Here is a 144179-nt window from a genome sequence, read left to right as displayed (position 1 = left end):
ATTCAGAAAGGAGAATACGTTTATTAGTTATTTTAAAGATGACGGAATGTATTTCTCCCTACATCTTTAAAGTTTGCACAGGACAACTAACAAGATTTTTCTTGCAACTTTGCAAGAAAAATCTTGCAAAGTTGCATCCCAACATGGAGAAAGGAGTTTCTTAATACTGGTTTGTCAGACTAAGAATTAAATTAAAAGTATCAATAAAAATCATAGAATCATAGAATGGCATAGTCTGGAAGGGACCTTAGAGATCATCTAATCCAACCTCCCTGTCATGGGCAGGGACGCCTCTCAACTAGATCAGGCTACTCAAGGCTCCGTCCAACCTGGCCTTGAACACCTCCAGGGAGGGGGCATCCACAACCTCTCTGGGCAATTTATTCCAAAGTCTTACCACCCTCGTACTGAAGAATTTCTTCCTAAAATCTAATCTAAATCTGTTCTGCTTCAACTTAAACCCATTTCCCCTTGTCCTATCAGTGGACACTCTTATAAAAAGTCCCTCCCCAGCCTTCCTGTAAGTTCTCTTCAGGTATTGGAAGGCAGCTATTAAGTCCCCCCGAAGTCTTCTCTTTTCAAGGCTGAACAATCCCAGCTCCTGCAACCTGTCCTCATAGCAGAGGTGCTCCAGCCCCTGGATCATCATTACGGCCCTCCTCTGAACACGCTCCAACAAATCTATAAATGCACATGAAAAAGTATTTTCCATCAATTCTCTACATGTCTTCCCTCAGCATACCTCCTTCTCAACTAGAAAAAAACAGGAAGATCAGGTTTTACAACAATGAGTTATCCATTGTCTCTTGAATCTCTATGCCCTCACTGCTTCTGTACTGTCATTTAATTATCATAGAATCATAGAACCATAGAATCATAGAATCATAGAATGGTTTGGGTTGGAAGGGACCTTAAAGATCATCTAGTTCCAATTCCACTGCCACGGGCAGGGATACCTTCCCACAGATCAGGTTCCTCAAAGCCTCGTCCAACCTGGCCTTGAACACTTCCAGGGATGAGGAATCTACAATTCCTCAGGGCATCCTCTTCCAGTGCCTCACCACACTCATTGTAAAAAATGTCTTCCTTATATCTAATCTAAATCTACCTCTTTCAGTTTAAAGCCATTGCCCCTTGTTCTATCAGTACAAGCCCTTGTAAAAAGTCCCTCTCCAGCTTTCCTATAGGCTCCCTTTAGGTACTGGAAGGCTGCTATAAGATCTCCCCGGAGCCATCGACTGGTCTTCTAATCAAAACGCACCAACCAACAGCTTACCCAAGTTTTCAAGTTTTTTCTAGAATCTAAAGCATTCGGCTAACTTTATGTCAGATGTCTCCATACCACCATGCTATCAGAGAAAAAGTTAGGAAAATAAATGAAAAACAGAGTGAGCTCTAAGATAACATCTCTCAGCAACTCCTATTACTTTACATGAAGAGATTAATTAAAGTTGCACAATCAAAACAGAAACCTTAGAAAATAGACCTGATGCAGAGACCAATGACAGACCAGAGTTTTTCATAAAAATCTCTATTGTCTGGGTATCAAGGAAAATTCATCTGTCAGATTAGCCAAACACACATGATCTGCCTAAGTATTAGATAACTCTTAAGTGAACATCAGCAGCCCACAGTACTTTCTGAGGACTGACAGAGTGTGACAGCAATTCCAGCTGGTGTGGACTCCATTAAGCTGACAGCAATACTTCAAGAGTTTAGCTGGCTGATCTAAGAGAAGGTTTAGTCATGTTCTTTTTTATGTATTTTTATTTTGGTCTCGCTTTTTTGGTAAGGCTAGTACAGATCTGGGGACTGAGCTAGAATCTGTGCTTGAATATATGACATGAACAAAACTGGTACCTAAAATCTCTTTGCAAAGCCTTCTTCCTTTGTGGATTCTGGTACCATTAAAAATAGCTTTATATTCACAAAGCACTCAAGCTTGCAAGCAGTTGGAAAACACAATTTATAATTTTAAAGAAAATATTATTTCATAAGAACCATTGAGAAAAAAAAATATGGAATCCACAAAGTGTATTTTATGAAAACCACTTTGGAAAGCAGAAATACATTTTAATGTCAACTGAGCGCATGCTTTATGTTGCAGAAAAAACAGCTTAGTGTACCATCTGTTACTTTTAATAGCAAACGAACAACATGAGTTGTAGTTAATACTGTTGATGTAAAATATAAGACGGATGTTATAAAACTGCTCACTAACTGATATAAACATGTTTTGAAATATGAATGAGCTCAAGCAATTCAATATGCAACTTTTACCATCCAGCTGTTCTCAAAAGATAAGGCAACACCAGACTTTTAACAAACCCTGTGCCAGGCAAAAGTAAACTCACTTCACTGGCCCACGAGATGATGGGAGAGGCATTTCCTATCTAAAGCACACATAAGGTGACAGTTTCATTCCATTAAAACCCTCCAATCTTAGAGTAATAATTGCATCTTGTACAGAATTGTCACACGTCTCAGAACCTGACAGGTGATATGAAAATGTCAATGTGAGTATATATATATATCTTTAGGAGAGACTCTTGTGACAAATTAAAGATTTTTCCACAGAAGTGTCCAGAAAAATCCAAATAACATTTCTTGTTTTTCTGCTTGATATATGATACTGCAATGAGATTAGTTATAACATAGGCCTTAGCCCTGTAAATGCTCATGTACTGGGACATGACACATGGATAACAGTCCAGCCATTCTATATTACAGCTCCTTTTGACAAGCTCAGTATTGAATTATGAAAGAATGGGTCTGTATTACTTCTCCCTCATTTTAAAATTTAACATTATATACTCTCTTATAATATGCATTTTCAAATCTTTGGATGATCAAGGCTATGATTTAAGAAGTTTGTTTAGCCTATTGTCATTAATAATTGTCTTATTTTCCTTCTGCTAGGCGGTATTTCATTGCTTTTATTTTCTGTTAAATGTTCTTTTTCATCCTGAATGGTTTAAGAAAACAGACAAAAGTGTTTCTTGACAGAGAAAAAGTTACTGAATTCTCTATTAATGTTTGGCATTTTGGGTGAGGGACATTTGCTAGTTTTGTTGATCCATCTAGAACACACACTAGATGCTTTTTCCATTAACTAATTTGAAATTTAATACCATAAAAAGTAGAACGTTTATTAAAGCCAGCTATTTTTCAAAGGCTCTTCAGATTTCATTAAAAACATGCAAGTTCTGAACCATCACAGGCTTTAATTCAGTGTCCTATTGTATTTCTCATTTATGATGAATGTTTAGAGCTATAGTAACTTCTGGCCTAGTTACTTCTCAGCACCTACAATGAACATTTGTAAATAATAGATGTTTTGTTGAAATATCTGTTCAAGTCAATTTAGATCAAAGTACTATCAAAATTGTCAGAAACTAATGATGAGATTGTCTCACAGAATTTTAGTCATCCAGAATGTGTGTAGTCTAACCTGCTGCCTTTGCCTTTATAATATTTACCTTGATATGTCTGTTCTTGGTTTTTTAAACATGTTTGAAAGTGTGCGTGTAAATTAGTAAACTAGGTCAGTGGTGGTGGTAGTAGATTTATGTGGGACACTTGAATTTGCTTATCTGAGAATAGGATGTTAGGAGGTTTATGAGAGACTAAGTCTACATAAATTTATCTAATTTAATCTACCTTACACATGCCTTCTATTTAGCATGATGAATCTGAACTGTAAATTTGCACATATGAAGTTCTATATCTCAAGAGAACTGTTCCTGAAACTTCAGTTTTGTCTATTTAGTGGGATAAGTGTGCCTTGTCCTTCTTTGACTTATTTTCAGAGAGCTCTGAACTCCCTAAATATTGATCAAATTGACATTTGTTTGAAAGAATTCCAGAGAGTCCTGTAATGTCCTTGGCAGTTCCGTCACTAATACAATTGTTTCTATTTAGGTGACAAGGGCTAACTCAAAATCCTTAGTGGGAGACATAACAAGACAAATAATAAAATTCTTTTCAATAACATAGCTCAGTATTGCGTGTTACAGTTCCATACTCATGAACAAGCAGTCATTGAGACAATAGCTTCAAACGATTAACAACAGGGAGGTATATTGATGTACAAATGTCTCATCATAAATCCTGCCCTCAGTAATGACAGCAACAGTGCCTGTACTCTATTAACTCCTTGCAGTTTTTGATTGCTGTAGCATGACCACATCTTATCAAAAGGAAAACTAATAACTAACCTTATAGGAAACCAGCCTGTCCAGAAATCTATTAATACTATGTGGATTCTGTGTTCAAATTCAGGTATGTGGATTCCTTTCACATGATTTTCTCATCATGTTTCAGATCTAAGGTCATTTCTTTAGCTGGTAACTGCGGATGATTTTTAAATTCCAGTTTGTAGGGTTTGGTTGCTGGAGCGGCCTGACCCGCAACACGGTTTTACACAGATACAATTTATTGAATGCAAGTGAATTAAGAATACTAATTTTGATGTGTTTATTGGGTTCAACAAGCTTTTAAAATTGATACTGAAAAGACTTTCCATAAATTCAGTTACCAGATATGCACAAGCTTTTCGTGGTCTTCTTTCCAGTCCATACCCTGACATGTATCTCACTAAAGCGGTAACTATGACAAAGGTAACAGAGAAATTCTGTAACTAGGCTAGCTTAAATATGTATGCACACACATACATATTAAATTCTGCTGGGAAGTGACTCCTTAAAGCAAGTGAAATCATCCTTCGGCTTTGAAAGAGGCTTTGGATTTAGTGACCAATGCTATAAAGCAAAAAGATTTATTATTTTAATTATGTAAGACAGTAGCAATTGCTTTTGATGCAAAACAAGTCCAGGAGTAAATGGTACTTGAATGAATAAAAGGTTTAGCCTGTGGTCTGCTTGTTGGTTAATTTGCGTACTGCCCATATGCTTTTATACTTCATATAGAGAAAGAGTTCTTCCTAATTATAGAAAAAATGTGGTATTGTTCCACCGGTTAGCAAAAATTGCCTAAATTTAGAAAGAGTTGACTGATGAATAGGAAAAATTATAGTGAAAAAAATGGGTTTGGGTAGGCTGACATAATAAAAGTTAAATTAATATATTCAGCTGATAACACTGCTCTACCAGCTTGATTTAAAATAACAAAATACTTCTAATAGATACATTTTTCTTTTTTTTTTAATTTTAATACACCAGACTGCTTGAGATTAAAGGATTAATGAATGACAGCCATTTTATTAGCAAAGAAATGCAGTAGAATGACATACCAGCCAAATATTTTTTAAAAATATCTAATCTCTAGAGAGTAGGCATGGCAGAAAACTTGCCATTTAGTAAATTTTTCATAGAATCGTACAACCATAGAATGGTTTGAGTTGGAAGGGACCTCAAAGATCATCTAGTTCCAACCCCCTTGCCATGGACAGAGACACCCTCCCACTACATCAGGTTGCTCAATGCCTCATCTAGCCTGGCCTTGAACGTTTCCAGGGATGGCACATCCAAACTGTTTTGGGCAACCTGTTCCAGTGCCTCACTACCCTCAGAGTAAAGGATTTCTTAGATCTAATCTAAATCTATCCTCTTTTAGTTTAAAGCCATTTCCCCTTGTCCTATCACTACATGCCCTTGCAAAAAGTCCCTCTCCAGCTTTCCTGTAGGCCCCCTTTAAGTACTGGAAGACTGCTATAAGATCACCCTGGAGCTTTCTCTTCTCCAGGATGAACAACCTGAACTCTGTCAGCCTCTCTTCATAGAGAGGGTGCTCAGCCCTAGGATCATGTTCACGGCCCTCCTCTGGACTATCTCCAACAGCTCCACACCCTTTTTACGTTGAGGTCCCCGGAGCTGAACGCAGTACTCCAGGTCTCACGAGAGCAGAGTAGAGGGGCAGAATTACTTCTCTTGGTCTGCTGGCCACGCTTCTTTTGATGCAGCCCAGGATACGGTTGGCTTTGTGGGCTGCAAGCGCACATTGCCAGGTCATGTTGAGCTCCTCATCAAATCAACACCCCCTGGGCTGCTCTCAATCCATTCTCCACGCAGCCTGTATTTGTGCTTGGGATTGCCCCGACCTGTGTGCATGTTTTTGCAAATGATTTATGAATCTAGATAACCCAAAGTTCCTTGGTTGCTCTCACAATTTACCCTTGCCTCTTTCTAGGATAGACAATGAAGATTATAAAAACAGAACCGAATTTTCCTGCCCTAAGAGTGAGAAGCTGAGTGAGTAAGGGGCTGAAGAAAAGAGTAGAAAGGGCTCTGTAGATCCAAGCTTGCTGCTCAAAAGACTGTAAGACAAGAGCCAAGAGATACTGCTGTTGCTCTCAAACCCAGTTAACTGCCCAACTCCTGATGTTTCTCTCTTCTTCAACAAAACAGTTGCTTTGCTGTACAGTGCTGCGACCCAGGGTCATAGCTCCAGTAGTCATTTACTTCACTCCTGGATGCAGTATTGTACCAGGGGCATATTTTTTGCCTCCTTGATTGCAATTCATGTCATCTGTAGGTCTTCTATGTCTGGGAAATAGCTTTCTCTATCTATTCCATTTTGCCCAGAGAATCACAAAATTTTTTACATTTAATTCTTCAAGTATAGCTCTCTTGCCCTGCTAGAAGACAAACTCTTGATTCTTTGTTTTCAGGGTATTTACTGGTATATTCTGTGTACACTGACTAAAACATGAGCCTAGCCAAAACCATTTTCAAATACCTTGAATTTAGTCCAGTTTGAGAATTTAGTGATCTAGAATTTAGAACATAGTGACTGTGCCACTTCCTTCCATAGTCATATTCAGGAGTACTGAGTGTACTGCATTTCCTGGATTTAATTTCATATCAATGCCAAGTAGATGCCTTTTTACTGGTGTGATGGGTTTATGTGGTGGTGTTTTGGTAGCAGAGGAGGGGCTGCAGACATAGCCCCTGTAAGGAGCTGTGAGATGTTTCCCCAGCTCCAAAACCAGTCGGACCAGTCTCTGACCAGGTAGGACCTCTTTCCTCTCTGGCCAGGGCCGAGCCCATCAGTGCCTCTGTGAATGCCATATTTAAGAAGGGGACCAAGGAGCCTGCACCATGTGGGACCTGCAGTGAAGAAAGGGGGGAGGCAGAGGGGGGGCTGCTGCTCCTCCCCGAACTCTTATGCAGGTGGCTGCCTGAGCTGAGCCTCTGCCACTCGACTGGAGATGGCTGCTGTGGTGTGACTCAGAGAGCTCCAGAGCACCCTGCTCCCGGGGTGCCTCTGGGCAGAGTTCATCCTGCCGGGATAGCCGAGGTTGGTCGGTCTGGTCGGGCCCAGTGCGGCTGCAGCAGAGAGAGGACTGAGACCTGAGAGAAAAAAGTATGCAGACACCAGGTCAGTGAAGATGGAGTAGGAAGAGGTGTGCTGGAGCTGAGATTCCCCTTCCGTCCGTGATAAGACGGCAGGCTGTCCCTCTGCAGCTCATAAGAGAAATGGTGGAGCAGAGATCCACTCGCATCGATGGGAGAGGATCTCAGGCCACAGCAGGGATGCCCGCACCCTAAGGAGTTTATCTCCACAGGAAAGGACCTCAGTCTGTGGGAAGCAACTCCGTGCTAGAGCAGGAGGCTGCACCCTAAGAAGCCATAACTCTGGGGAAAGCCTGCACTGGAGCAATCTAATGGGTAAGGATTGTATCCTGTGGGAAGGACTCATGTCAGAGAAGTTTGTGGAGAACTCTGTCTTGTGGGAAGGGGCCCACGCTGGAGCAGAGGAAGCATGTAAGGAGTCCTCCCCCTTAAGGAGTGGCAGAAACAGTGCGATGAACCAACCTGAAACCCTCAAGGAGTTAGAGCTGAGAAGGGAGGGGAGTAGGGAAGGTGTTTTGAGATCTGGCTTTGTTTATTGTTATCACCTCTGAAGTAACTGTTAACGAATTAAATTGCTTTGTCCCCAGGCGAATCTGTTTTCCCCGGAGTCATGGTTGGTGGGTGATCCTTCCCTGTTCTTGTCTCCCTGCTCAGGCCTTTGGTTACATTTTTCCTCTCTCTATCCAGCCGGGCAGGGGGCCAGGAGGAGGGAGCAAGCAGCTGCCTGGTAGCTTAGCTTCCGACTGGGCTAAACCACAACAACTGTTCCGATGTGGGACCTGGATCTGGGGCCCACAATTCCCTTCCTTTTCTCTATTTGCTCACCATAACATATTTAATACCTACCAGAATGTCTTCTTTCCCTGGGCAGATAACTTTGCAACAGCAGTAGCACCAGAAACTTTACAGATTCTGACGTTATTTATTCAAGTCAGGATCAATTTCAAATATTTTCTACCACAGCATTGCTACAAAAATATATCTCCCTGAAGGCAGTCATCACAATACTGATTTGAAAATTAGTTTTTTATTAGAACCAAGCGACTCATACCAACGTGTTTGGTAAACAATGTTTTTATGTAGATTCTTAGGGCTGTTCGCTTCCCAGACAGCAGGAAGGGATCATGCCTGCCTTTATATTCCTTCCAGCAATATAGAGCATATGCCTGCCCAGTTTGGCTGGCAGACATCAATGGAGTTTTGCCCTTGATGGCTCCTGTCTGTACAGATGGCTTAAAAAATGGTACTGGAAGAGAAAATAGCCTGCACTGTAGGAAGCGCCTTATATAGGAGTCAAGACTTAACAAGGAAAACTGTTTCCATCTTCCTCTCCTGCTCAGCTTGAAAACTTGAGCACAATTTGTCTGTGGGTCTTGAAACTAAATTTAAACTTAATTTTATCTGTTAACATTTAGTTATGTTGAGATTTCCAACCTGATATTTTGAAGATCTCATTTAGAAGATTCATTAGAGATCTGGATATTTGACTTGCCTATATTAGTCATGTTTTTCATTCTCTTCCAAGTGGACGGAAGGAGATAATTGAAGTGAATCACCCTCTACATATCTCTACACACTTGCCTTTGGATGGAATGAATCACTCTCTAGAGAAAGCTATGCCTTTCTGCTGACTGCAAGGGAAAACTAGCAAAAGAAGATGTAGATAAATTATAGATAAGGCCCATATTTCATTCCAGAATCATACTGAAGTCAGAGAAAAAATTCCCATCGCTGTCAGCTGTTACCAGGCCTCCATCTTTTGTCATGTGAACTGCCAGATGTAGGACTTCTGCCACCAGTTATAGAATAAGCATGTATTTCTTTTAAAGCTGTGAGTGGTGGAAATTCTAGTAGCTGGTTTTCCTGATCCAGAATATCATTCTGATCCAGAATATGATTCATGCTCATTCACTCATTAAAACAATCCTGTCCTGACCGTCTGCATTCATATCTGGCTGATTCCATCCCCCCCAAAACAAACAAAACTATACAGAAAAGCGATCACTTTTACCTTGGTGTACAGTGAATGTAAACACCAGAGGTGAAATCTGGCCTGTTAACCTTAGTGAGCCTTTTGATACTGAATTCAGCAGGACGGAGGTTTTGTCTCAGAAAAGCCCCTCTTTTTGTGGGCTAAAACCCCAAAGTACAAAAAGTTCATAGAGTAATAATACATTACGTACAAACTGTTAACTACCCATTTCGCAACTCCTTTAATGTCAGTACATGCTCACCTCATCAGAGAGTTCACAAAAACTGACTGTAATACATGTCTTTCTGTCAGGTTCAGAACGATGATGGTTTTTGACACTGCAGTTAGCTGTCACTGCCATTGTTCAACAGTAACAATATATAAACCTGCTATGGTAATATAGATAGATACATTGGGCCGTCCCCGAAAGTGAAATTGAAAAGAAAAAGCTTGCAGAAATTAATAGATGTCATTAGCTGGGATAACGGAACTATCAGGAGTTAGTGTTTTTCTCGTCTTTATAAATTCTAATGGTAAAATGAAATACTTTTTAAAATCTTATGGTAAATTTATAAACAAATGAAACTATTGTGTATGGAAAAAATTATAAGTATCTTTGAATTAATATAATGGAGATAGAGCCACATAATCACTTCCTAGACACCCTATCACCTTCATTATATTACAGAAATCAGAAGACAATTATCTCTGACCGTTTGACCTTAGAACAGTCAAATTGAGAAGCATGATCTTTGAAATAATATCCAGTGAAAAGTTTCTGTATGTCAGTGATCACCAGTGTACAAGTGTGGAGATAACACAACTGTTGCTTAAACTTTTAGATATCCATCTTTTTTGTTAGATACATTCTCCAAAGAAAATTTTGCCCACACAGGATTCAGAAGCACACAGCAAAAAGTTGTTGATTTTGAAGCAAAGTGCAGTTTTGTACAATCTATTCTATAAAGTTAATCTGCATTGAATAGGCTTTATTTTTGAACTGCAGTTCAGTCAATTTTAGATTAAATGCAATAATGACTCTGCATTGGCAGTGCTATGATGAAAGCTTTTCATAAACAAATGGATTTTTTGTCATCATTCTAAGTAGAAGGAAGATTTCTGTGCACAGTACCTGTAGTACTTGAAAATAAATCATTTCATTAGGGAAGATCATTTTAGCCCTGGGAAAATTATATGAAAGAGGTGTAACAGGTTGTCAGAATGATGTTTCATGTTAAAGACAGTGGTTTGTTTATTGAGGTTTATCGAGTGTTCTGAAGAATGACGTAAAAGATAACTAGTCATCACTCTAGAGCACAGATATTTACTCTGATCAGAAATCTTCGTTTTCTAGACAGGCAGTAAGCAGGTAACTGCTTCAGTGTAGCTACTGTATAGAACTGCAGTGTACAACTGTGTCCCTACTGACAGCACATTGTGAAGCTATTAGGTACATCTTAGAGCCATTTAAATGCAAATAGGATGTGAGTTTGTCAGTGACTAAAAACAGTCTTCCAGGCAATGGCCTTAGTAATTAGAAACCATCTGGTATTGTGAAAGAACACAGTACTTTCAATATATCCACAGGCCAAAAGGATGCATTTTATCTCCTACAACAAAACACCTATGCTTATATGTTAGAACTCTAACAATTAATATGCAAAATCAGATCCATCTTGCTATTTTTCCTCTGGGTCAGCCCTGGAAAAGAAATAAATGAGAAGCCTAGAAGAGAGAGTGCCATAAACTACAAAAAGGAAATTTAAGAAGAACACGCACAAACAGATGAGTACCTGACAAAATGAAGGAGCCTTGTTGAAAGCTTTACCTCCTCTTTACCTGGTAAGATTACAAAAGGCATAAAGCAAACGATAAGTTTGATAGCTCACCTGTCAGACCCACTTACAAACTTATGTTCTGCACTTTCAGTGTGTGGTATGTAGAAGTGGATTCAAAACAAAATAGTTTATCTAAAACCTCTCTCTTCTCTGGCCTTTAGGATTTTAATGCTGCAGAGACTGAAATGAAAATATTCTAGTTTGTCAGTCAAACCTAAGCTACCCTTCATCTTTGTTTCCAATGTAATGTATCCAGAGAATATATGGGCAAGTTATTCTCTATTTAAAAATTCCCCAGAACATTACACCTTCAGTGCTTGTCTGGGAGATTAAGTGATAGTTGAATACTGACAACAGATAATTTGAAATTTAAATTAGTAGTTGCAGTACTTGTCTTCTTCAACATCATATTCACATGGCAGTTTGTAAGAGTTGACAACAACACAGAATTTCAGCTTCAGAATTTATTAGTGATAACCATTTATTAAGAATATGGAAGAAAATAATATTAAGATATTTCATTTTGAGAGTTACAATAGTTAGAGGAGTAATAGGAGAGGAGCATTGTAGTCGCGCAAAGGATGCAGTTTTTATGCACAATGCAACTGATGAAACGTCTAAGTCTACGTGTCTATCAAAATAAAAATGTGGTGTTCCATTGTAGTTCCAATCAGCTTGCATGGGAAAGATTTAACAGAGTAAACAATGAAGATTTTCAGGCTGAATAAACATCTTCTACAGATCATACTAGCACCTGTACCATCACACTGCTGTGTTTCTGGCACCTTATACAGAAACTGAAGCTATTCCTACACGTTACTTTTACATGTACCAAAATCATATCTATTTGCTGATTCATGTTATTGATGCAAGATCTTCTTTCAAAAACTTCTCTTAAAAATAAAATACACCAAAAATACTGAAGCTGAGTCATCAAAACAGTGAATAGCAAACGTATCAACAGTGTGTGAAGAGAGTGTTTGCGTGTCTGTGTCTGTGTGTAGCACATTTCTACATTTCAGTTAAGGAACAATGTTTTTTCCTTGCTTAGATGAGTATGGCAACTGAGACTTCCTTTTGAGTTCTCAAGACTCAGGATTCCCTATGAACAAGTACTTTGGGATATACAAGCTCTGAACAATGAAACTAATTTCCAATGACATAAATCTATTTATTTCATTGTCTAAAGACATGGTTTTGATGGATGGACCACTCGGTGGATAAGGAATCGTCTGGATGGTTGCACTCAAAGAGTTGTGATCAACGGTTCAATGTCCAAGTGGAGGCCTGTGACAAGTGGTGTTCCTCAGGGGTCAGTACTGGGGCCAGTGCTATTTAACATCTTTGCTGGAGACATGAACAGTGGGATCAAGTGCACCCTCAGCAAGTTTGCAGATGACACCAAGTTGTGTGGTGTTGTGGACACGCTGGAGGGAAGCGATGCCATCCAGAGGGACTTTAACAGGCTGGAGAGGTGGGCCTGTGAGAACCTCATGAAGTTCAACAAGGCCAAGTGCAAGTTCCTGCACGTGGGTTGGGGCAATCCCAAGCACAAGTACAGGCTGGGCAGAGCATGGATTGAGAGCAGCCCTGAAGAAAAGGACTTGGGAGTGCTGGTGGATGAGAAGCTCAACATGAGCCGGCAATGTGCACTGGCAGCCCAGAAAGCAAATCGCATCCTGGGCTGTATCAAAAGAAGTGTGGGCAGCAGGTTGAGGGAAGTGATTCTGCCCCTCTACTCAGCTCTCGTGAGACTCCACCTAGAATACTGTGTTCAGCTCTTGAGTCCCCAACACAAGAAGGACATGGAACTACTGGAGCGAGACCAGAGGAGGGCCACGAAGATGATCCGAGGGCTGGAGCACCTCTACCATGAAAACAGGCTGAGAGAGTTGGGGCTGTTCAGCCTGGAGAAGAGAAGGCTCTGGGGACATATTATAACAGTCTTCCAGTACCTAAAGGGGGCCTACAGGAAAGCTGGAGAGGGACTTTTTACAAGGGTGTGTAGTGATAGGACAAGGGGCAATGGCTTTAAACTGAAAGAGGGTAGATTTTGATTAGATATAAGGAAGAAATTTTTTACATTGAGAGTGGTGAGGCACTGGAACAGGTTGCCCAGAGAAGTTGTGGATGCGCCATCCCTGGAAGAGTTCAAGGCCAGGTTGGATGAGGCTTTGGGCAACCTGGTGTAGTGGAGGATTTCCCTGTCCATGGCAGGGGGGTTGGAACTACATGATCTTTGAGGTCCCTTCCAACCCTAACTGTGATTCTATGATTCTATCATTCTATTTGAGACTATCAACTGTGAGTCAAAACATTTATTCTGCTTTCTGGGTGTAAACTCTCATGTTAAGAGCCCTTGATATTGTTTCTCCTTTGACATACATCGCTTCTGTACAAAATCAACATTATCACTCTCTAATACTCATAAAAGATGTCTCTCCACATGAATGGGTTGCTTCATAGCCTTATTTCGATCATTGCATGCAGATAAAGAAATCAATACTGTCTGCCAATGTTTCATTCAATATCCCTGTGTGTAATAGCTATTTAAGTAATTAACTTTCGTATCAATGTCCTTTTGTATATTAGAGGATGAATTATTTTTCTGTATACTTTTGAATTATTGTCCTAAATAAACTTTAATCAATGAGAAAACAAATGTATACAGACATTCAATTCCCCATAAATTTTGGTTAATTTTCTTTGCCAGCTTGCCCTTCAGAATGGTTTTCTAATGTTCAGCCATTTCACCTCTATTCTTAGCTAATGCACGCGCATTAGAGACAAGAAACTAGCAAGAAGATATTCCTAATATATTTGAACCAGTGATAGTTTCATAGATAGATACATAGCTAACCTCATTTAAAAGATTCTTAAAAATAAGACTGCAGCAACTCTTCAGTGGTCTGTAGATAATATAAAGTTCTAGAAATAACATGTAAAGTTTCTGCAGAACACTGGCTGAGCTGGAACAATATGCAATTGCAACACACCACAGTGGCATACTTGAACGAATTCTTGCATTTCATATTTCTATGTTCTCTTAAAGGAGATGAAAAGGAAAAAAATTATTGACATCCCTGTAATTTGGTTACTTTGAATTATCACACTCTTTAAAACATATGCAGATTCTTTTTCAAGCTGAAGATGTAAATCATCATCCATAATACTAAATACAGTCCTTCTTTTATAGCATCACTCACTCACACAGCTGATCCTCTAAATCCCCATTCATACTTGCACACGTATTTTTCTTGCATGACTTTTCTTGCCAAAGCTGTTGAAAGGTTTATAGTGTATGCTCTTCATAGTTTGTTAGCTCAGCTTTACTGAATTAAAATTTAGTAACTTACATGACAAAAATAACTTACACAGTATAAAAAAAAACAATTCCAAAACTTCTCAGCAGGGTTATCATAGTATTTTTTCAAGAATATAAAGAGGCATGCTACTAACATCCTCTTGCAAGTTATGAAAAGAGATTCCTTACAGCAGGCAATATATTAACACTTTTAATTAGTGTTCTTGCACGAAATCTAAGAACTAGCAACAAGAAAATGACAGTAAAGAAAATATATCAAATAAAAGAACAAGTGAGTGTAACATTTATTAGGATACTATACAGTATAAAAGCAACCTTCAAAAAACAGTAGCCCAAAGTCAACCTCAAGACTGTATTTACAATTTTAGATGTACAGATTTACAGTTTGGTTACATTATAAACTGCAGTCATGTCAATCTGCCCCACAGAATATAATTTTGCAAAACCCAATAGTGCACCTTTGCAGTGTTCAAAGAGATTTTTTGACCTGTACAACATTATAAACTGCACAAAGGAGGTCACATCAATCAAGGGAGATATGAACTACCACAAGAGTCAACTAGTAAGAAATGTAAGTTTTTGTAAGAAAGCAAATTATCAGGTGAAATAATGATCCCAATTACGATACATACTTTGACTATAAAGTTTGATGTAAAATTTGTGTTAACTAACAAGATTAATGCATTCAACTTGTAATGGGAAAAGAAATTTGGGTTAGATATAAAAGCAAGAATTCTTGAGGAGTTTCACTATATCATTCTGTTTTCAAAACAGATTTTTCAAGCAGCTCCATTTCCATTTAAGTCCCATTGCAGTCAGCCAGGGGACCTTGTCTTTATGGAATGATTGTGGAGAATGGAACCACCTCAGAAACACCAAGAACCTGTTCCATATTATTTGTTCAGTAGAAATGATTAGTCTTGTCAAAGATTATGCCAATTAAACACTACAGATAATTCTCTTCAGAGATGCCAGATTGAACAAAAATTTCAAAGGCATTTTATTTCTCTCTATGTATCTCATTATGCCTAGGGAAAAAAGAACTCTGTTAAAAAATGACAGTTTTTGACTGGATTTTCTGTACCATAAAGTAATTGCTTCAGGCTGTTGGCCAGAAATGGAAGATATGAGCACCCTCATATGGAAGGAGGAAAAGGAGAAGAAGGTATCAGAAGTATCTGGACTTGAGATGTCTCTGAGCATCTGGCAGAAATCTTTCAGGCTCCTTCTTCCTCCTTTGGCAAACATTTGTTTTAGAGCTGTGGAAATTGCAATTGGCAGTGTCCAAGTCCTGTCACTGTTACAATAAGGATTGGTGGAAGTCCAAAGGCTTTCTCAGCCATTTCACTCTTGACCCTCTAGTCTTGATTACAAGCTTTTTGTTGGTCCTGGTCACAAGGTTTTAAGGTTCTCAGTTTGTAGCAACTGAGGAGGGAGGCAGAAAAAAATCATGTGCTCAAAAGTATACATCTATTTTTGAGTTGTCATATTTATTCCTTTCCTAATCAATGGAGAGATAGAGGTAGTTCTGGGGCATAGTTCATCAGATCAACTTTAAACAATTGCAAAAGCATTATAAGATTTCTGCTACAGAAGTGCTATCTGTAAGGGAAATCTTAACAAACTAGCTTGAACATAGAGACAGTCCTGCAGATGTCTAAGTCAGACATCAAGTGACTAATTAAGACTATGAAGCCAAAAGCCTTGAAGCCATTGCTCAGTCTATGCTTTCAGATATTATGAATTTCAGACATTTACAGACTTGAAATAGAACATTTTCTTTGGAAAGTACATGAGTCGAAGAGGTAGGGGAGGATTTAAATTTTTTCTACTTGCTCTTCAATTTAGGAAAATTCTTCAAACTTATTCAGGAAAAACAAGAACAAAACAGGAACTTTGTAACCCCCTACTATTTGTTCTTTTTAAGGATATTCTTTAGCTTCCTTCAATTTTGTAGCATATTTAGATCCCTTTTATAGGCACAGAAATTTTGAAAATAATCACTCCTCATAGTAAAATTGATGATTTTATCTTGGTGCTATTAATTTTCATTACAGTCGTTGTGACAGAAAATGAAGTTTCTAGTGATATCATTGCTTTTTATTTCTAAATTTCAAAGATTCACATACTGAAGTTCTGGGAGTTTTAAATTTAAATTCCCCCCTTTCCCTTGGGAACTAAGAAATACTCAGAAATATATCTACATTTTTTCTCATAATTTACAAATTTATTACATGAACATAAATCCCTGCTTTCTAGAGCAAATATTCTTAACGTGATCAGCAATGCTTAGATGTTAAGGATTTTCTCTGTTTTCAAGATAACCTGGATGCTCCCCATCAGCAGTGAGCCATACATACAGCCACACTCATGAGTGAAGTATGTGTATACTATTGTCTTCAGCATCTTCTAAGATCTCAGGAGAGGATGCCACTTGCTTACAGTAGACTTTCTCTGGGAGTCTATTCATTTTAGGAAGTAAAGGCCTGATCCAAACCCCGCTGAAGTCAATGGAAAAAGACTCCCATTGACTACAATGGGCTCTGGATCATGCCCTAAATCCAATCTCTTCATAAGTGCAGGATTAATAATGAGATGCCATTCCAGTAGCCTGGAGTACCTAAGTCCCCAGCAATTTCAGCTGAACAATTTCACTTTAGGTTGCCATCCACTGGAATTTGAAAGGTGAAGCCGAGGTCTTTTTCAGTGACAAGGAAACCTTAACTGGGGGCATTTTCAGTTCTTAGCTATATTCAGTCCCACCAGTCAGTCAAAATCCTTAGACATCCTAATGAGAAAACAGCAAGAACAAGTGAAGTCAAGGAAATATATGTTGTTCAGTGAATGCTTCAGAAACACAGTGTAGGCTCTGCTTTGATCAATGAACAGATGCATTTGATGCTTTTGGAGAGATCAGCAAAGAGCCTGACTACACAGGATAAATTAAAAGATTATAGCACAATTAACTACATAAGGATTTGGTCATATTTCTTTTTAAACAGACAAGGCAAGATATAAGGTTTCTCAAAGTGTTTTCCCAGTTTAAAAAACAAAGCACAATCAGTTTAGAAATAATGAAAAGCGGCAGAAAGATATTAACGTTACGAATACTAATAACATCCTTAAGTTCTTGGAACTTGCGGATGTGAATTCTGAGTTCTATATTAATACAAACTTTGACAGACAGATAGACAGACAGTAAATGGATAGAATTACTATAGTGTTATTAAATCAGATATAAAAATATATCTGTATTATGATCAGCTTTATATAAAATAAAAATCTGAAACTAACACAGTTTGTGCTTTTACTGTTTAAAATTTGTATTTCTGATAAACCACTGGACAGATCAGTTACTCCAAAAGTTCTCTAGTGTTATTCATTGCTCACATTTCATTAAATTGCCATTAGCAGTACTTATTATTTTACCTTGGTTATTCATACTGACAAGAATGGCTCAAAAGTTGAAGCATTATCTTTTTGTAGTCGATTACTAATTGTTCCACTTAAAAGGATCATTCAGGCTGCCATGCATTTTATAATAAAGATCTTTCTAAAGTTATATTCCAGTGCTTTAAAAAAATAAATAAAATAACAACGTAAATTTACCATAATTTCTATAGGATTTACTATGAACAGATCAGGACATTCACTGGTCTGTAAATGCTTGCAGACCTGTACCATCCTTCCACAAAGCCAGAGAAATAGATCAATTTAAGCTAAGTTTTGAGCTGAGGAACCAGTTTTGCCTTCACTTTTACTTCAAATATTTTACCATAGCCAATTCCACTATACTGTTTGACCGCTCAGATTTAGTTTTAAGCAACTCAGAAACTGTTGATAACATTTATACTAATTGATTTTAGAGATAAAAGAAGCAGATCTTAAATCTCTACATCAAAATATGCCAGTTTTCTGGAGTCATAGATTTACTTTGCATGTGTATAAGTGCAAACTTGCTCATCCAAGGACTCTCCCATAATGCAGAAGAACCTCAGGTTTGGATCCATGGTATGAATCACCTCAGACTCATGTATTTCTCTTCAAAACACCTGAATTTTATGAGAAAATGGTGCGTTTTGGATCTCTTCCTTGTTGAATTAAAAAAAAACATTGTCATGTGATTATTGTGCTGTAAAATAAACATATGTAATTTCACAAATCTTACCAGTTTCTGACAAAGGAATATCTGTCTTGCTCTCCTATGCTAAAATTTCATAGCATAGGAGGTCAGCAGGTCAAGAGAGGTGATTCTCCCCATTTACTCTGTTCTTGTGAGACCCCACCTTGAATACTGCGTCCAGTTCTGGTGTCCCCACCATAAGAGAGACATAGATCTGTTGGAGCGTGTTCAGAGGAGGGCCATAAAGATGATCCAGGGGCTGAATCACCTCTGCTATGAGGACAGGTTGCGGGAGCTGGGATTGTTTAGCCTTGAAGAGAAAACTTCGGGGGGACCTAATAGCTGCCTTCCAATACCTGAAGGGAACCTACAGGAAGGTTGGGGAGGGACTTTTTACAAGAGTGTCCACTGATAGGCAAGGGGAAATGGGTTGAAGGTGAAGCAGAACAGATTTAGATTAGATTTAGGAAGAAATTCTTCAGTACGAGGGTGGTAAGACTTTGGAATAAATTGCCCAGAGAAGTTGTGGATGCCCCCTCCCTGGAGGTGTTCAAGGCCAAGTTGTACAGAGCCTTGAGTAGCCTGATCTAGTTGAGAGGCATCCCTGACCATGACAGGGAGGTTGGATTAGATGATCTCTAAGGTCTCTTCCAGCCTATGCCATTCTATGATTCTATGATTCTGCTACATAACTTTATTCACATGTGAAACTCACATAGTCATGAGCAACATCAAGGACTACCTCATTTGAGGTAAACATCTGTGACATTTATTTCTTTTTCTTCTTTATTGATCAAGTTCTGGCCAGATACACTACTGCTAGAGCTTAGAATCTAGTATTTAGTAACACAAAAGCTAATCGAGTTGTAAGCCTGTTGAATATTTCAAATGAAGTACAAGGCCTATTTTCAGTTTGACTCAATATCTTTTTCCATCCCTTCATTTGTGTTTAAATTGATATCTAGTCAGTACTGTTTCATTCAAACTGTAGCCTCTTAAACTTGACGGAGAAAATGAAAGCCTCCCACCACCTGGACCAGGTGAAAAAAAGAATAAAATTTATGCAGTTCATATGTTGTTGGCTGAAGCCGATACAGAAAAATTTTCACATTTGTTTAAATAAAAAGCATTAATATTCTTTGATGTGGTTTTCAATTTATCCAAGGATCTCCATTAATCACTTTCCAGATGAAAGTTATGCTTATAATCAGCAAGATCAGTAGACATCAAAACTCTTTAAGCAAGGTTTAGCAACTCGAGGCATATATAGCTTGGCTACTAAAATTAGCCTGGGTCATTGGATTATAAATAACATCTTGATCTATGGCTTCTATTTCATTTAACTAAATAAACATTAAATTCCTACCCCTAGAGTCTCACAATGACACTGGCCAAAATTCAAACCCTGGAGGCTGTCCAGGATGTACAGGGCATAGAAAATGTTCCCCATTGATTTTCAGACAGAAGGAAAATGTATTAGTCAAGATAAAACAGTTTGCTAGAGAGGATTTCACAGCATGATCCTGTATTGAGAAAAATCCTTTCTTACCCTTGCTACAGCTACAGCAAAGAACTAAAGTGTGCAGGATGACACTCAAACACCCTCATCAGAGGAGATAGTTAATGCCATGATGACATCCAACACATTATTTAAACTAGTTTTAACGTCAACAATTAGGCAAAGGTATTTGTATACTAAATAGACTCTTTTTGGCAGTTCTAAGTCTTTCAATACACACCTAAGACAGAAATTTGAGATCAGTCTGTAATGTTCCCTAGAGACCTAGAGAAATCAATAAACAAGGCCATCATGAATTCACAAGACAGTTTTGTCATTATAAAACCTTGTAAGCAGCCAACAGCTTAAGTCTTACAAAGGACGAGAATTGCTATTGTGCATCTAACATCCTAGACTGTGTAATTTAGGTTTTTAGAATTAAAAAAGTTAATAGACTTAATTACATTGCACGCCATTAGAAATAACTTCTTACTGACTTGACAAGTCAGTAGATTCGATAGGATTTTACTTTCTCTTCTTCTATCCCCCTACAGTTATTAAATCCAAGTAAAATTTTAATTTTTCATTGATTTCAGATGCCCTACAAAGGTCTTCAACTATCATGTACCAATATGCTGTGTGTACCTCCACAGAAGAGAGATAACTAATATCTTCTTGGCCTTGCACGTAAAGCCTAAGTCGGTGACCGTAGTGCAAAATCTTTGCTTAGACCAAACTAATAATTTTCAAATATGCATCCAAAAGGAGGGCAATATACATTCATTCATTAGCCAGGCAGTACTGCAGGTACATGCACTGCAACCCAACGAATACAGTCACTAGAAAAAAACTGAATAAAAATCAAGCCAAAACATTCCCTTTCTCTTTCCTTTCTTCTTTCCACCACTCAGGTAAATAAATTCCTTCTTCATGGAAGAACATACCAGCATTAAAGTATGTTTTTAGAGGTGTTGCTTTGCCCACATCTCATCCTTCATGCTCTTATCTGAATCTGTAGTCCCTAGTATCACATTCTTTTTACCTATGTTGTCAGTCATAGGAACCAATGTCACGAATTCAATAAAAGGACATTATTTTTAGTTATCACTGATGTAAAATAATAAGCACTGATCTGACAGGTTTAAAAATAAGAATGAGTGGATAAGAATGTAATGAGGCTTCAGAAATAAAACCAACTATCAGTAATATTAATCTTATGTTTGCAATGGTAAATAAAAAGGAGGTTTATTTTCACTGAAGAGCCTTGATGAGAACCAGGATTCTTATTAATCCAATGCATTGTTTTTTTCTTTTTTAATTAAAAGAGGAGAGAGAGAGTGCATGCTTGCTCTCATATCCCTTATTTGTCATCTCCTTTCCCAATTCAATCTCAGGCAAGTATATTTGGTAGATTAAACCTCCACTAGAAAAAAAAAAATGTTCATATTCTTTCTTGTTTTAGAAACCATCAAAACTGAAGCATGTCCTGAAAAGTTTTAAAATAAAACAACTCCCCTTTACCTACACACAAAAAAACCTCTTAATTAAAACTTAATGAACGATGGAAGAAAAAGCAGTAACACACTATCAGGGGACAGGCAGATGAGAAGGAAGCATTCACCCTGATATATTTAATATTTTAATTGGTTATTTGGAAGAAATAAGAAACTGAGTGTTATAAGTTTGATCCTAACCTTATTAAAGTCAGTGGCAAAAAGCCCAGTTAAGTTCAGTGGGGCCAAGATGAAGCTCTAATTGAATTAGGAACTGACTTCAGATAAAATATGCTACTTTCTTACCTTCAGCTTCCCATTCTAGCAGAAAGAAATAAAGATTTATTTAAATTTGTCACAGCGGCAGGTAATTGAGTTTGTTTTGACCTGGACTGAAAGAAAAAAGTACTTATGAGGAAAGTAACTTTGGCTATAAATTCATTGAAATAACAATGCTGGACACTAAGCTTTCCAATAGAAACTGATCGCCCTACTGAAGTGTCTAAAACCTGTCCTGCATTAAGGCCTGAGGTGTCTAAACATCTCGCTGATCAGGTAGCTCTGTTTAAACACCATAAATATTGAACCTTTCTCTGAAAAAAAATATACAGAATCAGTTGAGAGAAAAAGTCACATCCACTTCTGCTTACAGTTCCCGCTGCCAGACAGCACTTGCTGTAAGTTCACATAAGGTGTAAGTTCATGTAAGGAGGAGCTGTCTAAAGAAACCTTCACTCTTACTGGATGCAAGATGACTTATCTGTTGTTACTAATGAAAGAGCAGTAATAATAGACTAGGAAGGGACCTCCATCTCCCTTTGCCAACAGCGACCTCATTCCTCTAGCTGCTACTGGTCGCTGTCACCTCTTTGACCTTGGTCATCTGTGAGAGTGACTGAGCTGGGAGGAAAGGAGGCTTGGCTATCATCTAAGGCATATGTTGGGGAGCAGCCTCTCTTCTATAGAAATTTTCTTCCAACCCTCAGAAGAAGGAGCTTCCAAATTGTACTGGAATAGCGGAGAAGAAAGATGGAAAGACATGCAATGTCAAAGCCTCTTTTCAACTGGAAGGTTTCAGATAGTGTTACTTAAAGTTGTGAATTCAAGTAACTTAATGGAAATAATGAATTATTCTAAAACTAATTGCCTGCAAGTGCAACTCTCTAGCTGTTCTTGCATAGTACTCTATTAAATTACTTTCATGAGAGCTATTCCTTTTCTGTTTAAAGACAACTCATTAGACAATTAAATTAGACATTAAAGACAATTCATTAGAATAAGAGGGAAAGTGAAGGCAGAGGAGTGAGGAAGAGTCCCACTCCTTGGCCCAGTGGTCAGAGATCATTTTCTTTCATGCAGTAGACTAAGCTTGAAAGCTCCCAGATCGGTTTCAGAAGGACAGACCAATTTTATTTCATGAAAATTAATACAGATGAGCAATCACTTAGTAATAATTTAAAAGAACATCAGGCAGCTTGAATCTACCTCTCACACTCTTTTTGATGGCAGCAAAAGAAGTACTTTTACAGAGGAGGAACTTGACTTACAGTGCTGTGGTTTCTTGTATACCATAGGGCTAAGGAGTCCAATAAACCTCTAGAAGTTTTTCAGACAAGGCTGTTTCCTTTCCTGCTCTCCCTGTAGTGCCACAGGCTTGCAGAAATGCCAAGTACCCATTCTTCCCTTTGACTCCTGCTGTATTTATCCCAGTGAGGGTACAACCCAGCAAGATTCGATTTTGAGACATCACATGCCTTTCATTAATTATCCATCATACCATTCATTAAGAGTGATTGAAAGATATAAAAAAACAATATCAAAACACAAATAAAGTGTAGTGTTTCTTTAGTCATGATCTGGTAGAACAGATGTTTTCTAAGTATCATGACATTCTAGCTACATCTTTTTTTCCCCCAGAATAAAACACTACCAGCATCTTCACAAAGAGAACTGATAGATATTTTTAATTTGTGTTCATCATCATAGCAATTGAAATGCATTTTGTAATGACAAGCGCGAAATGTTCTGGAGATGGATGAAAGCTTTCCTTCGTATTTCTCTCTCCAATTTCTTTGTGCAGTATCAGTCCAAATACTTGCAGCATTACCTTAGGCACATTTGCAGTTTTCAGCAATCTGATTGTTTATTTACTGTCTGGGAACATGCAAGCTCTTGCGTTCGTAATGGAGTATCCATGTACCTGGGAGATATGCATATTAAGTAATGGAAAGCATGCCGTATTAGAAAATTGATTGCATATGTCAGCATATGTACTACATTTTTACAAATTAGTCTACATTAAACTCCACTATATATATGACTTGGGGAGGAGAGTGATTCATGACTTTTGTTCAAACTTGAGTTTCCTGCGAATTTTTCATTTAGAATGTATTTCCTATTGAAAACAGCAAAGGCAAAATGCTGCAATATTCTCATATCATGTTTATTGGGTTTATGAGTTTTATGAAACTTCAATAACAAACTTGGAGGAGGCTTGCATAAACATCAGCGTTACGTGTTATAATCAAAAACCTGTATCAGCACAGAATTCTCCCCAAACAATATATCACCCAAACAGCAGATGTAGAGGTAAGCATTACTATTATCATGAAAGAAAAAAAATATCTAATTATATTTTTGTTCTCCCTTTCTCCTTCACAATGCTTGCTATCATTTCAGACATCAGCATATGAAAAAGGACAAATTCAAGCTCCTCAGATATAACTCTGCACTGCCTTTTCACTAAAAGGTCCTTTTCCAGGCTTCTATGGACTGAGTCCTTGAATGTGACCTTATATTACATCATTGCATTTTTCCACTTCAAACAATGCACTATGATTAGAGTACTGGCTAGAAGCCATAGCTATGCAATGTTTTGCTAGGCTCAACAGGAATTCCATAGCGTAGTTCCTGTTCCTAAATGATCTATAAAACACATAAAGCAGAGGAAGGTGTTGGAACTGTCTATCTAACAGTTTTCAAAAGTATTTAGGAATGTAGAAAGTTCATCATTCTTAGAACTAGATTAAAAAAAAACCACAAACAAACTAAAATGATAGCAGTGACTGATCCATGTCTAAAAACAAACCTCATAAACTCACTACAGGATTTGCAAACTGTCCAAAAGGAACAGAAGCGGTTCCACTCCATGTTATGCTGTACATTAATTTTATGCACAAGTGTACAATGATTTATTTACTTACCAGTGCTGGGGTTTTGGATGTTTTCTTAGCAGCCTCCTTTGCTTTCCAGATTCTCTTGTGTGTACTTTGAAACTGAGGACAATAAGGACTGTTTTCACATGTCAAAAACACAACTATGACATAAACTTAGCTAGTTGGAACTTCAGGTATTTTCCTCCCCTAACAGTAGAAGGATCCATGTGGCTATGGTACTAAGGTTGTTCTTCACATTGTGAAAATATGCTAGCAATCTTCAGATGCAAAGATTTTCTTCTGACCCAGCTGGTACTCATCACTGACAAAAGACAGCTCTAAACTGAGTAACAGTTCCTGAGAGGCTTGAAGAGCTTTAAAATGTTAATAAATGTCAGGGGGAATTTCTGAAAATCTAGATGTTCAGAACTTCATGCTCAAGCTAAATGTCATTTAAGCCATGGCATTCAACAAGAAATACTTCAGATAGGTGTTTATCAATGAACACGTTTCAAGAATGCTAAAGAAAATCCAAACAGTGACAGAATGTATTTTAAATTAAATTAACTACCCTTTTATTTCTACTTTGATTGCTAATATACAGAGACAGATACCGATGATAAAGATATGCAGTGAAGGCTTAAGTAGACCGAGTTCTCCATCACCCACTAAATTTTGTTATTGCCATCATAGCTGGAGGTGGGATTTGTGGTGCTGACAAAAGTGGTAACAGGTCTGTCATGAAGAGCATCACTTCTGGAATAATCAGCCCATTTAGTGTCATCAGCAACAGAAGGAGGTGAGCCCACCTTCATAGGCTGGATGACAAGATCCTGATTCAGGAACTAGAGAAGAGCCTCAGTAAGAAAAGAAGTTTCCTAGTAACCTTATTGGCTATTACCTACTTGGTATGTTGCAGCTTGAAATCATATGCCTTATTGTAAGGAAACCAAAGGGAGATGTTAAGTTTTGCAGTATTTCAGGGTAGTATTTACTAGGTTCAGAATCACATATCATACTGCTAAACCCTTTTGCTATCATCATCTGCTTCTGTTGCTTCTTAAAGATTGCATTTTCTACCTCTTATTTAAATGTTTTGTTCATCATGATTCACAGATTCTACAGAAAGGAGCTTGTTTGAAGTCTGACTAATTCTAAGATAGAAGAACCACTCATTTACTCAAACCATTTAAAAAGTCCCCTTCCTTTTCTCCATATACTCCAAACAGATGTATGTTTAAAACTTTATGCTATATAAAGTTTATGTCTCTGTTGAGATTTCCATAAAAGTTTATGCCTGTTGGGATTTCTGTCTTTTGATCAAAGCCAGTTGAATAATAAAATCTTAGAGAACTAGAATCATGCAGAGCTTCCAGAATACTTTCCTATTTTTATGCATCTTGGATCTAACAATTTTCCAGCAGCGTGTTAAGTGATTCAGCTAAACTCTAATGATATCTGAGAGCCTTTTTAAAAAATGCTGTACATTTTATGTTATCACAGAAAATATTTTTTCCTTTTGACTCCCCAGCAAGATAAGCTACTGCATTGCAAAAGAGATGTTAATTCAATAAACATATACAGAGTACAAAATTCGCATTCCAAAAGGTGAAGGAGGAGTAAACCGAAGAATTTCAGCTGAATTTAAGGAGGAGAATCACAGACCTGAAAATCTCAGCATATATAATAATAATGTCACATTATCTTTGCTTGCTTCTGCCATGAACTGAAAGTTTTCTGTGTTAATATCACTCTCTTTTTCATTCACCCACGTGATAGCAATAATAACAAATGGAGATGCCATGTTCATGTTATTTCTAATAATTTAAGTTATCAGGAGCTAACTAATGCTCAATATTTGCCTAGATTGATGTAGACTTTCCACCAACACCTTAAAAGTTAATGAGATCCTTTATGTCACTAAAATGAGTCTCAAATGACAGCACAAGTCTTTGGGCCTGGATCTTTGTCATGCAACTTGGTTAACAGTTGAAGAAATTCCTCCTGCAGGCAAAGCTGTAATGTACGGTTTCGTTACTAAAATGGTGCCGGATACGCTCAGAATATCAAACAAACCCACCCCATGGGTATTTTCTACACCAAAACAGTCAGTACAATGTGGGAGTGAAAAAGTTGGAACAGAATTAAAAATTTTTTCCATTTGGCAAGGAAAACTCAGAATGCAGGGACTTGGGTCTGAAAAAAAAAGGACAATATTTCTTTCTGGCCAGTAAAATAAGCTGTATTTAAAATGCCTGTCTCAAAATAAAATATACCAGCTCCTTGTTACAGATTTTTAAATACTAGATTTATAATTTTAAACTGGTATACAAATATAAAATCATTCATATTCCTCAGCTAAAATCCATTTTATGATAATATTAAATTTGTTACAATAATGGGGGTCAGTATTGGGTTTGTATAGTAACCAAGTGTTTAGACGTTAGTCTTGTAGCTGTTAAAAATATTATTGCTGCATTGATCATTACTTTAGACTTATGGCGTTCTCTTTCGTTGTTTCACTTCCTTTTCTAACTTACATGTATCAGTTAAAGCATAGAACATTACATTCACTTTGAATCACTGATTTGTCAAACAAAGAGAAAGAGCAGCTCACCTGTCTTTTCACTAATGTTGACAACTCCTCTAGCACTAAGCAGGAAATGAGGAATCAAGCTCTCCTTCCCCAAGGTAAATTGTATTCTGTGCTTCACTAAAAATGGTGAAAGCCATTCGCTTTTAACAAACTGATTTTTCCTAATTTAAATTTTAACTGAACTCAGAAAAAAAGCAGGATCTAGAGGGAGTTTTATTAGCAAAATCTGAGACGGAAAGTGTCTTCGTTTACTGATGAAGTTGATGCAACTGAATGGTTCATGTAACCAAATACATGTATCTAAGACCTGTGCAAACTCCCCCTCTTTTTTTTTTTTTTTTTTTTACAATAGCTGCAGCAAGTGCAATGGATGTCTTTCACATCCAACTAAACTAAATGCCAAGTAATCACTTCCAAATTAAGCCACCATTTTAGAAATAGTTGAGTGCGTTTACTGTGTCTCTCACTGGAGCTGATGAGGACAGACTGAAGAATGACAAACTTAAAAGGTCTGAGCAAGTAGATATTGCAGAACTGTGCACTGCATGTGGCAGTGCAAAACTGCCTGTATGGCCCCAGTAAGTCCTTGCCTGCCTGCATTTGTACAAGCAGCTGTTAAGTCCTTCCAGAGCCCTGAGCAGAATCGGTACTCACAGTTGTGGTATCCTGCTTCTTGGAACAAAGAAGGATTGCACTTCAGTCTTCCCTTATCTGAGAATGAAGAGATGCAGTGCTGCTGCACGGTGTTGCTCAGGCCTGTTACTTTGGTAATGAAATCTGAGCAATCTTGTTCCTTCTGGTTTTTATCATGGGCTGCTCAGATTGTTTCTCCTAGTTACAGTTTGTTGCTTGAAGGAGCCAGCAGCTTCCCTTTTTTCCTATAGTGACTTTGTTGGGAGATTGCAGATCAGCGTGACTGCTTTTCCTGGGAAAGAAAAGGGAGGGAAGCAGCAACTCCTGCTTCTCCTGGTAGCTGATGTTCTTACCTTGCCAATGATAACTCTGCCACACCACTGGCAAGTGTTTGCCAGGCTATGCAGCTCAAATGTGTTTTAATAGGAATGTGAAGCAGGTTAGGATGGGGATTCATGTTGTGTGGAGGGACATACTAATATAAATACAGCATAGGAGGCAACATAGAAGCGCTCGAAACAAAACTTGGTTTGACAATGGTGCAGGTATCAATGGGAGAAGAAAAGGGGTGGAGATGTGTTTCTCTGTGAGGCACATTGAGGTGTGACTGTAGCAGGAGCAGATACGACAGCCCAGAGACTGATGGCCCAGACAACACTGATGCACAGTCATTAAAATACAAATCCAATATTCCTAATAAGCCTGTACTTCAATTCATCCCAATACATCTTCATAGCTTTTGTTGTGTTGCATAAATTAAAGGCAATTAAGATATGCTGCGATCATGTGTTTTCATTTTGCTGTTCACAGGTAAGGTGAGGTTAAGATGGCTCTGAAGCAATAGATGTGAAAGATCCAGGTGGATGCAAGGGTAACACAAGGTCAGTGAGCTGATAGGATTTCAGCATTTTCCATGAATTTGGAGAGATGGGAACAGAACTAAACTCACTGTGGATAGAAATGAAAGACAGAAAGATGTAAAATGTTCATCAAAGAGTAAAGAGAGATGATGCCAAGGTAATGATGAGGAAAAGCAGTGGAGCCATGAGTCCAGGACTTCACATCAAATGTTGAGGCAGGAGGGAGGAGATGAGAGACTTCCAGATCAGATATAGACTTCTGTGTTAAGAGTTTTGAATGGTGCAGTTTTTGTCCTTTGGTATCACTTAGCTCTCTTCAGCTGTGCTCCCTCAGCTGAAATACCTTTGTGATAGTAGGGAGATAGCACATACAGTAGAAGATGAGAAAACACAAAAGACCAACTTGTTTGCAGGACGGTGTTCTATAAAGCAGAAGTATCATAGCTATCTTTTGGAGTTGGACATAGACAGTACATTTTTATTTGATGGCTAAGGAATTTATCTGTCCTAAATGTGTCTATAAATTTGTGAGTGAGTATGAGCAACAATCTTTCATACTCTTCTAATTAGCATATCTTTCTCTGTGTCTTTTCTTCCTCTGCCTTTTTTTTTTTTTTTCCATGCTAGCAATTTCTTTTGAGAAGGAAATCTTTCTACTTTCTCTTATTCGCTCCCATTGGTTACATCACTTCTAGGTTCAAGAGGATAACTCCAGCATAAAAATGAAGAAAAATAGAAGGATAAGGTACTAACTTTTCTCTTGTTTATAAATTTGGTCACAAAATGGAATTTCTGAGATTTTAAAATGATGCTGTAGAGAAGACTTCACAAACTGAAAAGGCCATATTTCCTGGAGCAGATAAAAATGTTTGGGAGTGGTTGTTCACACTATCATCTAAAAAGAAAAGTGTATACATAACACTACCTCCATGGAAGAAAGAAAGAAAAAAAAAGGCAAAACTATGAACAATATGCAATGCTCTGTGATAACAAAAATCAATCTTTAAAAAATATATAAGAAATAAGCATACTGTCAACATGTCTATACATCACACACATTGCACCAGTCAAACCAAAATGGTCTAGCAACTACCATTCTTAGTTTTAGCCTAAGGCAAAGATGAAGTAAAATGCATGAATCTAAGACTACCAGCTCAGCTAATCCACCGTAATTTACTAAACTATTGTACAGAATACATCGTAGCTGTGTTAGTTTAACAAGCCAAACCTTTTCTTAAAATGGAAAAGGTGTAAAAAAATAGGTCAAATGTCACTTATAGTATGTGGTCAAATACCAGTTTTGAGTATTCTTTTTGTATCTAATTAAACTTGTGTGAAGTTGCGTCAATTAGCTTGTCTGTTTGAACTAGCTTGGTTGAAACACTTTTTTTTTTTAATTTTTTAAAAAAGGTAGCTTCATAATAATAAAAAAACTCATGGGAAAGGCAAACTGTTTACTTTCAGCAACAACCCCTTTTATTTTAATGTTTTGAGTTTTATAGATCACTTTAAGATATCCTACTATTGTGTGATACCAAACAAAAGTTATCTTTATTGTTTGCAGTATAGTGGACTAGGCTATTATTGACACTGACTATACACATAATATAATTACTTAAAATTAAATATTTCAATTATAATATTTTAATTGGTTTCAAATTTATTGTTGTTTATTTTTTTAATAGATAATTTTATAATTCCACCTTATTCTCCCAGTATACATGTTTTGTCACTTACAATGGTGTTTTTGTTTAAGGGTATACTTAGGTAATAGACAAAATGTTTCTAAAGGAGTTTCTGAGATCAAGTAAGCATTACTGTTCTTACTTTGCTTGACCTGTCCTATTTACACGGGGTTTTATGTTTGTCACTCATTTTCTCTGATGTAACTATTTATTTTATTTTTTAAGAAAGCAAGGATGTGCATGTAACGTAATTATTAATACCCATGTCTTCTCCAGTTAAGGTCTCTCAGTCAATGCTTCACTGGAAAAATCATAAAAAGGATTTCATTGTGTGCTTATCTAGGTATGACTAGACCAACTCTATGTTTTAGTGGGATTTAGGCACTTAAATATATAGCAACTTTGAAATCAAAGGCTTCAACATTTTTCTAGGTGGACAATATAATTGATTCAAAGCTAAATTCACATATTTAGATTTCTCCTTATATATTTATTTATACACTACCTCCATCAGCAAATATTTATAAATATACATAAATGTGTGTGCATGTATATGCATTTCTTTCAGCAAGTCTTTCACTCTTCCTTGATTTTATACTGGATGCATGGATGCATCCATTTTTAGCATGGACGTGGTAAATATCATAACATAACATGCTTAAGAAAGGATCATGAGATAGGATTTGGAAAGACCAAGAGAAAAAAAACAGTGATAAAGTATATAAACTTGGAAAGAGATACTGATTTGGAAATTAACTATTAGTGCATGCTAAAAAATTATGTAACTGAGAGATGACTCAATGACCCTTAATGACTGTGGAGGATGGAAAATTGTTTTTTGCAGCTGATATGTGATAACAAACAAATTAATCAAGCTACAATCACAATATGTAAAATACATTGCAAATATAGTTTACAAAAAAGGAGGCAAAATACATGAAACTCTTCTTCTTCTCATGTCATTCCTAAATCACATTTGTAGAAATAATTTTATAGAAATAATTTTATAGAAATCAGATTTCCTATATTTTTAATTATGTAAATTATAGATCACCCTGATTTTTATGTCAGTCTTTCAGATTTTCTCTTCTCCCATATATTTCTACTCTGGGAAGATCCATGGAATTCTTTTCATTTTTTCATAAAGACTAGTAAAATTTTCATACAGAAAAATCTAAAACCCATGAATGACACAATATGTTTAAGAAGGAACTGGGATTTGTTTTGAAACAGAATTTGGAGGACAACACTTCAACTAGATAATGAAACTATGATTTTATGCATGGTTATTGAGTTCTTAAATGAAGGGGTTTTCAACTTTATGTAGTTGTGACTTTTCAACTTAAAATAATTCCTTAATAACTTAACTTCTCAGTTTTGATTTCAGCGTTGGTTACTACTGTTTATAGCTTATTTATAAATATAATTTTATCTTGCATAAGTGGTTTATATCTGTACCTCTTAAATTGGAGCCCAGCCGTAACATTTGTATAACTGATAAAAATCTACTACTCTGCTACACTGAAGCAAACTTCCTAATAATTGCCATGGAAATAAATTAATTAAGAGTAGAGAATTGAACACAAAGGTTATCACAAACTTTTTAACTGAAATTAGGGGATCAACTTTATGTATTATGAATTAATTTAAATCTTAAGAAATTAATGTATTTTGCGTTTCAATAACTGAGGGATGAGAGACAGCCGATACTCTGATGTAGCTGGGTTTCAAGTTCCTAGAAGCTACATTTTGAGCTTAACCTCCTGAATTACATAAGATTTATAAATTTGGTGAAAGAAAACATTGCCATTAAACTCAAGGTAAGAAATTATTATACATTGTTTTATGTATCTTTATATAAAAGTTACAAGTAGCAAGCATATGACACAGAAATGGAACAGTAACAGCAATAATTGTGAATGCATGCTTTTTACAATGTATCTAATAAAGGGATATTTGCCAACTCAAATATTCAGTAACATACATGCAGATTATTTTCTCAATGTCAAATTCAGTCATAGTGCTAGATGCTTATCCAACAAACATTTCTATTGAAGTGATTAGGAATGGCTAAATACCTGATTTCGATAAATTGTTCCTGAAATTGGGAATTTAACTTGCAACGAAAGAAGAGAGAAAAAGAAAAAGAGAAATGACTGATAAGCATAATAACCAAAGTCTTATTGCCTTCTAGTAATTTTACTCAACACTGCTGAATTTTGTCATGATATGAGAATAGCTGGTCAGAGAGTCCATAAAACCTCTAGCTGGTGTATCCAAGGACGATAGTTTCACATTTCATTGTAGCATGTTCAAAATCACCCAGGAGCGCACTATTCTCAAGCAGTCTATATAATAAAAACAATGTACATATAACAAAAGTTCAATGTAAATCTTCTTCCACATATCACACAACAAACAAGTAAATAACAGACATAAAACGTATCAACTGAAATAAAACTAAGATTAGAAAAACAAAAAAGGAGGGGGGGGACACAGTTACAGTTATGAGCTAATTCCTTCTTCAAGTTTGCAGCAAATCTCCAAATGTATTTAAAAACTAAGGTGCACTTGGTGGTCAGCAACCAAATGACAAAAGAAACATATTATTATGCAATGGGAATATCTTGCTAAGGAAGTAAGATATGTCTGTATGTCTTGGGTTTGGGTAACAGCAATGAAATGAAATTAGAAACATGTCCATCCTCTCTTTCAGACAGCTGAAATAATTCACTATAGATTTTTCCATTCAGAGTTTGCATAACTGCAAACTTTTTGTCTGAAAGCAAAACAAAGTTAAACTATGTTCTTTCTCTGAGGAAAAAATACAGACAAATATTTACCTAAACTATCTAGAAGCAAAGAAATTGTTAATGGATTCTTTCCCAGTAAAATTGCTGTATACACATATAAACATGCATATACACATATCTATGTTTATATATATATACACATATACATATACAAATTGACAGACTAGCAGCTATCTGTAACCTCATTATAAACATCTGAGATTCTGTTTATTGAGATTAAATACTGACAGCAAATTATACAAAACGAAAAGCCTAGGAAAAGACTCAAAATAAGGAAGTTTAATTTGCAAACATTAACATTAGTGCTACAGAATCTTTCAGTTTTTAGTACTACCACATACCCTTCCTCCGACACATCACAAGGTTAGATGAATAAAATGAACTGAAAACAGTTCCATATCTTCCTGTCTTGGGTTAGATTGCCAAGTTTTACATCCTGTTTCACATGCTGGGACTCTAAATTTTGTTTTCTTAAAAAAAAAAAAAAAAAAAAAAAAAAAGAAATACCAGAGCCATGCAAAGCATCTGTCTTTATAATGTGTTTGGAATGAAGATTATATTCTAGGAGATGATTATAGTGCTGTCAAGAATAAGAAATTAATAGATTTGGCTTATTTTACTTGCTAAAATGGTCATTCTTTCAGCTTTCTCGGTATTAAAACCAGCTCTCTCCATACAAGGTGACATGTAATTTAAGAACTAACATGCATTTTAGCAACATAACAAATAAAATGGAAAGCAACAGATGGTTCAATTGTTGTATAGGTATGTTTACTTACCTCAAGTTTGTCTCTTAGACCCTAGTTGTGTTGTACTCAGACTCATGTTTGCTTAGAGACCCAATGAGGCAGAACCTGGAATGTTATGGCTATTTCATTCAAAATAATAATGTTTGCATAGAAAAAAAGAAATATATGCATATAGATACTTAATAAACAGTACACCTTGGTAATCTGATCAATATTCAGGAAGTAATTTACATTGGCATGCAATTAGATTAAAATAATCCAATAACTTTTTTTTTAGGAGACAGAAATGCCTTAATGTGCAAAGAAAATATGAAGGGCATGTAAACAGTCACAAGAAGTGCTTAAATAATGCATGCAAGAGAAAACACAAATATATGTAAAAAATGTCTGTGTTCTTTTTCAAATAAATGGTTCATAAATGTTTCTACTTTTCTTTTTCTTTTACTTATAAACATTTAATTATTCATATTTACAGTCATTCAAAGTGCAATATACAGTAAAAATGTCTTTTATTAAAAATAGCATGCTTGACTTTTTCATTGATTAGAAAGATTCCTTTTAACCACATTATATGTAAATATATGAGTATTCTCTATTCACTGTGCCATCTCATGTTTTGATTGAGAGAGATATATATATATGTTAATATGACAAGCCAAGATACTGTGATTAATAATGGAATAGATACAGTAAAGTTTTGCAAATACTGTCATTAATTATATAAAAAATAATGTTTCATCAGAAAAGGAGTTTTCTTACCCCAGGATTGTGTTTCTCATTATTGTGGCATGCATCATAATGCATACATGTGTTTTTTATTTATTGATATATTGATTTAGAGATTTTAGACCAACAGTGGATGATACTCAAGGCCACCTCAGTTACAAGGAAACCACATGTATGTGGCTTTTTCAAAAACTATATTCACACAAAATCTTCTTTGGTTTTGAAAAATTGTACCTGTTTGCTGTTGAACTGTGTGTGTATGCATGTGGATATGTGTAAAATAGTAAAAGAAAAAGAAAGATATAAAGTAGAAAGGTAAAACTGAGATACAGGATCCTTCAGGAAACGGGAGCAGAGATGAGAGAGACAGGAAGAGAAAGATAATATAATGGTATGTGCTATCAGGAAACAGAAGTTTAAACAATAAATAAAGAAGAAAGAAAATATGTCTTTACTGAATAAAGAGTGAATACGTTTGGGCAATCAAGTCCTTACACAATAGTCTTCATCAAAAATCTATTGATACTGACCGCTGAACAGCTTTATCATGTCTGGACAGCCTGTGACTTGTGGTTGGTACCTCTTCAATTTCGTCTATCTCACACGCATCTGCAGCATCTTGTGAGTAGCTATGCTTCATAACAAGGATATTTCTCCTGTTCATGGGCTGAATGAGTGGTTTTACAGGCTGGGGTTGTATTTCTGTCAAGACAGAAGCATCTCTTGTGCTGAGGTTACTACGGCTGCCCTTAATGCTAGACACTTGTGATCCACAGTGATGGTCATGAATGCATTTTGAAGATGATCTCCGCAGTTTATGGTAATTTTCAAAGTCATCTGCAACATCAGCAAGGTCAGCTGTAGGCCCTGTCCCTCTGAGGGTGCATAACTCATAATGAGGAGGCTCAAATACCTCCTGGAATACTGTTTGATCAAAGTCTGTTTTCCTTTGGACAAATTTTTTACGAGGCTGCTTGATCTGCACTATAACAGAGATAACAATGAGGATGATCACAATGCAAGAAGTCACACCAATTATAGTCCCACTGGTATTGGTAAGTTGGTCCAATAGGTTAGCTTTTCTTTTCTCTGTGTGAAAGAAGAAAAAAAAAAGCACAGTGTTAATTGCAATTCAAGAATAAAAAGAACCATGATGAGTTCATAGGTTACTGCAAAGTTGAGCCTAGTCTATGTCTAAGTTCACTTAATTTCACTGACAAAAAGAAAAAAGGAAGAAACCAGATATTTGTGAAATCCAAATAAATAACACACAGGTCCTCTGTGTGTCTATTCCCTTGGAAAGTGATTTGTTCAGGGTGTATTACAAGCTTAACTAGATGAAAGAATTATTTACATTTTTCGTAAAAAGCACCGCTGTAACAAGCAGACGGCTTTAGTGTCACCTCTTAACTGTATTTGCCTGCTAAAGACAACATCCCAAGACTGTTACGGATGTTGTCTTCATTATTTTCTGTCTCTTCCAGTAAATATATGCAACTAGAACAATAGGATTAACAAAAGTGCAGGACTTTACAGGACTTAAAAAGAAATTCTTCTTTTCATTGGGAGCTTTGGTGAAGTCTTAATATTTATAAGCTGACTGTGACTGCTGACAGTATTCAATGGAAAAGTTAAACCAGGGAAAATAGAAAAGTTTTTCAAATTAAAGTTTCTGAAGGGAAAAAAAAATATGTCTGCAAGATAATTTTTTTGTTCCTCACCTATTAATTACCACGACTTTTCTAAACATCCACTAAAATCCAAAGGCCGATCCTACCTACTACCCGTTACTCAGCAGCCTCTAGGTAGTTAGCCAGCAAATTCGACATTGTGAATGAAGAAAAACAGAAAATATGCAGTAAAATAATAAAAAGAAAACCAATTTCACCCTACTGTTGTGTATATTTCTCTGTGATTTGCTTTCAGATGGTTGCAGGCACACGAGATGGTGACTGAGCCTTGTAGAAATCCCAGCTGAAAGCATTAGCATCAGTCTCTCACAGGCATAGCAAGACTTGACAACTGTGATTAAGATTCAACATCCAGTTCAGTGTAATTTTTCCTGGCTACCTAAAACATATCAAAGGACTTAATAAAAATCCTTTGAGACGAAAGTTATTGGCACCAAAATAATAACACCCATCTCTTGATAATCTCCTAGATAACAAAAATGAACTTTTTAGTACTCCCCATTGTGTACTCTTGTAGATTCACCTGAGGTTTCTCTGACTGACGCAGACGCTGGGGAAGCAGCAGAGTTAGAAAAAGCAACACAGAAGCAAACAATCTTTTGCTGGAATCAGCAAATCTTTTTCTAGTCAGAAAAATAAGAGGATAAAGCCACAAGACAGAATAAAAAGATACTTGGCAAACGAAAGATGAAAATAATTCTGGAAATTAAAGAGTGGGGAAGATTTTCTACTTTCCTCTGTGCTGAAGAAGTAGAGAACAGATAATTATTTCCCAATTGTATGTTTAGCTTCTTTGAAGAATATCATTCTATTGCTGTGTTCTTTTGAAGTATGTTTTCATTTGTGTTTTACCCTATTGCACTGCTTGTCAGGGTTTTACAGGCTTCAGCAGACTTAAGGGCTGGATGCTAATCCACCTCATTCTGAATTGTTTCTTGATTGGTTCCTAAATTTGGCATATCCCATGTTTCCAGGAATAAATCTGTGGTAGCAGGGGGGACGGGACGGAAGCAAACTGCCTCCCTAGCCTGTGATGTAGGTTAGTTAAGCTCTTTTCCCTGAAGAAACACAGATGTTGATTATATTTCCCCCCCCCCCCCCCCCCCCCCGAGAAATGCAGAGCAATATTTAGAAATCATTGTCTGCACCTGGTTAGGAACATCAGTCTCTACCTGTGAAATTTCCTATGCTTGTTTCTTGCTCTTCAATTTCACTTGATTATTGATAGATTTTGTTGCTTTCTTACAGTGTTAATTCCACTTCACAGTGTTTTTTTAGCCCACCTGGGCTATAATGGGCATGGCATGCAGCTACAAGACACCTGCTACCCATGTGTTGCTCCACTACAAATGTAACTATGACAAAGGAACCAAAATATGATTTTAATTACATTTTAGATTGTACGAGAAACAGAGATAGAGTGATCAGAAAGCCTGCCAGAAGGACATAACCAACCAGAAGGACATAACCAACACAAATCAACACCAAGCAAAACAAACTTAAACATCGAAAATAAAATCCATCGGTATTTTTACCTCTCATAATTTTCTCTATTGCTTGATATATGCTTTCCTTGAACTACTCTTCCTGAGCTTTGACCCGTCCGGCACATACTTAACAAGAAACTGAAGATAATATGCTACATCCCATGCAGTCTAAATGACTTGACATTTCCAATTCTACACATTACCTTTGCAGTGGTTTTCATCCCAAGGATACACACAATTCTGGAGTCCATTGCAGACCAATGTATTATTAATACACATATTACTGTGGCAAAAGAATGTGTTGGCTTCACAAGGGGCTAAAAACAAGAGAGAAAAAGCTGACATTAAGTAGTAAATCATTCAGCTCTCTGCAGCAAACACATCTAGGAGGGATCATGTCATCTGTAACGTGAGAAAGCTATGCAACACAGGTTCCTTGAGCACATTTAATATTAAACATACAGCACCGAGAGCGCTCAAGTCACTCACTGTTTACTATTCTGTGGCAAGAGATTTTCAGGTCTGTCTAACATGGATTGACTTTCCCATAGTCTGGCTCTCATGGCTGTAGCGGGTTGGCTCCCCATACATTGGTGGAGGGTCATTGATGTGTAATGAGCAGTTTTAGCTACAGATCCAAAACACAGCACCCTATGGGCCACTCTGAAAAAAAGTGCACTGTATCCCAGCCAGATCCAGTGTATGGGAAATTGTTTTAAAGTTTGTTGTTGAAACTCCAGTTTTATAAGAAAACTTGTGTGAATCAAGGAAGATATTTACTTTAATGCCCATATCAATGGTGCCTGAACATTTATACACAAAGAAAATAAAAGTATTTTAACAACCTTTTGATCATAAGAAAGACTGCAGTAAAGAGTACCCCTTTGATTACAAGTGTGAAGATTAAAAAAAGCAACAGTCTTCAGTGTCCCTGAAGCCTGTGATCTAGGAGAATCATGCAGATTAAAGCTGCAGGATGAAGGCTTTATTGAAGGCCATATACTATTACTATGAAGAAGCAGTTTGGAAATCACCAGAAGGAATTGTATGTGCTGCTTAACTGTGCTACTTACTCAAGTGTTGGGAGGTCCTTAGGTGTTGGGGTTGTAAAGATAATACTCCAAAATTATACAACATAGTAAAGATAAATTACTCCTCATATTTCTTTTATTAAACCAAACCAGAAGATCTTCCTCCATTTAGAAAAAGAGCTACAAAATTTTTCAGTGTTAAATCAGTAAAAAATTAACTGTTTATGTATTTTTTTTAGATCAAATAACCCAAAAGCATTGTTAAAATTATTTTTAAGGATAAGTTAAAAAAATAACCTAAGACTCTTAACTAATCAGAAAGGAGTTATGATATCCATATTACTGATACCTAGAATTTGATACTTGATGGCAGTTTTCCTCCTCTGCAACTTTAAAAACAGTTCATGTGACAACATATATGCGTAAGTGCAGAGATTGGCTCAGAGCAGATGACTGCTTCAGTGGTTTGCTGAGGACAGTACAAAGGATTTATACTGTAGAACTTAATGGCTCCATATATCATGTCAAGAAATCCACTTTTAAAGAAGTGCGTAAGTTCAGATATCCATAACTGACTATAATAACTTCTTCAGAGCAGTTATGGCCTGTTAAACAAATAGTAAATGCCATAAAAACTTATACACACCCCCAAATATGCAACCATCCGCCCAGATATAACAGTATACAGACACTATCTCTTATACAATGTAGAAGACTGATCAGCCAGACTGGTTCTGCCCATTGTACAATTTTGTGAAAAATCTGATATACCATCTCCTAAGCTGTAGCGATCCTGGTCAAGTGTTAAGTTTGTTACAGGAAGGATTTTACTTTAAACTGGAGAAAGAGCAGAACAGCACACGTGCATATTAGCAAGACAGGATGTTTTGGACAGTCTTTATCTGCTACTCTCATCTGGGGATGGTGAGGGCTTAGCCTGGAGGATACTGTGTCACATCATGAGGACCCACCAGAGGCACTGTCATCCTTTCACACTCCAGCTGCAATCCCTGTTTCTGGGCAAGGGAAGGATCTTTTGGGACTGTTTCTTTCCAACACACAGAAAGATTCTCACTGCCTGCTTTAAGTAAAAAAGTGACACAAAGAAGGAGGTGATTTATGAAAGGTAAACCTAAGAAGACCTAAGTAGCCATGCATTCAGAATATATGATAATAAGTAGGAAGCACACAAGAAAAGAAGACTCAAATGACAAATGGAAAAAGCACAAGGAGTGACAAGGGAAGAAGGAAAAAATAAAGAAGTGCAGGATTAAGAAAGTTTATGTTAATAAAGCCATAAAAGGAAAAAAAAAAAAAACAAAAACCAAAAACAAAACCAGAAATAACCTTCCAAATCACAAAAAAAAACCCATGCAGAGTGACATGAAAGGCTTTAGAAGTGAAGTGGTGAGGACAGAGTGCGATGTCCGAGCAGGCAGAACCTCCTACATGTCTATGACTTGCTCTTGTTACTATAAAATCAGTCTGATTTAATCTTGAATGCAACAGCAAAGGAAGACTTAATAGCGGAAAAACAACTCCCAAAAAAATAGAGAACAATTTAAGGGAAGGAAGGACAGTTGAGCAAGGAAGAAATAAAAGAGTTTAGAAGTATAGTGACAGTCAGTAGAAAAGGAGGAACTAGAGGAACTGTAAAGGAAGGGAAAAGAAGAGAAAGAAAGAGAAAACTGCACAGCAGAAATAGGTGACACTTAAGGCATTCTGCACTGAAAGGAATGACGAGAAATTTTATATCAAATGAAAAATATTAGGAAATGTTTCAGAAATAAGAAAGAAAAATCAGAGCAGTATAAAAGACATTTTTTACAAATTTAAGAAGAAGGGATAATTATGCAAAGAAATGGCAGAGAGATCTGGAAATGAAAGGCAAGAGAAAGGAAGAAAGAAGAAAATTTTAGTTTCTCTAAATTGTGCTGTTGAACTAGGGAGGAAAGAGGTGGTATGTGAATAAATGTCAAAACTAAACAAAAAGCAAGGCAGAGCAATTTCAGAATAAGTGCAGCAAACTTAGCATGACAGAAACCCAAATGTAAGATTCCTAAACCTAATGACAAACAGCCCCTTCTTGTTCATGTTTATAAAATTAGTATAGTCAAGTCTTCTCTGTGATCCCCTGAACCCACAGTGATTAAGGCTGGGCAAGAAATCAATATATTTTCTGCACTTTAATGAATGCTTTTTGTTGGAATGAATAAAAGCATCAAGGGAAGCTGAAAACTTGTCAGTCCCATCGTACATTGGAGGAATTAGATTTTTTGTTCTTGAAGAGGCACAGTAAAGGAGTCTTGGGATGCTGTATCAAGGACATTCTAGTAATAGTAAAAAGATAAATGAGCTGGTAGTAAACAGGATTCTTTTACAGCAAGATGGATCTGGTTCTGATCTTTCCTGAATCTGTTATAAAACCCAGAATGGGAGTGGAATCAAGCAGACAAGGTATGTCACAGCAACGCTTGATATCTCAACCTAAGTCTTGAACAACGACTATGGCAATGCCTGATACGTAAATGTTTAAATTTGAGGGAAAGTTGTGGATGTTTTCACAAAAGGAAGCTACTGCTATCATCAGCTTCAACTGGATAAAGCAGTACAAACCTCTCCACTTACTCTATCAGTCTACAGTCTTCCCCATGACTATATAAAGGCATTTTATATGAGAGATCAGCAGTAATGCACAGAGCTCTGCCTTGGGTTGGGCAAGGAACCAAGTGAGAGTTTTTGGGTAAGGATTAGTGGGCAGCCCAGTGTTGGCCCACAGATGCCAATATTGTAGTGGGTGTCTGTCTGCTACGGACTACCTGATCAGGGACAAGAAGTAGGTGAAATCTTCTTCAGACAGCTGGAAGAAGCCTCATGTTCACAGGCCTTGGTCCTTATGGAGGATTTTAGCCACCTGATGTCTGTGAATGTCAACACAGCAGGGCACAAGCAATCCAGAAGGTTTCCAGAGTGCATTGATGATAACTTCCTGATACAGGTAACTAAGGAGCTGATGAGGGGAGCTCTGCTGAGCCTCCTAATTTTATAAACAAGGAAGAACCTGATGTGTACATCAGGTGCAGCTCTGGCTTCAGTGGTCATGAGATGATGGAGTTCAGGATGCTGCAAAGAGGGAATAAGGCAAAAAGCAGGATGACAACTCCTGGTCTCAGAATAGAAAAATTTCAGTGTTGAGGGGTCTGCTTGGAAGAATGCCATGGGAGGTGGTCCTGGAAAGATAAGGTTTCCAGGAGAGTCGGTTGAGTCAGTAAGATCACCTCCTTCAAGCTCAATAGTTGTCTACCCGGACAAGCAGAAAATCAAGTGAAGGTGGTAGTTAGCCTGCCCAGATGAACAATGAGCTCCTGACTAAACTCAAACACAAAAAGGACACATACAAGAAGGGGCAGCAGAGTTGGATGACTCCAGCAGAAATATAGGAGCAGTGACAAAATATGCAGTGATACCGTTAGGAAAACTGAAGCTCACCTGGAGCTGAATCTGGTGAGGGCTGTGAAGAGCAACAAGAAGGGCTTCTACAGGTATGTCAGCTGCCAAAGAAAGATTAGGAAAATGTGAGTGTGATGCCGAATGGGACAGGGGACTTGATGATAAAGGACATGTAAAAGGCTGAGGTACCGAATGCCGCCTTCTCCTCTATCTTTTTTTTTTTTTTTTGTTAGGATTTGCCTTTTGGAATTCCAAGCACTTGAGATGAGGCAGAAATCCTGGAGCGAGGAAGACTTTCCCTCAGTGGAAGAGGACCAGGTTAGGGAGCATTTAAACCAACTGGAAAAACATGAGCCCATGGGCCATGATGTTGATGACTCCTCTAGTAGTCTAATGTCATTGAGAGGCCACTCTTACCTCTGAAAGGTCATGGTGATTGGGTGAGGTTTCTGAGAACTGGAAGAAAGCAAATGTTCCCCCATCTTTAAGAAAGGTGAGAAGGAGAATCCTGAGAGCTGCAGGTCAGTCAGCCTCATCTTGATCCCTGGAAAGGTGGCAGAGGAAACAGTTCTGAAAACCATTTCCAAACCCATGAAGGACAAGAAGAGTGCTGTCTACATAGACTTATGAAAAGCGAATACGCTTGACAGACATCACAGCCTTCTACGATTCGATGACTGGCATAGTGAGTGAAGGGAGAGCAGTGGATGCTGTGTTTCTCTTCTTAAGAAGAGTTTTTAACCCTGTTCCCTATAACATCCTCATAGACAACCTGGTGAATAAGGGCTACATAAAGACAATGAGTTGGGCTGAAACTGGCTGAACTGCCAAGCTCAAAAAGTTGTGATCAGTAGCATGAAGTCCAGCTGGAGACCAGTCACTGGTGATGTACCCCAGGGGTCAGTACTGAGGCCAATAGTCTTTAATCTCTTCATTAATGTCCTGGGTGGTGAGACAGAGTATATCTTCAGGAAGTTTGCAGACAGTGCAAAACTGGGAGAACTGATTGATAGATCAAGTGGTTGGGTGGTTGTACAGATGGCCCCCAACAGGTTGGAGAAACAGGAAATTCAGGCAGATCAACAAAAGAAAACACAAAGTCCTGTGCCTAGGGAGGAATAACTTCATGGACCAGTACATGCTGAGGACTGGCCATCTGAAAAGCAAGATTGCAGAAAAGGTGCTGGTGTGCAACAAGCTGACCATGAGCCAGCAATGTGCCCTTGTGACAAAGAAGGCCACCAGTATCTTGGGCTGCATTAGAAAAAACCTTGTCAGTAGGTTGAAAGACTTGATCCTTCTCCTCTACACAGCACTGGTGAGGCCACATGTGCAGTGCCGATCCAGTTCTGGGCTCCTGAGCACAAGAGATCCATGGACATAGTGGAGTGAATCCAGCAAAAGGCCACAAAGACCATTAATGGCTTGGATCATCTGACATATGAGAAGAGGCTGAGAGAGCTGGGGCTGTTGTTTATATTATTATATATATGGAGAAGAGAAGGCTCAGGGAGGGGAAGCTCTCAGCAATGTATACAAATATCTGATGGGAGGGGAGTAAAGAAGACAGAGCCAGGCTCTTCTTAGAGGTGCCCAGTGACATGACAAGAAGCAATGAGCACTAAATGAAATACAGGAAATTCCCCTCAAATGCAAGAACAAACTTTTACTTTGAGGCTGGTCAAATGCTATGCAGGAGCTGGTTTCCCAGAGAGGTTGTGGAGTCTCCATCACTGAAGATATTAAAAATCCAGCTGGACACAGCCCTGAGCAACCTGCTGTAGCTGACCCTGCTTTGAGTAGGAGGATTGGACTAGATCATATCCTGGAGCCCTTTCCAACCTCAATCCTTCTGTAACTCTCTGGAAAGATGTCTTCATAGTAAGAGTAAGTGTAGCAGCTGGGAACACACGGTTATGTTATTTCTCCTGTGTCCCAAAGCTGCCTTGAGTCAAGCTCTGCCAAGGTACTGGCCTAGAAATAAGTGAGATAGAGTATTCAGCATAATGAACAATTCATAATGATTATAACACAAGCGAGCAAATTAGAACTATACATATAACTCAACCTGATCTATTTTAATAACTTTAAGTCCTTGATAAATTGTTGAACTTTTAAAGCATGAAAACACTATCATTTAAATTAAATCATCAATTAAAGAAAAAAATTATTATTAAAGGTTCGTTTTCCAGTCTGGCTTTGAAACAATAATTACTTTTGTGTAAAATTATAGCTTATATAAAATAATATATATAAAACAAAAAACTTTGTACAATTTCATGAGATATTATTTTTAATGACAATATTTTCTTTTTAAAAATTATGTGGTATGTGTGGGGATACCTTGTATCTTAATATATAAACAAATTATTATAGTTATTGAATTAATTATAATGTAATATTTAATGCTTTGCAACAAGTATTTATAGTGAACACAAGATGGTGCACTTCTCCTAGAAGATACATAAGCAAGCACGTTAATGGGAATAGACACAATATCTCAGTCTTTTTCTGGGTTAGAAAACCTATACTTAAAAAAAATCCTATAATAGTAACCCTATTTCTGTTATCTGGAATATAAATATATTTTGTTTCTAGTACAAGTAAGGAGATTGTTATAATGATCATATTTCCAAGTTACCATCACAGTATTCAAAAAAGCCTGAGTTCAGTATTTGAAGGTTGGTGCTTTCAAAATTTATAAAAATTGAGCCAATGGAGTTGTCTGTATTTTCTTAGTGTTGGAAAGTTCTGAGAATGTACATGGAGCCAATAAACTATACTTTTTCATTTATTAATGTAAAATGTTCATAAATTCTTTTAATCCTGAGTAACTCTAAGGCAGAGAAACATGAAAAGCATTAATAGTTCTTCCATAAGCCATGTTTACAAAGTAACATGAAATAAAAGCAGTTATATTTTATATTTAAAATAAATACTGCTTTCACTGAGGCAATAAAATAAATAATGACAAGTAATACATGCACATTTACTCTATAAAATAACAGTATTTATAAAGCTCTAAAGCAATTAAATATTCTGTGTGCTATTAATAATAATTATACTATTGTGATGTTATGACATTAATAATAACATACATTATCCGTGGGTGTTGAACATAATTTTGTTGGGTATTACAGGATGCTTTGTTTGGGTGTAAAATGCAAACACTGCCAGGTCAAAATGTTTTTACAGGATGAAGTCAAAAGCTGACTTGTTACGGGCCTGGTGTGAAGCCTGGCTGTTCCACTTCAATGCTTTCCCCAGTGTATTTGCACTGTTTCTCAGCACCATGCAGAGTTAGTGCAAATCCTTTGCTTCTAGGATGTGAACTGGCTCTGAGCAAGCTAGCTTGAGTGTCTACGTTGTACTTCATTGAACCCTTTGAGCCTGTTTCAAGACAGGGCTTTCAGTCCAGGACTCCTTAATCTTAAACGAATGCCCTACCCTACTTGCTATTTTTAGACTTCTCTCTCTTCCTCCCTTCCCTTCTTGTCATAACATTTTTGAGAGGTCTTACTTTCTCCTAACAGTTAATGGGAAAAATCTGAAATCTTAATAATGGCTAGATGTGAGAAATATTTTGCACTGAACTCATTAGACATTTCACACCTACTCCTCATGTCCTCAAATAGCTCATTGCATCATGCTATGCGCATGAATTCTTGAAGCATAGATCATTTGGATTTTCCCACTGTTCCTTACTGAAAAAAAGAGCTTGCTTTCCTGCACAAGAGGAAGAAAAATTAAATTCTTTAGATGTTCCTTGAACCATCCTTGAAACAGAGGAAGAGGTTTTCTCTCAGCCTCTCCAAGGAATAGTTCATCAGTCATGATGAGAGACTGTTTCACTCACTTTATTAAAATTATAAAATTATTAAGATGGTTTTAGTACTGTACACTACAAGTATATTATCTAGAGTAAAATTACTTATCTTTACATTTGACACTAAAGAAATAAATCATATTAAAATAGCTAATAGAAACTTGAAAATGAAAGGTGCTTTATACTGAATTTTCTTTCTCAGCCACCTTCAGACAGCTCTGTTCAAGACAAATATAACTTTTACAGATAGTTAATATCATATACACATCGATAATCTAGGGTTTAAAAACTGCTTATATGTGGTTTCATGGGGTTTTTTGGAATACAAACTCACCAGAGTATGGCAGCTCAGGAGCATGTGCTCAGAGCTCCAGTCTGTCTTTAGTTCGTACACTTTAGGTGTCACAAATAGTTATTCTGTTCAGGGGCAGAGAGGAATTGGGATGCTTAGCCAGTGAGGGTATTTCACCAGAGATAACTGCAAATAGCGCAGAGGAGCAGAAAATCACAGATAAGCACTCATCAGTAAGGAGGCCATCCCAACGTTTCTTTATATATATATATATATATATATATATATGTTAGAGAGGAAGCAGGAAGCAAAACCAGCAAAGCTACAATCTATTTACACTCACAAGTCCTTGCAAAGGGAAATCACAGGTGTTGCACATATCACTTTTTTGTCATTAATACTGCATACCTGAAGTGCCTTTTCCCCATTAGAGAATTGCCCATGCTAGGGTGATCATCTTCAGGGATTCTGGCTGTAAATAAGGACTTGAGTGCTGTTTCTAAATAAAGCCGTGCACTACTCTTCTAAACATGGCCTTAGATTTCTATCCAAATATGTTTTTTGTTAATAAAAAGAAAGTAAGAATGATAGAACGTGTGCTCCTTTAAGAAAGTCACATCTGTACAGGGATTTAAAAACAGGCTTAGAACTCAAAGGGACAACAAAATAGGAGAAGGAATGACATTTTTTTTTCTGGTCTAGTGTTTTTGATGCAGAGTTATGGATGGAAAAGGAAGCAGTACTACTAAATAGTAGCCAAAGGTAAGAGAGCAAACATCTTGTACATATGCTGAACATATAGAGGATTTTCTCTTATCCCATATGCTCTGGTTCTACAAATCTGCTTTTAGGTTAAAGCATAGGTGTTTGTGCTCAGGTCTTTGAAGAAGCTATAAGTCTGTCATTAATCAGGCTGGAGACCACTCTTGCAGTCATGGGAAATGAAATGAACAGGTAGTCAGTGGGTGAAAACACAAAGACTCATTTTTCAAGTCTTCTTACTAAATGAACTGACACCTTTTGATGGTACTAGCTCTCTAGTTTTCCTTTTTTTGATCCTTAAATTAATTTGTTAGACATCTGAAATCTATTGTAGACAGTGACTACCATACACAAAAATATGATTAGATATATATATGCTTATAAGATATATTCAAGATTAAAAATGTAAGGACAAAAGCAGACAAAACTCATGATGATAGTTGGAATAGCTAATAATGCTGATCACGAAATATCAGATCACTCTAAATTATCAGCTATTAAGAATTAATTAGTTATTAAGTGTTACTTAGAACTCTACTACTAATTTGATGATATGAGAATCATTACTGATTTTCTGTAGGAAATTTAACAACTTTGTGCATTGTATGCCTTTCCTTCAGAAATATTTATAGCACTGCTGCTCTGCAGAGCATCACTGCTAGAGGTTTGGAAACTTGTAAGACCACTTTTTACATGCCAACAAAAAGACATCTATATTTTAAATGTAATTGGAGCACACTGATCAAACCATATGGAAATAATCATGTAAGAAATATCTTTAAGATTTCTCTGTTCTACACAAATGTCAAATCCCCAGGAAACAGCTCTATAACAAGAATTAACACTGAACAGACTAATACAGAAAGAAAGCATTCCTCAGGCTAAGTAGCCGGTTTCTGCAAAAAGACTTCCATTTCACAGAGTCTTATTTTAGGGAAGACTCACGATCTTGTCAACTTAACTCCGCATTAAGGAGAGGAACTTGGGGAGCTACAGATCACACCACCTCCTGGCCATTCCTACAGCAACAGTAAATACAGATATTTTACTGCGTTACTTTTTCCTGTGCACATAGCCACAACATAAATATCATCTTCTGCTTTGTTTCTTTCTCAGCTCTAGGTGAACAAAACAGCTTTTTCCTTCTTTGTCCCCAAGCAGAGACACAGGTGTCTGTTCCCTGATGCTCATCTCCCTGAACGAGGTCTGACATTCCTTCTCTTCCATGCAGATGATCTAATTATTCCCGCACGCTGCCGAAAGACGCTGCAGTTTTGGTGCTATGAGCCGTGTCTCGCGGCGCGCACACCGGACATCTGCTCGCGCTGATTCCTGACAGACAGCACCGGTCTGCGGCGTAGGGCAGCACTTACGGACAACTGACAGGGCCCGGAAAGTGCAATCGGCATCGCCTTTAAATCTCTAAAGTCATCTTCCGGTGTTAAAAAGACAAATGCAGTTTCTTCTAATATTTATGAGCAGGCTCAGTACACATATCTCAAAGCATAACTGAGCCCTTAATAAATTTTCAGCTTTTAGCACACCGTGACTGTTCAGAATAAATTTACAGAAAACATATCATGTTAATATTTTCAGCTTCCCAGTCAGAACACCAGGCAGTATAGACTATCATCTGTTTACAAGAATGGAGTAGCTAGTAAGATGTAGCATGATAGGTAAACATATTAGGAATACTTTAACAGAAAAACCCACATTTTTCCATTTTTTCTGTTAAAATATGAAAGCCTTGGAAACACACACTTATTCAAACCTTCCCTTCAAGTTAGTCATCATAGTGCTTCACTCTCCAGTTCGTTATACGCTGTGAACCTCCAGTGTCTATGCAGTTGTTTCTAAGGTAACAGATCAGGATGCCTTGTGAAAAAAATGAATCAGATCTTGAATATTCAAGACATCTCCACTTGCAGAAATGAGAAAAGAGCAGTATCATCTCAACTGAGGGTTCTCAATATCTCTTAGACCCTGGCCTGATTTACAGACAAGAAAAATATAATCCACCCTAAGGCTGCAGTGTGAGCATCCAGTGGTATATGCAGTTGCAGGCATGCAGACTGTCAGAAATTTTTAATCAGAGCCATAATTAAGGAATTACAGAGGCTGTTCTCAACAGAGTCTCATTGCCTCATTGCAGGGCACACACACAGAGAATACAGATGAAGAATATGTTTGGTAGGATTGCACCTTTATTCCAACCACTGACAGCTGCACAGAAATCTTCCTGTCAGACATGTGATGCATGAACCAAAAAAAATACGTTAAAAATTAACGTGAATCAGCATGCGAAAATAAATGCATATACTCCTTCCTCAAGAGACTGATACGCATCATTTCCACCAAAGAAAACAAGTTGATTTCTTTCACAGGTGATCACCAGGTCAATAATTTTCAGTGAATAGGTTTATTGGGTTTTGCTGAGAGTTTTTTTTGTGGTTGGTTTGTTAATTTGTTTTTTTTTAAACTGAGTAGAACTACCTTTTCTTTCTTTTGAAGATTGTTTTGCTTATTATCTGTGTCCAGAAATTATATAAACGTATGAATGTAGGCAAGGCATATAGACAGAATATTAAACAAAATATCAAGTAAAGCTTTCAGAAAATTTCAGTTAGTACAAAAAATAATAATAGCGAAATTCTTTGCTTAACAGTATCTGATGTATATGTTTATTGATATATGCATTCCGGATTATACAAAAACACACCCACTATCTGTGATAAATGATCGTGTATTGTAAATGTATTATTCAAATGCCCATCATAATGAGATCTAAAAAATCAAATTCAAGAAAAGGATCAGGCTTGATAAAAATCTTCAGAGCTGTGTTATTTCCCACGTTGTGTAAGGGAAAACTGAGACACAGTGGCCTTATAGCTTGTGGATCAGATAAAAGTCATCGTCATTCAACTGGACAGCTCATGGCTAGTTATACTTGTCTTCCTGTCTCTGAATCCTATGCTCTGTCTACTGCATTACAAATTATTGCTCACTATAAATGCTTGGAAGAAAACTGTTCTGAATATTTAGATTGTTTGTTTGGGAACATTCTTCAGCGACTACTCTGCATGAAGAGAACATTAACAGCTTTTGGGACTTGTATCATTTAACAAACAGAAAGGTGGACATATTGATTGGGATCTTACGTTCTTGGAAAGATGTGAAGAGCATCTGGAATCTGCTGTTTCGACTGCCTTCGTCTGCCCACATGCGGATTACACCAAGACCCGTCCGCAGCATTACATCATTAGCAACAGTGCTGCAAAACTTTGCTTTCAAATCCTCCACGGAGCTGCTTCCATCATAGACAGCTACGAAATTCCTTTTACATTCATTGGAATTCTGCATCTCGTAGTCCAAGAATCGCAAATAGATCTATGAAACAAACGAACAACAAAGGCAACACATACAGACATTTGAGACTGACTAAACAAACATTAAACACCTTTGGTCTATCTTGTGGGAGAAAGACTACACAATACCACCATCAAAATGATTTTTCTGGAGCTGATGATCCATAAGCCACTTCTCTGGAAGGATATTAATATGGAAACTGAGCACTGTTTATATTTCCTGGTATTTTGTCTTCCTTCAAAGCAGAATTCAGTGGATGATCTAGATATTTTTGTTGTTCTTTGCAGTAAGGTCTTAATTTCCAAATATATACCTGTTGTTGAGAGGTATGTACAACAGTCCTTCAAGCTGAAGGACAGGCAACCTAGAAATGTCTTTTGCTGGCTGGCACAGCATTGCTTTATTATTTGCCTGACATGGAAAATAATAAGGCAAATAATTGCTGCTCCCTTCCCAGAGTCAATATGTGTCATCTTTGTGATGTGTCTCAGCTACACTGATTCAGGAAGTGAGAATATGGGAGCCAGGCAGAACTCAACCATTAATCTTTTTATGTTTCCTCAAGCAATTTGGCCACCATCTCAGCTTTTCTAAACAAAGCTTTATGGTATAGATCTTCATAATTTAACAGGGTTGAAATCAAGAGTATTTCCTGGAAACTGCTAGAAACTTAGAGTGTTTTTTAAGAAATGTCTCTTGCATACAAGCTAAGTTCTCTAGTAAATATAATAGATGTCTTGCCCTTTGCAAAGAACTCTTTAAATCTACCCAAAAAGAAGCAGAGGCGAGGAGAAAATGCTGTTCTTTGAAATTCAATTACTAATGCAAGCAACATCAATTATTCCAGTAACAGAGAAGCTAAGTAATATTTTAAACAAATACATGATGCATAACCAAATTTTCAAGCATAACCAGGATACTTCAGAATAATACAGAAAGGTGAGGTAGGGTAGAAATAGTGTAAAAAGCCAGTGACCATATTCAGCATCCAGCTATATGCATCTTCACTTGAAAAACTTACCAAAAAGAAACTCCACTGTATTAGACATCAGATATACTTCTTTGTGAATAATGCTATTAACTTCAGGTAGTTTTTTACATGCACAGAGCAGTTGCCTAAAAAGCTTCTCTGGATTTGCATAAAGCACACAAACATAGCATATCCTAGTAGCAACAGGACTCACCACCTCATAAATATATTAAAGCTTTTATGGTTTGAGAATTAGGTGCTATTATCAGTCTGCCGCTGTTTAATAATGGTTGAGATTTTTAAATGAGCCTTTTAAGATAGTGTATTATAGTACAATTTCATTGCTTGTTATGCTTTGCAGCTCATCCCTCTGAAAAGAATATTTGTAAAACTATTTTTACTAGCGTATGAAATTTGGTACACTAAGTTTCATTTTGCTTGCTTAACCTTTTTCTAGTATGTTATTTCTTACAATAATCCTTATTTCTGTTCCAACATTCTTATTCTCCAGAAGAACTCAGAGGAATATGTTTCAATTAAATTGCAGTTAAATGAATTCTACTTTCACCATTTATCTTATTTTTTTAAATATTATAAATTAAGGAAGCTGCTAATATTGATCTTTACAAAATGGAACAGTTAATAGCAATGCACAAAGTAATATTCAAATAGCAATATCTTTTATCAAGGACTACTTTTTACAGCGTTTTGCATTTGATTTACTGGTTCCGCCACCCCTGCAGTTGAATGAAAAATTATTAGAGTTCAGTCACCCAGCATTGCTGAAGTTTTCTCACAGTATCCACTACTTTTTATAAATGTGTTGTCATGAGATGTCTTGCCCTTTCCTCTCCTACTAGGGGACATACAGTTCCCACTCCTGTTAAAACAGGTCACCTCTTTCCTTGACAAAGTCATACATACATCTCTTAAACAAGGAAATTTGTTGAGTGCAGAAATTGCTTTTCTGAAGTTCCTCTGCACTGGCTACATCCCTCTACAAGTCTTTTTCATTCTCTACTCTCTTTCTCCCTTCCGCAGGTGCTCAGGCACCTGACTCTTTACTCCTTCCTGTGCTCCAAATCCTTGTTCTTGGTATTCTCCATCTATTTAGAGCATTTCTGTCTTGCTGATGCCCGACTACTTTAGCCCGTCAGATAAACCTCGTCTTCAGTGTGGCTCCTGCTCTTTTCTATTTATATAGCATCAGCCACTTCCATTGCCACCAGGCAGATGGTTGACCTTTGCTGTCAGCTGCTTCCTAGAAATTGCTACACCTCTGATAGATGGTGAATGAAAATGTGCAGAAATTAACTGGAACCAGGCAAAAACAAGCAGTGAAAGACCACTGAGAGAGCGGCAAACAGTGATTTTGGACCAGTCACTTTAGACTTTGAAGTCACTAATTGAAACCAGCAATGTAGAACTGGGATGGGCAACGTGAGATGAGATCTCAGTCATCACTCCTTTGGTTTGATAAGACTCTTTTGTATTAGTTGCTCCTGGGTTCCAGCTGGCCCAGGCACACTCTTGTCCTGCCAGAGCAAGAGTACATGTGAGGAAGGGACGTATGGGAAGAGGCAGAGCCATGATACCCACACCCAGCAACTGGCCACACACTAGAGAGCTGCTTCCTGTGTCCTAGAGACCAGTCGCTCCTGCTCAAAGAAGAGTGTAACAGGCACTGTGAAACTCTGGCACCTAGACTCCCCTGTGAACCTGCTGAGATAGTCTGTAGTTCATCTCCGCATAATGTTTCACTTAGAACCGGGAATTAAATGCGCACTTTGCTTCTCTTTCCTCCTAACTTAAGCTCCTGGATTCAAATGGGTGCTTCAGTGCTTGCTTTGTCATAGGTAATCCAATAAAAACCTTCTGCAGGTGATTATATGCAATATATATGCATATATTGCATATATGCAATGCTATATATGGATGACTGTTTTCCAGGAAGCAAAACATCTCAGAAAAATGTCTCATAGGAACACGCAGAAGGCTTCCAACATATTATTGTCATGAATAATTATTTTTATGCCTTATATGCCCATCATATGTATATCACATGCATGTTCTAATATACCATGTATAGATATGATAGACCATACAGATATAATGCAATGTACATATATCATATTTTTGTCTTACTACATTCTTCAGAAAAACTCTTACTCCAGAAAAAAATACCTTGGTCTGACTGCAGAATAATAGTAAAGCTATACTGCACCTAATGGGGGAAGGACATCTTATAGTTATTTATTTCTATGCTGATGTCTTAGACATGTATATTTATATGTACGTACGTATATGTGTACGCATATATATATAAGCACACATATATCTTGTATAGGACATGCCATTTCAGTATTGAGATGTAATTTATGTCAGTTTTATTTATGTGCGCTAATCCTCACTGTGGTTATAAAACACCAGCTCTCACAGCAATTTCCAGCATTCATCAATTATTCCTGATCCGTTCAAACAGATTGTTCATATAACAGTATTGTCAAAGTCTTATTTCTATGGGCTTATCATTTGACATTCTCTAGTTTCTGGCGGCATGCTAGCCTTGTAAAATAGTAAAATATTTCTTAAAGTAACAGTTATAAGTGCTGAAAAGGAATCAAGAGAACAATAACTTCGCATTTCTCTTTCATCGAAGAAGCCAACATTTCCAGTTCTTCCCAAGCCTGAGTTCTGCTGTTGGTCATACCAGTTCATTTCTCAGTGTGATAAATTCAACTAAGATCATAACATATATAGACTTAACAGGTACTGGAACCACTGGAAAGAAAGATTTGGCTTTAAAGTCTGCATCCATCCTTCAGAAGAAAGACTGCACCTTCTCCAATAGCATGAAGTTCCATAAGTTAGAAAACCAAATTCCTGGTATTCTGAGGTGAGTTGGAGCTTCATTCTCATAGTTTCCTTTGGACATTACTATTCCCAAAACTTTATATAAAGTAATGAGGACTTGATCCAAAGTTCACTGAAATCAATGGGTATATTTCCATTTACTTGAGTTTATCTGGATCAGACGTAAGAATTAAGACTGTAGTGCATTTTTAAAAACTGGAAACTGATTACACAAACTGACAACCTGATATTGGATCAGATTTTGTTTTAAAGAGCTGAAATAATTTAATTGCATCTGCACACCTCTGCCAATTTTAATGATTATATTACTATATACTTGCCATTGTTCCTGTCACTGGCTGTAAGACCCACATTAGCAGAAGAAAATAACTAAAAAATGGAATTCCTCAGAGAAAGAATAAAACTGATTATATGACAAACTGTTATCTAATGCAAAATGTTCCTGATACATGGTTTTCTGAAATCAATGACAATATTCTCATTACTTTCATGGTATATGGATCTCACTAAAAGAAATTAAGCAGAAAGTGAGAGAAAAATTATCTGTTTATTTAATTTACTGAAATCTTAGTCATTACTTCTACCAGTAGTCGATAAGAAACTCTACTCCTGGAAAGAAAACAAATTAACAAAAAAGAGGTCACAAACTCAAATGCCACCATCTGCCTTCATTAAGCCTTTTTTCATTGGTGCCAATGGGAGCTTTTAGAATGATAACATTTCTATAGGTATTGACACATTATATTAGCATAATCAGGACATTCTTGTTGAAGAGAACATCTTATTTGAAAGAAGCGCCATTACTGCCATATCTTCTTCTTTCATGTTTTTGTTGTAAAGTTTTAATAATATGCTTTACTCAAATCATCAGTTCCACATTACTTGGAAGAATAGGTTGTTAGTGCACAAGTATTAGCTTTTACTGAGCTTCGAGATGTCACTGCAATTGCCAATGCCATTAGCAACAAAACTGATAAAGCCTCACTGCAACTGTGGCATATATAATTTACATTCAATCACATTGCATTTTAAATTATTGTCTTGTTACCCTTAAGGTTTGTATTGTCATCATAAGAATGAAAAAGGAAATGCCGTACAGGTTTTACTATTTTTTTATTTAAATTTGAAAACAACAGAAATCTCTTGATTCCATATATTAGAAAAAAAAAAAAGAAAGAAGGGTTGTAAACTATGAATAATATATCATCTCAGTAAAATGGTCAGATTATAATCTCTTCATAGTGAATCACTTTTGATGAGTTCTGCTTTTTAATCAATCACTGAAGGTTAGGGCTGACAACATGATTGATCGAGCCAGTCAGGAAAAGCTTCAAACCATATCCCAGCATATCAGACTTAATATATGTGTGCACAGACATTCAGTCCTTTATAATGCATCAACACAAACCAAACCAAACCAAACAAAAAAATCATTATTTAACCACCAAAAGTAATTTAGGTATAGAACAAAAATCTCCTCTTCATCAGGGCCTACAGTCCAGATTTTGCATATTCAAAAAAATACTTGTAAGCACAGGCCTGGGTTAAACAGTCTTATGTCTTTCCCCACTGCTCAGAGATCAGTTACAGCGTTTACTTTGTTCTGCATCGTGTTCAGCTCTAGGTGATTAACAAAGGAGTTTCAAGATGATACTGCCAGTATTTAGGTCTGAGAAACTCAGTTTTTTAAAGCAGATTGCGCAACATTAATTAATCTGCTTCAAGGCAAAATGAAATCAAAATTACTTCAGCCTGAAAGCATTAACAGTACCTGTTCTGTTTGAGTTTTTGTTTGGTTGGGTCTTTTTGACAGTTTTGGGGCTGCTGTTACCAGTCCAGGACCACGCTTGCAAATGGAGAACACTGTGCCTCCTATTTTCCTCTCTACTGGGGTTTAGAGAATACTGTCTCTCAAAGGTGACAACCTTATATGGTACTTATTTTAACACCCTGTGAATCACAGCCAGGCTCAGACATCAAAATATCATTTTCCTGGACAAGTGAAACTCTTTCAGATTTCTTTGCTTTGTCCTATTTGTTTCTTCAGAGCTGCAAGTCCCCAACAACTGACATTTATTGTAACTGTCAAGTCATCCTCATTTTTCTCTTGTACAGTGACAAAATGCTCACAAGTGACAACATTTACAGCTCCTTGGTGCTGCTCTGCTTTTTAACACTGAAAACTGTAGATCACATCCTGATTCTGCTGTTCACTTTGGCAGATATTTTACTACTTTCATCAGTAGCTTTTTTTAACTGCATTTCCCAACAATTATTTGGTTTGAGGATGATGAAGTTGGTTATATTTCCATATCTGAATGGAATAGATTCATGCTAATCTTTAAAGGTTTGGGGTTTTTTTTGTCAGCACTACTCTGGCATGAGATTACTATACCTGCTAGGAGAGCTTCCAAATACACAATTCTACACACATGCTTGTCTTGCATCTTCATCTAACAAAACTTTTTCAAAGAAATTATTCAAATAGTTTAAGATAGGTAAACAACATTGTCTACTTGTTTAAATTTAATTTGTTTACCTTGTTCCAGGGATGACGTATAAATATGTTGTGGTTTTTTTTTTTTTTCATTCACAATATTATTTGCATTATCTGTATGTTAGCAAGCTTCAAAACTTCAGAGATGGAGCTCATCCGAAATCTGTAAAAGTGTCTCTGACTATCAGGTTTAGTCTGTAAATTTCATTTTTCTGTAACATTTCAGGAATCACCATTCAAATGCCTCCTATTAAATTTTAGTGTACTACTTAATGCTTCTTTTTAACATTTGAATAAGAAGCCTCCAAAAATTAGAGATATGCTAGTCTGTTAGTGCTGACAGCTTAAACTCTTTTTCTGGGAGCACAAGTTTCTATTTCACATATGAGAACAGAAAACGTTTTGATTTAGTCAGATTGATTTATACAGACTTAAAGCTTTGTGATCTGCTTCACCACATCTTTCTTCCTAATTGTCTAGGAACTCTGTGCACAATGGCTTATTCTCTCTCTAGACCACATTCAAACTGCAAGTCAGGCACCTGGAAGGGAAAGCATCATGTCTCTGATCAGATACGTGAATACAAGGTCCACCATGAAAATAGCGGTAAGTGATTTAGAGCCTCTGCCAGGTAGCAGTACCTATCCTTTGTAAATATGCAAGTGTCTTGGTCCCACTTGGGCTTTTGGCCCGGCCTCGCCTCTCTGTCACCCCACCCCAAGCTATGGCTGGCCTCATGGCCACTAGTGAGCCCAGCCACCGCCGCATCCAGGCTGCCATGGCCGGCACTGCCTGGCTCTCCTCATGCTCGAGTGGGGTGGGAGAATTAGGCATCACTGTCTAACTAGCTTACAACTTCATTTTATTTCTTGTGATGTGTCTAGACTATTTGCCCAGTTTAAATGTACTTCTTGCTAGTTCCTCCTGAATACATAACTTCCACTGGACTGGAATAAAATCGATGCCTCTCTATTTGTAGTTTGGATGCTCTTTCCCAAGCAGACCAGAGCTTCTGATTATAAGCATTGCTTGCTGTTTTTTCCCTGCATGAGAACACCAACTTTGTAAAGGTTTTACTACTTTTACCATGATATTCTGCTCTCTTTTTTTTTTCCCTACAAAACATCTCAAGGAACAAGCTCAATACAATGGCACCTTGCTGGGAAAGTTATCCACCAAAGGGAGCACTACGTGAGCACACAGATGTGTTCTGTCTTCCTGGGACCCTTGTCAAACTCTGTTGACACATGCAAATTAGAAAAACACTTGCAATTGATATTATCCTCTAACATTTCACCCTTAAAAGAAAGTGACAAAATACTATCATTCTTTTCATTTTCTGATTTTCAATTCATAAATAGATCATAGAGAATTCTTTGCTTATCCACTGCTGTAGCCAATGATATCTCTGAAATTTTTCGAATCCCAATTCAATAAGCTTATCTGCTTCCTCCTTTAGGCCTTGTTCTACAGTGAAGAATTTTAGGATGGGGAGGTTCCTCCAGCTCTTTACTGTTCAGGGTAGGTTGGCACATTTGGTCAGCAGCTCCCTTCTTCATTTTCCATTCTGGAAATCATTGAAGTCTGCTTCTATAAGAAGTGCAGAACCTCCAGTATTTCTGAACTCCAGATTCACATCTATCTTATACAGCAGGAACTGACTTTGAATGATTACAAGAAACACACACTTTGCAACCAGTCACTGTCAAATGTAAGGCTCTAGGTCTGTATACAGGTTGAACTTGTGTTTAAACCACCTTCTGCTGTCTTCTACACTTCCAGAAAGTTCCAGTTCTACATGCATTTTCAGCATTTTACTTACTGTTTTATAAGGTAATCAGCAATAGCTTTACTTGAAGAATGTGCAACAAATTTGCTGTTCTCTGTCTCATTCCAGCTTGCTGAGGATAGTAGCAATGTTACACATAGACTATCAGTTTGAAGCTCAGGTTTAGAGATCTCAGGTTCATACTCCCTGACTGATGTCATTGCTCGTATGTTGAGCTCAGAATTGGCTTGAATCTGGAATTGCAAACCAAGGCAAGGACTTGCTTCTTGCTTCTGCAGACAGTTTAGATTGGATGAGCTTAAGCCAAATGAAATTGCAAGCAGCCCACATTCTGGCACAGTTTAATTAAGAAACTAAAGATGTAAAGATCCAACCCAAGCTCTGTCTGAGAAACTCTGGCCTTTTAGGCATAGTTCCCAGTAACAAACTGTGCAGACCAGAGTACAGGAACATGTGGATTTAAAGACATCTGCTAAGTTCTTACTGTTCTTAGCAGGAGAGCCTGTTTTCATAGGTGCAAGATGCCATAAATCAGAATGATGTCACTGAATTATTGTATTGAATACGCCATTAGTTCAAGGTTAGATATGCACAAAGGAAGCTGACTGTAAAATATGGACAACAGAATCCAGTTCAATTGAATCAGGCCTATAAAAAATCCTACCATAAATCTTAGTTCATACAAGGTTTTTTAAAATTTTATTCACTAATTCATTGCTTAATATCTGAAAATTTTTCAACCTGTCCCAGTATGGTGAAACCATAATCATACGTGTGTGTGTATACATACACATATATATTTGCATATGTGTGCATATATATACACATATATATGTGAAAACCACACAAAGAAAGTTCAACTGCTAAATTGGACTTACCTCTCTAAGATGAATCTAAGTTTGAAAACAGTGTGGGGTTTTTTTTTCCCTAGCTTCCTGAAAAAGCTTTCAACTTCACTTGTCAGGAAACACTGATTTATATACTTTTATATTACCCTATCTCTCTACCCAGATAATTCTGTAAGATGGGAGCAGCAAGATTCATCAAGAGATGACCCAGCCCACCCCTCTGCCTAAAGGTAGGATTAGTAATGTTTCTCTCATTTTTCATAGGCTGTTACCTAACCTGCACTTTAAGACTGCTAGCAATACTGGCTGAACAAACTTCCTTAGCCAATTTTTCATAATCCCTCCCTACTGATTGAAATTTTCTTCCCTAGTATCTAACCTGAGTCTTTCAGAGTGCAGGACCATGAGTTATCCTATAGATGTGGACATCACAGCATTCCCTTCTCATTGTAAAACCCTTTTATTTTCTGGTATCACAGTCCTTCACAAAATATTACAGATGACATTAAATAACTTCCAGTCTTTCCTCAGGTTTTCTAGAACTCTCTCATCGCTCTCCCTTCCAGATGGTCTTCAGCTAATACATACTTTTTGAAATGAAACACAACTAAATGCAAGTATAGAAGCTCATGAAGAACTAAACAATCTTTAATCCTCTGCTAACAGTGGCAGTGTGGCATTCTTCTGTTACACGCTGAGCTTATGGTTATGTAGCTACACAATTTGTATTTTACATCAGGACTAAATTGTGCATAAATCTTACAGGTAAGTAAATATGTGATTTTTAGCAGGACTTTGAATCATATAGAACTCTAGATTTAGATTAAATGAGAATATCACAGTGACATTATCTACCAAGCAAGCATAAACTGAAATTAAGATTATAGGTCAATTTTATTATCTTATTTAGTTGTGCTGATTCTAATGAGCACAATCCTAATTTTGTGTTTACTTTTTTTCTAAGTATATAACACATGCAATAATAATTCATGAGTCATTTAATGTCTATAGCTATGTACTGTAGCAAAGTGGGAAGCTCATCTACTTAGTTTAAAAACTCTGTGAATACTGAATTTATATGAAAGTAAAAAAAAAAGAGAATAAAGTATATTCTGGAAATAATTTATCTGTAGTCATTATGAGCCAACTATTCAACTCCTCTACTAAACTTTCACAATAGAAAAATGCTGATACTAATGACTTATTCTCTTCTGGAAACCCTTTCCCTGCTTATTCAACACCAAATGCTGGAACAGTTAGATATAGTCAATACAGTCTCCTCTGAGATTACAGAAAAAACCTTATCTGTTTAAAGATGGCAGAGATTAGTGGATATATAAATTCTACCTTGTAAAACCTTCCCTGCCCAAAAAAAGATGCTAGAAAAAATATAATGTGGCGTTGTCTTTACTATAGTAAATAAAAGTAGGTGGGAGGCACAAAGCTGTTCCAATTGCAAAGAGAGGAGACATGGTATGTAGCCAGCAACAATTAATCCATATAATAACTGATAAGCCATGGATAAAAGAGGAAGTCAAACAGAATCCAAGAAAAGAATTATGAAATTCATTGCAGCCCTCTCCTGTTTGTTACAAAGACATGGCTTGCTGACCGTGGTGGGAGATAAATGAGAACACAATCTCTTTTTGTCTGTGGCTCTAAACCAAAAAGGCTAAAGGTCTTATACAGAGGAACGTGAATTTACCTTGGCTCTATTTTCACAGTTCCCAGATGAGAAACACTAATGACGTTAGGGAGCCAGTAGTGTTCCTTTAGTAGTCTCTATATTAAGTATTTGACATATATTGAAAATTAAAGTGATGATTACTTCCCAATTAAGAAAACACATTGATTCTTTAAAAATATGAGCAAAATTAAAGATGAATTTAAGAAAATTATGTATGGCACAAAAAAACATATTAACACTGCCTACATCATTATTTATAGAGAAAAAAGTTTGTTTTGGCTGAGGTGACTATCCTTCTACTGCAGAAGGAAAAAAAAATTGTTTAGAAGTTCAAGCTGTAAAGTTATTAAACAAGATCTGACTGCACTAAGAAATGCACAACATATTAGAAAAGTCAATTTCTTAAATTAAATGGCAAATCAGCAAGTGGATGAAGGACTGACCTTGGATCGAGGTGGTGCTCGGATGTACCATTTACAGTCTACTGCTTCAGTTTCAGAAGCTTTTCCTTCTTTGACAATTTGTACAGATTCCACAATTCCTTCAGGTCCTCCCATCTCAAACTCACAAACTGAATAACAAAATACCAGAAAAAATGAAACCTGAACAGCAAACAAAAATATTTTCTACAGCAGAGTGTAAAGGCCTCCAAGTTAAAAAAAAAACAACATACCAACCTGGCAATGGTTTCAAAACACCAAGGTCCTTAAAATCTGGATCTTAAAAATTGAGAAAGAGAAAATTAATTTTGTTCAATATATTGGCTATAATACCAATGTGCTAAAATTTGACAATGCACTTCAGTGATACGGTTAGACATATATTTCTTGGAAATGAGAAACGTTTCAAAAATATGGCAATACGCTAATTATTAATGCACAAATTATTGATACTATCATATCAAGTTTCAGGGGTTTTTATTATGAAATTCTTTTCTCTGTCTTTCAGAAAAGTGAGTTCAAAAATATTTCTGCATACACTAGCAAGCAAGAACATCATACAACTAACCAGATGATATTTTAATACATCAGTCCAATGAAAGAGGATATATTTACAAATCTATTCAGAATCCTTTTGCTTATTTTGCATTTTGCAGTATGATTATAACACTCAACTTAACTAGAGAAGTCTAAACTTCACTCTATATTTATAAATACTCTACCATCCCTACTGACAAAGAGGAGACATTTTCTTTATCAGAAGCATCCATTTGGTCTTCCTGGAATAAGTATCTTAAGGATTTACTATGGAATTCATTATGCTAACAAGGTAATAAGTTTAATACATATGCTATTTTTGATCAGAAAAATATGATTATATTATACATTATATAATATATTATGTCTGAGATATTTTGCATCATTCTTTTATAGTCAGGTATAACACATAGATGTAGTGAGTTTGGTCTTAGACCTTCGCTTCAATAAACAGCTGTCCATAGATACATCATAATTTAAGAAAATTTGTCTCAGTTTGAAGATATTATTCAAACCCAGAAGTGTAAAAGTGGCTAAAGTATTTCAAGAGTAGATCTCTTCAGAATAGACAGGTCTTCTTTGGGAGATTTTTATCACTTGCATTACTTTCCTACCTAAAATGAATGTTCAGCACTGTTTTACTCATTTTCAGGAGTGAAAAAAAAGAAAAAAGAAAAAAGAAAGAAATCCACTGGCCTTTATTATTTTTCTGGAAAGTTAAGAGAATCTGGTCTTCTGAAAACAATTGCAAACACTTATATAGAAACACTCTGCATTAAGTTTATCCTGAGCCACATGCATAGTGTTAAGGCCTCAAAAGGATTGCACAAGAGGAAAACCAAGGTGGAGTTTGACCCATGTATTCTACTCATGGAACTGATCTTATTATTTCAATATTGGATTAGTGCAGAAAAAGCCATAAATAAAACAAGGAACAGAAAGTTTAGAAGTAAGAAATGTATCAAATAAAAAAAAAGAAAGAAAACAACCCACCACCAAAACTGTTGTTCCCCTCTAGCCTTAGTCGAGCCAGGACAGTAAGGATCATAACCAAATAATATCCTGGAAAAGTGTAGAGCTTTATAAGCAAGATCAACCATTTCAACCTGAACAGTGAGAATGTGTTGACTTCAAAAATTAAAGTAGTAAAATCACTTTTTAAACTGTCCCTCTCTAACTAGTCTGCTGTTTTTCTTCCCAGTTACGTTTTACAGTTGCACAGTATAAATCGTGAGTAAATACTCATGAACTTAAGGGACTACAAATATAACTGAGTAGGCAACTAACATTAATTGTTATGCAGTTTTATAGATCAGTATATAGATATGATAACCAACAACACTAAATGTAATCGTATATTTCAGTTAATGTACTCAGATGTTGATATCTACTGCTGAAAGCAAGACACTTAAAGCAAACCTACTTTGACTACTGGTTCAAACTAACATCCAAACCATGTCTAGTGTAGCCACTATATTTGTCCCCTTTGGTGAGTTTACAAGGATCGCTCTGATCTGAAAACATTCTACCACATGAGCAAAGCACAGAGGAGGAAAGAAGGAGAAACAGGTCCAGACAGGATTTCTCCCGTATGAAGGAGTTTTCATATAAAGGAGTGCTAGTATCAAAAATCAAGGCTGAAGTGTAATCTAGACCATGTAATCTGACCTAAAAAAATTCTCATTGTTCTCATTTTTTAACAATACAGTTAGAACAAAACCACATAGAAGTGCACAATCCGTTAAAATTCGAGAAATATGGTTGAATCATAGAATCATAGAACGGTTTGAGTTGAAAGGGACCTTAAAGATCATCGAGTTCTAACCCCCTGCCATTGGTAGGGACACCTTCCACTAGATCAGGTTGCTCAAAGCCTCATCCAACCTGGCCTTGAACACTTCCAGGAATGGGGCATCCACAGCTTGTCTGGGCAACCTGTTCCAGTGCCTCACCGCCTTCAGAGTCAAGAATGTCTTCCTTACAGCTAATTGAAATCTACGCTCTTCCGGTATAAAGTCATTACCCTTTGTTCTAGCACTACATGCCCTTGTAAAAAGTCCCTCTCTAGCTTTCTTGAAGGCCCCTTTTACATACTGGAAGACTGCTTTACAGTCTTCCCAGAGCCTTCTCTAGGCAGAACAACCCCAGCTCTTTCAGCCTCTCTTCATAGGAGAGGTGCTCCAGCCCTCAGAGCATAGAATCATAGACCATAGAATGGTTAGGGTTGGAAGGGACCTTAAAGATCATCTAGTTCCAAACCCCCTGCCATGGGCAGAGAAATCCTCCACTACACCAGGCTGCCCAAAGCCTCATCTAACCTGGCCTTGAACACTTCCAGGGATGGGGCATCCACAACTTCTCTGGACAACCTGTTCCACTGCCTCACCACCCTCAATGTAAAAGATTTCTTCCTTATATCTAATCTACATCTCCCCTCTTTCAGTTTAAATCCATTGCCCCTTGTCCTATCACTACACACCCTTGTAAAAAGTCCCTCTCCAGCTTTCCTGTAGGCCTCCTTTAGGTACTGGAAAGCTGCTAGAAGATCACCCTGGAGCCTTCTCTTCTCCAGGCTGAACAGCCCCAACTCTCTCAGCCTGTCTTCATAGCAGAGGTGCTCCAGCCCTCGGATCATCTTCATGGCCCTCCTCTGGACTTGCTCCAGTAGCTCCATGTCCTTCTTATGTTGGGGACTCCAGAGCTGAACACAGTGTTCTAGGTGGGGTCTCATGAGAGCTGAGTAGAGGGGCAGAATCACCTCCCTCTATGTGCTGGCCACGCTTCTTTTGATACAGCCCAGGATGCGATTTGCTTTCTGGGCTGCCAGTGCACATTGCCAGCTCATGTTGAGCTTCTCATCCACCATCCACTCCCAAGTCCTTTTCCTCAGGGCTGCTCTCAATCCGTTCTCTGCTCAGCCTGTACTTGTGCTTGGGATTACCCCGACCCACGTGTAGGACCTTGCACTTGGCCTTGTTGAACTTCATGAGGTTCTCACAGACCCACCTCTCCAGCCTGTCAAGGTCCCTCTGGATGGCATCCCTTCCCTCCAGCGTGTCCACAACACCACACAACTTGGTGTCGTCTGCAAACTTGCTGAGGGTGCACTCGATCCCACTGTCCATGTCTCCAACAAAGATGTTAAATAACACTGGTCCTAGTACTGACCCCTGAGGAACACCACTTGTCACTGGCCTCCACATGGACATTGAACCGTTGACCATAACTCTTTGAGTGTGACCATCCAGCCAATTCCTTATCCACCGAGTGGTCCATCCATCAAAACCACGTCTTTCCAGTTTAGAGATAAGGATGTCGTGTGGGACAGTATCAAATGCTTTGGATAAGTCCAGGTAGATGATGTCAGTTGCTCTTCCCCTATCCATCAATGTTGTAACCTCCTCATAGAAGGCCACCAAATTAGTCAGGCAGGATTTGCCCTTAGTGAAGCCATGTTGGCTGTCACCAATTACCTCCTTTTTTCCTATGTGCCTTAGCATAGTCGCCAGGAGGATCTGCTCCATGATCTTGCCGGGCACAGAAGTGAGACTGACTGGCCTGTAGTTCCCTGGGTCTTCTTTTTTCCCCTTTTTAAAGATGGGAGCTGTGTTTCCCCTTTTCCAGTCATTGGAAACTTCACCAGATTGCCACGACTTCTGAAATATGATGGATGGTGGCTTAGAAACTTCATCTGCCAGTTCCCTCAGGACCCGCGGATGCACCTCATCAGGTCCCATGGACTTGTCCACCTTCAGGTTCTTAAGATGGTGTCAGACCTGATCTTCTCCTACAGTGGGCGGTTCTTCATTCTCACAGTCCCTGCCTTTGCCTTCTGTGACTTGGGCTGTGCCGCTGGAGCTCTTGTCAGTGAAGACTGAGGCAAAGAAGTCATTGAGAACCTCAGCCTTCTCCATATCCTGGGTAGCCAGGTCTCCCGTTTCCTTCCAGAGAGGGCCTACATCTTCCCTAGATCTCTTTTTATCACTGACATATCTATAGAAGTTTTTCTTGTTGCCCTTGATGTCCCTGGCCAGATTTAATTCTCTCAGGGCTTTAGGTTTCCTAACCTGATCCCTGGCTGCTCAGACAACTTCTCGGAATTCCTCACAGGCTACCTGTCCTTGCTTCCACTCTCTTTGTCTTCCCTTTTGTGTTTGAGTTTGTCCAGGAGCTCCTTGTTCATCCATGCGTGCCTCCTGGCGTTTCTTCAAGACTTTCTCTTTGTTGGGATGCACGGCTCCTGAGCTTGGAGGAGGTGATCCTTGAATATTAACCAGCTTTCCTGGGCCTCTCTTCCCTCCAGATAGATCATGCTCAATTTTGAAAAATGGTCTTTTTGCAAGCTTTCAATGTTTCAAGATTGATAATGAAATAAAATCCACAAAACCTGAGGTGATACATGTCATTAAACACTAAAAGTATACCAATATTATTACAATAAAAACAACAATCTGTAAATATGGTAGTATCAGAGATGCTGAATGTTTAAGCATGTTTAGTCAGCATGTGTTTGTTTTTTAAATGGTCTACCATCAAGCAGATTATACTTTAGCAGCTCTTCTGTATGTAATTCAATCAAATTGTTATTATCACTCTGGCTGAGTCAGAACCCTTTTAATGATATTTAAACACTGACTGGCTAGATCTTCAGATAGACAGATAGTCCTGATGAAAATCATGTTCCCATTAGGAAAACCTCCCAAGACAGAAAAATTTAGCTATGAAAAATAAGATTGATCACCTATAATGAAGAGAAAAACAAGAGGCAATAGGCCTTGAGGGGAATGAAATGCATGTAAAATTTTATGGGGATCTTCGTAATGGGGAAATGAAGGAAATCATGAGTTTTCATAAGAAATGTGAAAATGTTTAAAGGTTATGTAGATGGAAGACCTTGCATCCAAAAGAAGCTCTTTCCTGAAGCATTGAATGTCTCTTTTAAAACCAACCAAAACCAATGTAATAAAGAATATCCAGAAATCTCCTTTGGTGGTGTATTCCAACCTGTTCCACAAATGGTAAATTCCTGCAATGTTTCCTATTATAAGTTTTTCTGTAAAGCCTCTGTGAAGCACAGAATTATATTTGTAACTTCTTATAAGATACAAAAATCTGTGTCAGGTTATTTAGAGTTACTACAAACAAGCAGAATGAGAAACTTTAGAGTAACCCAAGGAGAAAATGGTGATAATCTGTAGATTTCTTTAAACAGTAAAAAAAATTGGGTGGATTAGCAAACAGTAAGGTGGGCTGGAAACTGGCTGAACAACCAGGCCCATGATGGTGGTGATCAGCAGCACAAAGTCTAGTCTGAGGCCAGTAGTAACTGCTGTACCCAAGGGGTCAATACTAGGTCAGATCTTATTTAACATCTTCATTAATGATCTGGATGATGAGGCAGGGTGTGCCTTCAGCAAGTTTGCAGATGACATAAAACTGAGAGGAATGGCTGATATGCCAGAGGGTCATGCTGCCATCCAGAGGCTGACAGAAACCTTATGAAGTTCAATAAGGAGATATGCAAATGCCTTCACCTGGGGAGGAACAACCACATGCACCAATATATGCCGGGTCCATGCAGCTGGAAAGCAGCTTTGCAGAAAAGGACCTGGGGGTCCTGGTGGACACCAAGTTAAGCACAAGCCAATAATGTACCCTTGCTGCAAATAAGGCCACCAGTATCCTGGACTGCATTAGGAGGAGTGCTGCCAAGAGGTTGAGGGAGGTGATCCTTCACCTCTACTTGGCACTGGTAAAGCCACACCTGGAGTACTGTATCCGGTTCTGGGCTCTCCAGCAGGAAAGTGATATGGAGCTACTGAAGAGAGTCCAGCAAAGGGTCGTGAAGCTGATTAGTGGAGTGAAGCATCTCTTATATGAGGAAAGCCTGAGAGAGTTGGGATTGTTCAGAGGAGATCCTATCAATATGTACAAATACCTGAATGGAGGATATAAAAAAGATGGAGCCAGGCTCTTTTCAGTGGTATCCAGTGATAGGATCAGAGGCAATGGGCACAAATGAAACACAGGAGGTTCTCAGCAAACATCAGGAAACACTTTTTCACTGTGAGGGTGACCAAACACTGGCACAGGTTGCCCAGAGAGGTTGTGGAGTCTCCATCCTTGGAGATATTTAAAAGCTGCTTAGACATGATCCTGGGAAAGTGGCTCTAGGTGACCCTGCTTGAGTAGGCAGTTGGACAAGATGACTTCCAAAGGTCCCTCCTAGCCTCAGACATTTTGTGATCTTGTGATTCCATAAATAACTAAACATTGAAATTGGTTAATATTGAGATAAGTAATTGAAAGACAAATCTAAGGAAGTAGCAGAGGTTAGACAAATCTCTATCACAACGCAGTTCTGTTTTGGTGGAATTTGCTTTGAGTCATGGGAACTTATATATCTATCCTGGAAAAATCTGTAACACTTAGGACTGGTTTCAAATGGATCCACTAGGTCTTCATGGGAGCCTCTCAAGGTTTTGGGTGCTGGCTCTGGGATGTATTCTGTACCTGGCTCATGGAAACCATTCTACAGTTCTTTTTAGTTTCACTGTTAAGATGCATCAAGTCTGGCTTTTCTAAGCAGAAGCATGGAATATAAATGCAAAAACAAGAGGAAAATTGCAATGAGTTAGAGCACCCAATTGCTCAAAAAGCTTATGAAACAAAGAAAATTGTAAAGTAAAGCGGGATTCTAGGTTAACTGGATTAACTTTTCTGAAAGTACGTAGATCGCTTTGTTCACACATAAACTGCAGCACCTTATGTGGTTGCCCAGCTGCGGCATATCTGCACAGAAACATATTTATCCACCTATGCAGACCTGTATGCTTTCTCTCCCACTCTTACTCAGTTGAACGGATTCTATTACTTGAGTGATTTCTGTGAGAGACAGGTGGATAGTATATAACAGAAACAAGGAAAATGTATAAAGTTCGAACTAATTAATAGCAACAAGATATTCTACTGGTAAGAATTACTACAAATCTATTTTAAAAGATCAAATTTTGAATAAAAAAATCCACAGTTATCAGAACTGTTCAACTTGTCTTCAGAGACAGATTAAGCAAGTCTTTTAAAAGTAATTTTAAATCATAGAGAAAAATTACAGTATTTTCTTTCTTACAAATGCACAAATTTTTGAGTAAACCTATCATATTTTATTCAACAGTTTCTTTAGCTTTTCATATGAAGTTAATCTGGACACTTTCATACACTATCAACATCAAAATTGTTGCTTGTACTGATAGAAATAATAGATAACTCACTCTTGAAAGTCAAATGATTTCAGTCAACAGATGTTTCAATACCTCTTTTAAAAAATGGAAGATTGCGCTCGTATGTTCATTAGTATATGTGGACTACAATATACTTAATTATACAGATTTTTTGTTATCTAAAGTAAAGTATATGCAGTGAAGAATATGAGAATTTATTGTATGGTCAGAAGCCAAGATGAAGGAAATGTGTACTACAAAATCCCGGTGCAGATATGAGGCCTGATTGTGATTAACATTTGAAGTATTTTGCTTTCTTTTCTTCTATAAATGAGAAATGAAGGAATTATTAGATCAAATTATACACTACAAAGGATTGATGTTTGAAATATAAAGGAGTCATTGCTGCTTGTGAATACAAATCCCTCCTTTTTTAATGGATACACAAAGTAGTCACACTATATAGAAATCATATTTCCTAATGATAAATAAGGAAACTGTCCATTTTTACTAATTGAACAGACAACTGCAGATATATCTTTTCATTTTCTTATCTTTGAATGACTAGAAATAGGCATTCAATATCTATCTAACAATATTTAAGAAATTTTAACACATGCGTGTGATTCACTGTCATGAAACTGATTAGAGATCTGATTTTACATGTAAATGTTCTGGAAAAGTAAAGAGAATTGCACTATTCAGCAAGCCACCAGTTATTTATTTTCCAGTTTATGAAGTCAGGCTCTTGTACAATGATTTCTGGGAGCCTAAACCAGTCCTACCGTCTTGAGGGGTGAAATATAATTCTCTCTAAAAGCAGAGCTTGCGGGATCTCAGTACAAATCAGTAGGATTATCCTAAGATATTTTACGTGGTTTCCTCCTAGTATTTGATGACACAGTCAAAATACTGGAAGATGATGACCAAAGGATTTTAAAAGACTAAAAGTCGGCTCAAAGAATCATTAAAGAAATTCTAAAATAGAAAAACATTTCTACAAGCAAACGTTTTTTGCAAGGTGTACAAACCAGGGGACTTACCTATACTGCTGGGGAGATTAGAGGAAAAGTACTAGGTAAAAAAAAAAAAAAAGTGCACAAATACACAAATTATTGCCTTGTTAGCCAAAAATTAAATTTGTTCTGATGAATATTTTCAGCTCTATAGTCATGTTGAAACTTCAATATATATGTCTAAATCTGTATTAAAGATACCAAACGATCTTCAAAGAAAGTTTGTGGCTTGCTAGACGTCTTGAAAAACAGTTCTATAATAATTATAGCTGACAATAGCATGTGTTATATTTGATCTCTTTTTTTCTATATTTTTCCTTTTAAGAACAGTATCGTGAGCAAAGATGGCTATTTCGGAGGCTACATGTTTACAGTCTAAAGCAATGCTGCTCAAATTTTTCACTCCTTAGCACTGTCATGAAAGATCTTAAGGTGGTAACTGCAAATGTAGAAGTGAATATGATTCTTGGTATTTCACCTTGAAGTTCTACCTACTATTAGATCAGCAAGAAGTCATATGAAGACAAATCAAAAAAGATTTGTACTCTGGAGAAGTTTGAGAAACTGTGAGGATGTAGCTCCATAAGGAGACATTACTTTGCCTTGCTTTCGGTGATCTGACTCACAGTGAAGTACACTAAAGCTGCTGTTTGTCTCAGGAAGAAATTTTACAAATGAATGCTGTGAGCAGTAGGTGGAGTAAAATGATATTAAAAAAAATACAGTCAACCTCCTGTAGTTACTTTTACCAGATTTCTTATATTGTTGAAATAACACCAACTGCCACCTAGAAGTTTGATTTTCAAAATATTTAATTTTTTAAAAATTTTTTCTTTGTCATATGGACTAATCTCAGTTCATACTCACAATCAAAGTATCTTAATACTAATTTACAAACAGCACAGCTATGGTAACTTCATTAAAATGAGATATACTGCAAGCGTCAGAAATAGCTGGACACGCGTATACCAAAAGTTAATACCTGTTTCTTTAACACCTGTTTGGAAATGAGAAGGCAGTATCATCAGAAAAAGAAAATCCATGTCTTTGTATAACTTCTTGCTAAGATTGGTCAAACTGAGCAGACAAGAGATGCCTGAATGAACTCCACTGGAACAGACCACATGATTACAGAGGTCTCACTCAAATTTCTTTTTTCACGCACACAATAGCAGGCTGTGAGATCTTACCCTGTTTGCCTCCCTTCTTTACTCTGTAAACGGCTTAGAGTAGGTTCTTTCTCCAGTGTAAGTTTCGTATGGGTGGGAACCATGTCAGAAGGTAAGAGGACTCATGAGAGTCTGAGCCTCATCCTCAAATGGTGTTTGGACTATTTGACATGTGCACCTAAATCCTGAAAGTGAGAAGCACTGCTTGGAACTGATCTAGTGAGAGGAGAGCAAAAAGGGGCAACCAAGTCATACTCAGACTGCTGAGTGGAAAGAGGAATCTTGAGAGCCTTGATGTGTGGGATTATTTGGCAGATCATTTTTACTATGTTAAATATTTACACTGGCAGCTGAGTTCTCCAATTAGACGTTATATTCCCCTTATGCAGCACACTGTGTGTGGAAATACAGGGAAAAACGATCCTGTGACGAATATTTCAGGTGCTGCCTATACCTTTATCTGCCAGTTGCCCAGAAACATGTGAAACAAGCTGGAATGGGAGCCCACTTTATCTGAGTAATGTAGCCTTGCTGTGACAGTGCAGCTGACTCAACCGCCAGGACTGACTGTCAGTCAAGGGCAGTATCTTGCATGCGCCTCCCCAAGATAACATCCCAGCGGTCTCCTGTGATTGACTAACGGTCTCTGAACTTGACTAGGAAGAAAGATGTGCAACATAAAAGTCCTACAGAGCTTTTCCTGAATTATACTGAATACTAAGTATAGCCTAGTCACGCAATTTCAGCATAAAACTACTAAGGCTTGGGGTTTGTCACATTGGTTTGTTACAGACAACTCAGCCTAGCCCAAGGAAATAACACTTTAAGTTCATCACAGAAGTATAGGGAAAAATGATGCAGAGGGTTTATTCACAACTGGTTGCTAGACATTACTTCTTCAGAGTGAATCAATTTACACATGCTTATTTTTTGCTACCATTGAGTGCCAAATCTACATATCCTTTCCACAGAGGTTGTCCATGCTGTATCAGTACATAGAGTGGATTACCCAGGACAGAGTGAATTTATAGGAACAACTTGGTGATGTAAAGTAACCATACTTTCTTATAAGAGAAATACTTTCTCCTAGTTTTAACTTCGTTCATCTTTTACATTCAACAGAATGAACACATTCACTACAATGTTCTGCATTTTGAAGAACTACATCTTTTTCAGCTATTATATTCAACAAAATGTAGTATTTGTGCTACTTCAAATAGTATTGAATAAACAGCAACTGACCATGCATTAAAACACATTTCCAATACAAACAAAAATGTCAGGATAGTGTTTACACCTACTGACATTCCCTTGCTATAGCTGGCCATGCCAGCTATGCCAGGTAGGCTATTGGCATTTTTTTGAAGATAATTGCATCTCACATGAGAAACTCAAATATCTCCTCTAGTTTCTGTCTGTGAACAGTTCACCTTCCGCTTTACCAAGAGATTTCTTGTGCTGTTTCCAAATAGTTTTTCTCTTACAACCCAGCAAAACATCAGGTGGACTTTTGCTAAAATGAATAACCAGAGCACTGAAAGAGACTTGAGTTGTGTTTGTAAAAACAACTGACTGCTTAATCATCTGGCTGTTTAAGATACCAGAAAGAGATGAACCAGACACAATACTCCAGAAAATATGATCCTTAGAGTGGAAAGAAGTGAAATAGCCATAGATAAAAAGACATCAACTAGTTTACTGCGCAACTGCTAGATTTTTGAAAATTATTATATGAATTATATTATAATACCCTCCTATAAAAAAGTCTTTCTATGCTTCCAAAAGCCAATGTCACAAGATGTTTTACAAATGTATTCTATATCCAGAGTAGAAATCTGTTGGTGTTTAACATCAAAGGGAGAATTCTAAGTTTTCGTTCCCACTGGAGCCTGAATGCTCTCTTTTTAAAGGAAAAAACCAAATGAACAAAACCCCAACCAAATCAAAGGAAGATGGAAATTCAGTTGATAAACCAAATTGTCAACTTTAATTGTAGTTATATGTGCCCACCACAGACAACGCAACAGAGCTTAAACATACATTTCAGTGAGCAAGAAGAGGAACTCTAAAAGCTACATAGCTCAATGAATTGCTGAGGAAGACATATAAACACCAAGTCCAAGAAATAATTGCGTGAAAAATAAGTCTTCTGTCCTGTCCTTTCAGCCTCCATAGCAATATAGCTTTCAGTGACACCAGAGTTTTCCTTCTCTTTCCTCTACTTTTAGATTTCCTGCTTAGAAATCATCCTTTCAGGGAGCATTGAGCTGTTGATGTCAGTACTCTTCCCAAATGTACAAACCCCTCTCTACAGGGTGAGAAGATGGGTTTTCATCAGCTTTAGCCACAGAGTATACAGTGAACATGTCTTGGAGATATTCTTGCACTTTCTTTTGCATCTTAATCTTTTTAACAGCATAGGGTAGCAGTTTTCTCTGAGGAAGAGTTTCAGTATAGCCCAGTTGTCAGAAAGAAGATAATTCTGTATGTTAAACTGTGAATTCCTAATTAAATTAGCCACAAACTTATGAATTATACATTTTATTACACAACATAACATTTGGATATTTAGCAGATATAAATAATGTATGGGCAATAACCCTTCCACTCTTTCCAGTATTACGAACTGCAGCTTCTCCTGAGATTATGGGAGGAAAACGTTGTGATAAATTTTTGGTTAAGGCTTTACAGCGAGCTTTTTGGCCTTACAGTTCCTCTGCTTCCTGTTGGTTCACTTCAAGAGAGTGACATTCCCTTTTGTTTAAATAGATGTTTTTTCTCCAATTTCATGCAATTAAAAATGCCAAAGAACAGTCCAAATCACAATTAATTGTTAATACTAACTTAATGTGGACATAGTGTGTTAGAAGCAAGACACTAGGTCAGCTGGAATTTTTATTATTTTGATGAGGAAAGCCCTTCTGTATGTTTTGCTATGTATTTGACTAAACCAAACATAATTCATACCAACCCTAGCCGCAAATGGTTTCCACTTAAAGTAATGAATAAAGATTGTTGCTCATCAGAAGGACTGATTTTGCCATACGCTCACATGAAAAAATCAACAGGATGATAAATTCTAAATCAAAAGGTCTTGTCTTCAGCCTTTTTAACTTTTTCTTTAAACAATAAGATCCTTCTAAAATATTCTCAGTCCTCTCTGAGTATCATTTATGCCACATACTCTGTGTTCACTAACTGATTTTCAAACTAGTTTGTCATGAATATCAGCAAACAAATGCGTCTGCGGATAACTGGACATCTGTAATCTAGAGTTTGAATAGATTTAGATTTGTGTCTATAAAAACTCAGTTACCTCTAACTTTTTAACACCTAGAAACTCCAGATCCAGCTATCCTTAAACAGTGGTTATGTTCAGTATAGATTAGTAAATTTTTAATTTTATTGTCATAACTTGGGAATTTAAATTAAAAAGATATAGTTTCCATGGAATTGAATAGATTTGCAAGTTTCCTCCTCTATTCTAAAAGTACCAGTCTGAAGTAACTATTTGATTTACACTAGATTTATTCACAGTTTTAGTATCAAATCTAACAGAAGCAGGTTTAGGCCTACAGTCTGTCCTCAATTTAGCAATTGATTTATTGAGTGCTACATTGATTGACTGGCTCAGACTCATGCAGAGAATGAAAACTGGTCTTCTGCATCACATTCACCATGAAAAAACTATTGTGATTCATTGAATCGTACTTTGGAAAGAGAGTGTTTGTAAGTCCTTGTCTACTTTATACAATATGCAATATTGCCATTAACTGGTTGAAGAGACTGGGAAAAGAACAGCAAAGTGGGTACTGATTAGAACTGGTTGTCCAGTTCTTCCATTGATGTGGTCATATTTAGAAGAAATGAGGTATCAGGACAATTTTCACTTTCAGCAGCAGCAGCAGATCAAACATGATGGTCAGTCACAGTACTCGGTCAGCTGCTTATCCAACAAGCAAGCAATAATTAAATTTCATTTGACCAGATCAAGTTTTTGACTGCCAAACAGCAGGATTTTTCCTTGCTTGATTTGAAAGAGTTGTTTAAAGCTCTAATGACAAAGGAAAAAATCAAATACAAATAAAATGTTTCATTTAAAAGCACTCGGTAAATTATTGATCTATATATGTGTGTATATATATATGTATGAGTATCACTGATATGCAATATTCTGGAATACAAAAAACTATATCAATGCTGCAAAAATTATTCTCGTGCACATACAATTGCAGAGATGCAAATTACTCAAATCTGATTTTTAAATTACTAAGACAATATACATATTTTATTAAAAAAAAAGAAAGAACAAGATATAAACTGATTTTATATAATTTCAGTATGGGCTTTGTAGTTGGTAGCAGTTAATAACCAACCGTCTAATCCACATAATGAAATCAGCATTGAAAACCACAATATTTTAAACAATATTTTTCTGCATTCTCTTTTAATATTAATTTTCACATATAATTGAGAAATGAGCTACAGGAAGGAAAAGAAAGAAAAAAAAAAAAGAGAAAACAAGAAGTAGTATCATACAATCTTTTATTAACCCACATACTGCAACCAGCAGATTTGATAACATTGTCTCTTGAGCTTCAACTATCAGATAACATCTGGCAAATGATGTTTGTAAGTCCTGTTACACAACATCTTCTGGCTTCTCTGTGTCATCTAGGGGACTGATATGTGACTAGAATAACACATTTCATGCTGCTTGCTTCTGTCATGCTAGTACAAATTTTTAATAATGGATGTGCCACAGACATCAGTTTATTTGAAACTGAGTTCTCAGAAAATATTTGGCAATTCTGTTCTCATCATCTTACTCATGACTCAAGCAGTTCTTAACATAAATTGCTGGATATTAGATGTAGTCTTTTGATATTAAAGTATTCAAATAACCTTTCTGCATCTCTAATGTGTAATGATCTCTGAAGCAATATTTTAAAAATGTTGATCAAAAGCATTCGCTTACTTATTTTCACAATTTTGCAATGAATTTATTCTTTTCAATGGCATTCTCAATTTTGTTAGATCTCATCACCCTAAACATGAAAAAAAAATAATTGAAAGCCCATTTTAGACCATGTATAACAAAACATTTTGTCTCACTGAGGGTAAATTCTCCTCTACTAAGCTATTTGAGGAAACGCTAATGTCAAATATCCATTTACCTAGTAAGTTGCAGACTATGCTGTGATCATGTTAAAAATATGAAGTTGACATAATCAAGAAGGGTCTTCAGAGCAAGAATAATTTGAGAGCACTGGATCTCTCAGTTTCAAAAAATATTTGTGTACTTTAATATTTGTGGCATTTATTATATCATGCATTTTAAATAAGAGACAGAAAATGTCTGTCTTGAGAACTGATGTCTAAGGGTAGAATTAATTTTGCTGACTGTAATGTTACCTGTTTTGATTATGAATGATCAGCATATTTTTAATGAAAGGTTCTCAATTAGACTGTATGTCCATACAATTGCAAAGCACTCTTAAATCAGATTGGAAATATTATGGCAGACCAGAATACAAGACTAAACCCAATCTGTGTGACTGTGCATCCAACTTCATTGGTATGAATAGAAGTCACATTGGTAAATCAGAGAAGGATTTGGTCTGTTTAGCTGAAATATTTTTTTGTATTTTATGAAGTTGTAGATAATGCTTTTATGCATCAGGTTATACTAGTTAAATAAATACTGGACTGCAGCAAAACCACTTTGGAAAAAAAAAAAAAAACCACTTTAGGAAGACAAGAAGTGTTAAAGAATTCTGTAGTCTTCATTCAGCAATTATAAATGTGAGTTTTGAAATTAGTTTTAAATATTTCTTTATAGTAATAAAATAAAAACATCACATTTTTATAATTATAATTTAATTCCTAGCAAACAACCAACTTTCTTTTAGTTAAAGGGGAAAGAAAATGCAGAAAATACAAATATGAAAAATGCAATTGAAAATAACAAAGTGCCAGGTCCACAAAGAAAATAAACTTCTTAAATTTGAATTTTCCTAAATCCAGTTCTTTTGCTTAAATGATTGCTTATTTTAACAGGTGTCTCACCACTTAAATGTCTTTATGCTTGATTCTAAAGGAGTTAAGAAAAGAAACGAACAGAAAATATTTTTAAATGTCTGCAGATTGCTGAATAAATGAATGAGTAAAGAGTAAATAAACTGGTGTTAAAAAGCCATAGCTGCCAACAACATACAGCATGGAAGACAGACGCCATTCTTTGGAAAATCTGCAGCTGAGTTAGCTCAGGCTCAAGAGATCTGAATTTCTTCATTATTGGAAAAGCGTGTGATAAAGACAACTACTCCTCGGTCCTGACTTCTACTGAGTTCCAGAATCAGCTGGAGTGGAGACATGAGACTTTACAGAAAGTGCAAGATACTAGAGAACATCCTGGCTTTTCCTAGGTACCTCTTGGTTGTGAAGATTTTGTCTGGGAGCTTAACATCCAATTTTTGAGAAAAGGACGCATGATAACACAAAAAATCACAGGCCTCTTTTCCTATCAATAATTATTCCTTTCAAAAAATTGTCTATAAGTACTGCCCCATTTTAATTTTAAAAAGCCCATTTGGCAATGGATGCACTACCACAAATTTAAGTAGTGGGAATATAATAAAAATCTACTGGGAAGTTTATTTTATGTTTAAAATTTAAAATCCAAGGAGTGGAACCAGTACTCATTGCAAATGGTTGCAGAACTAGTATCACTTCATTTTATAAGTAGTAAATCCGATTGACAAACTGAGTTGACAAAAAACCTTATCTGAATTAATTCAATTCTAAGCATGGTTGAAGAAAACGATACAATTTTACATACAGAAAATAACTTTATTTCAGATGATACTGAGGCAATTTTTTAGGGACAAGAATATTTAGAGGAAGAATAGCACAGGAAGATAGACAAATCACTAATCATGATCTTCTAACTCCAAAACTCAACTTACTGCAACAGAATATGAAAACAAGTGAAAACTGGGATTTAGTGAGTAAGTTGAGCCTACTTAAGGCTATATTAGTGTGATATTGATCAAATAGACGAACACTGAATTGATAAGTATCTACCGTATTATTTATGTAAAGGTAGAAAACTAGTTTTGAATGCATGAAAAGAGTTGAAGAAATAGTAGTTCAGATCTCCAAAATAAACAAGAATTTCATTTTGACTTAGTTCAATACATGGAAAGGTAAAGGACAGTATTTAAACGTACTTACATTTAAGTAAGTACCCAAGTCTAAGTACCCAAGTACCTAAGTCTACAGATTGTCCAAATTTAGGTACATGCTTAAAGGTAGGCTTTGTGAAGTTATTTGCTGAACTGGAACTAGATTTAGTGGCTTGTCAGTGCAGCATTTGAGTATAGTAAGCTTAAGCACCTGTTCTTTGGAATTATCCTTGGGCATATCAGAAAGTAATTTCAGAGATTTTTGATGGGTTACAGTGTTAAATTACAGTAGCTGTTATTCTTCCTTGGCCTGAAGGCCTTAGTGAAATGAACAGGTTTTGCAGAGCAAAAAAATAAAGACACCTAGCATTTGGACTTGCCTCAATAAAAAGTGTGTGCAAATTGAAAATATCTACACATTGAACATAAATTGAAAAAAAAATCACTTATTTGCTTTCCCAAACAAAATAAAAACATTAGCTGTGCTAGTGGCATTCTGCAGGTAAAGATGATTTCAAAGATTTTCAGGAATGAAAACTATGCAACAATTTTTTTTATTTATTTCAAAGCTAACTAATAAAACACGAGTTACAGTGGAAATTACATTATTTGACATTATAGAAAGAGACCACAGGAAACTAGTAAACACTCATAGTAAGCAGGTGACTTTTGCATGAACCCGTTTTTACCATTATGTACCTCTTCATTATAGATTTTTATATTTTCAAGTTTGTATTCTTTTAAGATTGGACTTAAAAAATTCAACTTCTCATTTCTTCAATTTGTCCTGATACTTTTTATGATAACATACCTACGTTTATTGTATACATAACTTCAGTTAATGTTACTGAGATGAGGTTTGTTCATGACTCCTTAACATATGTAAAAGGTAAAAGTATCTATGGTTAAAAGAGCTTATCAGTAGCTTGAGGTAGGTTATAATTGTACAGAGGGAGAGTGAAAGAGAGAAAGGGAAAAAGCAGATAGGAGTAAGTACAGGTGTTCAGAGGCTTGATTCAGGCTCTTGATTTTCCACCACGTTTAAGTCTAGCAATACGCACATTGGCTAGAATTGGCTGTAGAGACAATATCTACCTCTCAGACAAATCTTTGTATTTCTGTTCCTCATATGGAAAGCACTATGCATGATAGTATTTCTCTACCCCATGAGTGTAGTATGATACTAGAGATTGCAGGGTCTTTCATATCACGTAATAAGAGAGAAAGAGAAGACAAGTCAAAGGCATAGATACTCTAATGGGCCAGCTAAAATTTATTAATGAAAAAGTTAGGACAAAATTTCTATCAAAGTTGAAGGAAGCACTGTATTACTTTTGGACCTGAGAACGAACAAAGCTCAAATGTTATACCTCAAATGAAAGAATTACATAGTCTGCATTTCTAAACAGACAGTAAACAAATAAACATTGGTCATAGCCATAAATATCACAAAATATATATTATGGTGAAAATATACACCTACTAGAACTACAAATATACAAAGCAATATTTAATAACATTCATCTCAGTACTGGTAAGAAAAAAGAGACTCTCTGGATTGACCTCTTCATAAAAAATATAAATACTACCCTAAGAAAATGAACCAATGCTAACCAGTTGATAAGCATACACAACAAAGGCTGAGAGAGGATACCTTTTGAATTTGACTCATTTACTAACCATTTCATACTGCGAAAATATTCAATGCTAGAAACAGAAACATGACTGACTTTCCCAAAGACTACAGTGTGCAGAATCAGAGCTTCTAATTATTGAGCAAGAACCTTTTTTATTAGTTACAGAGGACTGAGAGCTTTCTAGCAAGGGTTTGCGTGCATTTCTTTAAGGACAATTAGCTAGATGCTGTATTCAAAGAGTAAAAAATCTGTTAAGAAAAGCTAAATATGTCAATAAAGGTCCTTACTTATTGCTCTTATAACTGAGAAATACTTAATTAAATGAACAGACAATAACAAGATCAACAATCACAGTTACTTGAACTTATACATATATCAAATTAACAAGTATGGGTGACTGAAAAGAAGTGATATAGACATGGGTTTGTATCTAACATAAAAGCATAATTTTCTATACAGGCAGCCAAAAATCAGACCACTTGCATATCTGTGGCTGGAATAAAAAATAGTTTCTCTGCCTAACAGAAGGGCCACAGTCATGATGATTAGACAAAAGCACGGAGGTCCTTGTCAAGATTTATTGGCTATACACCTCAGAAACCTGTAGATACAATACATAAAGATGAAAATTCAACAGCTTAAGGAATGGATGAGTAAAGAAAAAGAATTGCTACAATGTCAGCAGAATCTCTGAAGACATGCGCATCACCAAGGTCAGTAAAAGAAGCTATTAAAGACAACAGTGCTGCCAGGATGAGGCCACAACATAATCAGCCAGAAGTGCATCCCAGTAAGAGCTATTAGAAAATCTGCCAGATAAGGAAGTCAGATGAACTGGAACAACTTTGAAGAGTATTCAAAAACTCCTTACTCATTACATGTGAGGCATGAAGCTTCTCATTTTCCCCCGAAGAAATATATGTTAAAATATTTGAATGAGAACTACCAAGTAAGATACTTAATGGTGAAAATTCTCATTATAAACAAGTTGTTTCCAAACACTTCTGGAAGATAACCACTCAGGCTTTCTGTTCAGTGCAAATTCCACGTTATCTTCCCTGCTCTGCCATTTCCAAGTGCTTCACAAACATCACAGAGAAATCAAGAAATAATAGAGAAAACATGTCCAGGGCTCACTGGTTATTTCCACATTTTTCAAGTGTTTAAAGCAAAAGGTAATTAATCTATATGACCTAAGGTTAAACTAATCCACCATAGTGTTTGCATAAAGTCAAAAGTGTATCCTTAGGGAAAAGGGCACGAGAAAAGGACCATATTTAAGGAAGATCATTCCATGCCTATAAGATTTAGTTTTAATTTTTCTGTAACAAGTAATAATATAAACTATTTTGAGAATGATGACAATGATGGTGCAAAAATGCAACTTAATCAAAAAATGTTGCTTTTTTTAGTATTATTTTTGAATGCACAGCTAAGCTTGTCAAAGATTCCTCCCAGGTGCTTCCAAAAGACAGACTTTTTCTCAAAGAAATATGGTTCCTCTGTAAATAATATTTAGCAATGCAATACCATCATCACCTTTATTGGTGAGATCACCTACGTATCAAGAGAGGTGTTTTCTGTAGAGGTATAAAAGAATTATTTGTACCTGTACTGCAGTACAATATCCTAGTAAACCTCCTCTAGAAGTCCGTATTCAACTTGTTGTGGAACAGAAACAGAAGAGATTCTTGGAGGGAGGTGGGGGGCTACTGATGGCAGGGGGAACAAAGAGTCTATGGCATAAAAGGGAATACAAGAATTTGGCTTGTGTAGACAAGCAAACTGACATCTTAAAAAAAAGAGATGACTTCCATCTCTAAGCCCATGACGCAGTGGCATACAGTCCTGGTGAGAAAAGAGGTTTCAAAGCTAACAAGTAACATTGGTATAAGAAGGCAAAGACATAAACTGGCTGTGAATAATTTTAGGTAAGAAATTAGAAGAACATTCCTAATAATTTGGATCCTGAAACAATCTTCCATAACATGGCAGAAGTAGAAAATACTCAAATAAAATTAACTATGAAAGCTTTTAAGATCCGTCAATAGAAGGATAGGAATTTACACATTTATGACATGAGTTGGAAACTTGCTGCTTTCAGTTTCAGTGTGTGACAGAACACTGCATGACTTGGAAAGCCTCTTCACTCCCATGTTCATACACAGTCAATACAAATGCAACTCTAAAGTCCCTAGTTAATGCAGCTCTTACCAAATGATGCAGTAGGGTTTTTTCTTTCTTCCAGTGTTAGAATGTAAAAATATATTTTATTTTCTATTGCTCTTATTTTTACAGCACAGCTCAACAGAGCAGTTAAGTGTTCAACTTCTTTCTGCTGGTAATATGTTACTGCCAGCATGCAGGGATTTCTAGAACAGGAAGTTCCATAATTGCCTTTTGGGTATTGTAGAAAGAAGGATAGAAGTACGTGATAACAAGAGATAATATGTAATATGGGACCTGAGAATCCTGTGAAGTCTTTTAGATACTCATTTGCTCCACACAAGCAATTATTTTTCACTTGAAATTTAAAATAAAACTATTATACCATTACATTTTCATATTGTGGCACTGAAATACTCTGGGCCCAGTCCTACAGTTCATGTAAGTAATGAAATCTGTAGAACAGCATAACGCAAATCCAATTCCCTCGAAAGGAAAATATTATGTAGCTGATTATGATTTTCAATGTAACACGCAAATGCAAAATACTACATGTTACAGTGAAATTCATTATTGTTCACAAGATCAGAAGCCCTAGTACATTGTAAACAGCAACGAAATGCCTGACTGTTGCGCGCTTGTATGAACACACTAAAAGTTCGTAACTCAAGGAAGCTGCTTATAACAATTTGAAGTACTGAGAGCTAGAAATCTCAATAAATAAAATAAATTCACACTTTTTATTTTAAACATCAGAAAGTTCTGATTCAAAAGTTTGAAGAAAGAGTTATGATGATTAATTTCTTATATTTTCAAACCAGCTCTGATCCCAAAGGAAAAAGATTGACTCATTCAAAGTTGCATGGCTCTGAGATTGTTTCTCAAAAAACTTAACTGGACTACAAGTTGATTGCCTGACCAACCTAGTGGCCTTCTGTGATGGAGTGACTACATTAGTGGACAAGAGAAGAGCTACGGATGTCATCTATCCAGACTTCTGTAAGGATTTTGACACAGTCCCCAACATCCATCTCTCTGAATTGGAGAGATATGAATTTGATGGGTGGACTGTTTGGTGAATGAGGAATTGGTTGTATGGTCGCATCCAGAGGGTAGTGGTCAACAGCTCAATGTCTGGATGGAGATCAGTGACAAGTGATGTCCCTCAGGGGTCCATATTGGGACAAGTTCTGTTTAATATCTTCATCAATGAAATAGTGAGATCTAGGGCATCCTCAGCAAGTTTGCAGGTGACACTAAGCTGAGTGGTGCAGTTGACATGCCTGAGAGACAGGGTGCCATCCAAGGGGACTTGGACAAGCTCAAAAAGTGGGCCTATGTGAACACCATGAGGTTCAACAAGGTCAACTGCAAGGTCCTGGACCTAGGCCGGGGTGGCTTCTGGTATCAATACAGGCTGAGGGATGAGGGGATTGTGACCTTCTGTGGAGAAGGCCTTGGGGGTACTGGTGAATTAAAAACTGGACATGAGCTGACAGTGTACACTTGCAGCCCAGAAAGTCAATTGTATCCTGGACTGCATCCAAAGAAGCATAGCCAGCAGGTCAAGGGACATGATTCTCCCCCTCCACTCTGCTCTCATAAGACCCCACCTGCAGTACCGCGTCCAGCTCTGGAGTCCTCAGAACAGAAAAGACATGGATCTGTTGGGGTGGGTCCAGAGGAGGGCTATGAAAATGATCAGAGGGATGGAATACCTCGCCTGTGAAGAAGGCTGAGAGAGCTGGGGTCATTCAGCCTGGAGAAGAGAAGGCTTGGGCAAACCTTATTGCAGTCTTTCAGTACTTGAAGGAGGCTTATAAGAAAGATGTTGACAAAGTATTTAGTAGGGCTTGTAGCAATAGGACAAGGGGTAATAGTTTTAAACTAAAAGCATGTAGATGTAGACTAGATATAAGGAAGAAATTTCTTACAATGAGGGTGGTGAAACACTGGAACAGGTTGCCCAGAGAGTTGGTAGATGTCCCATTACTGGCAACATTCAAGGTCAGGTTGGATGGGGCTCTGAGCAACCTGATCTAGTGAAAGATGTCCTTGCTCGTTGCAGAGGAAGTTGGACTAGATGACCTTTAAAGGTCACCCAAACTATTCTAAAATTCTATGATTCTATGACAAGTTGTAGTCACTAGTGATGTTAACTTACAAAAAATTGGACCAAGTTCAGAAGAGAACAGGAAAATAAATAAACAAGTGAATAAAAGCAAGTAAGCAGGGTCTCACAAGTATTCAGCTGTCCCAGATGCCTGGGAAATGCTCCTTCCTTAACTACACACAATGCTGGACATAGACATTAGACGGCAAAACAATTTGACAATATCTTATCTAAGTTATTTAAAGCTTCATTTGAATTTAATAAACTTAAAATAAATTTTTCATCAGGTCTAAAATATGGAAGTTCCCCTATCAGGAAGAATTTGGGTTGTTTTGTTTTTTTTCCTCAAGATAGATGGTGTAATTATTCTATTACTCTGACATTCTACTGCTACTTGTACCACTGCATTGGGGTTGCAAAAGTACTGTTATCCTGATTAGAAGTGTTTTACATTCCACTTTTCAGGACATAAGAATATAAAGATTTTTTTCTTTTTCCATTATCAGGCAATTGAACAGAAAACATTACTGACTAACCTTTATATTAATGAGGCTAAATAAAAACACAAATGGCTTCTACTAAGTGAAGGAACTGAAAGTAATGATATGCTGTCTTAAGCCACTGTCCTGCAAAATCAAGGACCAGGACAAACAGAAATCTGATTATTCTAGCTGAATAAGAAAGCTCAAATAAACATATCCTGTCTCTGTCAGAACCCTTGTCTACACTAAAAAAAAATGACTCATTTTAAAGAATCATTGTCAAGAATAAGTCTCCTTGAAGTAATAATTGAATTTTACTACAAAAACCACCATTTTGGAAAATGCTCTTGAGACATAACTTTTTTGGAAAAACAAGGATACAGACTGAGTCTAAGGACACTGAGATTTGAAATGAAATTTCAGCTGTAGGCCTTTCAGTTTCCCAAAGAATGACAAAACAAGAGCAAGAAAGTATTATGTGACTTCTCATGTGTCTTTCCCTAGCTTATCATAGTTGCATTCAAAATGAATCAGAGCAACCCGAAAATATCGTAGTCTGATATGTTATTTTTTTATACATGAGATTTGCAAAAAAACCAACAAAATGTTTGTATACATTTATGAAGGTTTCATAGGTTCAGATAGTTCCCTTTAGAAATGATCACAGTTAATCAGTATCAAAAAATAAAAAATAAAATTAAAATAGTATATGAAGAGTAAATATGTTTTGTTCTGCTTATAAAATCAAATGTATACTAAATGGTTGAAAAATTACTTTTCATCCAAATTACACCCAGTTATTACTGGTATTTAGCTGCAATAATACAAAATAAAAAGTCAACTTCTTCCCTTAACCCAGAGTTTCGACATTTAAAATAGTCAATCCTTATACCATATATACAGCTTTATTCAATCACATCTTGCTTAACCCTATAATTTATAAAATCATAAGAAGGAAAGCCTAAATAATCCTCTTAATAAGGAACTCTTTTTGCAAATTTTTCAGTAGTTTTACCGCTTACTGGGTGTGTTTATGTTGGTTTTGTGTGTAGTTCTGGATCTGTCATTAAAGTTTTATCTTCTGCTAGATCTCACCTTTTAGAGTGCTGAAAAGTGCTCTGAAAAAAATATCTATTTAAATAAAAGAGGATTTATGGTAAGAAAATTCTGTTTGTTTCAAGATGCCTGAATCCCCAGCCTTTTAAGAGAGTGGAATTACACTGGTCGTTTGCATCGGCAGATGGGATTTCAACCATTTAAATACCAAGGGGTCAAAAATATTAGTAAACAGAAAAGTTCTAGTAATTGCAAAATATTAGTCTATTCCTTAGGATTGTTTTATATAATTTATTTTTTTAGGACTTAGTCCAAACTGGTTCTAAAATGCCTTAGGTGACAGGGCTCTTTCCATTTGCACAAACTAATAGATCTTCGTTGGAACATTCTTCTTGATACTCTAATTGATCTTCTTTTTCAACTTCATCCAGTTAACTGTCTTTATAGACCCTGGAGACATAGTAAATAATCTCTTTCTCTGCTTCTCCAGGTAACATTCAAATAATAAAAAATAGTTGCAGCTTCAATTAGTCAATTTTATTTATTTTTTTTAAATCTTGCCACACACCTACACATTCAACATCACATTTCTTGGTTTTATTGACAAACCTGAGCCTCCATCAAGATATTGAATGTAAGGTGGCAGGTGAGGAACATTTCAGGGGTGGATGAGGACCACACAGGTGGGGAACATCAAAGATTGTTGGTACTAAGGAAATAGCTCTGTTGTACTTGTGGCTGGGATGGAGAAAGTCTCCTATGCAGTTAGGCAGAGTGTGCTGCTGGTGTTCAGTGAGACGGATGCAACAAATTGCATCTCCCCTGAGTGTTCAGCGGCTCTAGACACCAATAGTTTCCAAATGAGTCTTTGCTTTGGATCTTTTTCTTGATGTTCTTTAAAGAGAGGTTAGCTGAAAATTTTCTTTTGATGTCTCCTTTGTTCATAGTTTAATTTCATAAACTGTCACTACCCAAGATGGATCTAGATGGTTTAGGTGATAATTAGAGGCTATTCCTCTCTATGCTATTCTTTTATACACTCTGAAAGCCATCATTCTTTTTCAATGAGTTGACAGTGACCTCTCCCACTGCACACATTTGGACAACAGATCTTAAAATGTCAAGCCTTATCCATGCCTATGTAATAAAGGACTGGTCAAGCAATCATCTGGAATGAGAACTGCATCATGTTACTGGTGATCATGGAGACAGTAGTGCTGTTTTGGAATTGTCACTTTAATCATATTCTTATTTTGGCCAATATTCCTAGAAACCCTCTAGTATTTGCAGAGCTTCCTATTGAAATCTGGGTGGGGAAAAAAAAAAAAAAAAGAAAAGAGAAAAAAAGACATAGCTATTCCATCTGAAGTCTGGAATAATTTATGCTGCCATAGCAATTTACCAGCATTGATCTCTGTGTAGAAATCCACCTTACATCAGTAGAAAAGGAAGAAGGATAAAACATGGTTCATCAGATTGTTTTTCATTTGAGAATTTTTTAGACAGAATAAGCTGCAAATTGTGCTATGAACATCTTTTCAACCATAGTACTTAACCCTTTGAAACAAGAAGGACGTGAAACCTAAAGCAAAGAACTTTTGGAGAAGGTGGGGAGGAAAATGGTAAAAGCTCACAGAGCCATGGCAAATGAGAGATACAAATTTAAATAATTTTTTAGAGACAATTATGTATGGATATGTTAATATTTCATCTAGTGTCTTTGCATTTGCCATAGATAGACATATCTAGCTATCAGGTTATTTGCCACAGAAGATGTGCGTTCCGTTGCTGTCAGAACCTTGTAAATATGTTTACTCTCTGGAAGACAATATCTTTGACTCAAAAGAAAATTGAACTATCCTGGGTAATTCCAGAGTTATTTTCCTTGCATTAGGGGAAGGAAACTGCATAGAGGAACATTCAAGTTTTCCTGCTATCTTCCGTGACGCTACTGGAACAATTAAGCAAGTAGAATTTGGAGCCTATTAATTTTAGCAGATATTCTAAAGAATATTGTTCCACTTAATACAACAATTTAGCTGAAACAATAGTGACATAATTGACAAAATTACTTAATAATTACAGTGCTTTAGAGCGAGCTATATTAAGGTATGACTCATCACTCAATACATAAGAAGGTACAGAACTACGTCAAATCCAGCAGTGCAGTGCAGTATAGTGTAGCTGTAGCCAAAAATGAAATTTAAAATCAGCAATCTTCTGTTAGTAAGTGAGGAGAGGAAGAGAATTAATGCAAAGTATGACTATGAATTTTGTTTTACTTTAATGAATTAAATTTAAAAAGGGGCAAGTAATAATTGAACAATTACAATTAAGATTTACGTCTTTTTTAGAAAAATATTTAGTACATTTTACTATTTGTACCTCACAATTCCTCTGGCAATACTTGTTATAATTTCCTTTATTGAAAAGGGAGGAATATTCCACTCCTCAGTTTGGGAAATGATTGGTGAAATGGAAATTTCTGAGATAATTACATTTTTTTATTAAAATATTTTATCAATGATCATTTTGAATGAAAAACTGTGCAGTGTAACTATCAAACATGAAACACATAACTTCCCATGAAATGTTTTGAATTATTTTCTGTAAAAGATTTCAGCTGAAAACAATTACTTTAAAAAGTGCAGAAGCTGAATATATGCATCTTGGACAAAACTATATTGAAAATTTCTTCATTGAATAAACCTTATTTGTTAAGCAAAAGATGTGTATGTACCTTCTATCATTTTCATGTATCTTAATAATTTCCTTGATAATAAAAATAGTCCCAGTTAAAGATATTATTCAAAAGCACAATTATACATCATTAACAAAGTTATTATGCTAAACTTTTCTATCAAAAAGTGTGATGATTCATACTTACCAGGTGTAAAATTATATCGAGCAGAAAACCCAATAGATTCCAGCTCACCATCAGCAAAAAATTTAATCCATAGGAATCTGCCACTGGATTTTATCGTAGGTGGATTTTGCTGTCCACAGAAACGTCCAATGATTGGGGAAAAGCCAAAAGGTCCATCTCGTACTTCAATATGGTCAAATTTACACTCCCAAGAAGGCTCTATGGAATATTTTTCATCAAAGTGTAGTTCAATGCATTGTCTAGGGGCAGCTAGAGAAGAAAAGAAAATTATCTTATTATTTTCTAAACCGGGACCCTTCAAACCTAAAACAAAATTAAAGTAAATTGAATATATAAATTGTAAAGTTTTACTTCAAAACTTCTTTGAAAATTAGTACATTTGTAGTTTTATAAACTTCACCACCATCAGCTTACATGTCTATTCTTTAAAAAAGTGCTTACGACAGCAGTTCTTAGCAAAACTAAGAGAGCTATCTGTGATGTAAAACAAAATACAATTTAGGAACAATGAGCTCAAACACAAAATCTTTCTAAGAAACTTAACACATCTGGAAAACCAATGTTTTCTTATATTGGGGGAGAGAAATGCTAATCAGAAAACTTTTTCATCTAATGTTCACAAAGGTGAAGAAAAAAATGATCAGAACTGTGCTATAGTAAGAAGGATAAATGCTGCTTTTACATGCATTGCAGTTAATGACAGGCTTGAGTGTAGCTGCTTATACTCAGAATTACTGATCATCTCATTTGAAACATAAGGACAAGCGTAGTCAATTCTCACTTAAGAAACTAGGTAAGGAGGATGCAAAATTAATGTCTAACTATATAGCAAACAATATTCTGCCGAAAGCCTTGAAGAAACTTTATAATGATCACTTAATTAGGCATAAAAATCATCTTTATTTGTAGATACCAAGGCTAGTGACAGATTGATCTCTAAAACAAATATTCCCTCACGCCTCCTGTGTAAAGCAAAACAGTTACTGGTTGAACTATAGTATTTCTTAAAAGGATAAAAAAAAACAACCCATGATTTTGTCTACAAATTTTAACAGTTGTAGCATCCCTGGAGCATGCTCTTCCTATGCTTAATCCAGTCCGTAACAAAAAATGTGTGCCTTCAGTGTGCAGATCGTGGTGCGATACAGCCTTTTGCTGACAAAGCCTTCTGTTAAGACAAGGGCTTGTTGTGTCACTGCATGCTGTGCCTCTCATGGGATCCTGTCCTACACTTTACACATGTTAGAAGAGGTTGAAATTACGAGCTTTGAGTTACCACTTTTTTCACATTAAAACATGCAAGGTCGAACTTCAAGCCAGGTGGAACTTAACATGGAAACTGCTGCCACTCCAGCAGTAGGTATCCTTCCATTTCTTTCCTCAGGAATAATAAAAAAACTATCAGTGTGACCAGATCATAGATCTTATATGTTTTTTGAAATGTTTTAATTGGAGCTTTTGGGATGAGCTCATTACTCACTTAGAAGAGAGACAATTTAAAATTAACTAAATAAGAAGACATTAGGTAAATCTTATAATCTTTACATAAAAGCACACAGATTCCATTTACAACTATTTCACGTAAATAAATACAGCCTCATTTTATGAGAAACATTGAAGAAGTAAGTTAATAACACAGGTTATTTGAGAAGAAAGATTATTTAAATGGCTTTACATTCAATGGTAATATAATTGGGTGATTCATGTTTGTTGAAATATTTATTTTAGCTTACGAAAGAAACCTTACTGTTCTCAATTTGAAGAAATTCACTTTTAGGAAAGTATTTACTATAGGCTTGTTGTTTTTTATACCAATTTATAGGAAATTTGTGATCTTTGTGCCCATACAAATTCAATAGCAAAATCAAAATCTAAAACTTTACATATAATTGCACCAAATTCACAGCCCATGGGAAAGGAACTACTTTAAAAGTGCCAAAAAACCTTTCAAAATTAAAATCAGACAATAAAGCTTATAAAGAAGATCTTATTAATGCTGCCCTTGGTGAGGTTTGAAGACTAAAGTAGATCTTTTAGATTATAGTGAAAGACTGAACAACAGGAAGACATCATTGATTAATTTTATTCAGAAGTTTCTATCCTTGACTTCACATATTTGTAACAAATATTGATTTAAACTTAGCTAAGCAACACTAGGACAGAAGAGAGCAATCAACACCTTTCAATCTGGAATTGTATTTCATATGCTCTTATTCCATTTAAAGAGATTTGTTGAGAACTACTAATCATTCGCTTAGGGACTGCAGAGTCAGGTATCAGAAACTCCATCCTGATAATGCTTTAGGTCGTCTTAAGAATACTTGTTAAGGGTTGAAAGTTTAACATACTCACTATTCAAATATTATGCTATTAACCTACCTAAAGCTTTATGATGATGTTTTAATGTTGCAAACTAGATATGGAGATGAATTATGCTGGTATTGTTAGTGTCAAACAGCATTGTATCACAGTATATGGCTGCTCTGCTTTCCAAGGCAGCAAAGAGATACCTGTTTCAAAAACGGCCTATGAGATTCTTGTGTATACGCCATTAACATAATACATTTGTCCATTATAAACTTCCTGTGTTAGGACTTCACTGCTCCATTTCATACCGAGAGGATGATTACAAGTACTGGCCAATAGTTAAACCCTTAACAGGTCTTTGAATCCAAGACTCGTGTAACACATGACAAAACCAGACACAAGGTCCCCTCTGAGTTATAGCTTGGTCATTTCATATCATTTTGAAAAGGAGCTTTAAAGCCATTTATAGCCTCAGTATAATATAAAAGGAGTCTTTGTGGGTAAAAGAGAATCAGGCCTATAGAGTTATGCATGAGATCTATTGACTTGGTGAAATCACAGTCTGAGAAGACGGCTCAATTTCCAAAACATCCGTGTAGCACTCTAAATATCACATTGCGAACTAGTTTTAGGATAAGAATATTGTTATAATTCACTCTTTGCTCTTCCTAGTGAAGCTCAGTTCTTGCTAGAGGATCAGAGGGAATTACATCATCTCAAGGAGAGCTCAAAGAAGTTTCTGCTTTCCCCCAAAACTCCAGTGTGTAGAGGCTGCCCTACTTTAAAAATGGAGCACTGACTGTTCATTAGCACCATTTCTCCACTGCTAAATAAAACAAGGCTGTGGAATGAGTTTGGAGGCTGGATCACTGACCATTCACGCTCCTTATATGTTGAAATCACCTCCTGGCATCATTTCGGCCATGCCAGTCAGAACTGCTAAAACCTATTCTTAGGCATGATGTGGTGGTTTGCATCAGCCAAGGACCATTCACAGCAAGCAGTTTGTATCTGTACTCTTGACTGGGAAGGTGAAAGAAGATAATCTGTACATGTGTGATTGTAGGTCTATCAGCCTTAAGGGCCAGTGAACATTTCCTGACCTGTTTTAGGTATTAGAATAGGTACTGCCTATGTCCCAGCCTGCTCTGCAAGCTAGTCCAAACAGGACAAAGTCCATTGGCCTAGCTCTCTGGAGTAATACAACTTCTCTGGAGGTTTCTATAACTGTGATGACTGTGGTGATCACAAAAGATTGGGCAAAGGGAGGAAGGAGTGCTATATATGTATCCATGCACCTCTTCGTCATGTACTTTTAAGTGCACCTCCATGCTTCATAATGTACGATATTTAGAATCATAGAATCATAGAATGGCATAGGCTGGAAGGGATCTTAGAGATCGTCTAATCCAACCTCCCTGTCATGGGCAGGGACGCCTCTCAACTAGATTTGGTTACTCAAGGCTCCGTCCAACCTGGCCTTGAACACCTCCAGGGAGGGGGCATCCACAACCTCTCTGGGCAATCTATTCAAAAGTCTCACCACCCTCGTAAAGGTTAATTTGGGTTTTTTTTTACAATAATTTATCTAAGAAACAAAATTATTCAAAGCTTCCTGAAAATGACTATAAAGGATGAAAACACAATTAAAACTCCCTATTTGGACTTCCTTTTAGCAAAAAAGGTTTCATTTCAGACTTATGTTCTGGCTTTAGCAAAGGGTTTCTTTGCCAAAACAAACCAAAACAAGTAGGTATTGTACAAATACACATTTTGTGCAACAAAGTGTTCATAAATTTGGTCACAGTACAACTTATAGAGTGAGAACAAGTCTGGAATAATGACTAATAATAATGTGTGCATAGCTACAGACAAAACAAACAAACAGAAAGCCCAGAGTATGCAAATCTTCCAGACTGGATTGGAATCTGGCCATTGAATCAGAAAAGGATGGATGAAGTGGTCATTTCTGTTATCCTTATTCACAGGTATCCCATTCACATCTTCAGAAATTTTCCTATGGCTACAGTGTCAGGAAAAGTTGTTGTTGAGTCCAAGTGAAACATACTGAAGCTGTCTCATAAAATGATTTTGGTTTAAATCTTAAAAATCTTCCATATTTAGCTTCCAATTATCTTTCTTCAAAAATGTTTAATGCCATGGAAAGACTACTTAATGCTTGCATGTCTTGTCATATTTTTCATCTAATTATCTTACACGAGTGCTGTCTTGAGATTTTACATTCAGTGAAAAAAAAGGCATTCAGTTCCTACTTCCAATAGAAGAACCGGTTATAGCAAAACACACAATTAAGGTTTTAATTCTGATCAGCCTCTAAGTCTGTGTAACTGACAGCTGAAGTTAAGTGAAAAATCTGTTACAATTTATCAGACTGCATGGAAATGAGACATTGAACTCAACACCTAACCCCATCTATCTGAGCTGCTACAGTACTAATAGTTTTCAATAATCCTGATCTTTCTGGTTGTCCAGCTATTATTGATAAGCAAGCCACCTATAGCTTCCTTTTAAAAGAGGATTCTTCCCTTGTTTTGATTAAAACTTTTTGAACACAAAAATGACTGTGAAATACAAAAGGACTTTGAGATTTTTTGTACAGCATTACTTGACCATTTTCTAACACCTGTGAAACATCTAGGCTTAAAGCGTTTAATGGTCTTTAGCGAAAACATGGAACACCTTCAAGAGAGCTAATTCTAAATGTCCAGAAAGATATAAAGTGGAAGATTTATTTCATGTCTCCATAAAACAATTATAGCCCATACCTATATTTATAAATAAGCATTTAATCATTAAAAACTGAAGAATGGATAAAATCTTACAAATATTTCAATTACAAGATTTCCAAAACAATTATTAAGATATATCGTATAAAGTATAACTATTCCACTCCCCAAATATTTTTAACACAAATAAAAGCCTTTGCTCCTACAAAATCTCCTGTGCAAATTTCCCTTTGGAGAGCACATGCCAAATTTTCTGCAGTCTGGCGAAGTCTAATGCTGCCACTGCTGTGGTTGTTGCTGGCAGCTGCGAATTTTACCAGGATAGAGTCATGAATATGAGAAGCAAGGGTCAAATTGGGCCCAATAAGGATTTAATGGGTACACTCATCTATTTCTTATGTTATATATATATATCAAATAAGAGTTAAAGAGAAAAAAAACAAACCAAAAACCAAATTCTCAACGCCTTTTGAAAGCCAGATGGGATTCATCAGAAGCTCCTCTTTAGCATAATAATTTGTGTACTGAGTCCACAACTTCTGGATGGGATGACCTAAAGGATTTATTTTAGAAAAGCATTCATCTGGACTTTAAAATTCCTAGTTGTTCCCATAGTTAATTATTATTGTTACTAGAATAGAAGAAAAGAAAAAAAAAAAGAAAAGATAAAGAAACTTGTAGCTGTTTGATCTGCTTATTCCTTTGACTGCTGAGATAGAAGCCTCTGCAGTCAGAAATCCTCTTCTCTGTTAGAAACTCACAGCCTATGATCATGGCAATTTTTGCCAGCTCCTTTACTTCGCTAAAGTAATTTTGAGATGATAAAAGGCTTGCATACATTTAAAATGAGCTACAATGTGGGGGAAAATATTGTATCATGAGATGAAGTTCAAATTTATTACAACATACTACGTGCTGGAATCCTCACTCAAGTTCACTAAAGTCAGTAGGAATTGTGTTTGAGGGAAGTAATCAGAATTTGCCCTGGATTGTGTTTGATAACACACACAAAAAATGAAGAAACAAAAGCAAGCAGGCAGAAATGAACCTGGTGATTCATATAGTCATTTTAACTCACATCACACATCCTTCAGTATGGTATATACAGTACTGGTATGCTGAACTCTAAGACATACAAAAGGGAGATAGCAATGTGGGAATGCTGTTATGGATCATATCAACAGTCCTCCTAGTTTGGTACTTGGTATTCAATAGCAGCCTGAAGCTATTCAAAGTATGTTGGAATATTAATAATAAATATGTGAATAAGATGTGTATAGAGATGGTTCTGGCTTACTCTAAAATTGAATGAATGTTTATGACCTGGATTAGCAAGGATTATCCACTCCGTAGATTGTTATTCTACCTCAGAGATGTTGTTATTAGTAAAATATTAAACATTTTTTGCAATCCTTTAACCTCAATATCTTATGCCAATGAGTTTCACAGAATGCAAAAGATACGGGGAAAGGTTTTCACTTGCTAACCTTCTTTACCATGTTCTGCCATCCTTATATGTTGTAAAAAGAATAAATACAAGCAAAAAATTCTCTAATTAAAAAATAATTTTTGTTGTCTTTCAGTGTTTCTCCTTTTGCCTTTTTTGAAAGCTACCACATTTTAAAATAGCATTGCTTAAACATCCTACTATATCTCTGTTTATTTTTGTGACATTTTTCAAACATGACTATTCTTGTTCTTTTAAGAAGACAGAAATAGACAGGGGGAGATCAGAACTGAAAATGTCATGTAATATGTATGATTCTTATCAAATTATATACTGATAGAGCTGCTATGATTCTTATCAAATTATATACTGATAGAGCTGCTATAACCATGGGTTTTAAAATACCCTTGTACAATCCGAACTGTTGATTATAGATGGACAGGAAGCAGAAAATATCTTTGTCGTAAGAAATTATGTGCAACTGGTTTTTGCCAAATTGTTTTTTCCCATGAAATATAACAAAATGCTTGTTGAATTCCTTCTACTATTACATTGTTTCAAACTTATCAACATGGAATTTCATCTTCATCACAGAAGCTGTTTGATTAAGTCTTTCCTTCCTAAATTGTTCCTAGACATTTCCAATTTCAGCTATTCTAAATCAGGCTGTTTCAATTACGTCTCTTGCCACTTTTCATCTTATTAACTATATTTTTATAACTAAGTACTTAACTGATATAATGAAGACAAAGGTCTCTAGAATAAAGATCTTTCAGGCACCTTCTTACTAAGATGAGGAACACTTTATGACCTGGGATATTGGACTAGGGTTTACGATAATTGTTACATTTTATTTATTTTTCCACAACCTTTCTCTTTAATGATAAAACACCTCTATGTTTCCTATCCTTAAAAATAAAATAGTCTTACTTCTTCCCAGTCTCATAGGAATCTTAGAAAGATAATTTGGTTAATATATGCAAAAAGATATGGATCTAGCAATGTTAAGTGTGACAAAAATATAACACTAAGTAGTATAGATTAAGTCTATATATTTATCTTTTTTCCCTCATTTTATTTTTATTTTAAATCAATTACCAAACCATGAAAGTACTTAAATGTTTACCATACATCTGCTTAAATTCCAAACTTAAGAGGACAGAGTGGGCAAGCAAAAATTTTCTTTAAAGGGCTTGTTTGACTCCATGATTTACAGATTTGCAATCACCTCTGCTTCTGACTTCGGTAAGGTTGCCTAGCACTAAAATGGAATTCAGAGATCTCAATCTACTCCTGTGATTTTTTTTCCTAAACAATACATACATTGTTTACTGTCCATCATTTCCCTGGAAGATTTTTATGAAACGTATTTCTTTTAGTCACTCAGTACTAGATTTGGAAGGACAGACTGGTTTCTAAAAGTGCCTAGTGGGGGGTTCTAAAGCAGCTAATTCAATTTGAATTAGCTACACACCTTCGAAAATCTCTCTTGTAACTACCTGCGTCTTTAGTAAAATAAATCACAGAATCACAGAATGTTAGGGATTGGAAGGGACCCCAAAGGATCATCTAGTCCAATCCCCCTGCCGGAGCAGGACCACCTAGATTAGATCACACAAGAACACATCCAGGCGGGTTTTGAACTTCTCCAGAGAAGGAGACTCCACAACCTCTCTGGGCAGCCTGTTCCAGTGTTCTGTTACCCTTACTGGGAAGAAGTTCTTCCTCATGTTTAAGCGGAACCTCCTATGTTCCAGCTTATATCCATTTCCCCTTGTCCTATCATTGTATGCCAGTGAGAAGAGCCTGGCTCCATCCTCATGGCAGTCACCCTTTACATATTTATAAACATTACTGAGGTCCTCCCTCAGTCTCCTCTTCTCCAAGCTAAAGAGACCCGGCTCCCTCAGCCTTTCCTCATAAGGGAGATGCTCCACTCCCTTAATCATCTTTGTGGCCCGGTTCCATGATTTGTAGTTACTAGTTCTGTCCAACTAAGCATGGACAGAAAAAGTGTCAATGTTGTATTCTGCACGTACTCACAACTCATGAATGAATCTTCCTGGTTCCAATGACTTACCATTCTGTACCTGATTCATCTTTTCTGCTACTAAGCCCTGACAGTATCTAATTTCTATTACTTTCCACAGATTAATTTTTACAACAATGCCTTCAACATCCATTATACTAAGACCGATGAAAAGAAAGTGTGTAACTTGCTTGTAATACACCTCTAGCCTTTCTTACATAACCTTCATGCCTGCAACTGTCTACCTTTTAAAAACTGTGTCTAAGAGCTGTTTGGTTTTAATGTTTTTTCTTTTCTGGTTTTGTTTTGTTTTGTGTTGTTTTCATTTATTTTCATTTCTCATGAACACTTGGATGGAAAATAATTTTTACACTCACTATATAGACATTTCCTATATGACTTTCTTTACTATATTTTGCCTAGCTATGCTTGTCATTCCTAGTTCAGCTATGGTAAGTTTAAAATACCTATATGAAAGTCAAAAGCATTTTCATATCCTGTGTTCACTATTTTAATGATTTTAAAATATTCTTTCTTGTCATGTTACACTGTTTTAGGTTCTATTAGTTCTCTGAATATCCTGAAATAAATTTTACTGTGTTTACTGCTTATTACCAAGTGACTCATGCATACTTACCACCTGAATTTATGAGTAATGTCAAGAAATAAATCAAGTATTTTCCAGTATTTCCTAGTATGCTCTAAAAAATTTATCATTTTTTTATAAAAAAAAAAAATGGACAGAGATAGAGCTTCTCTAAATCTTGTATCTTGAGAGGATTTATCATGATCATATAGGCTTTACCTACTCTTCACATATAATGAAATAAAACACTTTTTTTTATTTCATACAGTTGATGATAGAATATAAAGATTCTTCAGCTGGTCACCTTCTATAATGTAGACGCACTCTCTGTCAGGAGGATACTTGTTGGGGTAATTGGGAGATGTGAAGATGCCTCCTTCTGCATATTTTGTCCAAGTTCCACACTGCACTGGTTTCTGTCCTTCGGAAGTAGTTTGCTTTTCTGTGAAATGATCACATTAAGCATTAAATAATTAGCTAACAAATTATTATGTCCCTATGACACTTAGAACTCTCTTACAGAACAAAACAGTCCCTTCTGTCAGTGGTCTTAGCTTTTTTCTGTTGAGACTAATAGTATGATACTGACCTGGAGGAAAACGAGACTGTTCTTTAGGGGTAGGAACGTATAATTCTTACTCAAAACATTTTTTCAAAGCATGGAAGAGGGTTGGATGTCTAGGAGAAGGCATATTTATGTTGCTTTTTTAAATAGCAACCTGTAGGGAAAGTACATGCTCAAGAAATGAGAGACATGAGTTTCGCACTTATATATCTCAAAAGGCTCAAGCATGTGCTTTGTCAGCGAGCTATGTGCTATAATACAGGAATACATCAGAGTCGCAAAATCAAGAAAAAAAACATAGAATTATGATAGACTATATGAGTTGTTTTAAATTCACAGCAGCTTGACTCTAAATTCACCAGACAGAGATAGACAGGGGAATTCCTGTATACTGGTTCATAGATTATTTTTATCTTGCTGTTTGCCGTAAAATTAATAAATAGCTCTGAGGCGAGGAATCACAGCCCAGAGCTTTCCTCCTCCTGGGTGAATCATCAGAGAGCAGAGTAAGACCTTCTTGTTTGCTTTCTTCCTAGCCCTGAAACTCTTGGACTCCTTTCTGCACATTGGCAGAGAGCCTGGAGACAAAGGTTTGAGTCTTTTCAGGTTGAAGAAGATGAAGGATCACTCCCGGGCATCACACTTTAACAAGTAGGCTAAAATAAGACTGATTCTTTGGAGGGAAAAATACCTAAGCTTGTATTAAAAGGAAGGATAGGAGCTTCTAGATCTCATGCAGGTTTCTGAAGAGGACTCCTGTGTTTTGCTCAAATGAGGCATCTATATCCAAGGCGTGTGCCATCTAACTTAAGCCTCTGATGCATAGAACCATGTTGTTTGAGGCTTGCTCTTATGACCAGTGGAGGGAGACTGGCACCTTCCAAGGATGATTTTAACCACCTGAGATCTGCCTTACATTCTGCAAGTGTTTCTTTTTCTACCTGGTCTGTATCCAAGCTGAATATCACACAGATCCTAATTTCCTGAAATGAATTCAGGACTGCAGGGACGAAGCATTCAGACGCAAATTCAGGCACACAACTCTCCCTGCTTGGCTTTCACCACGCTTGGCATCCAGGGCTTTTAGGCTCTTTCTACCCCCACCAATTTCAGATTTTGAATTCTACTTCACCAAGCAAAAAGATCTTAAAAGTAGATAGCTCAGTGCCCAAACTGGACATCCCAATTTGAAAGTGAGGGCACTTTACAGTCTTTAGTTAGAGTCAGGTTGGGTCTTTAGTTAGATCTAGCTGTGGTTCAGATCACTAACTTGCTAAAACAAGTGCTACTGGATTTATGTGTGTGTACAGGCACATTAATACTCAAAACAAATGAACAAAGGACTGATGAAAGTAGATGAACTAATAAAAATTTCAAGAACTAAAGTAAAACTCAAATCCATACTTTGAACTCTAATATAATGCCTGAAAAAATGTCTGAAGTTTACATACCTGTTCCTTTTTTGGTTGCCCCAGACAAATGTAGGATGATTAGACTTGCTACAACTGAAAGAGAAATATGCATTAGGCATCACAGTGTGACTGTGCCTGAAAACAAATCAATTGTAAGTATCTATCTTAGAAGAATAAAAATTAAATGGAATTACAGTAAAAAATATGTTTTGGGTTTATTTACATCTTTACATTGCACATTTTGTATAAATAAGTTTCTTTGTGACCTGTTCTTGTAAGTATTTATCTCTGTAAACATATCCAAATAAAGTTGAGATCTTTTGCATTTAAAACAAAATCCCCAGGCACTGATGTTTCCCTCCTATTTTTTTTAATTTTTTTAACATTAGAGAAAAACATTTTACCAGTATTTATTTATATAATCATAGCTTGGGCCAGTAAGAGAAAAGTGACTGCTTCTAACAGAGGGAGACAAAGATCTGCTAAGTTTCAGTGCCACTGGTCTTGCTTATGTCTCGTTCTACGGCATAATAAAATTTGAAAATGAGCACTGGGACTATGAAAGAAGTGAGGGGTTGGGTTCTTCACATCCATCAAAGTGTTTGCAAATCCCCAGTGAAGTAAATTATTGTGTGTGCTTAACAGTCTCATTAATCTGGTTTGTTTGACTTGTCGAGGGGGGATGTTGCTTTGTGCTGCAGTGAATCTGCAGCCCGTTTTAAGAATAGAAATCTCCCATCTCCAACATGGTAAGACAGCTGAGCCTCTTGGGAACAAATGTGGCCTTTCTTAGATGGACCTCAACCTGGAGCTAGTTCCTGAGTTTCTGGGAGTTTCCAAATATAACATTTTAACTAGAAAAGACTAAGCGGCAAACGCTTAGGCCAGTCATAATGAGACTGCTTTGGAAGATCAAAGTGACTAGCTAACCACCTGATGAAGAAATCACACACCAATGATATAATTTACTTGTCATCACCCATCTCTTCTTTGGCTATTGGAGAAAGTGGGACAGGAAGAGCAAAAGAGAACAGATCCATCAGTCCCTGGAGTGCTCGGGGTTTTGACCCCAGCTAGTCTGGCGTTAAGCCCGGACAGAGTGCCCACGCTGCACTAAAGTGGAGATGAAGCTGCGTGTTTATTCTGAGTGTTTTGGATTGATCAGCTGCCATTTGTATTCTTGACTATGATGAGGAATTGATGGACTCGTGGTCTTTAACAAATGTAATTGAATGGCATACTTTCCTCTTCTTATCCCCAAGAGACACCAAAAGACATCGTGGTCTAGTAATTAGTTACCTAAATGATCCTTTCAGAACTGGTGCTTGCATCATTTTCACCTTTTACACTGCAAGCTGTGTGCAATTTTTACCCCAAAGGAAGTCAGTCTTTCCATGTTTCCAGTATCCCGATGACGTTGAGGTATCTGTTTATATACTTGTGACCCGTCCCGTGTGTCAGAGGGTTTGAGGCATGGATGATGGCTACCTTATTAAACAGGGAAAGGCTAAAGTGCTGGGAAAATGAAGACTTAGCAGCATATTCACTATTTCTTGGTCAGACTCACAACCTCTGCGTCCTTTTGAATCCTCCAGCTAACAGAGATGGATGTTGGCAGAGCTGATAGTTAAAAACTCTTCAGTGTCAGGGGCATTCAGTGAGAATATTACATCTTCTGCTCTGATCTGGATGCTACTCAACCATACATGCCCTTACTTTCCGCAGGGATGGATTCTGGAAATACATGCTAGCTGGGACTCTGCCCGCTGGCTCTGTCAGAATCTGAAGGCAATGCAGGATTCACCCATTTACTAAGTTGCTCATTCACTTTAGCTGTGTTTCATGCAGTGAACATACTGCATCTATGCCTGTAACCCTCACCAGTCAAAACCTAATTTCTCAATAGCATAAGGTGGATTGGTGTTAGAAAGTGGAGCCAGCTGCCGGCGTTCTTTCTGCCCACAAATTTATGGAAGCTAGAATAGGAGGCGCAGCAGCTAAACAAACCCCATGTGAGAAATGTTCCTTCTTAGGCAATTAATAACAATTCATATCTGATTCTTACAGGTTAATTGCAAGCACCATTATCTATTAGCTCTCCCCTCCTTTTCTATATGGAAAAAATTGAAGTTCAGAGAAGCGAAGAGACTTGGTCCAAGTCACAGAGATATTATTACAAAGCTGACAGAAAAACCATGGGTCCTTTCAATTCCAGCTGTAACCGCTAGAAAGGATGCTTTCAAGTCGCAGAGCCATGTTATTCCAAAGCGAGGAGCTATACTTACATATCATGTATCATCACGCCAGTATTTATTATTAATAAGGAGTCAAAATAATCTTGATAATAAAATGTAATAGGAAGAGACTAAAAGGTTAAGTTTTTTTTTTCTGAACATATCACCTCTAACATTTGGATAAAGTCAAATATTTCTGTCATGTTTCAAAAAAAAAAAAAGAAAGTCACTTGATTTAGTGACATTAACACTAGCATCACCAAAATATGTATATTGCCAGTAAGTCATTAAATTATGGGCTTTATGGGAACAGATAGCATTATTTTTTTTTACTTAAGCAGTTTAGGCAATCTATTTTATTCTATGACCCTTTGCCTTTTTGTTTCTCAAACCACGGGAAAAGACCAATGCTTCTCACAAGCAAGAAAAAAAAAAAGAAGAAAAAGACCCCAAAGAGACCAACCACACAGTCTTCACTCATTCAAAACTGTCACTCAGGAAGCTTTGACAGTACAGCAACAATATTGTGATTCTCTGGGTTTGGGAATTATTTTAAAGAAGTTTCCACCAAATTTCTTGTTGCGTTCTGTCTATCTTCCTCCTCCCCCTTTCCCTCCTAATCACGGGTGTAATTATAATCACACTTTCTAGTGCCACTCTGATTACGCATCTTTGCATCTTTTTGGATTTGTGCATTTTTCCATTACAAGCTGTACATTGAGAGATTTATCTCTTGGCCGGGCGGCTTTTTGGAGGCTGTGATTTGGCATGGATGTGGCTTAGCCTAGCAAAGAGTTATTGGACAAACAGTACCTGGCCATAGCGCTTCTATTTTACAGGTGTGGGCGTAGAGAGAGGTGCTGGAAGGAAGCGCGGCCAGTCAAGCCTCTTCAGTGGAGTGGACCGACCCCCTGCAAAACCGACGCGGGAGAGGGGGTCCCATCCACGCAGCCTGAGGCCTCTGGGGGGTCTTCCACGAATAATTGTTACATTTCGGTGCCTCCCTGCCGCTCCTGCAGGATTTCTCCCGAGGGGGCCGCCCCCGCCCCGCAGCCCGCCGGGATCCGCGCCCGCTGTGGCCGCCCCCGCCGCGGCGCTCGGCGCTGCCCCGCGCCCCTCGGCCGCCGGTTCGAGCCCCGGCTGGGGCTGCACCGCACAGCCGCGGACGGCGGGGGCCGTTCTCCCCCTCTCTCCCCCTTCACGCCGAAAGCCATCAGAGGCGTCGCGCCCAGGTGAAAACCTCCAGCTCCGCAGGAGCGTGTCTCCCCCCCTCCCCCCCCCCAGCGCTGACAGACAGCGGATCTCCTCCGCTGCATCGCAAGGTGGTGGGGAAGGGGGTGTTGTGTGTGCGTGGGGGGAGTTTAACCCCACGCCGCGGAGGTCTGGGTGTCCCGTTACGCGAGTTGTGGGGGCAGCGGAGGGCAGGAGCCCGTGCTCGGCGGCGGAGCTCAGCCGGGGAGGGATGGGGGGAGCGGGAAGGGGGAGATACTCACTATGAAAGAAGCTGCGCCCATGGGTCATGTCTGTTCCTTACACAAGGGGCTTCGGTCTCCACTAATTCCATTTAGATACGGGAGGACTTCCAGTGGCGGGGAGAGGATGGAAGTAGGAAAAGAAGAAGAAGAAAAAAAAAAATCCAGAAGCCCACACACAGCAGAGCGGAGCAGCCCTTTCCTCTCTCTCGCTCTCCCTCACCGCCTTCAAATAATCACCGCCGGCTCAATCCCATCACACCCGAGCTATCATCAGCACCACCATAAGCGTTGCATCGCGGCGGCGGGCAAGGCGGCGGCGGCGGCGGCGGCCCGCGCATCCAGGTGCCGGCGGGCGGCGGCGGCGGCGGCGGCGGGGCTAGCCGAGCCCCTAGTCACCAGTTTCATACAAAACCAAAAGCAGATCGAAGCATTTCCTGCAGGACTCCGAGCCCAGCGACTTCCAGCCCTTCGGCTTCTTTTGATGCATTGAAGAAGGGATTAATGGGTCCGTCATCAGCTCCCTGTGCTTGCTCCTCTGAAGGGGTGGGGGCGGGCAGGAGGGAACCCAAAGAGGAGGGGTGGGGGGAAGCGAGATTTACCAAATAGGGGATTTAGTCATATTTGTGTGCAATGCGATCCTTATTGGAGAAGAAATCCTTTAAAATCGAGCAAATCCATTTTTGCCAAACCCTCTCCCTGTGCGTAGCGTACCGTAGTATCAAGTGGTGGCAGCGGCAAGAAGCTGAAAACACATTGCACCGTCTGAAATCCTCTCGGGAATGGATGGAGCGAGATAGAGATGGATGAGGATAGAGAGATGTCCCCTCACTTCTCCGGTCCAGGGCGAGAAGCAGAAGAAAACCCTGGAGACTCTTCCATTCATTCAGTGCCGGGGAAGGGGAAAGAGAAGGAGAGGGGAAGGGCAGGAGGGTGTCGGTGATGGGGAAAGAATGATTTCGAAACTGGGAAATGAAGAGTAAGAGCAGAGGGATCCTCTCCCCTTCACTAACCGGTTCATGGATCAGATAAAATGCTCATGAGTTCCTCCTTGAACTGCACCTGCCAAAGGGAAATTGAAAATGTCTTCCACCTTGTGAGGAGACTTCTCCATTTACACCCCCTCCGCCATGCCTGCACACACGCATGTACACACACACACACACGCACGCACAAAAGGGAGCAATAAAAGTTTAGTTACTAATCCTCTGGCCGCAGATACAATGATTGCCTCTTCCAATCAGCCCCGAGACGACAGCAAAATCTCTGCCTTTCGCTCCCCCCTCCCTTTCTCAGGCTTATCTTCCACCCCAGCTACATCCCACCCCAAACACCCATCCCTTTGGCGAGGTTGCGGAAGGCTAGTGGCCAGGGCGGGAAGGGAGGAGGGAGAATAGGGAAAGCATATTAATAATAAGAGTACTGAGAGGACCCGAAATGATCTCAGCGAAAAACAAGAGAGGAGGAGGAGGAGGAGTGGACGGTGAGAAAGGGCAGCGTCCCCTCTTGGCCCCGGGAGCCGGCCCTGCTGCCTCCCGCAGCGCCGCGGCTCCGGCGCCCCCGGACCGGTCAAGGGGAGGGCGGCGGGGAGAGACAGGGGGCGAAGAACACTACGGGAGCGGCGGGGAGGGCCGAAGGGAAAGGAAGATTTGTGCCACACAAGTGCGAGGGGGGCAGGATGGAATCCCCCGGTCCCTCTGCACGGCAGCTGCGGCGGCGAGGCCGGGGCAGATCAGGCGCGGGAAAGCCCTCCCGCTCCCCTCAGGGATGGGGGGCAGACCCGGGGTACCTGGGTCCCGGGGCACAGCCAGCCCCTTCCCCGGGCTCCCCACGCCGCAGCCAGCACCTCGGAGTTCGGGGCGCTCCCGCTCCTCCTTGCCCGCACCTGATGCTCACGCCGTTCGCAACGAGAAAAGTGCGCCTGGAAGCGCGCAGCCGGCGCGGGAGCTGTCGGGGAGGAGGCTGTAAATCAATTAAAAATAAAATACAGTCCGGGATCCACCTTCGTGTGGATGAGGAAAGGCAAAGGGGAGGCGAGCGCGGGTCAGACGGCGCCGATCGCAGTTCGCAGGCGGTCCCCGCGGGCGGGCGCGGAGGGACGGTGCGCACCCGCGGAGCAGGGCTGCCGCCGGTTCGGCTCCCCCAGCCCGGGGTCTGCCGGCTGTCTACTGGGCTGTAATAAGGTAGCCGGGTGACTTGTTGTCTTTAGGGCAGCTTTTTAACGAGGCGGGTGCCTTTGCTCCCTCTGGGACAGCACTGAACAGCACAAGTGCTATTCCCGAAGGCGAACGATGAGGAAGCCTCGATTTTTTTATATATATATACATTTTTTTTTTAGTAAATCGACGTGTTTTAGCTAAGAACCTCAGGGCTTTTTTCAGCCTGTGGATTGTCTGCTCTGTACTCTGAAATCAAGCATATATCTGCCATCAACGCTGATGAACGTGGACAGTCAGCAACAGCGGCATGCAAGCTAGGATAAGTCTGAGGTGATCTTGGCTAGCAGAATTCATCCATTCAACCAGCCAGCCAGCCATCACCCCAGCCAGCCTGACTCTGAGCATTTAAAAATCCTGCTAGGTGAGAAGGTCACAGGATTCAGCTACAGGCATCTGCAGTAAGCTGTTCATAATAAGGAATATAGAAGATATAAGACTCCATGAAAGGATTCACCTATGTTTTGTGTAATCTGTCTTGCTATTAGTAACATCAAATCTGCAGCTGTTAATCTTAATAAACTGTCCTACTCTGCTTTCTAACTCTCTCAGCACTTTCTCTGACCTTCTGAATTCTCTCCCGCCTCAAGTTAAAGAACTTTATTGTGCAGTAATTGAAAGTCACCTGATTTATTCATAGGATAAACTTCCGTAATACAGATGTGCAGTCTGCCTTAGTCAAGCAACAGTAGAGTAACTGAAAAAGGATAGTGTCGAAAACAGTCATAGGAGTGTTTACAGACAGTCAGATGTTTCTTCTGCAGGATGATGCAGACATCCATATGGCTAAGTTTCAAGTTATAGTTACTTAAAAAAAAAAAAAAAAGCTTACAGAACAAGTAGGCACAAAACAGCTGATTTTGCTGTTCTGGGAAAATGTGCTGTGTCACATCATATAATAGTGAGCTTCAATATTTTTCCTTTTCTGAAATAGGGTGTTTTCATCTTTAAAGATCTTCGATCTCTTCTGATTGGCACTCTTAATTTTAAGGACATCATTGCAACAGCATTGAAAAATAGCATGTTTTACATACCATATATATTTAAAATATGACAAAATGTAATCAGTCACCATCACTATGGAGTAAGACATACACAAAATAGCTGAGGAATGGCCACAGTGACCATTACATCTTCTGCTAATGAGACCTTAAGGGGATATCTCAGGATCTACATAGTTGGGTGCTAAAAGGTTGCTCAAATGTGTTTATAGGCAAGCACATGGGGTTTGTAAGTTAGAGACCGATTGAAATAGTTTTCTACCTCGATAGATCTCCCTCCTGTAGAAAGTTTGAAATTTTGAACTTCATAAAACTACTACCGTCCTCACCACCATCTTTTTTTGCTTTAGGTCTCGTTTTGATGCAAAATCTGTTCATGTGAGTTTTAGTAAATACTCTTTCTCAGAAGGTAGTCTCTCACCAGACAGCATGCACCTTTCACTACCTTGGTTTCGTATGAGTAAATATTTATATACTTAGTGTGCATCTTATGCATCCTTAATTAGCCAATAAACATACCCTTACATTTCTACTAGGCAGTAAACTAAAAAAGGGAGAAAAAGATTCTTATTTAATAAAACGTGAGACGTAAAAAAAAAAAAAAAGGAAAAGAATAGTGACCATAAACAATTATCTCAAATGACATCTTAGTATTGTTTGTCATCCTTTGGATTTTACTTGGCAACGGTCTTAATGATTTTTAAATGGATTTAAGTGTTATTTTAAGTTTTTCATTTTCCTTAAAGTAAAAATATTGCCTTATTTTATTACATGGAATGACAGCTACACTTTTAGATTAGAAATTTACTTTTATTAGTTCTTTATTGGATGTCAGCTGAAATCTTATTTTCAGAAAATAAGCAAGACAACCTAACACAATTATGTTCCTTGATTCAATGCATACAATGTTATTCTTTGTAGTTTTAAACCATCTGTTAGATGGTAATCTCTTCATACAGCATATTCCGTCAGCCTCTCTCTTTCGTTTTCACAGCTGAGTTTTTCTATTGATTTTTATGGAAGTTTGTCTGAACCCAGAATATTTTATTCAGCAAGATATGAAATACTTCCTTCTTGTGGTCTAACACCTTCAGGCTAACATGAGACACTGATCAGCCTGAGGATGGTTAGCATGGCAGACAGGAGATGAACCATTTGGAGACCAATTTAAGCACTAGAGAATATTTCCAAATTGAGATTACAAAATGAGAAAAGGCAAACAAATATGAAAATATAGAAATGCTTTTGCATCTCAAATGTGTTAGGCTGGTGTTTCAATCACAAGAAAAGAAAAAAATATAATTCTGCCTTCCTTTTCTCCTTCTCTGGTTAATCTCTGTGTTTGTATGACAAATAGCAGAAATGACTCCTGGGCAACTGCCTGTAGGTGGCCCTGCCTGAGCAGGGTGTTTGGGCCAGATGACCTCCAGAGATGCCTTCCAACCTCAACCATCCCATGACTCTGTGATTCTGTAAGAACTGGAGACAAAGAAGCATGAAAGAGAGGAACAGATTCATTTTTATGGTCAGTAAGAAAAAGAAACTCGTTAATATTCAGGATTGAATTAGCTTGTTTTCATTTGTAACATATAATAGAATTAGACAATGTATCTGAATTATTTTCTTCTTGAATCAGAGGAGGTTATTCAGTTTCAGTTAAAACGCAAAATTGTTCAGTCTCGGTTAAAAATTTCCTGACATGGAGACATTCTAGTTAAATTGTCCTTGTACCTTTCTCTATTAAAATCTTTCTTGTAAAAACTCAATCTGTCCAGCATTTATTCCTTTTTTCGGCCATTTCAGATAGTCTTGTCTTATCCCTGCTCTGCCATTGACTGCTATTCTAACTACTCCCCTTAATAACTAAGTGAATTAATTCCTCTTTCTGTAGATAAAAGACTCAAAGGATTCAAAGTAGCCACATTGCTACTGAAAACCTCCTTGAACTGCAAGAAACAGCAAAGTTATGAAATGGAGGAGACATTTGCTTCCTGTTTTATGGAGAGCGGTCTACCCATCTGAAGGTGGGGAAAAAAAAAAAAAAGAGAGCATGATATTTCACTTCTCTACACTTGCTTTAAAAACAGTGTGAATTCTGTGCTGACGTATGTAATCACAGATGCACTTTTTGCATGAGCTCTTTGTGAATGGTTTTTGTTGCTAGAATGCAGCAAAGCCAAACGACATGCTCAGAATAATACTGCTATACACAGTGTGACATTTGGAAACGTTAAAATGAATCACCAAGTCCATCAGCACAGCTACGTATGTGTTTTAGTTCAGATTAGGAATGCGGTTTTGAAGTAAATCTCCCAATTGCCTCCACTTACTGCATTTTGGATTGCAGATTGGAGCAGTCTTTGAGTGTGTGAGCTGTGTTACTTACGGATGAAACTAAGCTGAGAGATGTGTTCCAGGAGCAGAGCCTGTTTTCCAGCTTCTGAAGGGCACACAGTCTGCAGGAACAGAGTAAAACTAGTGCTAAATAAATACCCCTTAAAACAGATACAGAAAAGGCATGGAGATCTCAGTACCAACTATTTCACTTTTCAGATAAGCTCCTTTTGCACTGAGTTACTCATTGATGTGGACTTATCCAATACTTCTTTCAACTGAAACAGAGTTGAAACAAGAAAAACTGAAATATGCTCCATTTTTTTTTGTGATGAAACACCTACTGAGAGGCACAATATATATATCTCCATTTGATAACAGGATAATGGCACCTTTTGGTCCTTTAAAATAAAATCTGTTCTCTCATTATCCATTTTCTGGTCATTTGCAGACCTCTCTTCTGTCAGTGTGAGGACTCCGGGTCTGCACCATTCCAACAAATACTTCCCTGAACACAACAGGGTTAGAACACCTCTTCTGACAAACTTTTCTTGGAAATTGACATGTGTTTTCCTTTTACAAACCAGTGAGGGTGATAATACTTTAATATGAGAAGAAAGAAGTTTAAAAAAGGAAAGAAGAAAAATCTGATACTTTTTATCTGCAGTTACTCATAGTTAGCCTGGATTTACAAAGTGCAATTTGGATTTACAGGATACCCTATGATTTCAATGAGATAATAGACTTCTTTTTTACAAGATGCTTACTTTTTGATTTTAATTTTTTTTTCTCCTTCCCATTTGATTAGTCTGACTCTGAAAAAGAATGAATTAAAAAGTAGTTGTTGCTAGATTGAGGAATTGGCAAGGTTGGCTACCATACTCAGTTTTCTTTATCTAGAACAGTGATCTCCAAAATGAGAGAAGATTGTACTCTCACAGGGTGCACAATACAACCAATTGGGGTATGGGAAGAAAATTTTTTTTGCATTCTTAATTAAAAAAAAAAGTGTTTATTTCAAATTTATCTCATCCTTTTAAATTTCTATATTTGGGTGTGCTTTATAATATACAAAATACATTAGCATAGTAGTACAAGTATATAATTTATGAATAAATAAATATGCATATATTGGGAGTGCATGCTCAAAAATCTTTTACTGATAGGGGTTTGCGATCAAAAAAAATTTGGAGACCACTGACCTAGAAAAACACTGTCAACTGTCCTCTGGACCAAATGATACTCGAAAAAGTGCTAGCCAGGATTCCAATTTTTAGGCTGAGATATATTTGGCACTTAAATAAAAGTTTTCAAGAACTTTTGTTTTTACCATTTGAAGAGTTAGGGTCATTCTTAATGGAATTTCTTAGTACAGAATATGAGAATGTTGGTAAGTTGGTTTATGAATTAAATGTAAACATACTGCGATCTGAAAGAGCTCAAGACATTCCATGCTTATTATTGGCAAAATCTGAAAGCTGTTAAACAAGGATATTTGAAAATACTTTCTCCTTTCCAATCCATCCAGTAGGAATTCTGTAAACACAAGTCTCTGGCCAAAATAACTAATGCTAAAAAAAAAAAAAGAAAAAAAAAAGGATGAAAAAGAAAAAATAGGCAGTTTCAAAAGAAATAACTGTAAGAGTATATGAATTTCTAAGTAGGTAAACCTTTCCTAAGATTATATTCTGAATCATCAATCACAGGCTAAGAATTTGAAGATAACTGCAAAAGATAAGCCATGAGAATATGCTTAATTGAAAATTAAAAACCAAAATGGTAGATGTTAGAATTAATTTTAAAATAGATAACTTACTCCTTACAAAACTTACCACACAATGAACACTTATTTAAAAATTGCTACTTGTATTTTTTGTAAAGAATAACTTTCAGCTGGTTTCCATACAATGGTCATGTTGAATGAACATCAAAATCTCTTTTACATAGATCAGTATAATCAAAAACACTAATATTACAGTAGGAAAGTTCTACTAAATTTGGGTACCACATAAAATTGACTGGGCCATGTTTGAGATAGAAGACTCAGATCATCATATCACAGTTAAGGGTGACCCTTTAAACCTGATAACCACCATATAATCAATAATTAGCATCATAAATTAAGATCTATTGCAAAATCAAATGCAACACTTTTTTCAGTAGAATGTTATCCTGGGCAAATGCATTAAAAATTAAAACTATCTGATATTTATTATGAAGTAATAAATTACAAATATATCATTATATTAATGCTAAATATTTTAACAGCCCTTCTGTAATTACGTTATTATTAAACCTGCTATTTAATACTAAGAAAGACTATGTTAGATTCAAGAACAATATGATATTAAAGGATTCAAAGAATTTTAAAGAATGGTTCAAAATGCTGATATGCCTACCTATTTTTAAATCTTGAAAGTAATCCCTTGGATGAGAAAATATGCTCCTCTGTGGTTCATATTTGCACAAGCAAAAGTCTGTGAATTTTTCAAACCTGTAAAATATCAAAGCCATCTTTCACTTTTATATCCTAAATTATATTTCACACTTTTAAATCTTCTTAAAATCCAATGCTACATATATGCATAAACACCCCTGTGCAGAATTTTGGAATTAAGTATGCATAATGGCACTGCTTTATTTTGAGTAATAAAGGCTAGAAATCAGCCAACCTGGAGGTTTCTAACTTTGTCTTTTTTGAACTCTGCCAAGTCAAGTCCTGTCAGAGCATTCATTTCCATATTTACTAGAATTAAAAGGAGTCCTTGCAGAGATTTTGCTCAATCTTAAAAAAGGGGAGTAAGGGGGAAAGAATCCTCCTCTTATGATGCCAGCTGTAGAAAATGTTCATCCAAAACCAAAACATCTGATAAAACTGCAAGGCTCCAAAGTGGAGGAGTGAAATGTAAATTGTAGGATGGATTTTTATCACAATGAGATCAAGTGACTGCACACTCCATGTGGAGGATTCCAGTGCTGGTAGATAGCCAACAGAAGCTGCTGATGAACTGCAGGAGCTTTCCGCTCATGCAAGTAAGACAGTTGTAGGCCTTGCTCCTGTTGTCTCTGGAGGAGAACTTTCCCTTTTGAGTCACAGGGGAATGGAAGATTCCTCTTGTATCATCTTTAACTAAGACAAGGGGTAACGGTTTTAAACTGAAAGAGGGCAGATTTAGATTGGATATAAGGAAGAAATTCTTCACTCAGAGGGTGGTGAGGCACTGGAACAGGTTGCCCAGAGATGTTGTGGATGCCCCATTCCTGGAAGTGTTCAAGGCCAGGTTGGATGAGGCTTTGAGCCACCTAGTCTAGTGGCAAGTGTCCCTGCCCATGGCAGGGGGGGTTGGAACTAGACGATCTTTGAGGTCCCTTCCAACCCTAACCATTCTATGATTATGTGCAAATAAGAAAACCAAGCATTCACTTGCCTGTTGGTCTGCTGTGTGTGAATAGAGAATGTCTGGAAATAAGGCAGATAACTATTGTGGTAATAAATATAGCCTAATGATTGATGCTATTGGGACCTCAGCACAATATGCAGATAAAGTAGACTGTATAGCCGTGTTCTGGTGACATTAACTATTAGCTGATTCATTTGCACTTACCTTCGAGACATTCCATTGCAGCTTTCCCTGAGCTCTTTTTCCTATAACTGTATATAGGGTAAATATATTCGAATACCAAATGGAGGTCCTACCTGAAAAATGTATTTAAAAATAATGTGACATATGTAGGGACTGTATGTATTTGTTCTTCATTGCATTTTAAGGCAAAGTTTAATTTACTTATAAAGATACTTGCATGTTTTCCTGAAGCTCATTAAATATTCTCTTTGGCATTGACAAAAGAAATAACCTTGTTATTTAGACAAAACAGCACCGTGTCTCCTACCTAATAGTATGGAAACTTAAAAGAATTAATTGAAAAGTTCAACTAATTTTTATTTCATTAGTGTTCCAGCGGAACACTGTGATTAAATGCATTTTTCCAGGGGATTGTTAATAGGACTCAATTTACACTTTAAGACAAATACTCTTTTTTTACACTAGAGAGGCAGGGTAAGTCATCTTTATTATTTAAATAGAATGTTTGTAATATCATGCTGCGGAAAGAAGAGCATGACTCGTACTCTCTTACCAAACTTTTAGTCCTTATGAGAGAGTAAGAAAGGCAGAGGCAGGTCACACATTTTGGACTCAAATTAATTATTGTTAGATACGATGAAAATATCTTTACCGTGGACCTAGTTCAAAAGGGCACTTATTTATAATCTCTTGGAGAAAAAAAAGTTTGAATGCTGCATGCATTTTGCTAACTGCTAAGTCAGCATCTTTGCTATATCTAGCACACAAGTTATATATGTAGTATATACAGCAAAGCTACAAGTAAATGAATGATGTACTGAAAACTCGATTGAGATTACAGTAAAAGAGGAAGAGTTATACGGGAACACTGAATCAGAAGCAGAAGCATAGCTTGGTCAGCAGGTGTAAATCAACAAAATTTCACTGAAGATGTTGGATACACATTCATCAGTCCAAATGAAGTCTTATTGTAATTACTAGCTTCTAGATTAACACATAGCTTAGACTTTCATTGTGTTGTTCTGTTCTTAATCTTGAGGTGGGGAGAAAAGGGAAGGCTGGCAGGGGATGGAAAGACTACATATATGAAGGCAAGTGTGACATACTCTTAATGGAGATACTTAGACATTAATAGATAACATTACAGACTTAACTCTTCTCAGGTAAAATTAATGCATTACAAATACTTAAAAATCCAGAAATCTCCACTATTAAATATCAGATCAACACCTAGCAGTAGAAACCTAAATACTTCTGAGGACCTGAATGCACATAGCAGAAGTACTTGGAGACAACCTCCACCAGAGTAGGATTCATTCAGGATCATACCACCGAGCTTACACCCTCCAGGAGATGTTTGAGTTCTAAACACAGCAACCATGAATGAAAAGAGAATCACACTGAGCTTCTCAACAGTACAATCAAATTCAAGTGGTAGCGTTCCCAAAATGGGGACAGCTGACCTGGGCAGAACAAGAAAAGCACTCCAAAGAGTCACTACCCCAGTGGCACCTACACAAGTGGGCCTGGCAACTTCTGCTGCAGGGAGTGTTCATTAGCATCCCAAATGTCTGGAAGAGACTGTTGCCTGTATCTCTGTACAGATTTTGAGTGGGATAGAGTTAATTTTCTTTATGACAACTCTTATGGCACTATGTTTTGGATTTGTGCTGAAAGCAGTGTTGATGCACAGGGATGTTTTTGTTACTGCTGAGCAGTGCTTACACAGCATCATGACCTTTTCTGCTTCTCACCCCACCCCACCAGCGAGTAGGCTGGATGTGCACAAGAAGCTGGGAGGGAACACAGCCAGAACAGCTGACCTCAACTGATCAAAGGGATATTCCATACCATATAACATCATGCTTAGCAATAAAAGCTGTGGGGAAGAAGGAAGAGGAAGGTGGGGATGTTCAAATTTATGGCATTTTTCTTCCTGCATAACTGTTACGCATGATGGAGCCCTGCTTTCCTGGAGATGGCTGAACACCTGCCTGCCCATGGGAAGTAGTGAACGAAGTCCCCAACACAAGAAGGACATGGAGCTACTGGAGTGAGTCCAGAGGAGGGCCATGAAGATGATCCCAAGGCTGGAGCACCTCTGCTATGAAGACAGGCTGTTAGGCCGCTCCAGCAACCGAACCCACATAGCCGGTCACTCACCCTCCCACACTCCCAGGAATGAGGGAGAGAATTAAAGGATAAATGGGAAACCCGTGTGTTGAGATAAGAACAATTTAATACAGAGAAGTAATACACAGTGTAGATGCTCACCACCCCCTCTTATCCGCAGCCCGTCTCGTCCCGAAGCTGCAAACCTGGATGAACGCGAGGCCCCGAAATAGGGAGGGGCAGAGAGAGAGAGAGAGAGTACTCCGAGAGTGGAAGTACCGGGAGAGAGAGGAAAAAAGGCAATAGAGCAAAAGCTCAGCAAGCGCAAAAGAGCAAAAGCGGCGAAAGAGCCAAAGCGCAAAAGCCCTTCTGTCTGGCTGACCCTCACTTTTATACTGGGCATGAGGCTGCATGATATGGAATACTAATTGGCCAGTTTGTCCCTCAATCTTAAGTTCCACCACAAATCACAAGGGGAATCGTGTCCCCCTTGTCCCAGCTATGCTCCCCCCTTATCCTGCCGTGCTTCTGCACTCCAGCACACTGAAAAGTCCTTGGAGTTTCACGTCCAACCACAAACACCAACTTGTTATCAACATTCTTCTCAGAACGAGCCTCTGAGTAAAACCAAAACATGGAGCTCTTCTAGCTGCTAAAAAGAAGAGCTAACACTGTCCCAGCTAAAACTAGGACACAGGCTGAGAGAGTTGGGGCTGTTCAGCCTGGAGAAGAGAAGGCTCCAGGGTGATCTTCTAGCAGCTTTCCAGTACCTAAAGGGGGCCTACAGGAAAGCTGGAGAGGGACTTTTTACAAGGGCATGTAGTGATAGGACAAGGGCCAATGGATTTAAACTGAAGGAGGGCAGATTTAGATTAGATCTAAGGAAGAAATTTTTTACATTGAGGGTGGTGAGGCAGTGGAACAGGTTGCCCAGAGAAGTTGTGGATGCCCCATCCCTGGAAGTGTTCAAGGCCAGGTTGGATGAGTCTTTGGGCAACTTGGTGTAGTGAAGGATTTCTCTGCCCATGGCAGGGGGGTTGGAACTAGATGATCTTTAAGGTCCCTTCCAACCCAAACCATTCTATGATTCTATGATTCTATGAATTCCTTATTTTCCTTTGCCTGCATGAGCAGCTTTTGCTTTACCTATTACACTGTCTTTATTTTAAGCCACATTTTCTCACTTTTCCTTTTCTGATTCTCTCCCTTATCCTGCTGAAGGGGAGTGAGCGAGCAGCTGTGTGGGGCTGAGCTGCCTACTGGGGTCAAATCACAACAGTATCACATGTGGTTCACTCAACCAGTCCCTGTCGATGATGACACAGGACACACTAATGCCTTACTTGGGTCTTTCTAACGCTCCCAGAAGTCCATTGCCTTATGTAGGACCCTACTTTACTGATGGCTGAAGCTATCTGGGGTGTTTTTCTTGTTCTGCATACATGAGTTTTTTACTTTTATGACACTGGCATCAAAGTATAGTATTCTAAATAATGCAAAACAATTGTATTACAAGTCTGGACAAAGTGTTAGTAGATATTAAGGTTGTAAATTTTCCAAGAAGATAACTATAAATACAGAGTCCTTCCTTGACTATTATTTACATGAGTAAGCTGTTGTCAGGTGAAAACTTTTCTCAATTTCTGGTTTAAATTGTATGTTCTGTCATTTAAGTCCTATAATGCTTCCTCATATTTAAGAAAAATGTATTAAAACCCAGCATTTTTAGTACACAGTTCCTGTAAAATGCAAAATTTCTTTCCAAGGGCTAGGCTCATGCAAAAATAATCAACTGTCTTTAAAGTCATAGCTAAGGCAAAATTTAGTATTGTCAGGTCAATAGTGTCAAAATTGGCTTTGATTTCTATCTTGTGAATGGCCTTTCATCCACAGTGCACATACGCAAATTTTCACAGAGGTCTTCATGGTTAAACGAATGGTATGCACTTGCACATGACAGTTTTTCAAATTACAATTCAGCTTACTCATTGTATTCTGCATCAGCTTTCTAAAATGAATAGCCTCAAGTTTAGCTATTCTATTTTAAAACTGCCAAACATTATTAGTAAAGCAGAGAAGCAGTTCAAAAAGTAATTAATTCCAGGGCTTAGAGTAAACTGCTATTTTAATTAAAAGAACACTAAATACTAATGTCCTGCTTCTTTGTACTTAGAACACGAAATAAAAAAAGTCTAAATCAGTTACATTTAATACATTTTAAATGTAAGTTGAAATATATTGAAGGCATGTGTCCTGTTCCTGCTATTTATAAACAGAGACAAAAGAAAAAATTAGAAGTTAAAGAGATCATATACCATATTTCTTAGTTATACTGTGCCATTTTTCTTATTGATTCTCTTCCAACTTGTGCTGAGTAGGAAAATCAACTGGTATATAATAGGTCTTTTCACCATATTCATGTTGCACAAGATGTCAGACTTCAGTTGTGCAGTTAAGACAATTGCCACCCATAAATCCACAGAAGATGTAAGGTCTGAAACACTTCTCATTTGAAGCTGTGAAGTAGGCTTTCTACGCCTTGTAAATTTACACCTTCTTCATGTTGTCCAAAATTTAAATTATACACAAAGAAGGCACTCTATATGTGAAGAAACATAAGCTTTAGGCAGTTTGATTTTTGCTACAGTTTTACAGTCTCCCATTTGACGATTCTGTCTCCTCATGGAGCAGTGAAACTCTCAGCAGGTACGTCTGCAGTGTGCCATGGAGCATAGAGTGGCTGCTTCCAAACCTACAAGGTTTACCTCTCTGACCTTGTCTTTAACACACTTTTAAAGAGTTGCACAAGAAAGCTGCATCTGCAATCTCAGAAAACTTGGTTCAAGCATTTTTTTCCCCCAATCCAGACTAGAGATTGAATCTAGAGGTGCTGCATCCTAAGTAATTATCACAATATTAACCATGTTTACTTATTTACTTTTCCTGGAAAATCTGGTGCTGGGCAGAAGAAACTTTTCCTAAAAGATATTTTCTTGAAACTAGCTCATTACCACAACAAGTCTCTTTCCAACAAGTCATTACGTTTTAACAAAAACCAAAGCAACCTTATTCTATCAAACTGCTGCACTTAATTAATCCTAGCCCATCCAAAATATAAGATGTTAGCAAGCTAGAAAAAACAAAGTACAGAATTCCACTGCATATTCAAGATGTCAAATACTCAAATGATGTTTGTCACATTAATTGGTGCAACACAAAAACTGTGTTGGACAGTCCATAAGGCTTCTTCATCTCACTTTCTGGGTAGGATTGACTGCATAATCAGAGAATGAAACTTCAAATATAAAGCATAAATATCTATACCAAGAGTATTATTGAATTTGGCTCCTGAATTTACATTACCATCAGAGATATCCAGAGAGGGATGTTCAATCATTCATTCTCTCCTCAGAGAATGAGTTTAACCATTCAATGAGTTGTTTTTGACGTACTGTGTACTTGAGTAACTATTCTTTGCCTGCCATGGTATTATATGAGACATTTTTTTTTGCAAGCTACACTGTTGTCATGTGACATGTTAATATTGGCCCAGTGTTACTGACATGAGCATATATCCTGGACGGTGTACCAAGGCTTATCTCAAGATTTTCAGCATTTTCAATTTTATGGTCCATTCTCAGGTTCTTATTATTTTCTAAACTTTATCCATTTGTGTAGACTTTTTCTGCCAAGCATCTGATTCTATTTTCACACTTTGGAAAAATGTCAAGAATGGTTCAGCCATTTCTCAGTCTGATGTGAAGGAAAAAATTCTATTAATTAATTCTTGATCTTTATGACAATTATTTCATGGAAAAGTTTTATAGATACTTTATTTTAAATAGAAGGATATGAATTTAAATTAAATTTCTAGTGCCTTATACAAATAATAAAAGTAATAAAAGTTTACCCAAATCTGACCAAATTAGGAGACTAAGCACATTAGGGCCATCTTCCACCCAGTAGGAAGGAAAGAGGAAACAGATATAAAAAGGCTAACACATAACTGAAAGTATACTTCTTCTAGGTGGTGCTGTTGCTTCGTTCTTGTGAAAAAAAACAAACAACAATTTTCCGAAAAAAATAGTTTGTGATAAATTAATTAGGGTTTATACTACTTTTATACAAATGAAGGATATTATTAGATTTCAAATAATCTCACATATAACATACCTAACTTCTGAGTATATATTATATTTATGTTTTCAGGTACTTTTTAAGGTAATTTTCAGTTCTATACATATTGCCATAATTAAATTACATTGCAGTAATTAACACTATTGATTAAATTTTATCTTTAAAATTTATACTAAAATAAGCCTTTGATTTCAGAAAACTTGCCTTTTCCATTCATGATACTAACAGGCTTGAAAGCCAGAAAAGACTCATACAAGCCTCTGAGATCTGCACGTACATATTACTAACTGCACAACAATCAGAATTGAAAGAGGTCTCCAAAGGTCAAAAAGGAAATGGCCTAAATCAGAGAAATGTTCTTTATAGAGGTATTTACATTTGTTAGCATTTATAGCGTACTAATCAATTCTAACTATCAGAATGTGTTCCCTTCTGTTCAGATGTCTAATTTATTTATATGGATTTAAGAATAAAGGTTTCACTGGAAATAAATTGAGGGATTCAGTAGTATAAGTGTTCAGAAAAGCTGTAGTTCAAAATCACTTACCTGGCAAAAGTCCCAGGAAGGCAGCATTGGTGTCATCTGTTCAAAACATTATATGGTTCCATTACTGCAGTCCGTGAGCATCTCAAAGCTTTTATTATATTTATTTTCAAATCTTCATAGAATCATAGAAAAATAAAGCTGAGAGGGACTTTAAGGGGTCACTGAGTTCTCTGGCACAAGGCAAGATGAGCTTATCTTTGTCATTCCTAATACATATGATACGGGGATAGGTATAGGAGTAGGCATAAGACTACATAAGACTATATTAGCTATTATTTCTATGGATAGGGATAAGAATAGGCATAAGACTCTGGGAAATACAGAGCTCTGTGAAATAGCTCTGTGAATTGCTAGAAGTTATCAAATACTAATCCCTGCTTTGAAACACTAACTACCCAAAAAGAAGGCCTGTAAGAGAGACAAAATAAATGATGGCAAGGTTGTAACTCATGACCCATAGGGAGAAAAACAGACAAAGAGGAGAGATAAGGACTAACGAGAACTAACATTTGTCTTCAAGCAATAACAAGTAGGAGACAGCCAGGTGTCCACTCAAGGCCAGGGAAACGGTTTGGCTCTACGGGCCCAGCCAAAACAAGAATTTTAGAGATTTAGGGAAGAAGTGAAAAACACACAGCGAGGAAGACCTACGGCCTTCATCCCAAAGACCCCTGCCCACGACCACCAGGAGGCGTGTCAAGGAGGAGCCTGAGGCGGATCCTGAGGCGGGGGCTATGGAAATGATCTCCAGGGAGAGACTGCCCTTTTCGGGGAGGGGGTGATGAGTGTGTCTGTATAAATACAAGAAAACTGCTACGGCGGGTGTGCACGTTTGTGGTGGAGCGATCCCCCGTGCACCCAGCGCTGCAATAAACATACCTACTTTACAACTTTCCAAGTTGTGGAGTCTGTTTCCGCACATCAGTTTTGGCGAGCCAGGCAGGAGACTCTCTGCTCGACTGTGGAACCGACTGCGGAGCGGACGCCCCTAGGCGCGCCCCGAGAACTTTCCTCGGAGGAGCCTCCTCTCCTCAGCCGATTACCCAGAGGCAGACAAGGACTTCCTGAGCCGCGGACAAACGGTATGTTTGGGTAAGAATGGCCGGAGACGTCTGGCGTATGGGGCTGCTGGTAAATCGCGCGGAGACGTCCGGCGTGCAGCCTTGTCCCCGGGCAGGGCAGGGTGCCCTGCGGTAAGGAGGGCCCTGGGGAGTTTGCTGCCTTAGAGGATCAGAGACTGGTGAGCTGGAATCTGTGCCAGCAAGATCCAGAGACTGAAAACAGAGACTGGTGAGCTGGAATCTGTGCCAGCAAGAACCAGAGACTGAGACCAGGGACTGGTGAGCTGGAATCCAGATCCGGAGACTGGGCCAGCAAGAACCAGGGACTGGCAGGCCGCTAGCGATCTTGCGAGCAGATCGAGCAAACTCAGAGGCTTTCGCTACTTCCCTGAATGGCGAGGCGCCGTTTTGGCATTTCACTTGGGCGCCCGAACACTGAGTCTGACACAGAGGGGTGGGTAAGTAGCGCAACCTCACAGTCATATGGCTTATGGAATATTAGCAGCTGCAGAAGGGGTAATAGCTGGATCGGTAATTGTCTGTTATCTGCTCTGTTATATGTTCTTTTGTTCCTGTCGTTCTGTGTTTTGTGTAAGTAACAAGAGAAGACATTTCGTTCCAGCCGCACCTGGCCCTATACCCTGAAAAGGGTGAGAGGTGTCAGAAAGCAATGGGGACGATTTGAAATCTCTATATACTGTTATCTATTGCAAAATCTGGTACTGTGTATTTCGTAAAGTTTATACCATTCAAAGTTTATATCGTCTAACATCAGCGCATGTAATAAGGCCTTTTAATGTTTGTATAAGTTTGCCAGGCTAGCCCTGAAATGTGTGATTTTGTGATTAATCACTGAGTGAGTGTTTAAGCGAGTGAGACGCAGCCTGGCTGCGGAGCAAGTGTGCCGTTCTGATCCATGGTCCCGTGTTCTCCGTGAGGAGAGCGGCCGGAGACGAGTGAAGCGTGTGATACCGTAAAAGCGTACGTGTGAGTGGGTGAGACGTGTAATTGTGCACAAAGCGAGTGCAGAGTCTGAATCCGCGGTTCAGTTCTCCCATGAGGGAAACAGCCGGAGACGGACAAAGCAAGTGACAAACTAAAAATTGTATTATTATTCACACGAGCATCAGACAGAATATTAAGGTGCAGTTAAAAGGGAGGAATGGAGTAAAGGGAAAGTAAGTGAAATGGGGGGAGGAAAAAGTAAACCTTATGAAAAATCCCCTTTGGGATGTATATTAACACACTGGAAAGATATAGTGGGACAAGGAGGCATGGAGAATACGAAGAAACTAATCAAATATTGTAACCAATGGTGGCTGCTTTATAAGCTAGAAAATGAAGCTAAATGGCCCAGTGAGGGTGGAACACTAAACTATGACACGCTTTTACAATTAATGTGTTGTTCCTAAGAAGGGAAGAAAAATGGGATAAAGTTAAATACGCAGATATGCTCTTTGTTCTCCGAAATAACCCTGAATGACAGAGAGATTGCAGACTAATGCCTCCACGGGATCCCATAGTCCTTGCATTAGAAAAGGAAAACAAGAGGGAAAACAAAAATAAATTAAAAAGCTGCTGCTCAGCCTGCAGCATTGGACAAAGGTGTACTAGAAAAAGTAAAACCCGCCAGGGCACAGAACAAGATCTAACTGATATTTTCAAGCCTCCCCCTCAGTCTCAGGAGCAAAATGAGGACTCAAACGAGACCCCTACTCCTCCAGACAGCCCGATATCCTCCCGCACTAAGAAAAAACGGCCGGCGGCAGCAGAGCAGCCAACAGCAACAATTCTGCAGGCACCCCTCCGGGAAGTAGTAGGACCGGATAGTGGGACAATAAGAATTAAGGTACCATTTTCCTATAATGATTTAAGGGAATGGAAGACAGCTGCTCAGGAATATCGCAGCGATACAGTAAGCACCACCCAAAATCTTAGATTCATAATAAAGCAGCGCAACCCTGATTGGAATGATATGCAATTATTGCTAGAATGTTAACTGAGACAAAGAAACAATTAGTCAGAAAAACTGCCGAGGATCTTGCAAAAGATCACTATGAGGCTAGGGGAGGAACAAAAGGAAATAGAATTTTTACTAGATACGGTGGCAACATACTCCGTTTTAAATCAAGACTTAATGCCTTTAGGAAATTATTACATTGTAGTAAAAGGAGCAACTGGCCAGAGTGAAAAGGCTTACTTTTTGAATTTTTAAAATATAAACTGGGTAAGCAAGTGGGCATTCATAAATTCTTGTATATGCCAAACTCCCCAAAAGCCCTGTTGGGAAGAGATCTATTAGAACAATTGGGAGCCACGATAAAATTCAAGAAAGGTGAAATTACTCTGGAGGTAAATGATCATCAGTATGTACAAATAATGAGCTTGCTTTTAGTTAATATTCCCACAGAAGGAAAAATCGACACGGAAATCACTGACCGGGTGTATCCAGAAGTTTGGGCAACTGATGTACCAGGATGTGCCACAAATGTCCAGCCAGTGGTAAAAGAAATCATAGAAACAAAATAGCAGAGGATCAATACACTGTGGTTGCTAATCCATATACCCTGTTAACCACTCTGACTCCTGATTTGACTTGGTTTACAGTTTTAGATTTAAAAGATGCCTTCTTTTGCCTCCCTCTCCATGAAGCCAGTCAGAAAATCTTTACTTTTGAATGGGAAAATCCCAAGAGTGGTCGAAAGACCCAGCTCACGGTGTTGCCACAAGGTTTTAAGAACAGCCCTACGATTTTCAGAAACCAGCCAGCAAAAGACCTAGAGTCACGGGAACCACCACAAGAAGAAAGAAAAGTATTACAATATGTAGACGACCTCCTTACCGCGACCAAGACCAGAGAATCCTGTGTCATCTGGACTGTAAGTTTACTAAATTTTCTTGGGCTCCAGGGGTACCGGGTTTCTCAGAGAAAGGCACAAACAACATTGCAACAAGTTACATATCTTGGGTATGAAATCAGTGCTGGTCAGCGTTTCCTGGGTCAAGCCCGGAAAGAAGCCATATGCCAGACCCCCCAACCACAGACTGTGAAAGAGCTACGAACTTTCTTAGGAATGATGGGGTGGTGTCGGCTCTGGATATACAACTATGGCTTGCTTGTTAAACCACTGTATTCTTTAGTAACATCCAGCCAAAAATACCTCCAATGGGATACGGAGCATTCCACCAGCTGAAAAAGGCCCTGGTGTCAGCGCCAGCATTGGGACTTCCTGATGTGAGTAAACCATTTTTCTCAGAGAATAGCATTAGGGATACTGGCATGGGACCTGGGACCATGCAGACGAGCTGTGGCGTACTTTTCCAAACAACTGGATGTTGCCGCAAAAGGATGGCCCAGTTGCCTGAGGGCAGTGGCAGCAGTCATCCTGAATATTCAAGAGGCCCGGAAGTTTACCTTAGGCCAGAAAATGACTGTTTTCGTGTCCCACACAGTGTCCACGGTCCTTGAAGCAAAAGGGGGACATTGGCTCTCCCACAGAGGTTCCTGAGGTATCGAGCCATCATGGCCGAACAGGATGATGTTGAAATTATAACTACTAACATTGTTAACCCAGCTTGATTTCTCAGTGGGAACACTGGAGAACGAGTGAATCGTGACTTTCTCGAAACAATTGAGGCAACACACTCCAGCCGCGCTGACTTCAAAGATGCCCCCATGAAGGGGGTAGAACACTGGTTCACAGACGGAAGCAGTTATGAGTGGAATGCGACATTTGGGATACGCCGTCACCACTTCTGAAAAGGTAATAGAATCGGGACCATTACCAACTGACACCTTGGCACAGAAAGCTGAAATCATAACCCTGACTCGAGCTCTAGAAAGAGCTGAAGGAAAAGCTATCAAGCATGCAGAGAGACTTTAAAATTTTTAATGCAGTACAACTTCCTGAAAAAGTTGCAATTATGCACAGCGGCACACCAGAAGGTGAGCACAGAATTGGAAAGAGGGAATGAACTGGTGGATAGAGAGGCAAAACAGGCTGCTAGAAAAGAGATACAGGTAGAAGGGGCACTAATCCCCAATGGATGTATATCTTTAGAAGGTAAGCCAGAATATACAAAAGATGACCGTAAACTCATTACAGATCTAGAAGGATCATATAATGAGGATGGGTGGGCCATGACACCACACAAAAACTTACAGTTCCTTCTTATATGGTTTGGCCATTAGCCCGAGAAGAACACAAGAAAGGCCATTGTGGGGTGGAAGCATTATACAAATATCTTATCAAAAGTATAGTAGCTCAAAATATGTATACCGCTGTCAGACAAGTAACTCAGCAATGTGATCTCTGCCTCCAGACTAGTCCAAAGACCATTGCACAGCCAGAAATAGGCCAAATTGGGAAAGGGAATGCTCCAGGACAACATTGGCAAATTGATTTCTCGGAACTTCCTAGAAAAGGGGGGTATCAATATTTGCTTGTACTAACTGATACCTTTTCAGGCTGGCCAGAAACCTTTCCATGTAGAACAGCTAAAGCTCGATAAATAACCAAAGCATTACTCCAAGAAATAATACCCAGGTTTGGAGTCCCAGCAGTAATATCCTCAGACAGAGGAACCACACTTCATCTCTGAGGTAGTGCAACAAATTAGTCACCATCTAGGAATAGATTGGCAATTACATACTCCATATTGGCCACAATTGAGTGGCCAAGTAGAGAAAATGAATCATTTGATTAAACAACAAATTGTTAAATTGGGACAGGAAACTAATTTGGCTTGGCCCCAATCTATGGGCGGCCTTATGGAGTACAAAAGGGGGTGTCTTCACAAATTGGTGAAGAAATTATGACTTCCTATATGGTGGCATTAAGCAAACAACTCAGAGAAATTGAAAAACATGTATTTGGAACTCGGAGCAGAGGTCTAGATGGACCTGTACATAATATGCAACCTGGAGATTTTGTATATGTCAAGTCTCTTGCAGGAAGAACTTTGGAACCACAATGGGAAGGACCATTCCAAGTACTCCTCACCTCCTACACAGCAATCAAGATCAAGGAGCAGAATGCCTGGATTCATCACACCAGAGTAAAAAGTCCATAGATCTCCATGGAAGGTCACGCAAGTCCAACCAGGGAAATTACTTTTCTCACAGTCATAATTATAATTCAGGGGTGGGAAAGCACTTATAGCCAGAATGATACTGAGTGGCCTTGATAGGTATATTGGATCCATGGAGAAATACTCTGCTCGAGAAGGTTTAAATCTATCTACTGTGGTTATGTATGGAAATCAAGAATATTTAAAACAAGAATGGAGTAAGGATACAAAGGGAATTCACCAACTTCAGGGAAATGTAGAAAAAAAAAAATCAAAGTAGGATGCCAAATTATTAATTGCCCCACCCATAAAAAGGCATCCCAAATTACTAAAATTACTATCTCAATTACTCCCACAAATAATGTGCTTCTAAAGAATTAGATTGTTGGCATAATTTTACACTAGTGCAAAACCACTGAAGTGGCTTGTCTCTGAGCCAATAGTGCTATTGGACTTTCATTTAAATTTAAAATAAGCGCTGGGCCAGTTACAACAATGCCTGCTGCGATAGTTACACATCGTAAAGAGATAAGTCTACCACACGACCTATGCCAGTACCTAAGCTAGAACCCAAAATTTATGAAATTGGTCCATGTGTAATAAGAAACACAGGACAGCAGTAAGTGTTATTCAACCCAGAATAGTCTCTCAAAAGGGTTGAGTTATCTATGCAGATTAATGTATCAGAAATCCAACCATTGTGTTCTCCTTTCTTACAAACCTCTTATGAAGGATGGGCTACTTGGCTAAGAAAGAGGAAAGGTATTTCTCAAAGATGAAAACCAAGAGACCTGACGGGGCTATTAGGAACAGGGTTGGGAGTTCTGAGTACCATAGACTCAGAAGTAATAATGAACAAGCTGGCCGCTGTCACTAGAGATCTGTCAAAACTGCAATGGCCCTTACAATCCTCGTTATTGACTTTAGGAGCTCACCAGTGGTTAGCATCACAAATCTTACCAGATTGGGAACAAACAAACATAAGAGACCACAATATAATTGTGGATGTGATCGACGGGCTACAAGCCAATATCTCACTAGCCCTGAGTTGTGTTCAGGCCCAACTATGAATGCAATCAGATACTATAGTATCGCCTCTATTATAAGAGAAGGAGAAGAAGGGATATTTCCCACTGAAATCGGAAAGGTAGTCTGGGATGGTGCCACAAGTGAAAAAGAGAGCTTCAATCCTGGTGGAATATGGTAAATTTTACTTGTAACCCCACCACGCACACAGTTACAGCCTTTGTACTAACCATTTGTAATGTTCTAATAACTGTGATCCATCCCATTATAGCTTTAGAACCCTGCTTTATCCTTTCGAACATAGAACATGGGCCCAAAGGGTAAGAGACAGATGACAAGCTCTAAAATCCTGCATTGTGTGAGAACAAGGATTTCTAAGTGAAAGTAATACCCTATGAGCACAAGATATCTGTCTTGATACTGATCAAAAGGTGTGTCATTTTGAAATTCGCCCTGATGTTGGCTCAAAGACAATCATAATATATGCAGGGAAAGCTTGTGCATGTCTACGAACAAAATGTAGCTCCATATTTGTAGAAGAAACGGAAGTAGGGACTAAAAATCATTCAAACTTCTGCATCTGTAATTTCACTCAAATCACGGGATGTGACTTCCACTATTCTGCTCCCGTCACATCCCATCACATTCTAAAATCAGACTATACATTGATCTATGAGTTAATACCCACACCTATAGGAACAAATCTAACTTTGATAAAGAAATTGCTACAGCATCCTGGTTTATAGCAAATACTGGGCAAATTAGAAAGAGCGGACAGAAAACTCTGGTGACAGTTCATTATGATGCAAACAAGATAAAGAAAATTGTAAAAAGAGAGTAGAGAAGGATGGAGAACATAAATGGTGGGAAGCACTTTTGGATGGTCAGGATTTTTCAATCATCTAATACATCCTGTTATAATACTGTTAATAGCTACAGCTGCCTTGATGCTGTTACTAACACTGCTGTACGTATGGATTTGGTGTGTGTTTCGAAGGGTCTCTTCAATGCACAAAGCGTTATATCAATCGGGAAACTTAGGCAAGTAAAAGAATTTACTTGATTTAATAGAAAAGGGGGGACTGATACGGGGATAGGTATAGGAGTAGGCATAAGACTACATAAGACTATATTAGCTATTATTTCTATGGATAGGGATAAGAATAGGCATAAGACTCTGGGAAATACAGAGCTCTGTGAAATAGCTCTGTGAATTGCTAGAAGTTATCAAATACTAATCCCTGCTTTGAAACACTAACTACCCAAAAAGAAGGCCTGTAAGAGAGACAAAATAAATGATGGCAAGGTTGTAACTCATGACCCATAGGGAGAAAAACAGACAAAGAGGAGAGATAAGGACTAACGAGAACTAACATTTGTCTTCAAGCAATAACAAGTAGGAGACAGCCAGGTGTCCACTCAAGGCCAGGGAAACGGTTTGGCTCTACGGGCCCAGCCAAAACAAGAATTTTAGAGATTTAGGGAAGAAGTGAAAAACACACAGCGAGGAAGACCTACGGCCTTCATCCCAAAGACCCCTGCCCACGACCACCAGGAGGCGTGTCAAGGAGGAGCCTGAGGCGGATCCTGAGGCGGGGGCTATGGAAATGATCTCCAGGGAGAGACTGCCCTTTTCGGGGAGGGGGTGATGAGTGTGTCTGTATAAATACAAGAAAACTGCTACGGCGGGTGTGCACGTTTGTGGTGGAGCGATCCCCCGTGCACCCAGCGCTGCAATAAACATACCTACTTTACAACTTTCCAAGTTGTGGAGTCTGTTTCCGCACATCAGATATTCGAGTAGCCAGTCCTTAAAAAACTCTAATGAAGGAGATAACGAAGTCTTGATGTGCGATTTCTTTCCATGCTTCAGCCAGCTAAGCTAATATCCAACCTGAGTCTTTCTGGATCTAAATCCACCATGTACTGACAAAATGTCATGGGCCAGCTGGGAGTGTTCAAGCATCATGAGACCCTGAGCTTACACTGCTCTGCTGCTCAGGTGAAGCTTACTCCCCCATTACGGGAACTAGATTTCGTAGAATCATAGAATCATAGAATGATTAGGGTTGGAAGGGACCTCAAAGATCATCTAGTTCCAACCCCCCTACCGTGGGCAGGGACACCCTCCACTACACCAGGTTGCTCAACGCCTCATCCAACCTGGCCTTGAACATTAAACATTATGATCAGTCTAGTATTTGGCTTAAACAGAGATCACAGAAGAAGAGTACAAAAAAGAAATGTCCCAAAACATAAACTGTGGGCTTAATGCTCAGAGTCTCTCTCTCCAAACTACCTGCAGAAGAACTCTTCACCAAAATATTGCCCCTGCAAGCTTATATATGGGATACTTTGAATGATTTCTCACTGGTTTATGGGAAGCATTGCAGTTTTAGTTCAGTTACACCATTTATGCTGTTTGTGGTATAGGATATACTATGACACCACATACCTGAGACATTTGGAGTGCCAAGTATTTCCTCCTTATTTCCCTTCTGGCTGCCTAGTGCTGCACATGAGATGATGTCTCCCGCTATTACTCACCTTGTCTGTTTTGGCTGCTGCTTCTAATCAGAGTGTGGTTCTCATAGCCCACTTCTGCATAAAGCTTTAATAAGCAAGAAAAAAGATAAACTACTGAGTAAGTACAAAGATCTTTATGCTTTATCCACAGCATATATTAAGGTACTATCTAGTACAATGGCCTGTGATCAGAACATGCTTGCTGGAATCTAAGTAATTTCCAGAAAATGCCTAAATTTTCTAACAAATAGGGACAGTCCAATAATGGCATTTGTGAAATTAATAAAGTAATAGTCCTCATAAATAATACCAGTTCACTTTCAAAATATTCAAAAACTTACCTGCCATACAGAAAGGGAGAAATTACAGGTGACAACATTTCTGAGGTCATTCAAACTCAAGAATGCTCTGAGAGTTATAATCTGCTCATTCTATTGTGTGATAATTATGTGTTACAAAATTTCTGCTGTCTTTAACTTTTATTTGAAATGCACTTTAAAAAATGGATCAGAATTCATCACTAAGTTTCATAGATTTCATAGATTTTCTAGGTTGGAAAAGACCTTAGAGATCATCCAGTCCAACAGTCCCTAATCTCCCATTAAACCATATCCCTAAGTAGTTCATCCACCCTTTTCTTAAACACATCCAGGGATGGGGACTCAATCACCTCCCTGGGCAGCCTATTCCAGTGGCTGACAACCCTTTCAGAGAAGAAATTCTTTCTAACATCCAACCTGAATCTCCTCTGACTAAGCTTATACTCATTGTTGTCTTTAGCCTTACAAAATAAATTATTTCCATTTAAAAAAATCCAATTGATCAGATTTAATTTTTACAGTAAATCTGAACCAAATAAACATATCACTCATTTAGTTTAATAAAATTCTATATTTGACAAAAAAGTTATCCACAAGCCACATTCACATTTGGAGTTACATGATAAAAATTTGAATAAGATTAGCATTGGATTTCATACTGCTTTCAGAATCAGAAATACATGATGCAGTGGAAAAGGGAATGGGTTCATTTAGTTTCCACTGCTTGATTGCTTAATGAAAACCTGACAGGACAAATATATAAGGCATATACATAAGGCAGATATAGACAATATACAGAGAACATGCAAGAAAACTAAAGTTCTGTCAGAAAAAAAATAGATAAATTCTATATATTGGATTTCATCACAGAGCAGGTGAGGATGTTCCCTCTCTGGAACTATTCTTTATGGGTGAGTTTAAAGTACTGCTTAAACTGGAATTGCTTCTAGAAGAATAAAAGATGACAGTAGCAATGCCAGCTTGTGAAAGCAAGCTGGATAATGATCCGGATAACTATAGATTGACCTGAACTCACAGTGTGCAAAATGGTAGAAACAAGAGGAAAAGGTGACTTGAGGATAACTACTGCGTGCTACAAAGAATCAACACAGCTTTTATGGAAGAAAGCCGTGTCTGATACATCCACCAGAGTTCTCCAAGAAAGCAATAAACTTGTGAGAAAATAAAAAGATAATTTGATTAATAGACCATTCTTGGCTTTTCAGTGTAATTTACACAGAAGTTTCTAAATAAACTAAGACATCAGAGATACTAGGTAAGATTTTCCCATGATAAGAAATAAAACACAGGAATACATGATTGGTTTTCACAATTACAGGGACTTCTCAGAGAAACCTTTTTGAGTCCCTGTTGTTAAATATGTTCACAAATAAACATGAAAATTACATGAGCAATGATGTGACATAGCTTGCTGAGAATACAAAATCATGCAGAACAGTAAAAGCTGAATGGGAAATATTACAAAAGGACCTTATAATATTTTGATGAAGACTCAAGAAACTGGAAGATAAAGTGGCAGATTAACTCAAGCAAGATAATACAAGGTAATTAATTAAAAAAAAAATCACCCAGTGACATACTCACAATAACAGACTCTATTATGATGAATGAAAGAGCTCTTGATATTTTTATAGGTAGCTTTTTGAAAATATCACATAAAAGTTTCAGCAGGCAAAAAGTTAAAATAAGTGTTAACCATAATCAGGAATAGAAATAAGAACAAAATAAGCAACTTGGTTAGAACGCACATTCTTACATGCTGGCTATTACCTTGTTCATTCCACCTCAAAAAACTTACATTACCATGAAAAAATATTCAGCAAAAATTGAAAGTGTGTTGAGAGAAATGGAGTAGCTTCTACAGGTTTGGCGAGACACTATTGACAAGAGATATGGTGGAGTGTCCACAGAGTTGTTAGTGACATGAAGTGGATGAATTGGGAAAGTTGGAGGATAAATAACTTATTTCTTTTCTTCCTTCAAGAATCTGATCTTATTGATTGTGAGGGACAGGACATTGAACAAGATTTTGGTTTGAAACAATGCATAACTTTAAAAAATATTTTTATTAGCATGTTTTCAGGCTCTGTTACAAAAAAAATACATGTTAAAGTATTATTTGCATGCAGTGGATATGCTAAGTCTAAAAAGAAGAAAATTTTTACCAGGACTTGGTCATATCGCAGGAACTGCTAGTCAAGTACTAGTATGTGCTGGTACAGACTTCCAGTGGGTGCTGCTCGTTCTTTCAAAGCTAGCTGTTTTCCTGTCAGGCCCCTAGTTAAATCAACTGCAAAAGATCTAAATGATTCCTCCTTTTTTCCCTAAGTGTTCTCAAGCAGATCACAAGGACCTGAAGATATTCGGATTCTCAAGCTCCAGGGGAGCCTTGCCAAGCAATCTTCATCTGCCTTGGTGACCACGGAGCTCTTGCAACATATGGGGCTCCCTGAGGTGCTTGGAAACCCCAAGGGCTCTTAGTCTTTTTGTGTCCTTGAACGAGATTAAGTGTTGAGTTTTCAGATTCTTCCCACTCTAGGGGTGAGCAGGAAAGTCTCCTCTTGGCCAAACATCCTTCCTGGGGTTTCTGGAGTCCCTGGTTTAATGCTGAGGAGTTACAGAGTCTGGAAATTCTGGCTTCCAGACTCACTGTCAGTACACCAGCAATGTCTCACAGCCTGTGCTCATTCTGTAATTCGGGTACAAACTGGTAGCCTGTTACACAGCTTTTAGTGCTTGAAATATATACTCGTTTATTTGATCTGATTCATTTACATTCCCAGAGGTAAAATCTCAGTTTAAATTTAATCAATATAGGGATCGGACTGTTAATTCTACAACTCAGGTCTGCTACAGACTGCTGTGAAGAGTGCAGAGAAACCTTACCCAACCAAACAGAACCTCCTAAACGAACAGATCAATATTTGTTTTACAGAACTTTACAGACAAGTTAGAAGTTTGGCTGTAGTAAAAGCTGTGTTTTGAGTCAAATCTTTTCTCCATTTCACAATCATGAATGAAATAGAGCTTGTTTAATTTTTCTCTCTTCTCATAAGATCACATTAAAAGGCCATATTTAAAGGAGAAAGAATGAAATTCACTTGCACTGTATAACTCAAGATGCAAAAGGAAATGCAATTCATTCAGAAGTTTTGCTGTTACGTAGCCCACAAGGTACTCTGAATTTAAGTGTGTTTTGAATGCACTGAATGAGTGATATTCCCAAAATCTTGCTATAACCACGGTATACAATGTAATACTCTTAGCTATATATTAGAAAAAAAGCTGTTTACATTCTTGATTTAAAGCCAGTCTCTCATCCTTAATCACAGTCTGAATTTCCTTTCTTTTCTCAATTTAACAAGGACTCATAATTGATATTCATGTTTTCTCCCATGCTTAATTACAGACTTACTGAATTCTTCTTTTAAACTACTTCAAGTTTGGACAATGCAGTTTGGATGAGAGCAAATGTGTTTTTATGACTGACTAAATGAAGAGAGAACGGAATAGAAACAAAATTAAAAGCATGATGAAGATGCCAGCTAGTAGGTTTATTTTGTTTTGTGCCTTACAGATGTCATAGATGAAAGGGAGAGTTTGCTCCATGGTGAATCTGACATTTTTGAGAATGGCATTAATAAGGTTTGGCCATATTCCAGAATAAGCAGAACACTTTCTGAAACATCTGTCACACCTTTGCTGTTATTATCCTACAGCAAAAGAGGAAGCTTTTCTCTCTTGAAAATCTAACATACCCACCCCATCTTCCCTTCTTGAAGTATAATATGGTTTTGGACCATCTGATATGAATTGCATGGCCAAGCTTGAAGAGTTGTTCTTTCACAGGTAAAATAAATCCTCTTAAAAAAGAATATGTGTTGTAGTTGTATGTCATTAATTACAAGAATAGTGTGAGTGGGTTTTTTTTAATAATTAAATTGTGAAATTTTTACTTGAGCCATAGTCGTGGCTAGATAAATATTGACTGGTGCAAAATGCGACTTGCAGGATGTTTTAAAGAAGAGAATTTTGGCTGGGAAATAACTTACACTGGGCGAAGTTTAAAACAGCTGTGAATGAACAGACATTGCACAGTGCATTAAGAATGATAAACACCTAATCTTCAGCCTTAAGGTAACATTAAGCTATTTCAAAGACATCATAAGAGGAAAGCTTGAATGAGGATGGATAATCATTTAGCACACATGCACATTAAATGTGTAGAAGTACAAGATGGTTTTAGCCTTCAAAATTGCAGGATCCTGACATGGATCAAAAAGATCCAAAACACATGACAAAGCATGTGAGGATAAAAAGACTTCAACAGCAGACTACCCACTTATCAAAATACAGCCAAGATGACTGTGCGATCAACTGACTCCATGAAGAAAATAAATTGTTACACAAAGACTTGATGATGACCAAAGCATTTTGCGTAAACAGGACCAGTATCACAGTCTTTCCCTTGCAGCTGCCCGTACTGATGGTTAAAAGGGGAAAAAATGAAGGGACATTCTGTCCATAAGAAAGCATTGTTGATCACCTTATGTAAGCTACAAAACACCTGTTCCTCTGACCTTGAGGTAGTGGAAGGTGACTAATTAGTCTTCTCTGCTTTGGCACCTAAGGTCCACTGTCCCTGGGGCAAGCAATGTGTGGCAATTTATCTTTGCATTATTTAGTAGTTTGAAAAATTAGATGATAAGACATATCTAGGTTTGTGACTAATGTTCATGTGGTCACAAGAGTGTCTTACATTGTCAGGTATATTAACATAAAGTTAAAGTTTCAAAATCATCAGGGTATTCCATAATGTAAAAACACCTCGCGCAGAAAATGCCTTTCTGTCTGCAAAAGACCCTTGAGCAGTATATTCTGCCATTTCTACAGGATAGCCATTGCAAAAAGAGAATGTAGCTCTTCCAGGAGGTAATGGAAAGTCAGACAAGATTTCATTTAGCAATTATACCTGCAGACACTCATTTTGAAATCTTTCACATGGTGTCAGACGCTGATGGCGTCAAGAATAATAAGACAGTTCTGAATATATTGAAAAATGTCATGCAGGAAAACAGACGTTGTTAATGGTACATAGTCACGTCTGGGGATATGAAAGTTTTGATAGTGATTTGTTTTTGAGGGAAACACATATTATACAAGCTGTTCAAGTACAGCTTTGTGGGTATATATCACTTAGAATGTTCTTAAAGGCAGTCTAATAATGGTGAATGAATGATAAAGTGATATTAATCACTGGTACTTGGACCTTTTTTTGTTACAAGTTGAAAATAAGTGGCCACTTGAATTTCCGGTATCTTATGAACTACGAAGAGACTGCTGTAATCCTCTGTAAAGCTGATATAGATCATTGCCTTAAGCTGCAAGATATGTGAATAGAACACAGCAGAATAAAATAATTGCATTCTTCTTATGATTTATTTTCCTTTTTGATTCAAAATACAATAGAAATCTTTGAATGCTGTAAGTGTGTGCTTTTAAGTGTAAATGTGAAGGCATTCGCTTGGATGATTGGATTCAAAACAGTTTTTGGTCCACACTTAAAAGTCTCACTCAAAACATCTTATATCTTGAGCAATCAGCCTGAGATAACATTTTCACCAACATAGGGAAACAATGCAAACCAAAAAATGTTCTGACATAAGATGAGGTCACAATCACTTCTTTCTGAGCACATTTTTTTGCCTCAGAGTCTCCACTCTGATCTGCTTTTATGAAAACAATTTCAGAAGACCTCTAAAAGTTACAGCCAGTATGTTTTCTGGCAAGTACTTTTTTTCTTTCAAATGTAGTAAAGCAAGAGTTCTCTATCGTATGGTTTAATAGTCCAAAGAGAAACAAGCCTGATCGTATTTACTGTAGGTAGTGGGTTATACTTCCATTCATTTTTGTTTTAGTTAATCAGGACACTGAACTGTAAAGTACTTAACTGAGATTTGTTAGGATCCAAGAAACAGGGCTACATAATCTGCACCTCTTTATAGTCTCAAAATACTTCTGAAACATTTATGATCATATGTGCCTGTGACTAGGAAAGTATCCTGCATGTGCAGATGATGGTACAGAAAATTTGGTCTCAAAAGTTCTCCTCAGGGACTCAAGCTACTAAGCAATATCAACATACCCAGCTTGCATTACACCCATGCATCATAACTTGCATTTCACTGATATGTGAATTATTACCCATGGATGCAGTTTTATTTTGAGACACATTGAGAAATGACAGGTGGAAGTATTAAGAGCTATCTTCTCCCTGATCTTCCAAAGTAGCTTCATGTTTCAGTTGCTTGACTCAGTTTGATGAATCTCTGTAAATTTAAGCTGAGGAATAACTAAGGAGAACATTCTGTATTCGCCAGCTGGATAATTGCAGTCTTAAGGGAAAATCAACATTAAATCAAGGCAGATGAAGATGTTTATCCTATTATAGAAACACATCCATAAATGTTGTTTAAAACTTCATGGCATTTTGCTAGATTCAGAAGGGTACAAGACTGTGCAGGTACTCGTCTTAAGACAGTAATTTAAATTATTGAGCCATCTTACTTTCTCTGTCCAGTGACAGTCTGGAAGAATGATTGGGGATTATGGCCAAGACAATGCCCAGTAATTTTTTGGTGACAATTAAATCAAGTTTCTGAGCTTACCAACAGGTCTTAACAGCACAACTAAAAAGATATGAATGAATGTAGTGCTACAAATAAAAAATACATAAAGATGCACTAACAAAAAAGTCTTCATCTCATTGTCTTAATTTTTACAGCCTGTGTATTGTAAGCATTCTAACTTTTTCCTCAAAATTAAAAATATTTTGTGATCTTACTGTCTCCCAGTTGGAGATGCCTAACTTATCCTTGAAAGGTTTTAGAAAAGCAGAAATAGTATCTTCCCACTAACAAATCCCTGTAGATTGGCCACCTGAAAAATGAGTCACAAACCACCAAATATTACAGAAAGAATAAACCATACATTAAGGTTTTCCAGAAAGCATGCTTAAACAGACAAATCAGATGAGTCAATTTCTTAAATTCGTAGGCAGGCAGAAACTTCTTCACTGGGAAGAGTAATGAGAAAACCTGTCTCAGTGCGCTGTGACACAGGTTTCTAATATCTAGAGAAATCATCTGCCATGCACATTCGAAGTTCAATTACCCAAATATACACTGAATTTAATGATAAGTTTCACTGCATTTTCAATGCATTTAGTTTCAGCAGATTTTCAGACAGTAAAAATTCAGTACCCTATTTTCAGCTGCATTGCAGTAACTGCAATAATCATTTCATTATATTGTACAGGGTGAGGCGAAATACACCAGAACTCCTTTAACTTCTGCTGTTCATGAACTACTATGTAACAGTTTTGCCATCTAAATGTCCTCTTCTTTCCATGAGTAACATAGTGGCTCAGTTCATACTGACAGTAAACCAGGGGTCTGTCTCAAGAATTCTACATCTTTTGGATTTTAAATTATTAGGCTTATTTCAGTGCAAAATGGTATGCTTTTGCTGAAAAGATCTCACCAGATTTTGCCTTAATCTGATTTTAGGAAAAGAAATTATCAAACCAATCAAATATAAAAGAGACATCTTGGTAGACAACGTCATAGCTGTTGTTGATCTTATTCTTCTACAGGCCTTTGGCAATGAATGTAAACTTACAGTGGTGTTTCTGTGCCTTGATTGTCACAGGTAAGTGAAACTAAAATTTAAATATCTCTGGTTTGTATTTATAAAAAATATTTGCTTATATTTATTTTTTTCCAATATTATTTTATTGGTTATCTTGTCAGATGATTGCACATGCCAAAGAAAGATTTCTTGTTAGTATAATCCCATGATACTCAGTATAAATTCTCCACAATATCAGGCAGTAAAATGCTCTTTTTTTAATACATGCTTTTTCCACTTTCATATTTTTCTGCTCCTAGATGAGCTGCAATAACACTTTCCTAGAGCTACAGCAGACATACAGGATATGAGAGATTTGCCTTTTTTCAATCTGATAGAAAAGAAACCCGGAGGCTTTGGAAAAACCAAAAATAAATATAGAAAGGTGAGTGGAAAAGTGTACTTTAAAATATAATCAGTTTATTTTTTAATATTGTTAAGATATTAAGAATTAATGGGTTCTTTTTGATTCATTCCCTCAAGTTGCTATTATTACTTACTATTTTTCTACTTTGCAATCTTTCTTATCATCTTTATCATTTGATCAAGAGATTTCTTAACCTCAGACAACTACTGTTATGTTACACAGCAGATCGCTGGAAACTTCTCTGTTTACAGCAAGGATTTCAGTAGACATACACTGTGACAAATGAAATGATAAAACTGACGGGCTTGATTAAAATCTTGATTACACTTCAATATTAAGAAAAATATGGTTTCACTGTTTACCTTTCTTTCCAATCAACTATTATACAATATATTTTAAAGGTAAATTGTTTAACTTGTCACACAAATCATGTTCATTTATAGTCAATGATGAATTCATAATCATTCTTGCAATCTAGGACGTATGTTTACTATCCATTTATATAAAGGTGAGTGTGTGTGTGTTCATAAATACACAGAGTTTATCACTGACGTCAGAAAATCTGTTTTTCTTTTGCACAGTGAAAATGTTTTTAGACACAAGTAGACATAGACCACTCCTAAGAGGAAAAATTATTTAACTCCAAATGATTTTCTTTGTCTCTTATTGTCTTTCCACATGCAAACTCTATGGTCAACTTCTTCTGAATTGCTGTACTTGCCATGGCAGGGTAGTAAGGAGAAAAAAAATCTTCTCAGGGCACTCTGATAGCACCTGAGGATTAGACAGTGAAGAGAGGAAAGGAGAACAGACTCCTTATATTCGGGCAAAAGGTATAGTGGCCTTGAGGCTTTAAAGAATGTAAGAGCTGGTATTCACACCATAAGTGGTATCACTTCTAATACAAACATCTTGGAATACTAGCAAAAAAAAAAAAAAGAAAAGTTCGAATTCAACAAGAGCAATTAACAAGAAAACTATCTGCAATAAATGTCCTTGCTTTACTATTCAAGAATAATAAGAGATCTCAGTGAAAATATTAAGATCCAACTTTTTCATTATGTAAAGAGTTAGTTAAATATGACCAACCATCCCATTCCCTAAAATAGTAAATGGCTACTCAGGCTTGATGAAAATAGGAAGAGGATTTTGAAAAAATATTTATTTCTTCACTCATTCTGTAAAAATTAATATCCTAAATGAAGTCTCTCATTACATGTATACTAGATTTCATCAAAGCTATAAGGTTTTCACCTCTCTCTGTAATCATCAGTTTGAACCTTCAAAGCCCTTAACGAGATATAGTAGACGTGGTTTCATAGTAGTGAAGAGAGTCCCATCTCTTTTTATTCACAGTCACTGTGTGGTGGAACTGTGAGACAGAAAGCTAGTTCTTAGTTTGTTGTTTTTAGTTTATGCTGTGTAAAGGTACATGCAAATCAAAGTATCATAGAATCCTGGAATGATTTGGGTTGGAAGAAACCTTAAAGATCATCTAGTTCCAACCCCCCTGCCATGGGCAGGGACGCCTTCCACTAGATCAGGTTGCATCAGCCTCATCCAACCTGGCCTTGAACACTTCTGGAGATGGGGTATCCACAACTTCTCTGGGCAACCTGTTCCAGTCCTTCACCACCCTTAGACTGAAGAAAATATTAAAGATTGTAGCATAAAAATTCATGAGGTGGTTGGAAGCACCAGCAAAATTATAAGCATTTCTTTAAAAATGAGACAAGAGCCTCAAAATACTGTGAGTGATGGCTGTTTTCTCAAAGAAGCACAATATGACTTCTCAAGTCTTTTAAGGAACCAAAGCTGAATGTTTCTATTGCTCATGTACCTTCTTCACAAAGAGGTATCTGCTTTGTGACCAATTTCTGTTGGAAATGAGATGAATACACAGTGGTGTGCTCCATAATACCAATGAACTATTCCTCATGTCCTATCTTGCTAGTCTTCCGTAGTGGTATCAAACAACAGTTTTGTTATGATTAGACTTCTCTCATCCTATGGGTCACAGATTGTTCTTGTTCTGAAATGTGAAAAGTAGCAATAGGTGGTTGTGCTTTGACATTTCAGGGAGCAGATGAGATATGGAAATTCAAACGAGCTACTGGTAAGCAAGACCATAGGGCTTTATTACATTTCCCTAGTAAAAGATTTATTGGCAAAAGGAAAAAAAAAATCCAACAAAAATAGGGTAGATTCAGATAAGTGAGTGTTCTTAACAGGGCTAAGGTCTTGCTGTGTTTCAAAATGATGAAGTGCAACACTTAAAGTTTATCATCATAAGAAAAATACACTTTTATGATTTCAGTCAGTCATAAACAGCCAGAATTTAGAAAACAGAAGGACATAGGTGAAGGTGATGGGAGGAAAGATAAGGAATACAAGGGAAGGACAGGAGAGGACAAGACAAGTCTTGAGTCTTACATGTTCCAGGTGAGCTCTCCAGTTGGACTGTAGTTTGCAAGAAAAGCATGTAACCTTTCAAATTTTGGCGAGGGACATACAGAGTTAGTGTTGATCATGCCTTTTGAATCAGGAAACATCTAAATTGTCAAGCTGTGAATGTCACTGGACCCTTAGCGTAAACTAAATATCAAAAAATGTTCAAGTTTAGTCAGATAGAAATATTCCCCATTTCAGAAATGTTGGCTTATAAGGGTCCTTCTGGCATTAAAATTTGGCACTTTGCAAATTCTGGAACCTCTGCAGCTATGAAAAGATTTTAAGGAATCTAAATTTCGATTTAGACATCTAAAATGACAATTATCAGTGAACATCTTTGTCTCAGTAGTCTTAGTCTTATTTTGAGACAACAAAAATAGTTCCAGATAAATAAATTCTAGCACTCTCCTTTAAGGCACTGAGATCTTTGAAAATATTTACATATTTGTTTGAATTGATTTCACCATCTGCTCAGATACGAGTGGCTGCTAAATGATGATCTTCATAATGATACTTAAAGTTTCCTTCACACGTTGGAAGCTTTCATTACAAAATCATCTTTGGCTGTTGACCTACAAACTAGTAGAGTCACTTGCTGAGAAGGGCAGGAAAACTTTTTAAAACTGGTTTTGTAAAGGTCTTTAAAAGTTGTGAAAAACCTGAATACATAATATTGTCAGTCTAGCTTTTATTATGTTGGATGCATTTACATGCAGTGAAATAAAAAACATACTGAATTTAAAAATATATCTTCCTTAATTTGAAATAAAATGTTAATGATTACACAGTTATGTGAGCTATTATAGAAAACATCAACAAGATGTTGATGTCTAGATGAAGTGTAGAAAGAATATAGCAGATCCTGGAATTGTTTCACTTGAAAAAAATTGCCATCTAGAATGTCTTGCATGGCTTTTGTCAACCAATAGCTACAGTAAGTTATTGACCTGTCATATTTTAGAAGGTTTGTCAAGTGGTGACATACAAAGATTGAGGCATGTTGCCCTGGCATTTCACCCAGATATTCTGTGACTGGTGGGTCAAAGTTTGATTTTATAATCCTTCACCTTTTAATATGAAAACGTTAATTTCACATGATTTAATTTAAGGATGAGATGCAAAAGCTAATTCAGGATCCAAGCACCACTAGGCAGTTTTAAGTGATTCAGCTCTGGCTCCATAGTCCTGATATTACATCTAGTCACATACATAACTGATTTCTATTTCAGAGGTTTTGAACTATGCTGAAACTCTGGGGCTTTCATTCTTTCCAATGCATCTTTTCTTTCTTTTTACTTTACCTACGACTTGCTCTAGATTCACAATCAGATTTTGTTAGCAGAGCTATTGTTTCCAACTTCTTAACCCATGAGAAAATATTCTAGTCTTTGGTGATGTGTAGATAGGACAGGCATACATTTCCTACTGAAAATGTTGAGCCCTGCTGTAGTATGTGGACTGCTTTGAAAAGCCTGACAGAGTTTGAAGTGATTGTTGGGAATATAGTGGAAAAAAAAAAAAAGAAAATGTGCCAGGGAGAAGCAACAGGAAGATTTAGCCCAAAATTTTATGAAAATATTAGACAGCACAGGATACCACTGTCTCCATAGAAAGAAGTCTTGCCTTTTCTTCAGCCTAGCAACTCATTTCTGCCTTTGTGTGGTACTGAATCAGATGTAGGAACTGATTGGGCTTTATTTTTTGTTTTTCTTCTTGATTTAGTTCTCCAGTTAACAATCAACACATCGTGAAAGTCTGATGTGGGCAATGACAATCTTCTCAGGAAATGTTTGTTGTTTTGGTTTAGGGAGAAACTTCCAAGATCTAAGTAAAAAACTTGAAAAAAATTCTGAATTGATTTCTGTATCCCAGCAGATACCATTTATGCAAGCAAATGCCTCAAACATGGTGAGGTCTTTATTATTTGTTTATAAGGAGACATTTCTGTGTCACTTTGGAAACATCAGCATGCCAGCAGCCAAGAAAGTTCTGTCTGGATGAAGAGTATAAAAAAATGGTCAATGGGTTATTAAACCCATCACTGACAGAAGCAGAATAGCCTCAGACATACAAGGGTGAAGAATAGTAACAGGAAATCTGTTATTTACAGTGTACACCTTTTGACTCTCTAAAGGTCTTTCATAGAACAAAATATTGACAAGTTTATTGTCTGAGTCTAAGCAAACAAGACATTTAGAAGCCCATGACTGTATTGGACACAACTGTCAGGGTTTTGGTAGTGGGGGGCAGAAAAGGGGGAACCTGTGAAGGAGGGGGCCAGGGACTGCCCTGTACCAGACACAGCCACTTCCAGCAAACTCCACAACAGAGAGCACAGATGCACTGCATGCCAAAACTGAAGCAACATGATGAGCTTATGGTGCGTCTGTGAAGACATTTAAGTATTGATGGCAAGCACCAAGAAAATATTTCCAAAGGAGGGATGCTGGACAATGGAGGAGATACAAGAGACAGCACCAGGACAGGGGCAAGAGAGAAGCAAGAAATATGCCAGGGCAGGAGAGATTATAGAGCAGGAAAAATGTCAAAGCAAAGCTAACTGCCCTGAGCAGGGCAGGAGCAAAAGAAACAGCTGAGCAGGGGCAGAGGAGAGATTCAGGAGGAGGCATGACCACAAAAGCACTGCAGCTGGTGGAGGAACCCACACTGGAGCAGCTGAGTAGGAACCACAATGCACTGACCTTCATCTCCGGTGCCACCAGTCACCTCCCCAAAGGACTGAGTGTAAGCTGCAGTGAGGGGACTGGAGACTGGAAAGGGGGGAGGAGATGTGTCCAGATGGAAGCTGAGATGTTTTTCCTAAGTGTTCATTTGTTTGTGTTATTTAAGTGTAATTTGTTTTTATTTTTAAACACAAGAATCAGTGATGAAAAGTTTGCTAATTGGCAATAAATTAAATTGATTTAATTTCCTTGACTTGAAACTGGATTCGACTAAGGGAGAACTACTAAAAGAGAAAATTCTGTACTTAATTTTTATGCAAAGAGAACAGAAGCTATTAAGAGCTTTCTTTTTACCTTGAGTATCAACTTTGATGAATGCTACTTACCTAATTAAGACGTATATTTCTTTAGTTATTTTAAGATCAAGAATGTAAGACATCATTACTGTAATTCTTAATTTGTGAAATATGTTCAACAACCCTTTGATCTGATTTAATCAAGCAGTCAGAGGGAGAAAGTATTTTCAGAAGGAAAAAAAAGCAATTCTACATTCTCTCTAGTTATTCTAAAATATTGGCCTGGAAAAGGTAAAAGAATGGGGGCTATGTTTTCTTGTGCGTGTATAAATGCTGAAATTGGCTGAGGCTACGTGGGCATGGTCAAAAAGTTAAGTTAACTAAAGGTGTGAGTTTAAAGTAGATTTCTTAACACATCTACTACTCATATGAGCATGTTCATTAAAAATTTAAATGGAATAATTGATTTGGTGCAATTCACTTCAAAATACATTAAACTGAACTGAACTGAACTGAAATCCTGCAATTCTGATTAAGCACAGAGGTTTAATGTAGTTGAATTAATCCACCTGAAATGCTAATCCACAGTAATTTTGGAATGTCTTTGTATACCCTTTGTGAAGACACTGGATGGCTTATGAAGCAGCAACTGTTTGTTATCTTTTTCAAGAACCTGGTT

General features: G+C 37.6%; 1 protein-coding gene across 1 annotated transcript; it reads right to left on the bottom strand.

Moving 5' to 3' along the window:
* Nucleotides 1-34097: 34097 nt before the first annotated feature.
* NETO1 (neuropilin and tolloid like 1) lies at nucleotides 34098-104107 on the bottom strand. Its single transcript, XM_086609175.1, has 10 exons — nucleotides 104080-104107; nucleotides 100392-100445; nucleotides 98680-98817; nucleotides 89260-89508; nucleotides 62027-62068; nucleotides 61793-61920; nucleotides 50477-50705; nucleotides 38161-38274; nucleotides 35310-35868; nucleotides 34098-34158 (listed from the first exon to the last, which is right to left on the bottom strand). Exons 1-10 carry the CDS (start codon nucleotides 104105-104107, stop codon nucleotides 34098-34100), a joined length of 1602 nt encoding a protein of 533 aa, XP_086465301.1.
* Between the last annotated feature and the right edge of the window lie 40072 nt (nucleotides 104108-144179).

Source organism: Tauraco erythrolophus, chromosome 3, assembly GCF_009769465.1.
Source record: "Tauraco erythrolophus isolate bTauEry1 chromosome 3, bTauEry1.pri, whole genome shotgun sequence".
Lineage (NCBI taxonomy): Eukaryota > Metazoa > Chordata > Aves > Musophagiformes > Musophagidae > Tauraco > Tauraco erythrolophus.
The sequence above is the reverse complement of the archived record's forward strand: the minus strand, read 5'-3'. Positions and strand labels throughout refer to the sequence as shown.

Coding starts and splice junctions, on each gene's coding strand:
- NETO1 (XM_086609175.1), bottom strand. CDS start 104,107: ATGACCCATGGGCGCAGCTTCTTTCATA. Junction 38,275..50,476: donor CTTCACATCTTTCCAAGAAC/GTAAGATCCCAA, acceptor TCTTGTTTTTAG/CCCCTTGTGAAGCCAACACA. Junction 35,869..38,160: donor GGATGAAAACCACTGCAAAG/GTAATGTGTAGA, acceptor TCTTTCACACAG/AGAAAAGAAAAGCTAACCTA.